General features: G+C 42.1%; 2 protein-coding genes and 1 long non-coding RNA gene across 12 annotated transcripts; 1 reads left to right on the top strand and 2 right to left on the bottom strand.

Annotated features, from left to right (window-relative positions):
- Positions 1-4,932: 4,932 nt before the first annotated feature.
- Positions 4,933-7,553, bottom strand: NKX3-2 (NK3 homeobox 2). The gene is made up of 2 exons (XM_056346351.1): positions 6,918-7,553; positions 4,933-6,507 (listed from the first exon to the last, which is right to left on the bottom strand). Exons 1-2 carry the CDS (start codon positions 7,315-7,317, stop codon positions 6,032-6,034), a joined length of 876 nt encoding a protein of 291 aa, XP_056202326.1. The 5' UTR covers positions 7,318-7,553; the 3' UTR covers positions 4,933-6,031.
- An 18,064-nt stretch (positions 7,554-25,617) lies between these two features.
- Positions 25,618-65,249, bottom strand: BOD1L1 (biorientation of chromosomes in cell division 1 like 1). Of its 9 annotated transcripts, none has more exons than XM_056336225.1 (25): positions 64,080-65,249; positions 62,373-62,497; positions 60,877-61,067; positions 59,067-59,678; positions 58,451-58,597; positions 57,063-57,232; positions 56,100-56,223; positions 55,594-55,738; positions 54,840-54,915; positions 47,801-53,951; positions 45,643-45,710; positions 44,025-44,094; positions 41,386-41,429; positions 40,388-40,475; positions 39,195-39,274; positions 38,435-38,519; positions 37,384-37,457; positions 35,958-36,033; positions 35,843-35,877; positions 33,837-33,882; positions 30,859-30,893; positions 30,661-30,745; positions 30,069-30,222; positions 28,180-28,323; positions 25,618-27,005 (listed from the first exon to the last, which is right to left on the bottom strand). In XM_056336225.1, the coding sequence occupies exons 3-25, from the start codon at positions 61,058-61,060 to the stop codon at positions 26,897-26,899; spliced, it is 8,802 nt and encodes a 2,933-aa protein (XP_056192200.1). In that variant the 5' UTR covers positions 61,061-61,067; positions 62,373-62,497; positions 64,080-65,249; the 3' UTR covers positions 25,618-26,896. The 9 variants fall into 9 exon arrangements, 5 of the variants coding, with proteins under 5 accessions (XP_056192200.1, XP_056192190.1, XP_056192172.1 ...); XM_056336215.1 differs by lacking the exon at positions 64,080-65,249 and adding an exon at positions 63,234-63,357; XM_056336197.1 differs by lacking the exon at positions 64,080-65,249 and adding an exon at positions 62,949-63,141.
- Positions 65,250-86,760: 21,511 nt separating this feature from the next.
- LOC130143955 (uncharacterized) lies at positions 86,761-133,744 on the top strand. Of its 2 annotated transcripts, XR_008819943.1 has the most exons (5): positions 86,775-86,809; positions 98,033-98,126; positions 107,744-107,857; positions 127,413-127,465; positions 132,831-133,744. It is a non-coding gene; the product is annotated as an uncharacterized LOC130143955 (long non-coding RNA). The 2 variants fall into 2 exon arrangements; XR_008819944.1 differs by lacking the exon at positions 98,033-98,126 and having other exon boundaries at positions 86,761-86,809.
- Positions 133,745-144,179: the final 10,435 nt, after the last annotated feature.

Below are 144,179 nucleotides of genomic sequence, written 5' to 3'. Positions count from 1 at the left end.
CCGTGCATGAAAAGGCTGCGTGTGGCCTTTTTAGCTCCCGTGCCTTTTGGGGTTTTTTTTTCCCCCTCCTTTTTTTTAAGAAAGAAAACAAAAAGTTTGAAATACCTACGAGCACTATTGCCAAATGTATATTTTTATTAATAGCTGTGTCCCTACTCTGGTGTGAAGGACATCAGTCTCCAGTCCTGGTGGCAACCCGCGCCCCTTTGGAGGCAGCAGGCAGCCCCCGCAGGTCGTCTTCGGCCCGTGGCCAGCAGCGGGACAGCCCACCCGCCGCCCCTTGCCTGCTGCGCCCGGAGCCGAGCCGCTGCCGCGGGAGAGGAGAGGCTTCCCTGGCTCGGGTGCATTCCTGTTCCCGCGGAGGATCCGCTGCTGGCTGCCAGCAGTGTCTTTCGGGGCCCCAAGCGCCGACCTCTTTGCTACTGAGTCAGATTTTAGGCAAAAAGCCACGGGCGCACCTGAGAGCCCACAAACGGCACAACCTGCGGCTCTGCAGCCACCACTCCCCGCTACCGTTTTTTTCAAGGAGCGCCCCGACAATTGCACTCATAGCTAGTAGCATCTCCTGGGACAAGCCTTGCGGCTAACACCTCTCCCGGCGTCGGTACAGAGCTGGGGAAAGAGCCTGGGAAGAGGCGGGAATGGTTCTTCAGCTGCCCCACGGGCTCCGGGCGGCCGAGTCAAAACCCTCACCCTCTGGCCAGCGCTTTCCTGTGGGGCCCGTGGGACCCGGCGCGGTGCCTGCGGTAGCGGAGGGGAGGGCAGCCCTCGCCCCTGGCCTGTCCCGGGCTGGTGCCGGCCTTCGCCGGGCACCGCGACAACGCCACCCCCCTCCGCCCCCGGGCGGGCCCGGGCGTGAACGCGCCCTCTCGCTCCGCTCCATCCCTCTGGAGAGAGCGAGGGTTTGCGTGCAGATTGCCGAAATTCTCTCCCTCTCTCAAAACAACAACAAAAAAAAAACCCACACCAAAAACCAAAACCAAAACGAACACACACAAAAAAAAAAAAAAAAGAGAAAAAGGAAAAGAAGATAAAAGAAAAAAAATAATACAAGTATGAACCATGTTTTTAAAAAAGCACAAGTCCCACCTGCGGGGGAGGGCCCGCCCGCTCCCGCGGTCCCTCGGCAAGGCACCGGCCAGCCGCCGTGCGGAGCTGTCTCGGTGCGGGGGGAAACGCAGCTCCCCGGGGGCAGAGCGGTGCGCGGGGCCGGGGTCTCCGGGCAGAGCATCCTCGCGCACCCGCGCCTCTGGGCGTCCCCGGAGGAGGGAGCGCTATCGTGGCCCGGAGTGGTGCGTGGTCCCAGCGCTGGCCGCCGGTGCGACTTGTCTGGGAAAGGTTCCATTTGCCCCCCGGTTCACCTTGCTCCCCCGTTAATCACGTTGCTCCCCGCAACAGCGAGCAAGGAAGGACGCGAAAGAAACGTCCGCTTTCGGGAGGCTTTCGGACAGGCTGGGAGGGGTCGCATCCCTGGTGAGGCGGCCGGGGCAAAAAGATCCACCCTTTATTTTTCCCATCGTCTCAGGTAAAACCAGGCTGCTGTCTGGAGCCGCCACTGCCGTCGCCGTAGGGCTACCCTGGCCACCGGGGTCAGCCCCGCTCCGGCTGGGCTCTCGGCGCTGCCCACCGCCTAACGCCCGGAGCATCCCTGCCTCGGGCCCCGGCGCCTCCAGCCGCAGCCGCCTGCGCCGGGGCTTCGGTGCTGCAGACCCGGGGCGGGGGAGCCGCCGGGAGGGAAACCGGGCTTCCCCGTGCCACCGGCCCGGGGCTGCCCTCGGGGCGCGTCGCCTTCCCACTGACAGGAGAAGCGGAGCGGAAAAGTGCCTGCCAAAGCCCCAGGCCTGCCGCGGAGAGGCCCTTAACCCCCGGGCCACCTTTGCCCCCTGCTCCCGGGAGCCCCTGGGAGGCCGGGCAGGTGCTGCACTGCCGGGGGGGCTCCCTCTGCCACGGCATCTTCTGCTGCTTCTCCTCCCCCGAGAAGCATCGCTGATTTATACCTGACAAGTTGGGGGGGGGGGGGGGGGGGGAGATTCTACGTGGTTTCCTGTTTTATTACCCTGCGAAGGAGCGGGAGGTATCTAAATATAGGCAGCCTCCCGGCTGCAGTGAATCTCCGCGCCTGTGCAAGTGTTTAATACACAAACACAAACGCCTATGGAGACATATGCGAAGTTATACACAAGTTACATTACATTTCAACAATCGAATTTTTGTAGCTTCGGTAGTTTCTCTCTCCTTCTTTCTATCGCGACTTTCTTCTCTTCTTTAAGACCGGATCTTGTCCCTGTCCAGACGGAAAACGATTCCCACCGGCTCCTGTACGGAGCCGGGGTTTGGGAGAGAGGCCGAAGCTGGGACATACAGTTAGGGAGATTATTTTCGTGTTCAAGCCGTAAAAGTGCCGATGAGCTGAATGTGTTTTCGGGTGGGGGTGGAGAATGCGTGGTAGAGCCCTGATTTTGCTGATAACTGAAACGCTGAAAATCCAGACTCATTTCATTGGCCTTGGTACAGTTACGCGCGGGTTACTAGGGTTTTTGTCATTGAGAAAAAAACAAAGACTCAGAGCGTTTGCTTTATCTTTCAAATCGTAAAACTATCAATAAAAGCAGGAGTAGAAACGCCTCCTAATTCCGGGAAAAATCCATTAAATTATCGAATACATTTTCCCGATGTAAAACAGTCACGTTTCTCAAATACCAGATTTTGTTAAGGTCAAACGAAGACGCTATCCATGCGTAAATATTCGATATTAAACACAATCCTGAAATTCCAAGTAACTTCACTCGGATCATCTTTTTCAGCAATTTCTGTCTCGAGTAAAACGCATCTTAGTTTTACCGGATGCAAAGAAAAATAGTTTGACGCTTTATGCTGCGTGTGTTATCCAGTGCGTTCCCCCGGGGAGCGCCGGGGAAGCTCTAATGACCGACGCTTTCTTTTCATATCAGGCGGTTCCCTACAGCGCTACGTCCGTCAGCAAGCACGAAGCGAAATAATAACACACGGTGACCCACGGGAAAAAGGCGGCTTCGGAATAGTCCTGTGTCGAACAGGGGTCCTGATAGGAACAACAACCAGCCTCGCCGAAAGCCACCCCCACCGATTTGCCTCCCCATCCCCTCCCCGCTGGGGCAAACCCTCCGCTGGTGGGAATCGTCCCATTGAAGCTGGGATGGGGGTCAGCAGCTCCGTGTCTTGTATGGAGCTGCAAGCCTCACACGGGGACACGGGGCTGCAGGCAGAGAAACAGCCCCAGGGACAAGAAAAGGAACAAACCGAGCTGTCTGCAGGGCAGCAGGGGCTTCACCTTCCCAAGTGCACAGAGGCCCTGCTCCTGCCATCCCAAACTTTCATTTTCCCAGGAGGGAAAGCGGTAGGAAAGGCGGAAGGAAATAGTAAAAAAAAAAAAAAAAAAAAGCATTTCAGGATCGGGCCTAACAAATGTCAGTCCTACCGCATCCGCCAAGGTCTTCACTACAGAGCACAGGACCGCTGCGGCTGGAGCTCTCCGCTGGCCGGCAGGATTGCTGTCCCGTCCGGCGGAACAAGACCAGACCCAGAGCGTTCCCTCCGATGTCGCGGGACCGGCGGCTTCGGGAGCAGGGGGCTCGCTCCGAGCCCGCGGTGGGGCCGGGCAGCCCCCGGGGAGCCGCCCCCCTCCCCACCGCCGCGGGCAGCCGGGCGTGCCAGCCTGGGGCACCCCACCTGCAGGGCGAGGGCAGCCCGAGCAGAACGCCGCTTGCCCGAGCCGCAGAGAGAGACGTAACAGCTGAGGGGCGGGGGGGCTGCCGGGGAAACAGCCCGGCTGCCTCTCGGGGCGGCTTGCAAGGACGGCGGCCGGGAGGGCGGTGGGGCAGCAGGGGCGCTCGGGAGCCGGAGGGAAGCCCGTGCGACTCAGCGGGGAAGGAAAGAAGCCGGCGGCGCGGGAGAACCGGCAGCGCCCAGGCAACGCGGCCGCCTGTGAGAGAGGCCCGGGCAGGTCTCTGCCAGCGTGGAGAAACCACCGCAGCCGCCCCCCGGGTCTGGTCCCTCGGAGCGCCACTGCCCGGCCGCGGCGCCCCGACCGGAGCTGCTCGCCCCAGCGCAGGGCGCCCGCCCCGTCTGGCAGCGGCCGGAGGACGGCAGCCGGCGGCGGGGATGCGCTGCCAGCACCGTGCCGAGCGACTGGGCTCGCCGCGGAGGCTTGGAGCGGATTCAGTCCAAGGCGGGAGGCTGCCCCAAGCGGCTGTCGCGGTCGTGTCGGGATACAAACGGCCTCGGCCGTTTCGCCGAGGACTGAGAAGCCCCGTCCTGCAGCCCTAGCCGGAGCCTCCGCCCGCCCGCGGGCCCCGGCCTCCTCGCCAGGTTCCGGCAGAGGGAAAACAACTCGCCGTCCCACGCGCTTTCCCCGGGAGCTGCCAAGGTTGTAAACCGCCGGGGCCGGTGGAAGCGGGCAGCTGCGGGGCCGCACAGCCAGGCCGCCCTCGCCCGGGAAAACCGGCTTGCGGCTCCACCGAACGCACTGCATCCTCACCGTAACGCGGGCGGCCGTAAATTAATCCGGCGCTCCCGGCGCTCCGGCAGAAGGCAGGGAACGCTCCAGCCTGGACACAGAAGTGCTTCAGGCGCCCGGCCCGTGCACCTCCTGTTCCCACGAAGGGACCGGGCACTGGCGCTGAGCAGTGCGCACGGGCAGGGCAGCCATGGGGACCGCAGGGTGAGATCTTCGCCAGGCACCACGGTCCCCACCACCGAGGCTGCCAGCTGCCACTAGAGCCACTGCCAGCCCCTGTGCGAGCGCAAAAAAGGAGGGATGTGGTCTGAACTGCAGCCTGAAGTCTGCTGCGGGGAAAAAAGCCGCTGGGGAAATCCGTGTCCACCCTCAGAAACGACACAGGCAGCAGAGCCAAGTGTTAAACTAAAGTTTATAAATTAAAAAAAAAAAAAAAGTACAGCGGGTAGCTTACAAACATTCACAATTCATTTGAAGTAAATAATCTAGTTGAGTGCACAGTGCCATCAGAAGAGAAAAGGAGGGGGGAAAAAAAATAGCAATTAGTTACCTAGAAAGAAAGAGGCTGTAATTACATTGCTGAGCAGATCAGAAATCCCCGCCCTTGAAGGAGAGATCTGCAGAAGAACTGTAAAAGGCACTGATGGTATTAAAATTTCCCGTTACATCGATTTCTTAAAAAGCCCGACCAGAAATATTCACATTGAATATAAAAATAACAACAACTTTAATACAACTGGAAAGTGCGAAAAATCTGTAACTCCTCCCTCCCCGAACACGGAAAGATCTCAGGAAGAAAGGAAAAGAAGAAGTCTGGAGTTCTGATATAAGTCTCACCCTTTTGTGAAATATTTATCCTTTGCCAGGGATCATGGAGTACAGGAATAACATGGGCAACAAGAGCAGAGGGGATCTGAAAGAGGCTTCCTTACATTCAGCACCATACAAGGCACACTCAGTTTGCAGCGAGTTGAAAGACCAAGGACTCAACCAGACGTCAAAAATAATCTTCCTTACAATCCACCGAAGGAGTCCTTGATCTCTGCTTCTGAGCTGCATTTGGTTTTGCGGGTTGCTTTTTTTTCCCCTCCTTTCCTTTTTTTCTCTTTCTCTCTCCCACACAAGATCGAGTCTCTACCAATCCGAAGCGAAAAAAACCAACCAAACAAAAAGTCTACACCAGATACACTGACAACATGGATACCATGAACTAGTCATGTCGAATCATGAGAGTCCTCGGCTGGCAGGGTGGGGATGGGTGAGGGCCGGGGCAGGGATAGCCGAGAAGTCCTACGTTGGAACAGGAGAGGGTGAGGAACCATCCAAATAATATTAATAATAAAAATAACAATAAAATAATAATAAATACTGTCCAAGGCACTGAGAGCTGCAGCTAGGGCTCTGGATTTGAGAAGCTGGCTGGCTGGCGGGCTGGCTGGGGGAGGGGGGTGGCAGAGGGAAGATGGGTTTCCTGGCTGCCAGTGTCTGGGGGGGGGGGGGGGGGGGAGCTCAGGGAGGGGTATGTACGTGTGCCCCTCACTGGGTGCCGGCGGCTGCGGCGCAGGTGGACAAAGCCCACCCAGGCAGGCAGTAGTAAGGGTAGTAGTAGGAGGGCTGGAGGGAGAGCAGCGAGGGCGGCCGCAGCACCTCACCGGGGTGGTACTGTCTCTGGTCATCCCGCACCAGCACCTTGACGGCCACCTTCTTGGCGGCGGGGGCGGCAGCCAGGAGGTCAGCAGCCATCTGACGCCGCTTGGTCTTGTAGCGCCGGTTCTGGAACCAGATCTTCACCTGCGTCTCGGTGAGCTTCAGCGAGGCGGCCAGGTCGGCCCGCTCGGGCCCAGACAGGTACCGCTGGTGGTTGAAGCGCCGCTCCAGCTCGAAGACCTGCGCGTGGGAGAAGGCTGCGCGGGAGCGCTTCTTCCGCGGCTTCGGCGCCGCCGCCTCCTCCTCCCCCGGCAGCAGATTCCCGCACTTGCCCGCTCCGTCCTCCTCCTCCGGGGGGCTGCGATCTGCGGGCAGGGCGAGAGCAGGGCGGTCAGGGCAGGCAGGCACCGGCACACCCGCATCCCCGCAGGGCCCGCGCAGCCGGCCAGGCGCGCTCCTTGCGGCTGGCTTGCAGCGACGGAGCGGGCGGAGACCCGGCCGCGCCGCCGCCCTCCCCACCGCCCGGTCGGCCGACGCCCGCCGCCGGGGTTTCTCGCCCTCCCCCGAACACCGGGCGGCCTGCCGGGCTGCGGGCTCAGCCTGGCCAAGGGCGCCCCCGCCCCGGGGGCTTATTCTCCCGGCGCGGCCTGGGGGCTCGCTGCGCAGCTCCCCGGGCCGGCGGAAAGCCCCGACCGCCTCCCGTTCGCAGCCCCCCCGGGACCCGGTCGCCCGCCCCGCGCGGGTACGGAGGGGCCGTCGCCGGGGCCGCCCCTACCTGAGACGGCGGCCGACATCTCGCTGTCACTGAGGCCGGCGGCGTCCCGCTCCGCCGCCTCCGGGGGCTGCGCCTCCTCCGCCGCCGGCCGCCCCCCGCCCGTGGCCTCGGCGGGGCGGGCGCTGCCACCGGCGCCGTTCTCCTCGGCGCGCCGCTCGCCCTCGGGGTCCTCGCTGAGCGCCGAGTCCGAGTCCCAGCCCGCCGGCGTCCGTGGGGCGGGGGCGCGGGCGGCGGCGGGCGCGAGGAGCGGCGGGCCCTCGGCGGCGCTGCACAGCCGCCAGCCGCCGGCCGGCCCCGGGGGCGGCGGCCGCCCCGCCGCGTGGCGGGCGCGCTCCTCCTTCTTGTTGAGGATGGCCTGGATGGAGAAAGGCGTCAGGGCGTTGCCGCCGCGGACGGCCATGGCCCGGCGGCGGGCGGCCCCACGGGCGAGCTGCGGACCGCGCCGCGCCTTCAGCTGGGCGACCGCATCGCCGGCCGCGGCCGCGCCGGCGCCGGTGCCGGTGCCGGGCCCTTCTCTGCCGCCGGGAGGGCGGGCGCCAGCGGGGGCAGCCTCTCTGCGCCGCTGCCGGCCCACCCGCCCATAGGGCCGGGGCCGCCGGGGCCGCCGCGCCGCGCTCCGCCGGGCGCCGCCGCCGGTCCCTGGCGGCGCGGGCGCTGCCTCCGCCCCGCTCTGTCCCGCCCCGCGCCCGCCCTCTCCTTTTTCTCCCGGCGGCGCTGTCATCCCTCACCGCCGCCTGACAGCGCCGGCCCCGCGCCTTCCCATTGGACAGCGCCCGCGCGGCCTGCCTGGCGATTGGCTCCCCGCCGCGGGGCGATGCGGCTCCGCGGGGCGCGCGGCGGGGCGCGCGGCGCCTTAACCCCTTGCGGCCCGCGGGGCTGCCCGCCGTCCCCCCGGGCGCCGAGCTCCGGCCGCTGCCGCCCGCGGCGGAGCCGACCCGCGGAAGGAAGGTCCCGCTCCTCGGCGGGGAGCGGCGGCTGCCACCCGCGGAGGGCGAGGTAGCGTTTTCAGGGTGTCTCCCCCTCTCGCCGTGCCTCGGCCGAGTCGGGCAACGGGAGCTGCAGCCGCCGGCGGCGGGGAAGGGTCCGGTCGCGGCGGGAAAAGCCGCGGGGGAGCGGGAGTGGCACCGCGGGCTGGCAAGCGGCCGTTGCGCGCTGCTGGGGGAGAGCCGGGGCGAGCTGCCTCCCCCGGGGTCCCTGCGGGGACAGAGCCGGGCGCCGGCCGCTCGGCGTGAGGGCGCAAACGCCAAACCCGACGGGCTGTCGAAAACGGGCGTTTCGCCGTTCCGTTTGTTTAAAGACGTGGTCGGTTTTATATTGGGGATGGTCTTCGGTCCGCGGGGCTTCTGAAGACCGTTTTAGGAGGGCGATTTCTCCCGGATTAAGGACAGCTTTCCTCGAAACGATGCTTTTCCTGAAGGAAAATGGCCCTAAACCAGAAACGTTTGGAAACTTACACGCACGTGAACTGTATAGGTGCGACTCGTTGCCGGAACAACAACGTGCCTCCAAGCATCGTGCTTTTCTTTATTTCAGACATTATTGGCATTCTCAGACACGACAGAAAAATCCCGGCGACGGTACCAAGCAGGTTGTCACAGGAGGAACGAAATGCCAGCGCCTCACGACCGTGGTGTTTTTGGCGCTGGGGAGACGCGGCAACGTAACGAGCGAGGGCACATCGAAATGATGCCCTCGGACCCGGCTTCGCCTCCCGAGCCGCATTCCCAGAGCGTTATCCTGCTGCTTCACAGGCGTGCGTCCACCTCCAGCATTTCCCTACCTGATCCCGCAGAGATGAGCGCCCGTTGGCAGTAGACCACGAAGCCACGATAATTGATTATCAACGACTCTGGCAGGGAATAAACGTTTTCAATCATCGTTCTTACCCCGAAAATAGAGTAATAAAATAAATAAACCCGCTTTCATACGCAGCACGAACCCGGAGAGCACTGCCTGAGCGAGAACAGACTTTATCCTTCTGAATAAATTCAGTCCGTTTTAATATCCTTGCTTAGACTCACTTATCCCTTCTTCCCACCCAGGTCTTTTCCCGGGAAAGCCATCACTTCTGCCACCCAAGGCTTCGGTGCCACGGTACACTCTGAAAATATCCAAAGGGGATTTATTTTATTTTATTTTATTTTATTTTATTTTATTTTATTTTATTTTATTTTATTTTATTTTATTTTATTTTATTTTATTTTATGTTTTTTTTAAGAGCTGGAGGGAAATAAGAGGCATCTGGGGAAGCTGCGAGAAATCCACTTACAAGGGGATGTGTAGGAGATGTAGGAAGGGTGTTCTCTGCGGGGTTGTAAGGGGTGCTAACAGGCGAGAGGTGAAGTGTGGGGTGTCAGTGGGGGGAGAGGAAGGGCTGGGCGCTCCTCAGGAGAAAGGCTGGAGATGCGGGTCGCAGGAGCGCGGTTTGGGCTGACGGCCGGAGAGGGACTCTGGGCAGGGGGGACCGGGAGTCCCGGGCAGGGCGGCCTGGCGCAGCTTTCCGCCCTGCGCTTCTTTGGCATCTGCGCTCAGGTGCGGCCGAGCGGGGGGCAGCGCAGGCGGCCCTGCGGGGCTGGGGACGCGGCGAGGAGGAGGAGGCGCCCCCACCCCCCCCGGCGGCAGCCTCCCGGCAGGCTCTGGCACAGGCACTTTCCAGCCCGCGAAGTCCCTGATTTACAAGGTTTCTCGTCCAAGCTCTTGGAAATACCTGCGGTTAGTTTACAATGGCTGTAATTCTTCGCTAATTTACCCAGCTCCCTCCCTGCCACCTCCTTTTCTTTTTTTCTTTCTTCTCTCTCATGCCCCCCGCCCCCCCGGGCGATCTTTGCGCCCTCTCCCCGACCAGAAAACTATTGTTTGGGAGAGGAAATGCCCTGGGGAGGAGGCCGGGAGGAGAGCGAGCAGCAGCGGGGGTGAGGCGCAGGGGAGCGGCGGAGGGAGGCCGGGCAGGGCCGGCGGTCCCGGGGCTGCGGCGGCGGGGGCCTGCTGGGTGGTCCCGCCGGGGGAGACGGACCGCGGGAGGGAGGGAAGGAGGGAGGGATGGGGGAGAGCGGCGGCCCGGCATAGCTCCGCACCGACCGCCCGGCTGGAGGGCTCGCAGCCGGCTCCCGGCCGCCTTCAGCCGGGGCAGCACCACGGGGCAAGGGCTCCCCGGCGGCGGCGTGCGGCGGGCGCGGGGCCCCCCTCCGAGCCTGTGGGGGGAAACGGGACGCAAGCCCTCCTCGCACGAACAGGCTCGGGGGGGACACACGGGTGGAGGGAGCGGGGGTGGGGGTGTGTGCGGAGGGGCGCAGCCTAGCAGGCAGGGCAGTGCCTGAAACAGGGATGCCGGCGGGGGCACGATTTCCACCTTGCCCCCCACCCCTGATAACGGCCCCGCAACACCCCCCACCCCCCCGCCCCCATTCCCCGCGGTCTGGAAGCAGCCAACCCCTCCGCACTGTCTCGGATCCGCCGTTTTACAGACGTGCATTGCCGTGCAGCGGGGCAAACCCAGACCCCGCCGTGCCCCGCCGCTGCCTCCCCCTGCGCCCACCGCAGACCCCCCGCTCTTTACCCAGCAGCCCGCGGAGCCGCCCGGCCCGCCGCCCCTCGCCCTCCCGTCCCCGAGCGGCGGCGGCGGGACGCCCGCGGCGCAGCCGGCCCGGCGCTACCGGCAGGGGGGCTGCCCCACCTAGAGGCGTCCCCGCCGCACTGCCCGGCAACGCTGCCCAGCCCTGGGCGCCCGGCGGGGCCGTGGTGGCACGGGGGAGCCGGGGTGGGTCGGGGCAGGGCCAGCCCGTGCGGGGACACCGGTGCAAAGGCACAGCGCCAGCGCCCTGTCCCGGCGTCGCGTCGCAAACCGTGGTATGGGCTGGGAAAGAGGGAGCGGAGCTGCCTGGCTGCAGCCTGAGGTGGCTTCTTGCGGTCACCTCGGACGCTTTTCTTTCCAGGTGCGAGGAAATCCGCTCGCAGCTGCACTGCGGAGCGTGCATGGGGCGATGAAGCAGGAAAGGATGTGTCCCGCTCATGGGCGTCTTACGAAAGCTCTTTCCTTATTTTTATGCAAAGTTTCCTACTACCCCAGTAAATGGCTCTATATTCCTCATCTTCTAACGTATTTATCTGTAGGATGGAAATAGAACCTGGACAAGATTAACTTGATTTACTATAAAAAAAAACCCCAGCATATCCAAATGGCCAGACACATCTCATAGTCACTAATTAAAGCTTTTGAATTTTTCTGTGAAACAAATATTGTGATATTTACTCCCTGTATTTAGCTTTTTATTTGTTTCAAGCAGCTTTAGAAGGAGGGGGTAGTCTATTTATTTGCACTCTCTGACAGAAAAATTGAAGTAGAAACAGATAGAATCACTTACGCCAAAGTCATATATGTGTGAGTCATCCATGCGGTATCTGGTCTATCTAGTTGTTCTGAACTTTTCCTTATTATTTATTAGAACATTTTAATTAATATTCCCCATATTACAGTAGATGCATTTGCTGTGTGCAAGTCTCTAGGCTTTTCAGAACACTCATAGCACAGATTAATCATTTGATGTTTATTTGGTACAACATCATACAAAGTCCAGGCTTCCTTTACCATTGCTCCTCCATCTATTTTGAAATAGTTGAGTTTATCATGTATGATGGTAATTAATAACCTGATAATTAAATCAATGGCTACATTGCAGTAACATTTAAATATTTTTGTTGCTTCTCATGCTTAGGTAAATCAAGTCAGCCTGCCAGCCTCTCATGACACTGGAACTGTTTAGATTTATAAAGTGATTTCACATCTTTGTCCAAGAGTCATATCTTTATTGATAACAATTCAGCATTCATTTATATTGATTTTTCTGTCTCCTTATTATTCACGTCAGGAGTAGACACCCATCAAAGGTAATATCTGGGAGTGTTTGGGACTTTTCCATTATAAATTTACATGGTTCACCAATTACTCAAAAATTTCAGGATTTGAGATGAAAGACTCACTTGTTTCACATCCTCCTCATGCTGAATAGGAAGCCTAAACTGTGGAGATAGGATGTGGCATTTCTGTGCATGTCTAGGGTAGTCTCACATGTGCACTGTTGGCTGTTGGGGTGCCTGCTTGGAAAAGCTGAGCTGGCTCAGGAGCTCCAGTACTGGACTTAAGTGCCTCAAAACCAATGTGTTGCAGGAATGAGAATCATGGTACATCTGCCCTGTTTTGGATCCAGGCCTATGGGACTGACTTCATATGTCTGAAAAGAAATCAGAGGTGTGAGTTCACCAGGTAATTGCACAGGGTGGTTGGTCTGGTCCCAGGAAGCGACCATCCCTCTGCTGAGCACAGACAGGACCCAGGCAGTTTAGACCGAGCATCTCACTCCATGGTAGCTCCCTCATCTGACAGGACCCCAGCTTCCCTGAGAGCTTTATGACACCTCTCGTGGAAGACAAGGCCCCCAGCTCTACATGTTGTGTGACAGGGGAGTCCATGCCTGCAGCAGCCTCACACGGCCATGGTGTTGGCCTTGCTGTGATCCATGCCCAGTAACACGTGGTGGAGCAGCCAAGCCAAGATGTTTGAGCACAGAGATTGGATTCAGCATTGGGTTTATGAAGTTCGGGCAATTAGCGTGTTCACTGTGTGAGTTGTTTCCACTGGCAATGATTTTGTATGTACAGTGACTGTACATTTCATCTGAACACAGCTTTTACATTAAGTCACTAATTCTTTTGGCTCGCTTAGTGAGAATACAAATACTTACATAAACTTCACAAATAAATTAGTGACTGTTTTGTTCAGCTCACTTGCAAAGTTCATTGGCTGCCTGAAAATTAGTGAATGTGACACAAGTTGTCTGCAGGCAATACAGATATTGTCCATATTTTCTGTATGTATCTTAGAGAATAGGGACTTTGAGCATGTCAGTTATGGATGACTGCAAATACGCACCCTGTCTTGTCCTTGTGACACTCAGTTCTTTCCTCTCAGAATTCTTGTCTTCACTAGTGTTGTCTTTGCTTAAATTTAGAGATTCTGAGTTATGGGTTGTCTCCTTCAGACCATTTTTATGCTGTTGAAGGGAGCACAGCCTGTGTGGGTTTTCAGGATATTCCTGTCATAGAAGTAGCTATTTCTATAATTTATTAGCCAGACACATGTTGGGATTTACCTAATAGAAGAAAAAAAATGTTAAGACAGGTGACAGATGAGAAAGAATAAAAATGTGTAAAATGACAGAAGTGGTTTGCACCTTACATGTTACATGAATGAGAGTAAATGAGATAGTTGGAGAAGGAGAGTAAATGAGATAGTTGGAGAAGCCTCCAGTGCTAAAGGACTCCCATGACTTAGTGGAAAACTCTTGCGATGTAAGAGGGACCAGACATGCAGGTAGACAAAATGTCAGTTATGAATCCCTTGGAAAACCAAGAAGGTCCTTTTATTCCTCCAGGAGGTTTTTCACAACAGAAGGATGCAGAAATCTGCCTGCAAATGAAAAAGGGAAGGCAGAGGAGTGCTGGCTGGAAGGACATTTTAGTAATAATTTCAAGATGGCAAGTTGTGATTTCCTGCACTATGGATGAGGTTATTTTTGGCAGGAGGAATGCAAGCTTTCTGCAATCCCTTCTTTGGAAAGAGGGTAGTGAGTGGTGTGGCCTTCTGGTGCTTTATAGTATTGTCTGTATTTTATGAGAGCCAGTTAAAACCCCCACGCTTTTCTCTATGTACTCTCAGCATTTCAACCCCACATAGGACCATGGCAGACTGCTGCCTGTAGGAAGTATTAAAACCCGGTCTTCAGCCAAATAGTTGCTATCAACCATTCTTCCATATGTCTGGAGGACTTTTGATGTGGCTGTATTTCTTCCACCCAGTGTACACTTTGTGCAGCACTTCTGTGTCCCAGGAACTCCTTTTGAGAAGGGTTGTGCACGGCAATGCGCTATTTTGCATGAGATATGGTCCCTCATCAGGACATACAACTCTTAAGAAAAGAAAGTGTTATCCTTCATAGCTCCAAAAAGATGTCTGCAGTATAGTCTTCTGCAAAAGATGCAACAAAGCCCTTGTAGTCCAACCTCCTTGTACTGTTGTAGTGATTGTGTGGTTGACTGAACAACCCCAGCATGAATGGTACACACGCACATCGATGGTTGTGCCTGTTATTCATATCTCTGACTTTACCCATAGTTATCATGGAGGGGAAAAACATCATCCAAGGGCAAAAGACCTTCACATACAATAATATTTCATTCACAGGGTTTAATTTAGCTATTTTAGTGGCTCCTCGAGAACTAACTGTAAGAAACCTCTGCAGCCATAAGGTGTGTTGGCTGTGAAGCCCTGAGAACTGCTGGCGGGCTCTGGAGGAGCAGCAGTGTGCTGGAGAAGAGTTAACATCCCTGTGGTCTACGGGGGCTGTGGAAGAGCTTCTGCTACCTCAGATGCCTTGCTTCTTGATCTGCATGTGTCCAGGTGCACTACTACAGCTCCTAGAGCTGCTTTCTAATACATGGCGACTTCAGAAGCAGGCCTGGGCAGCTCCTGCAGCTGCTCTGGTATAAGGTAACAGCTGCTTTTATGGAGAGCATATTAAATGTCAGAACACCTGGATAATGAGACAGTGAGATCCTTTCACTGAGGAGGAGACAAGAATACTGGCTGTGGAGCTGAAAAGTAGCCTGTCATCTACAAATCAATGTCACGACAGGAATCTGTGCACTGCGTCATTTCAATAGCCCTGGCTTCTTGGATGTGGTATGCGGTAGTGGTATTTCTCATGAACACCACAGTGCCGGACTCTTGCATGTAATAATCTCCTTTTCAAAAAGTGTTGATTCTAAGCCTCATGGTAAAACCAGCTTATGAAAATACTGGGATGTTACTGGCTGTAGGTAGCTTTGATACACACCCCTTATCACATGCCCTAGCATCTGGGCCCCAGCTGACATAGAGAAATCCCCTGTGCCTTTTCTCCAAGATGCAGAGTGTTTGATGATTTCTTTCAAGAACAGGCTTTATTTTCCCACCTGCTGGCTCAGCTGGTGTTGGATGTTGACTCTGTCCCAGTTCTTGTTTGCTGGGTTCTGGGAGCCTGGAAGTTGATTCCAGTCACATCACAGTTAACTGAAAAAAATGAGGACTAAGGACGGTGAATGAAAAGGGGATTATAATTGCGCTACTCAATATTTTCACAACTTGTCTTGTCAACTTCAACTTTCAGTGGCTAGTAAGACTAAATGTAAAGGCCCCTTAGCCTGTGTCTAACCTGTTTGGATGTCAGCACGTCCATGTACTTCTGCCATCCACAACAGTTCTTGGTCATGGCAAGAAGATTGAAAGGAGGCGAAAATGAAGCTGAAGGAAGGACTTCTGGAGAAATCAAAGGAGGGCAAGGGCAGAGAGAGAGGTCAGGTCTGATCCAGGAGTATGCAACGAGCTGATGAGGGAAAGGAAGGAAAGGAAAAGGAAGAGGGAAGAGGGAGAGCAGATGAAGGGAGAACCAGGAGCTGAGGAGGGACCCTGTGAGGGAACTGGAGCACACGGGATGGGAACAAACAGACATTGAGCAACAACAGATGGGTCAGATAAGAGGTGAGGACGGAGGGAATTAGACTGGAAAAGTGCTAGGAACAAGGAGCTGGAAAATGAGAGAAATGGGAAGGTCAGGGCAAGGAAAATGACTGGAACAGATAGCTTCTATTAAACCTCCGTACCTAACTTGTTACACTTGAGAAAAACATGTTACCTGCATTGCTCCTCAAGAAGTTCGGTGTGCCTATAAACATAGACCCAGGTTATATGGAATTTAATATACATATACTGTACCTGCACCCGTAACACCAGATGGGTTTAGACCTCTACATGGTATATTCATGGATGTAAAGCTGAAAAAAAAGGTATTCCTGCTGAAACGAGTGGCACCCTGCCTGCGCGGATCGGCGCGGCGCAGCAGCTCAGGAGGAGCTGGTGGACGGCCAGGTCCAGGCAGCGGTGGTCCCGCAACCACCACATGCCAGCCCCTCCCCAGTCCCCCGCCGAGCCCCCCCCTCCCCGCCGCCGAGCCCTTGCGGGTCTGGCCCGAGCTCCCCCGGCTCCGGCAGGGGTGGCCGTGCGGGTCCCCCTGCGCCCTCCCCGCCGCGCTCCCGGCAGGCGCCCGTTGCCATCTAGTGGCTATTTCAGGACTCTCCGTCAGCGGAAAACAATTGTTTTTCAAACCAAACTGCAACCCGACAATTGCTTTTCTAGAGGAGTTTTGCACGATTTGCCCCCAAAAGCTTCCTGAGGGCCTTGCACAGAACCAAAGGGTCTGGTGCACGTCACGGAGAATGGGCTTCCTTTTCTGCAGCATGCACAGTTTGGCCTTGCATTGCAATCAGGTGAATTACCTGCCTTCTAGGTGCAGATTTTGCGGGAGGAGAAGGCTAGGAAAGCCTCAAAACCAGCCAAGTGAGAGCCCAGCCCTGCTGGGAGAAGGCTGGCTCTCTTACTGGCAAAACGGCAACGCTTCCAAGGTGTTCAGCAGCACCACGATCTTCACCCCTTGCTTGTAAGGATTCTGGCCCCTAACAGCTTCGTGGAATATGCCGAAAGTTTTTCTTATTATATTTTAGTATATTCACCCTTGCCAGATCCCAACCAGACCAAGACACAATATTCTAAGTGTTGGGCAAGCACAGAGCAAGTATCAGTCCAATGGACATGTTGCACTTTGGCTCCACACCCTCTCTCTTGCCTGGTCAATGAAAATTGAAGAGCTGGTGCAGATGGACTGTTGCAAGTCTGATGCCCTTGAGCAAAAACAAAAGTAATTGGACTTCTTTCCCCTTTTTAAAAGCTGCCAGTCACTTTCCCATTCTTTCTTTTTTTTACAGAAGAAAAGAGGTGATAAAAGCTGAGAAAATTTGAGAAAGGTGTGAAAAGAGGGAAAAGGAGCGAAGGAATGAGATCTGGGAAGGATGCCCTGTGTACAGTGGTGTCTTTGAACAGTCCCATTATCTCAAGAAATCAAATGGACAAATCCCAAGAGAAGAATTAGGTGAACTTAGGAAATAAATAAATACAAAAATTTTAAACAGAGACCACTATGAAGGAATGGAAGACCTTTATTTCTCCATCTCATAGCATGCCTCAGTACAACGCATCCCCACATCCAGTAACGTGATAGTGTTTCCTTGTCTTTGTGTTCACTTGTGATGGATTATTCCATTTTGGATTAATGCCATTGTGGTATATAATTATAGTAGCAAATATTATCCAATAGTACTTTAAGGGCTTAGCACTTACACCCTGAGCCTATTGCTGTTTTCATGAAGTAAAACTTACCCAATTCTGAAAATACAATAAAATTGTATGAACATCTATTACAAAATTATAATGGTAATTGGACAGTGTTTTGTTCATGCAAGAAAAATGAAGCTAGTTAGCTATATGTCTCTAACAGTGAAGCTTTGTGAATGCGTTATATGGCACAGCTGCCTTTCTCCTTTCTTGGCTGTACTTGAGGAGGCTCCTTGGTCTGTTAGCTCCAGGCTAAGGCAAACTAATGTATACCTGCAAAACTTGACTTCAGGGCAAAAATCTGAAGCCTTTGTATGAAAAAAAATCATAGATGTCTTAACATTGGACACCCCTCCCCCCTATTTTTTTAATGCAGAACACTTTCCTTGTTGTATATGTTGATTTCAAAACAGAAAAACCCCTTTGCCTTTTACTTCTTTCTAAACTGAGGCTTTCAGGCTGTTCAGTCTTTTTTTTCTTCAGTGGGGAAAGAAAGTATATGAGACACTGAAAGCTGAGATCAAAAACGGTTTTGATTTTTGAAAACAGAAAAGCAAAAAAACTAGATTAAGCAAAATGCGAGTCTGCAAGGGGCTAGCACCTTGCTGGGAAGAGATACAGTCATACAGGAAATAAAAGGCATAAATTGCAATAGAGAATTTCAGGTTAGCAAATTGTTTTAAATCTAGTCAGCAACAAGAGTTAGGTGACACGGGGATTGCCAGCACTGGAGGTCTATAGGATCTGGTTAGAAATCACGTATTTGGAATAACCTGGAGCAACCTGCCCACCAGCTCGGCCAGTCTTTACCTCCTCCCATGAGAGCACCTCCCTGCAGCTGGCTTCCAGGGCTGCTGGTGCTGGAGTTGCACAAAGAAACGAACCAACTAATTACAGCCTCCAGCTGCCTCTGTGGCAGTCCCATCACACCTACTGCTGCAGGGAGCAGGGAAGGGTACAACCTCCCAGCACCTCCCCTGGGCTCAGCAGCCCTTCCATGCATACGTATCCCTGGTGGCTTCTCTCTTCCACTGTCACGTCTGGTCTCTTGTCACTCAGCCCTCTGCTCAGCCAGAAAAGGAGGTGGCATCTCACCGGGAGCACACCCAGGAGTGCGAGAGTCCCGTTTCATTAAAGCTTCCCCAAAAGGATATTTCCTGTGCTTGAAGGCCGAATGGAGTTCTAAGTTCAAGATTAGTTGAAAGAAGTTTTATCATCGGTTTAATTTCTTTTTTTTAAGTGGCCTTATATTGCCTATTTACTTAGCCTGAAAAATCCTGGCTGAATAGAGTTAAATAAGCACTATATTACTGATCAGTTCTTAACTCTTGTTTATATAAAAAGAGTAGAGTGAACTTACTGTCTGAACAAAAAGCCACATTCCAGATCTCTGCTTGCTTTGGGTACCGAAGCAGGGACAACTATTTAATATTAACATTTTTTCATTTATACACTGAAACTGGTGCTGGAGTATCATGAATGTGATCACTGAGCATTTTTCTCTCATATATTTCTCTTTATTCATTCATCTTAATATATGTTGACTTATATAAATCATTGCATTGTATGGGTGAACATGTAACAGAGGGGTAAGTTGTCCAGCTGGCAGTAAGACTGATAGCTTTGACGTTCCTCTGTTATTCTCAATTACATCCCCAGTACATGCACAGATGCCTTTGCTGTCCGCCTGTGTGATCAGCAAAGGAACCATCTTTAACAATATGGCTCAGCTTTGGTCCATTCATGTGGTTTCCTAGTGAGGGAGGGCCCAGACTATTCTGAAATACATTGTAGAGGTTTTTATACTTTAGCTCTATTCCCACTGGCTGATTAAGCCAGGTAAGAGCTGCACCTTGTGTGTGGCTTAGCTGGAGCCAGGTCTAAACATCTTTCCATGAGGAAAAGCCCAGACAGAGCTCACCATGACTGCAGAGTGTATGTAATCTCCAAACTGAACTCGTGACTGACAGAAAGGTTTATATTTCCCCAGTGGAAATCGTACTTATTTTCCATGTCTTTGGTGGCATTAGAAATCAGGGCACTCAGACAGCTTTTCCACATGACAGAGTACCTTAGCTTGCTGGTAAGGTATGCTGATGGTGAGGGCAGAGTTGCACACCCACAGGACACCTGTGTCTTAACAGTCACTGTTAACTCTCAGCAGTTATGCTAGTGCCTGTGAATACTCAATAAATAAAAACCAAGCTAAGCTAACAGCAAGCACGAGGGTGACATTACAGCCATCAGTCCCAGTAAAGTACTTTTAATAATTTTTCAGTACTAGCTTTTCACCTGTATTTTCTAGTCTGCTATACCCATCCTATCTTGCATAGTAGAAGTTTTTTACGTTGTACTAATACAGTTCTAGATCTTAGTGCTAGCAGGGATCAGTAAAGTAACCCAGTCTGTCCTGCATGGACCAGGTCATTGGTTGCCTCTTTTGTCCTTTTGACATCACACCCACAACTGAGGTTGCAAGTTTCACAAGCAGTGGTTGTGAGATGTTGAATAAAGTAGTACATCAAAAAGCCAGTGACATCTCCCCCTGCTGCTCCCACTTTGCCTTTCAAGTGCCAGTATATCTTGCTGCCAACCCCAAACAAACAGAGAAAATAAGCAATAAACGGTCATTGTTGGTGATGCTTTCTTTTTTTTTCTATGAAGTTTTTTTTTTTCCAAATAATCTTCGCATAAGCTGTTTCCAGTGTGGGAAAACATTGCCCTGACCTAGACTGTATCTCTAGAAATCAGCAAAAGAAGAATTTCCACAATGCTGAGGCCACAGAGAAACAAGAGGCCTGTGATTATAAGAGGATTTACATTAATAATAGTTAATATTGTAATATCTTCCTTGGAGGCAGATACCCATTGGGTGTCATACCACCTCAGCAGGAATCCTGCGGTGTCTGGGGAAGCAGGCAGGCAAACCAGGTGCCCCATGAGATGTCTGAGCTGGACAAACGACCCTTCAAAGTCTCTTTTAACACCTAACTTGGGGTGGAAGGAGATGCCTCGTCCTGTTCAGCAACCACAGGCATGATGCGTACCTTGGAATTAAAAACATTTCTTCTTGACAAACATTAAATGAGATGGTGGCACACGTATGCCTGTAATAACCATTTCCTCAATATGCTATGGAGTGGAACAGTCATCTGGAATGTGAACAGTGAGACTCAGTCCCCAGCTCTTTTGCTTCAGCAAGTAGGACATGTCATGGAATGTGAAATATCTCAACAGCAGAGAAAGTAGTATCCACCTTTGGATACCCTACAGCCTTGCCTTCCTGAGACATGTAGGTTCCAGTCCCACCATGCTCTAACCACAGCATAAAAAAGCGCCTTCTTTCTTTATGTCTTTGGAAGAAAGGCCAACAAAGGTCCATCCTTGGTGAAAGCTAAGCAGAGAGTAGATGTCATCTTCCAGGACTACATGCTTGTCCTTGAGGAGCTCATCCTAGATGTTTCTTACAGGCCACTGCTGTCAGCTTCCAGGACAGCTTGCTCAACTTTGTGGATTGCATCTGAAGATCTAAGTCTCCTAATACAAGGACATTTGATGCTTCATTTGGATTCCTAACTTCTTCAGTGAGCCAGCTGGCTTAAATTCAGATGTTTAAACATTAGATCCAGTTTCACGTTTGAGCACAGCCCCAATCTTTACATCAATTTTATAAATGGCACATACAGTTCCTAAGAAACCCTGAAAAATCGTGTCCTGTGTTAGAATTTAAAGCAAGCCACCAGGGGAGAACCCATCGCACCCCTGCAAGTCATTTCACTGTGAAGTGGCACGGTGCATTACAGTTAGTCTAAATTTGTCTGGTTTCAGCTTTCAAAAACCGGATGATCTCTTCCTGGTACACGGCACACAGCAAGGATCCCTGACTAGCTGGACAATCCGAGCTTCTTGCAAGCAGCCTTCTTGTTTTGTCACTAGGAAGAGAAAACCCCCACAGATTAGCTCCCTGTTGATTTATACACAAATTAGTTGGTACAGAGGTACCATACATGCATGTGAGAGCTAATGGTGCACCTGGATGACCAGCTTCAGTGTATCCAAATCCATAGTGCAATGGAAGGGTGTCCTGGTTTCCCTTGGGATAGAGTTAATTTTCTTCTTTGTAGCTGGTGCAGCGCTGTGTTTTGGATTTGGTGTGAGAACCATGCTGATGGCACACTGATGGTTTTAGCTGTTGCTGGGTGATGTTTATACCAAGTCAAGGACTTTTCAGCTTCTCAGGCCCTGCCAGCGAGAGGGGGCACGGGGAGCTGGGAGGGGACACAGCCAGGACAGGTGACCCAAACTGGCCAAAGCAATATTCCATACCATATGATGTCATGCTGTGTATATATAGGCTGGGAAAAGGAGGAGGAATGGGGGGACGCTTGGCATGATGGTGTTTGTCTTCCCAAGTCACGGTTACCCGTGCTGGAGCCCTGCTCTCCTGGGGGTGACTGAACCTGCCTGCCGGTGGGAAGGGGGGAATGAATCCCTTGCTTTGCTTTGCTCGTGTGCGTGGCTTTTGCTTTACCTGTTAAACTGTTTGTATCTCAGCCTACAAGTTTTCTCACTTTTACCCTTCCAATCCTCTCCCCATCCCACTGTGGGGGCAGCGAGTGAGCGGCTCCGTGGGGCTCGGTTGCCAGGTGGGGCTACACCACAACAAAGGGTGGTTCCACATCCCCTCTCTGCCACATGGCCGTCTTCTTTGTGTGGGCAGCAGTATTTGCACAGCCCCATCAACAGCTTGTTTAGTGACCAGACTACTTTGAACACTAATCTGCAGTTTTGTTTTGCAGAGGAATTTCCAAGCTTCCTGGTCCGGCAGTCCGTGGCTGTACAACTTGGCACCGGCATGGAGGAAGGCACCGGCCAAGGGGCAGGAGAGGGAAGGTGAAAGGTGCCTTGCAGTTGCAGCCTGGCCACGAACCCCCACCCGAGGCTAATTAATTGCATAGTCAGTGCCAAAAATCTATTCCTGCCCTACTAAGTTACGGCCATTTCAAACCATATTTTTCTTCCCCAGTTGTTTGGCAAGAGTGTTATGTTCCTAGCTTTAAATACGGCTATCTAGGGACTCTCGGAGAGACATTTATTTTTATCGTGTTTTTCTTTTGGACTTTATTCACAAAGCCAGCAAGGATAACAGCTAAAAAGCTGAGATTTGAAAGAAGAAGGGAGTTTAAATCAGAAATAGCCTTTCAAGGAATTTTGGTGAAACATCAGAATCTGGAAACAAAGACTAGAATGTAGATAGAATTTCCTTGGTGTTTAAACTTTCATGTTTTAGTAGAAAAAAACCACCCTGCTTGAAACAGGCCCAGGATTTTTGAGAAGCTGATGGAAGTAATGGAGTGTGACGTACATAGCTGGGACAAGGAATCTACTGGAAGAAGCAAGCACGGTATCTTTAAGAAGTTGCCAAAACCTGCAGAAGGCTGACATGGGCAATTTCCTCTGGACTGAAGCTATAAGCAAATGATATAGATGTAAGGCTGTTGAAGTCGTGAAGGTAAGAGTCGTCTGAGCTGGTATATGCAATCACTGAGCAGGCAATGTTGAGAATGCCTAAGTTATCTAGAGCTTGGAGTAAGCGTTTGCTACACAAATGCATAGTTACCTTTGTTATGATGTTCACATTAAATCTGAAAACCAAAAACATTTCACATGGAATGGCTTCAATGGGAAGAGAACAAAAATCTGCCAGTGAAATTCACTCTTTACAGTACAAACAGGTACAGCTTCAAGGAAATAAAACCGCTCTGGAAGGACATGTAGGAGTCACTCAGCACATCCCAGCTTCAGAGCAGCAATTATCTTCAGACCACTGACTGTCAGCACCAGAAAGATCCCACTACCTCTCCCAAAAGCAAGGAGCGACAAAAGTCTGTGGTGGCAAATTATCTTTTCCCACTGCAGAGCTTGATACAGGTGTCAGACTGACCACTTTAACTGTTGACACCTCAGCCTGTATGGGAGCTGCATCACAGTGGGTGTCTGTTGATAGTCACTATGACCAGGAGCACTTGCTGCTCTTGGTTCCCAAGTTTTATGGGACAATTTTTTACTGAGTTTCTGGACAGATGAAGGGAGCTCAGGACAGTACGCAGCCTCTGAAGGATCAGAGCCAGAGGTTGTTCTGTACGTGATGCTCTCACAACACAGGCTGAGAGACAAGAAACAGTGGATGTGTGTATTTGGGATGGATGTCACAGACTGACAAAAAAAACCCCAAAACCCAACTGAGAAGTGGATGTGTTACTAGAGAAGCTGTTGGAATAGGAAATTGAGGCAGAGATCTGCCAGCATCAGCAAAAACTTTGCCCCAGTTGCTGACTGCACCTACTGACTTTGGACCAGGTTCTAGAGGGATGTTTCACCAGTTTACAAGCTTTCCAGAACCCATAAAAAATGAAAACTGCAAATGAACTTTTACTGATGACCCTTTAGGTGGTTTAAAAAAGCACTGCTACAACCCTCCCCCCCCCCCCCCCCCCAATTAAAATTAATTTGTGATTTAAAAGATAACCCCACAGTACTTTAGGTTGAAGACAGGAAACAAGTGTAAATAACCTTTAAGTAGAATGCACTAGAAAATAGGAAAAGATACTGACAGCTAGCCCCCAGTCAGCTGGTAACACTGGTAGCCAAGGTACAGCAAGCAGGACACAGGTTCTTGTTCTGTAACACTCAGCAGGGGGGACCTGAACTCCATCCTCCACCACAGCATCTCTGGTTCACTCAGTATTTTAATATTCAGAAAAATGAAGCAGTTCCAATAGAAGGAACTGAAATAAAACCAGCCAAGTGGTTTAGAAAGTTATTTGGGTAGCAGGGTAGCCATGTTCTTGCACTAAAGGTGGCAACAAACTGCTTTGAACAAATCTCTCCATGTAACACTTCCAAGACATTGTTTCATCACATTGCAGAAGTTTTTTTTTTTTTTTTTTTTCCCTCTGAACTCTCTAAGCTCACACAGGGTAGGAAAGTGCAGTTGCTTTATATGGATGTCAAGGTTCAAGTTGAACTACAAACCTGATTTCTGAACAAGATGGATGGGGCCCTTGCTGCACCCAAGGGAACAATGGGATTCCTCTGCACTCCCTCTTCCCCCAGGAAGGGCTCTGGGAGACAGAGCACACAAAACACGTGGAAGCTGTGAATATTCAATGCCCAAGTCATGCCCAAATACAGCAGACCACTACTGTACCTGTAAAATACAATAGTAATTTTGGTGACAGGCACTTGAAACTACTAAGCAAAGAAAAAACCCCACCATTCCAAACATGCATCGACGGTGATGTGGCCTGGCAGGATTGAAGGAACAAGGAGCTGGTGTCCTCATACATCATGCAGCAAGTGAAGCATGCTTAAGTTAAAGGTTTGTGGAATTATCACTTTTTCCCCCCACTACTTGTAAGTAAAAGTGTCTCTTGGTGAAGGATAAAGCCTTTAATGCCTTCATATTATGGAATAATTTAATGAATGATCAAAGATACAGTCTACAGATAAGACGATTTTCCTAAATGCTATTCCTAAATGTTATCCGTCACACTAAGGGGAAGGACAGATGGCGGCCTTCCAGGAGGTTAGCTCTGCAAGACTGTCATTGATCTTCAGGGCTGTATTTCTGTACTGGTCACAAGACCACAGTCAAGAGGATCTGACAAGCAGGAGCTTTGGCAATCACTGTAATCCATCAGGATGTGTCTGTGAAACTGGCAAAGATAAACTGCACTGCAGCAGGAGAGGCACGGCCAGCGGCGGGAAGATGAAATGGTAATACCATACAGTGCGCTGGGGGGCTTCCTTAGCACCTCCTGAACAATCTCACAACTGCATTCAGGTGCACGGAAATGACACTGGAGACAGGGAAGGATTCCAAATATGATCAAGTCTAGAAAGCACCAACTGAAAAACAAACAGTTCAGCTTGTTTACCTTTACAGAACAAAGGCTGAGAAGAAATCTATGATTTTGGTCTATGCATACTGCAGGGGGCAAAGGGGGAAAAAAGGTAAAAAAACCCCAAAACAACTCAACTTATCCTGCACCTGTGTATGAAGCAGTGCATAAACATCAGAGTTAGTAATATACAGGTAAATATCAGCAGCATGTTAGCAAGGTACATATTAGTATGGCAGCAGAGTTAAGGTAGAGATCAAAAGGAGATAATTTTCAGAGCAAAGAGGTTTTCTTTTTTTAGACTCAAGTTTAGTTAGGAAACTAATCATGTGTGCACCTGCTTTTACCCAGCTGTACTAAGCCAGGTAAGTAAATATTTAGGTCCTTTCCCTGCTGTTTGTATCACTAAAATATAAGCACCTGTAAACATTTAAAGACACTGATCAGGTAAAGCTTATAGATATGGCTCCAGCCCAATACATTTGTAACAAGCTCCACAGCAATACAATGAAAGGATAATAAAATATGGCAACTCAGATTTTTGGCAAACATTTTATAATTTTTATATAAAAATCTCAGTAAGAAACCAAGCAGAATATCTGACGGAAACATCTGCCTTACAACAAGTTGAAAAAACCTCACAAAAGAAAAAGAGAGAAAAAAAAAAAAGAAAGTAAAATTCCACCCCCCCAGAATGCTTTATAATTATAAACCAGAATATCAACAAAACACTTAAAATAATCTCAGATTGTTTGGCAACTCATCACACCATAACAAGAGACACATTTGATCATAAGAAAAGTTTAACTTTATATACAACGTCACTTGAACATTTGCTCTTACCAGAGTTAATATACATTAAAAAAAAGATTCTGGCAATAATACCAGGTTCTATTTTTAATACCTGTGTATAAAATGTAACATAAAATGCTGAAGCTCTATAGTTAGGAGTAGTGAAATTTGATTTCAATGGGTCCCTCTGTTGAAAAAGACAAATACTGAAAGAACAGATGTTTAGTTGCAAAATAAAACTGTTTCATTTCAGGGTGGTGTTGGCTGACTGTGAATAAATCTAACCTAATACTATTTGTTTCTTGAGATTGGTAGTAAACTCACAAGTGAAAATATAATCTAGTAAGATTACATTTTAAATGTTATACTTTGTCACAAATGTGGACAGAAAGGAGCCAAGTCCCTTTCACTATGCTAAACTACTTTAATGCATGCGAGAAAAATACTTTACTGACTGTCTGAGCATATTTTAGAGAACTTCAGGTTTTAGACAGCCCTGGGGGAGTGGAGGGGAAGTTTCCTACGGACATCTGCATAGAATGTAAAATATATAATTAAAAAAACCTAAGGTATATACTAAAGTTTACAGACCAATGCTTTCCATATAATAAATAAAATGTCCATCATCGATTAGATTCATACACAGAGTAAAATACAACCTATTTTTACAAGTTTATATACAAAGTGTCTTAGTAGGCCCAGGGGTGCCTCATGGGTTGGAAGCATCTGCATTAGCATGTCACATTGGGAAACTCCAACTTTCCAAGTCAGTGATAAAATATATAACTACTTTGTTTTTCATTCAGATACAAAGTAAACTTATTTTTCATCTGAAATAAATGTACATAATATTCTGTATAAACAATAGTTTATAAAGCTGTTTAAAATGTAACTTAAAAGTACTGCATTGATTAACTTAGAGCTCTGAAACAAGCACGTGCAAATCCCTTTGCTTTAAAAAAAAATAGAAGCACAAATGTTTTTATTCTTTTGACTCTTCCATGAACAGTACTAGCTGGTAAAGATTATCGTTTTGCTTTCTTTAGTGGCGTTTCCTCTGTTTTCTGCTGGCCTTTTCTCCGTACTACTGTTGGGCTGTCTTCCCTCTTACGCTTGGTAGACTGCACCTTTAACCTGAAAAGCAGGATTAATAATTATTTTAACAGAAAGGGTCATCAGGCACAATCCTGTTTAGAAGATGGAACTTAGCTGTCTATCTCTGATGAATTATAAGGATATATTTTTTAAAAGCTTACTACTAAAACATTTCACACAAGCACAGACCATAGGGAACCCTTGCACGCTGCCATCACATCTTAGCAGGATACTGCATACTCATTCTGTATGTTGGAGAGTGCTTCTGATGTAGAATATGGGGCTAGACCTCTCCTCCTCCCTCCTCTTTCTTTTGGAAAGACTTGTGGATTATAACAGAATATAAGGAACTACATTATCTCATACCCTCTCTCACGGGAGAATAGCAATGGTGACTTCAGTCCTGCATACACAAGGGGGAGTAAAGGGCAGACATCATGTACCTTTACCTCTAGTTAAGCATCCATATATAAGCCTGCCACAGTTCTGCTGCAACTAATTATAAGTGTGGCTTAAACTCTTGGCTATTCATTACCATGCAGTAATTAACATGAGGCGAACTGTGACAGCCGATCAGTGCATGATACACATGTTCTTGAGGTTCAGTTGGAAGATATTGCAACATTTCAGAGTGGATGAAAACTAAATTTGGCATATAACTAATTTTACGGGTAAACTAGCAACTGTGCATCCCATTTATTACTCCCTTGGGATTCTACACTGTGACCTCAAATTTAAAAATTAGAAAGTGTACCAGGGAAGGAGGGAAAAGGAAATATTTTCAAAACTTGACATAAGGACTCTCAGTTTCTTCTCTTTTATCAGCTGATCTTAGCAAGACCTTCGAAGCATCAGAATCATGTCATTGTATGTTGCTTTAACCTGAACTACAGCTGCTCTTCCCACAGTATTCAGGAAACAATCACAGCTCAAGTTAAAATACTGCATAACAGCCTTTTCAGATTCTCCTAAGAGGTTTCTGAGGACAAAGAAAAAAATTCTAGCCTTCCAAATATTAAAGAAATGAAGAAAAATAAAAAACATAAACCAGAAGAAAATCCTTCAAAAGCTTTTGTATATTACAATGGAGCAGAATGCAAGAACAGCTAGACCGCTGTTCAGATTTTGAAGCAGTACTATTACATATAAGGAAACTACCAGTGCAGCAGCTTCCAAAACAAATAACAGAAGTGGATTCAACTTAAATACTTACTGTGTCAATGGAGGAGATTTATTAATTTTTATATCACTTGGAGATCTTTTTTTTGCTGCTAGGTTTTGTCGTTTTCTAGGAGAAACTGAACTTGGACTGCTGCCTTTAGAAGTTGCACGTGTGGTTGGCTTGCTGGGCTGCTTTCTGTAATACAAAAGAATGATGAATGTATGTATAACAAAATACTTCTACCAAGTCACTTTCTTCTTGTATTGCAAGCCCAGAAAATTAAGACTGCATAGTATTTGCAACAAGTAAATCAGAGTTACCAAAAGAAACTGAAAAATACATTTGCATGCTTTGAGACACAAACTGCAATGCTGAGCTGTGTATTGTCATATCAAACGCAGAATCAAAAGGCTACTTTACTGACAATATTTATTATTTAACTAAATAAAAATCTTCGTTCCAAGTCTGCAATAATTCTGGTACATAACTGACCATGTTTAAATAAAATAGCTTGTAGTACTAGCAGAAAAACAAAAGCAAAGGCAAACAGGCTGCAGAAGAAGAGAATTTGTTTATTCAGTGTAAAGAAAGAGCTCTTATCAGCTTCAGTATCCACCCGTTCAGAAACATGAAAAACTGGTCACTAGCAACCTAATTCATAGTTTGGAAAACAGGTTACTTAAGTCAGAGAAAACTATAATCTAGCAATGCTGAAGATGAAGCAGCCTCCCCTTCCACAGAATTATTCCCAAACACTACTTACAAAATGCAGACTGTTTGCAGCACCTTAGGATAGAGGTGCTTTGTTACAGTCAGAGCTACAAAGATAGCATTGGAAATCTGAGACACCAACCAAACAAATCATAAATAAAAGAGCAGATGTTTCCACAAGCTATCAGAAAACTAGTAATATCTATAAACTTTTATTACAATTTTAAAGTTAAAAATTAAGTGGGACTAAAGGAAGTCCCTTTGCCTTTACCAAAACCAAACCGTTGTTTACTAAGTGGTAAAGTTAATCCTTCACAGTTTTTATTTAAATGAAGACTACGTAACTGCTTTCTGATTCAGCTCTGAAATTCTGAACTCAAGAGCATACTGTGAACAGTGCTTCAAATAAGCTCCAAAGGCTAACATACAATACAATATCCTTAAAAATGAAGCAAATCCATTGAATTTACAGAAATTGCACGACAAACAAGAAGAACACAGCCTGGACTCCAATTTTGTTCAGGAAAGCAGCAACAGGAAATCGAAACTTCCCAAAGCTGATATCTATCTTTGTTTCCACAACCAAGTCAAGAGGATGAGCTCTGCTATAATACAGTTTGCCTGCAAAAAGGCAGGCCTGTGCTAAGGGAGATGAAGAACAGCTTCTTGAAAACAGAAATCTTGCTACCACACGAGTCTTGCAGTAAGTAAGGTTGCCCTCTGAGCCTGCAGACCACCATACTAGGAATCAAATCCTCCACTACTGCAGATTCACCGATTTAACTTGGATAATGTTTGGAAAAAGAGAAAGACAAGGGTAATTATATTTTCACCTTGTTCCAACTCCAAATATCAGATAGTGAATTGCACAGTCAAGTCAGAAGTCCCTTTTTACCTATCAATAAATAATGCGCTTAGTTTCAACTTTTGAGACATCACTAGGATAGACTGCCAACAGCATCAATTCTTCCTTTCTGACATGTTCAAGTATGTTTTTTGAGACCCTAACAGTTTCCCCACCTCCCCTTTGTATCTTCATCCCTAGAAGAGTGGTACTAGAATTAGAATCAAAATTATTTGAGAAGCTGTCATCAGTTTAAAAAAAGTGGGGGGGGGGGGGGGGGGGCAAAAAAGCAAGCAACAAAAAAACTTCACCCCCAAACAAACCCCATGACAACTGAGAACAATGTAGAAAAAAACGTGCTATCAGTGTGTCTACACACAGTTACCTTTGAGCCTCTAATCTTGTGGCTGATCTAGTTGTGGCCCCAGAATGTGCTTCATCATCTTCCTCACCATCTTCTTCCTCACCTTCTTCCAGCTCTTTTAGTTCGTCCTCAGAAGATGTTAATTTCTGACGTTTTCTTTCTGGCTCCAGTGTTTCTGTCCATGTAAAATGTTACACATGTGCTATAATTTTCCAAAAGCCCTCCAAAAGGATATGGACACTTAGTTTAGAAAAGGTATCCTATTCATAAATCCCATTTTAAGTAAGTGATTTTCCATTTCCTTTATGCTTCAACATTTTTAATTCACACTTGTTTGACTTAATCTTGGTAACACATTCACCATAGTTTACTTATGCAGCTCATAGCCAGAATTCATAGAAAATTCATGAGGCTTTATAGAAGCATCTGGGATGTAGCAATTCTGACATGAGATTACAGCAATTTACACATATTTACATAATATTTACACTAGCTGTAAGTCAATGATTTTTCCTCAAGAAAGGAAAATTGCATAAAGCTTATCTTGTTGCTATTAGTAAACAAAAAGGCACAGTACTATCGTCTATTAGGAACAGCAGTTTTATGTTTTTACCAGTTTCCTCTGATTGAGCCAGAGAACGCCTAGGCTTTCTTCCTCTTTTACGCACAGTCATTTCTGCTTTCTCAGCTTCATCTTCCTGAAAAATAAAATGGAAGCGAGTAAAGCAAGACCAATTTAATTTAAATAGAAGACAGACATTTTTCATTACATACTGCTTATAAACTTACAAATTAAAATGGTTGCACTTACATTTGTTGTTTCTTTCTTATTAGATAAGTCTGTACCTAAAAAGAAAGAACAAAACGTAATCCTGAACTTCAAATCTTTCGCCAATCAGTTTAAAAAGGAGTTCTTTCAAACTCTGTCAACTTTGCATAAACATCATGGAAGCTCAGAAAACATTTAAAGTCTCTATGTAATTTAGAATATGGCTTTGTTGTATTTTGTTGTTATATACAGAGACTTGGACAATGATCAGGGTTTTTTTTCAAGCAGTAAGGCTTTATATGACTGACATTATTTACCGCTTTGTTGTATATGCTGTTTTGTTTTAATGGAAAAGCAAAAGTTACTTACCCCTTTTAACTACTGTCAACCAATTACAGAATCACAGAAAAATTTAGCTTGGAAGGGGCCTCTGGAGGTCATCTAGTCCAACCTCCTGTTCAAAGCATGGCTAAATTAATTGATCTGCTCATACTACTGAGGATCCTGTCCAATCCAATTTTGAAAGTCTCTGAGAACATGGTCTTCCAGGCAATCTGTTCTAGTGCTTAACTATGTCCACGGTGAAGCACCAAGATGGCTGTAGCTCAAAAAGACAATACTTAAACCCCATCTAAAACCTGGTATGCAAATTACACTACTTCCTCTGCTGAAGTACTTCTTACTTCCAATTCAGTACTTCTCAGAGTGGCCTACGGATATTAAAACACATTTATAACTCTACAACCTATGCGTCAACCCGGCCTCTCTTCTGTGGTAGATGCTTACCACTTCTACCCTGACTAACTCTACAATAAGATTATTTTACAAAGCTTTTGAGCTTTGTCAAATGGAATTATCTGCAACACTGCAAGAATGAAAATCTTTAGCAATAAAAGGAGAGAAGCAACCTACAGAAAACCAAATTTTTATACCTTTTTTCCCCGGCCATAAAATTACTGCCTATTTTTGATTTCTGAAAGCTACACAAGAGATGACACGAACTGTAAACCCATTACCAATTAGACTGATAGAACAAACAGAAGAATGTCAATGCAATGGATCAAAAATAGATCTCAGAGCAGAAATATTCTAAAATCCACATGCAAGTTTCCTGGACCTCCTTTGTTAAGGTTATGGGGAAAAACCCCTACACAAAAGCAAATTAAATAAAACACAAAGATGTTTAACTAATCAACAAAGAAATGCAATAAAGCATAGGACTGTCCACTGTATTAAGTCCTTAACAAAAAATAAGTCTAACAACACAAACAATATTTATTAGCACTGTTGTGTTCAAAAGACAGATACTTCACGATTCTGGCATGTTTTGGCAAATCTGCAGCAAAATGATTTTTGATTGAAGAATACTCCATGTAACTACAAGATATGCCTTTTAACAGACATTTAACTCTCTCTTTAAAATATACGAGTGTAGTACTTTTGCCTCAATATAAGTATAAATACAGTAAGCTATAGTATTTAAAATTCTCACTAAATTTTCAAGAACAACTACTGATTAGCACAAAATAGTTTCAGTTTCAAGTTCAGTGTCAGTGTTATGGGAGGCTGCTGCCTTCAGAAACCAGATGTCTCGTAACTGCATGAGTTGTACTCACTGAAAAGAAACTCTGCTTCCCGCTCTACATGGAGTCTCTCCCTATTGCAAATGCTTGTGTGGAACACCCAGAAATTACCAGAATAAGTGAACTGCACAGGGGGATTCCACTTTGTTTTCTTTTCACTGCCACGGGTTTTCGACCCCTTTCCTCACATGAATGTTAACATATGATGAAAAGTTTAACAGGATATTTCATCCACTTTACACACTCTTCTTATTGTTGCTTTGATATCAACAGTCTTTTCCCTGGAAAACGAAATGCTACTTAACACACTAAATTTAAGCTTTAGGTACAAAATCAGGTGTCTGTCCTTTTCAATAAAAAGCAAACCAGAGTGCACTTTTACACCTTTTTCGCATTCTTGTCTGTTCTCTTTGCAGTTGGAAGAAACCAAGTACAACACAACCACCTAATCCTCCAGAGACAATTCTGAAGCATGCGGATTAAAGCTGACATTTTAAAAAATGCAGAGAAAATAGGGAATAGTCCATATGTGCAATGCAGCCAGATTAATACCTCTGTAGAAACCTAAATTTTTGGAAGCTCCAGAAGATTTGTTTTGAAGACTTGTTTTCTCAGATTTGTTGCATGAATGTTTGCATTTGTTTACAAACTGTTTTTTAACCTGCCTTTCAGGTTCATCTGCTTTCTGAATGTATTTTGAAGTCTATTTTATGAACGGCCATAATTAAAAAAACACATTTAAACCAGTACAGTTCAGACTCCATACACATGAAAAATTAACTATGCCATTTAAAATTCAAAGTCTGACCTCTTGCAAATCGCGTTTGAATATGAGAGAGAAATAGAAGCCTCTCACTTTGACTTGTTTGAAGAGCTAAAAGTACATTTCTGAGTAAAGCTAAGCAGCCATCTTCTAAAGATCTTACAGCAGTTGTGAAAAAGGAAAGAAATGTCCCAAGCTACCACTAAGCTCTTTATACACATATCCACAGATAATCCAATTTACTGAACAAAATTTGAAATTTTTAAAGCATTTAATGTAGTAAGTATGACTGATAGTTGTTGCACGCAAGAAAATAAGCAGAAATGGAAAGCAGTCACTAAGAACCAGTTTGATGTGGTACCTACCTTCCTCTGAAGCTCTACCATGGGCCTATCCACACAAACTATTTGGTATGTTCTGCAGTGTATTATTCAGCACTTAACAGTGCTGCTGTGTCTTTGAAACAAGTTCTTATCAAGCTGCTCTTTTTTAAAATTAAAAACTCAGTAGGAAATAGGGACAAGTCTTCACTGTTCTGTTTACTCAGATGTTTTCATATGTCGATAATACGGACTGCCAGAAATGATGTTTTGGACGGACCCATGTGATTTTCTGGAAAACTCTCTTCTATTTCTTCTGTCTTTTATTTGTTAAAGCAGATACCATTTGCTTACCCGTTTGAGGTGTTTTCCCTCTACTTGCAAAGATAGGAAACTGCAGCTGAAATGAACAAAAAACCCAAAAACGGTGGGGTTTTTAATTCAAAGAAAATCAGAAAACTCCAGAATTATATTACAAAAACACAGAAACTTGCTTCCATTCATAGTAGAACATACCTGCAAATCTAGAAAACATGAACATTCTAATGAGCATACAGAAAGTTTTTACTGAGTTTAACAGTAGCATGCAGTTTTCCATTCATGATGAAAATTTGAAATGAGTCAAATCAGCCCATAAACAAATCATAGCAGTTTCTGCAACCTGACGCTAAAGTCACTGCAATAAAAGACACAATGTTAAAAGCAGTTTCAAACATATTTCTAAAAACTTAATTATCAACAGTACAAAAAAAGTGCAGTCCCTTTATATAATCACCAACAGGCTTGCAGAATTACAAGATCACCAGAATTCTTTATTTACTCAGAATGCAGAAAGAGCTATGTGTAATTACATAATCTCCTATGTTGACTGTCAAAAAAATCCAGCTGCTTTCATCACTGAACTACACTAGGACGTCTATGCTTCCTTTGAAATAGCAACATGTTCTCAAAGCAGCCTAGGGGAAACTGTCATGCAAAGATAGTATCTCACCTTACAGAACCATTTTCTCAGATGAAGGGCAGATAGCGCTCCTCCTGGAGCCAGCCCATAGCTGACTAACACAGCAATCAGTCATCACTAAGAGGTACAAGGCCTTTAAATAAGCAGCTGAACTAGAACAAGATAATTTTGTTCCAGTACTGAGGGTGCCAACATGTATCTATTTCTGAGGGGTAATTTAAAATCAGTTTTAAATTTATTTGAAAAACAGAACAAACCACAAACAATGCCTCCCTGCCAAAATACCAAACTCAAAATAAAAAATCCCACCCACCCAAACACCAAAAACCACACCAGTTCAAACTGCATTTCAAACTGCAATCTGAACTTGAGGGGGGCGGGCGGGAATCAATTAGGAAAAATTAGGAATTCTGAAACAAAACTCCACCAGACGTAGAAAGGACAGGACTCAAAGGGCCACCTAAATGCTGTGGGGACAGAACAAGCAGGGATAAGAACTCCTGCTACCTATAACCTAGGTGAATTACCAAGACTTCTGACACCCACGCCAGCTGGTGCTCACCAGGCAAGCAGGAAGAAAACATGAGTTTCAATACAACTTTGATTTTAAAATCACCTCCTTTCTATGCAATAACATTGATTCTGACATAAGGGAATTCACAAGAGTGGAACCTTTCACCAGAATAAATCCAACTAGTCATACTCCACAAATATGCCTGATCTATTACTACCCTGTGCTGCAATCTAACTGGCTTGCAGAAACACTCCCAACCAGAATACTTTCTTAGCAGTGAATGTACTTCACAGGGTTTAAGAAATCAAGATATTGCTGAGCTTTAAAAGGCAGTGGTATGTTCCATGAGTTTTTAAGTTACTAACCAGCATGTTTCTATCTTTTGAATGAACTGTACATACTGTAAAATACAGATAATACAACTGATTTACACAATACTTTATTTTACAGATATTAAGAGTTACTATGACCTATTATTATGATAGGTTCAGTCAAGGGGAAAAAAATTTCAAGTTTTCGAAACAAAGTCACCCTTGCTCTTCAGGCCAAAATTATTCTCAGCAAAAATTAAAAGACATGTGCGCACGCAATCAGAGTTTCACCCTGCGTACAAGTGTATTACAAATCTAAGTGTTTCACTGGCTATTATTATGTATGTTGTACTAAGTCTGATCCTGCTAGGTTATTTGCCATATTCTGACTTAATAGTTTATTTTGCTTACAAATTCTGCTGTATTAGGAGATACTATTATTAGTTTTTGTTTGCTTAGACTGAACTCCATTACCAAGTTTTCCATGTGTCTGAAATACTGTTAACTGTTAAACAGATAAATGGCTCTTGAATTACTGTGTTTAAATACACTCAAACAAAATAAAGGCACTTACATTCCCAGTGCTCATATCAGCTTTTGACTCCCCACCTAAGGGAAGAAATATGAATTCAGAACTTGAATGTCACTACTTGTGTTGTTTTTCTGCACAGGTATTATGAACTACTTACCACCAGGCTGTACAGCTTCAAGAGGGTGTTTACGAGGCCTTCCCCTCTTCCGTTTCAGTATTACAGGCTGGTTTTCCTATTAAAGGACAAAAATAGCTCAGTTGCTGTAATTGACACATAGCATTTGAGCAATACAATACAAAAGATTGCTGCTAACTTCATGATGCGATAGTGGCAGTACTGCTTGTCAGTTTGAAAATATAGAGGCAGGTTTCATAGGAAGAGACACTGCCTGTTACAAAATCCATTGATGTAGCTGAAAAGAAACCAGAGAACTCCCAATTATACAGAATTCTCTGTGGCTGGCCTTGGGCACAAAGCATGCCTGAGAACACAGTGCCTCTTCTGCCCCCTTCCCCGCAACAACTCTATCACTTGGTCTTAACAAATGCCGCTGCCTTACGCTATATATCCCACCACATCTTTTCAGTCCTAAAAGAACTCCAAACTTTGCATCTCGTGAGCCCCTTTCCCCAATGCCATACAGCACAGGCTACATTTTATAGCAGTTGAGCAAGTGCTATTAAAAAAGTCAATATACTAGTTATCCCAATGTACAGATTAGTGATGTTCTCTATATAAACATGGCCTTTAGTAGAAAAGGCCCCTTACTTTGAAGTTTAAGCTTTGAAAGACAACTCTAAGTAATGAATGTGGTCAGATGTTCAGATCACAAAGATCCCCAATCTCAGATCACAAAATCCCCAGTAACAGATTTTCTCCTATTTACAAGGAAAGAAGGTTAAAGTGCCTCATTCAGCATTACTGAAGTGATGCCTCCCCCTGCAAGGCATCTAACTCAAACTCTAAGTGAACAAATGTAACCATTTATTCCTTAAGTTTTCTTCTGCTTCCAGATTAGAAGCAAAACCCACAAATGACAAAAACTCAACGTCTTTATGAGACCTATGTCATTTCTAGGGGCCAACAGTTTTAATCTCTAGGGTTCAGGCATTTGTTTACAACCACCACCATAGAATATCACAAGTATATGTGCCTATGAGATAACAAAAGGTTTTAAAATTGTTGAGTGATAGTATTTTTGTAAAACCAAGTCGTATTTACTAATGACTAAATGTTCCACATCTCAGTTACAAGGTTTTCAGAAAACATGATTTTTAAACAGTACAACCCTACAGAATTGCTTTCTACACGATTTATAAGTACTATTAAATGTAGGAAGGGAGTTACTTCTACTTCAATAATCAGCCACTGGTGCTTTATGGTCTGTGAGTTTATACCTTGTGACACAGAATTACGTAAGTCTTTGGTACTGTAAAGTACCAAACATAAATTTCCACAGTTATTTCTGTGTTGGTGAAGTCAAAGTTTTAGTATTCCTATAAATAATATACAAAGACAAAGCACTTATTTTCAGTGTGAACCTGCATTATCTCAGCTAGTTAATATGAATAATACCACTCACCTCTGGAGAATTTGCATTTGATTCTAGACCATGCTTTTCCTTTTCAGACATTTCTTGTTCAATGGTAAATTCATCTTCACACATACAAAAAAACCCAAGAAGAGAAACTGTACACCTTTGTTTTATTAGACAAAGAAAAAGGTAAAAGGCACAACCTCTGCACTAAAAGCATTATTTCAGTTTGCAGCCCCAAATTCCCTAAAAACATCCATCAGAAATTAACAGTTTGCCTTGCAGCAACAAACTGGTCTACCAAAATGCTTCTCTAACATTAGATGAATCAGACAGGTCTACTAATTTAAGGTAAAACCAAAAGCTCAGGAGTGTGACTTGCTGTAAAATGGTAAGATAAATACAAGCTACTTAATTTTCTCCCACATGTCATGAAACAGGGAGCTGAGGAGACAAACTCATTGCAGAACAGTTTCAGACTTGTCAACATGCTCACTGGAGAGACAAAACTATTAATAGGTCAAACTAACATTAGAGGAGATACTCATGCTGTTCACACAAAGACAGAGTGAAGTTACATCAAAGCCAAAATTAACACTATGGACATATAATCTTTTATTATTTATTTTAGCGCAATTAAGTCAATTACGACAGTGGAACCTGCATGCTCTTTCCTGGTTGGAAACAAACAGGACTGATTTTGATGGTGAACATGTTTGGGTGTTTGTTTTTTTTTTTCCATTGAAGGACACTTCTTATCTGTGGTTAGAGGTAGGAGAAGTTTTTCTTGTCACCTACCCTGATCATGCTATTTCCCTATCCACCTGTTTATTTGCTATTAGCTTTCCTACTCAAGGTACATACTGAAGCAGTAATGGAACGGATGGGTGATGGCACAGCAGAAACACCAAACCTGCTCTCACTGTTGAAGGAACTGGGATTAATCCATTACTTGACAGCAACTAGAGAATATACACAAACATTTGCTGGGATCAAACTGTGATCAAGTCCCCAGTTTCTCTCAGAATCATTCAAAATGAGAAAAAATTATCATTCAGTATGGGTTCAGAAAATTGCCCAGAATGGGCAGTTTCATTACCTTTTTCTTCCATAGTACTTTTAGGAGGTGTATACATTACATCAATTTCTTCGGACACTTCTGTTGTATCACCTGAAATAACCTCCTATGTTATTTTGAAACAACAAAGAAAAGAGTGTCTTACTACAAAATTAAAGATCATTGTCAGTTACTTATGCTAAAAAACCCCAACCAACGTCCCAATACATAAGTAGTTATTTTATTCACGAAGATTTTGTTAATGTCTCTTAAAAACTTTGATGCTGAGAAGCTTCATCAAAATCAATGGGTGAGGTAGTCCCAAATATTCTGGATGTACTCTTAAAAGGAACATCTATTTTGACTTGAATTCCCACTTTGACTTGAGAAGGAATCAGTGCAAACCCAGAACTCAGGTAAAGTCTGATACCTTCTTGCAGATCTCAGATCAGTATGACCATGAAGATGCTGAACTGTTTGGAGAGCTGGGATCCAGCAATACTCCATGTGATCTCAAGCTCCCAACTATTGTGCAAATCCGTCTACTGCATCTTGAAGGAGGTGCTGTGCATAACGCCACAGACCTCTGCCCTATTTATTTTTTTTTAATTGTCTCCCTCTTGAAAAGTGAGTGTCATTCTATAGTCAGTTATTTTGTATTCAAGACAATGCAAAAGTAGTTTACAGCTAATAATGACAATACCTCCCGAAATAAATTGCTATAGAAATAAAAACTTAAAAGACTTCCATTGTATTTACATTACAATTGCAGAACATTAAATAAAAATGTTCTTGAAAATACCTCGATGTTACCAGGTTTTGCTTTGGAACACTGACTTTGTTCATCATCTTTTCTCAGATCCTGACTAATCAGCTGGTTGCCTGCAAAGACAAACAATAGCTCAAATGTATAAATAAGTGCTTTCTGCATTTGTCAGATTTTGATGCCACTTTTACATCAGCTCATCATTACTGCTATTTAAAAGATTCCGAATACACAGCACCTTATTTACAAAAATATGAACAGAAAGTTATACTAAACCCTCTTCGAAAGGGAAAGACTTAACAACTGTAAAAATAATTCCATGTTTCTTGTATCTTAGAGGTGGGGTTTGTTTTTAAAAATAAGCTCAAAATAGAAATTTGACAGGTACCAGATAAAAAAAGAAAACATCAACCTTAACTTCAACTCACCCAGAGACAGAGAAAACAGTTAATGCTATATAGGACTCTATAACAAATATGGCATGGCTTCTAATTACTCATTTAATTAAATCAAAATTCTTAGAAGCAGAACAAAACCTGTTATAAAAACATGACATTACTAATTATTCTACTGTTTTTTTGTTTGCTTTATTTATTTTATTTTAATAGTCCTGACATTGAAAAAAAGACAAAAGCAGCTGAGGGCAGAGTTTGAACAGATACTACATAGTCAGTCTCAGAATTGCATCAACAAGATGTTTAATTTACTTCTATGTTAACTTTATCTAACTTTAACTTAGAAATGTTTATGCCATTCAGTGGATTGACTTCCTTCTCACTTTTTGCTTCTACACAGCTGTTACACTAAAACTTAACTCTTCTTTCCAATCTAACAGAAGGAAGCATCCAGCTTCACACAGTCTACTGAATGGCTAGATTTTGCTCTGATGGTCATCTTTCCTCAGCTTCATATTCCTTCCCTGTGTTTTATTTAAAAAGGATAAAATTAGGAATTATTTTAAAGACTAAATGAAAAAGTTTGTTCACCTATAATTGAAAAAGTTATTATAATACTCTTCTGTGCAGTACTAAATTGTTACCATATTTTTTACCAAATATATTAAGAGTAATATTAAAAGATGTTTTAGGAAGAAAAATTTCTTTGGAGCTTGGAATTCCCGGTATTTGATTCTTTCCACCAAAATACCATTTTATAGCCTAATCGCAGTAGAACATTTTTTTTGCTGCAGAAAAGCTTTACACAAATTCATATAGTTCTGTATCACTTACATTTTCCTTTATCCATTGTTCCTGAAGATTTACATTGTACTCCCCTAGATCTATGTTCTTCAGTTATCTGGGTATCCAAGTTTTCCACCTAAACATAAAACGCAACGAAAGATAACTCTTTATCTTCTTTTCTCTATAAAGTCTATAAACACAGAAGGGAGAAAGCTTTTCCTACTTGCTACTTTCAAGTACAACGTGCATTAAAATGCAAAGTAGCAGTTTTACAAAAGCAGTTTATTCCTAGAGTTCAAGTTATGTTACTGCTATAGGACAGCACCATGAGAGAACTTCTGACTCATAGTATTTTCACAATTTCCAATTGGCATTTTTAACAAAAAAAAAGTCTCAGTTTTAATTAAGCACCCTACTATGTGCTTTAAAAGCAATTTATCATGGCAATTCACACCCCCCTTTTTTTTGATTTAAAAAGTTACTCTCCTACATGCAGAAACAGAAAAAGTATCTCACTGGCACCAGAAATGTGGCCAACCAACATTACATTATAGTAATAAATAAATTTACTGCTGAAGTTTAAGAAACCACAAACATGTTTTTCAGCTTGTTATCAGCGTTAAATGTCTTGTTTCTGCTCTGTAAGAAACACTTCACCCCCTTTATATTTTAAAAGCTCTAGATTCTTGTGAAATCACAGTAGACTGCATTAAAATAATAGGTTTCTAGTTTCTTGATCAAAAGCCCCAAGAAGAATCCCTATTTTGTCCTCTGTTGTCAAGGAGAACAATCAAGTTTCTCTTTTCTGCCAGTTCACAACAGTACTGAAATAATTGTGAAAGAATAAGAACATTTATTTACTGACAAATCTGAAAGAATAATTGAGACATCAATTTGTGCAGCTGCACAGTCTCAATATACATATGCTCTGAATACACAAAAATAGTATTTTCCTTTAGAGAATATTTAATGTAAATAGAAGTAAATGCAAGTAAAAAAAAAAAGCAGCACAGACTTAGAGAGTGAATTTAAAACCATGAACTTACATGAAAAGTTTCTCTTTCTGAAGCAATATTCCTCTGCAGCAAATCTGTTAAAAAAAGTAATTACAAGAGTGATCACAAAAGCTAAGCAAGAGTACAGTATCATAGTAACCTCTGCTACACCTCTCTGAAAGGATTCCAGAGTACCTGAAACTACGTAACACTTTCAATATTAGAAAGAGGCATCCAGTCTTCTTTAACAATATTTGAACAAAGAAACAAAACTAAACACTATGGATTTGTAGGATAGGATAACTGAGAATAATTTTATAGCTAAAATATAGGCAATCAGGGGGGTGTCGTCTTTGACATATATGTTAACTTCTGACATGTTGAATATAGTTCTAGCATTTGAATGAATCAGAACTTTATCAGACACAACCCTAGTTGCTGAATCATGGGATGAAGTAAAACACAATGAAAACTATGCTGTAGTATTATGTTTCCAGAAAAGTTTGCATAATTTTACTAGTGAGACCTGTAGCTGATACTGTACACACAAGGAAACTGTCCAATTGCTAGACTCTGCTGTACTCTAACCCTGAAAAAGCACAGCCTTAGCCTTCCATATCACAAAAACGTGGAAAATAATTACGCATTATGGGAGCAGATTAGTGCTCTGAACTTCTGAAAAAAATTCCGTAACTTTCAAAGCTATTTCATATAGATGCATAAAGAGAATCATAAAGAAGCTGCCTCATTGAGCATTCTACAAAACACTTAAAAGTCTGATTCATAAAAGCACTGAATTCATATTTTAGCAACTTCTTCTTTAATTAAAACATTACAAGCTAAAAGGAATTTCAGATACAGTAAGAACATAAACATATGATGCAATCAAACCAATCATTCTACACACAATTTTATGGAACTTGCAGGTAATTTCTTAAATCTACATGTTTTAGCAACAATTCTTCCACAGCTATACTGTTTAGTTGCACAACATCTTTCAATTTTTAAAGCAATGTCAAATGAAGAGCTAGACTCTGCCCACTCAAACAGCAATGACTTGTTTACATTCCAGGGAATCTTGGACTACTAAACTACTGTGTCTGCTGTTCATACTCATGACAGGACACACATTTGTCTTCTAAACAACTTCCTTTTACGTACGTTGAGCTATATGTATACATGTATGTATATATATATATGAAGAGAGATTACTGTGTGGTGGAGGAGAAAAAGAAAAACCTCTCTACCAAGAGCTACAAAGCATTATTCTTTAGTGCATGTCATATCCAACATGATTTATACAACAAATGGATTTTTGTTAAACATTTTACATGGAACAAGACTATCACAACTAGTTCAATCTGCACATTTTACATACTGTCTGGGTGACTGAGTGATGTGAAGTGGCACAGTTTTTCAGGGACTTCAAAGAAACCTCACAGTACAGAAAAACTGGTTCAAGTTTTGGATCTGCTGTCCTGAAGACCACATTCTTCTAACCCATTCTCAGGGTTTACATTTTCTTTCTTGTGAGCAGAGCATGTCTCTTATCACTTAGATAAATATACACCACGATTAAACCAGGTATGTGAGTTTGACCTAACCCAAGAATGAAGAGGAATCCATGTAATATGAATCTAAATAATAAATAAATAGGAAACTCCTATTTCTATTTGGTAGATGGTTATTTTGGTACGCATGTCTAAAAATTTACACATAAGCTTAAAAGTGTGTCTTTTTATAGCATTTAGGTTTTCAGCTGCAACTTTCCATAAGAGAGGAGACACCTTTAACCTTTTTGGACTCTATATGCAGCAGTATCACTGGTACCTCTTGGAATTCCCTTTAGTTTTGCTTGTTACTTCATTAACCGAGGATTAACTCTCATCTGGTAGTGTTGTAAGTATCTCTGTAATGCATCTGGAGCACAAAATCCATCAAGATGGGAATAAAGTAGGGTTTGTTTCTGCTTTAACAGGAAAGCCAGACAATTGCAACACATTTTACAATCATGTGATTTTAGGAAACTGGTTTGGGTTTTTTGGTTTTTTGTTTTTTTTTTTTTTTGGTCCTGTTGAAGATTAAATTTAATTACATGGAAAAGGAATTACTGAGCACAGATCCAAGTTGGCTGATTGAGATTTCTTGCTAGGTGGTTATCTACTTATATGCAAGTGCTCTTCAAATTTCAGTGGATGACCAGAAAGATTTTAACCTTCTGGAGAGCAAAAAAGAAAGAAAAAAAAAAAATCTCTCCGTAAGGTCTCTGTGACTGAAATCACACAGTACTTACTTTTCTCATATCCTCACAGGGCCTGTCACAACACCCGAAACAAGGATGTTCTAAGTTTGTAAGAATAAAAGCCACTCTTTGGAGAAGTTTCTGTATCTTTCTTAGGCAAATGTTTTTCTGTATTTATTGATTTTTAAATAGAATGCTAGCAGTCTACTTTTTCAAAATCCTAAATGCTTTCCACCTTTTGACATACACTGGAAGAAAAGGTTGACCCTCCCCCTTTCCCACAAACCAAATGCAAAGCCACATGAGCTCCTAGAAATGTTTCAGTAAGATTTCTGCAGGCTTTGTTTCAATCCCTCTACACATAGCATGTATCACATCTACAATCCTCCCATCACAAGTAACAGTCAAATCAATATGAAAAGTAAGTTTCTATCAGTATAAAAATCACCTTTTTGAAACTCTTTAGTATGAAGATCCACATAACCTTCTTCACTTCTTGGACTTTCAGGCTGTTGTGGCTGAACACAAAAATCAAAACAAACAAAAATATTGCAGACATCCAGAACAAGTATGCCTCGTTCCCCTCCCTCCTGTCATGATGAACATTGTCTCATCATGATATATAAAAGTCTTATTCTAAAGCTTTCTTATTAAGACAGCAGTGCAAATATTAAGGAACATCAGCAGCGCTAAGTCAAATTACTGGTGAAGTGCCTAACCTTGACCTTAGAGTTAATGCTGGTATCAGGGATTAGTTTAAAAAAGGAGATCTCAAGAGAACTCTCGACATCAAGGTGCAACACCTACTTAACATGTGTTCCAAATACCAGCAATATTTTAGAACATTCATGTATACAGAAAAATGTGTCTGCAATTTATAACAAGGTACAGCGAAGTCTTTTCAACTCATGTGTTTTGTGGGATTTTTTGTTTGTTTAGGTGTTTGTGTTTTGTTTTTTTGTGGTTTTTTTTTTTTTTTTTTTTTACATTCAAGTTGCAGATCAGCTATATGTTACTGACATATAGACAGTACTATATGGAGCCAAGTGTATTGAAGTGAGATCTGGACATTGTAAACTCAGACAGTGCCACGTGAACACGGCTATACTGACTCTAGGACCATCTAATGCTGGCAAACAGTACAGCTGTTTAAAGGCTGAACTCCATTCAAATCAAGAAATCGCACCAGAGTGATGTTGGCTTAGATTTTCCTGAAGTGCACACCAGGCGTGAAAACCATGGTTCAGCAATACTCAGCCGATCTGCCCTTGAGCTGCATCCAGTATCCCTGTGCAGATCCACCCTTTCAGAGATGCTTGAGAATCTCTGAACCATCTTCTCCTTTAGAACGCTTATTATCAGATTTTGGCAAAATATGAACACACTGATCATTCCTGTATCTGAATGAAGAACTAACCCAGCTGGATTCCATCTGGAATCCTGGCTAGTATGGACCACAGCACAGACACACAAACAGACAGGCTCAGCTTTGGTTTTACACAAGCTATGGGTGACCACGAGTCCCAAAACCCTGGGTTATCCAGGATGCCCTACTCTCCTGTTAGAGCAGATAACAGTCTGTAGTTACTACAGTACAGAACAGCAGCAAGTGCTCCTCAAACACAGACAATGGGCCAGTCTGGAGACTGGCAAGGAAGTGATACAACAAAATGCACGGCAGTGTAAATTTACTGTTTTAAAGCACTAAACTAACAATTGCCAACTCTAACAGCTAAGGTGTGTATGACTATTTTACAAGTACTATCACAAGCAACATGCATACAGCATGACCAGTTCTAAAAAAAGCAAACTTGGATGTCATGGTCATAGAAGGCACATGACTAAGGAAGGGAGTTGGTTCTACACAGAATAACATGGACAGCCCACAATTAAAATGCCAGCTGCTTAGAAAAGTACAGCTGAATAATCTGAAAAATGACCCTTCAAAAGTTTTGAAGTTCAAATGCCATTTTTGCTGCACAAAAATGAAATAGTAAGAAACCCTGGCAAGACAGGTAATTATACAAGAAACAGTACAGTCAAAATTTTCAAAATAACGTAAATACCTCATCAGTTCTCAAGTTACTTTCAAATTCTAGTTCTTCTGCCAACTTTGGTAAAGCTGCGTTATTGCCTAATGAAATACAAATATGTTAAAATTATTAGATTACATTATGCTGTATTTATCTCATGCTACAGTAGGATGCTATTTCTCAGTATCACTTCATGAACACAATACATAGAATTTAATCCCTTCCTGTAGGCAACGGAAACAATAGCAAGTCTGTCTGCAGCAAACCAGCTCAGAAAACCCAATTTAGCATCTGTAAGAACACAAGTATTTGTGTTTTGCTTAAATACAAAAGGATTGGAAAATATGGGCTATCGGGATTTACCACAGCCTATTTATGAATTGACTTTGGCTTTTTTTTTTTCCTTGCTTTTCCTTTAAAAAACCCCACCAACAGATCTTCAGACCAAATTTCAAACAGCAAATTACCTCTGTATTAATAAATGCAGAGCTAAGAGTTAATACAAAGGATAATATTTTTCTTTAAGTGACAATTAGATCTGAATCCATAAGCTCTAGAACCATATCCACTGAAATTATCCAGTTTCCATAGAGTCTGAAAGCTCAGTGGCTCCAGTTAATGTCAATGTAATTTCAGAAAACCTTAAGAAACACCACCCATTTAATTCCCCACGGGAACAGCTGTATGCTTATAACCTCTGAAAAACAGGCCACGCAGACTGCGTCTTCATATGACTTCTACAGCCTTTGTGGCCGCCTATCTCAGACGCCCGTTCATACAACTTTTCCTAATCAAAAAGAAATGGTTATAACATGATAATTCATCAATGATGCATGTAAAGTGATTAAATTGTGATTGCAGTCCACAGAATAACACTACCATTACCTTACGGAAGCTACATCAATGGACAACAAAGACCAAGCAAAGCACCAAGACAGAAATACCTTAGTATAGCAGTTTACATTTTCATGGCTCATGTTTGTCTCTTGTATAAATACTGAATAACATTTTTCAAGTTAACTAGATTGACATCTTTCCTTGAAAAATTCCTAAGATCCCAAAATCTGCAGAGTGAGTTTTCTCATACCAAATATCAATAAAACCAGAGAATAAAGCCAACCTTTGAGAAACTAGATCTAAATTCACACTATAAAATGATTATTGAAATAACAGCAAAGAGAAACATGAGAATGTAAATGTTTTAGAAGTAGTACTTGATTGGCACCATTATACTTTTTGGTATAAAGAAAGCTAAGCAGATTTCTCTACAGTTTAATTCCTCCAAAATTTATAATGAAGTCCTAATCTTGACTTCATTATGGCATCTACAGAATTTGTTAATTTTCATTAACTTGGTGCTTCAGCTGCTCTGGAGGGTCAGAGAGGAGAAAGTCTGAAAATAGCAGGACATTCATTACATGGTATTTTAGGAACCAGCAACCATGCAAGTTCATTTCAAATGTTAGCTTCAAGAAAAATGGATACGGAAGTAAAATATGGTATTCCTCAATGCCATACAATCATAACTTTTCTATTTAAAATAGACACCTATCATGATTGCTCACTTAAAATACTCATTTATTCAGGATGACTGTTTGATTCCTTTGTAACACAAAGGAGGACCATTTAAAATGTATTAACAACGCAAAATTCAGCATAAAAGAGTGAATCTAAATATGACCATTAAATAACCATCCAGAGAAAATCTGTTATGATTAAGGATGGCCACTCTTAACTGTCAAAATTAGTAAGTTACCTTTTTAAAAGGTTGAACCTATGTCTAAATGAAGTGTCTGCTTTTTCCTATAAAAGCATTTTTTAATTTCAAAACATGTTAATAACAAAACTCATCAACCGCTTCACAATTACCCCTTGCAAACCACTTTATATTAGCTCACAATTTTAAGTCAACATTTTAGAATTTCTGTACTCTAGTAGCATTTAATTCTTTTCCAACATACCTCAGATAATTGTGTTCAGTCACTCCTACAATCCCAGAATCACATGCTTATTTAAATACTTGTCACCAATTCTTAAATACATTAATAGCTATTTTGCAACCAACAAAGAAATCAGGTATATTTGAACAGTGCAAGTTATTTCTAACTATAATAATGGTAAAATGCATTGATTTATGACAGCTTATAAACTGGAGTAAAAAAAAAAAAAAGAAAAAAAAAGAAATCCTCACCTGAATTCAAGGTTGCATTACTGCTTTGAAAAGTAACTTCAATTCCAATATCATTTATTTTGACCAAGTTTGTTTTATCATCGCTGCCATATAGTTCTTCTACATGCAACAAAGGAAAGTCACTTTTTTCCCCTAATTCTGCTTCTATTGTCACTTCACCATGGTTGGTATTTACAGTCACTTCATTTGCAGAAACCAAGGAAAGAGCCTGTGCCCTAGGCAGGGGAGTCCTTATTTCAGAAAAATCACTTTCTAAAAGCAAGTTTGAATTAAATTTATAGTTTACATTCCTTAGAGTTTCACTCTCTACTGCTGCTTCTGAAATCATACAGGAGAGTTCTGAAGCAACATCCTCATGCAAAACTTCTTCATTTTGCTCATCATCCTCACTTGCCTCCGAGGAAGGACTTGGACTCACAGTAGTCTCTGTACTAATCTCCAGACAAAGGGCTTCATCTACACTCATGAGGTTCACAGAATTTTCATCTGTTTCTGTGATTTCACTCCCTACTGTCTGAGATGCTGCCGATTCTCCCCTCACACCACTCTCCTGGGTTTCGTTCTCTCTACCAATGACAAGCAAAGCATTACTGCTTTTATCTGGACCTGTAGTTGACAGGATGCATTCAATCTGGTTAGCAGTATTAAAAATTTCCTCACTCTTGTCTTTTACTTCTGGACTCTCAGCAGCAAGTTGACTTTCTTCTATGACTGTAAAAGTGAAGAGACTATCACATTCTTCCATTGTGCTCAGAGTGATCACTGCCCCTTCCTCTTTATCTCCTATACTTGAAGCAGTGTGTTGATCTTCACTGTTGGTGGCAACCCTCAGCACAGGAGCTCCACATTCTCCCACAATAATCACAGAACCTTTGCTTTTTGCATCTGCATTGAAAGCAGATAGTCCAAACTGTTCATCTACAGTTGCAGTGGTCTCCACAATCTTACATTCCTCTGATGCATTTGGAGAGATAATGGCATCTTCATCTCCTTCTGCAACGATGAGCTGACTTTCAGCTTGTGGTGCTGCACTGATCAGGACTATCTCACATTCTTCCGTCATGCTTGTAGTGATCATAGCAGCTTCGTATCTTCCTTCTGTTTCTGAAGCAGTGAGTTTGTTTTCATCTTGCATAGCTACACTAGACATAGGAGCTTCAAAACATTCTGCTGTACTTGTAGATATCATTACTGTTTCATTTTTTGACTCTGCGTCTGACATATGTTGAATTGCCTCTTCTGTGACTTCACCTGACATTAGGATTACTTGTTCCTCCACAACACTTGTGGAAATCATAGCACACTCATCTTTTTCTTCCTTACCACTAGCAGTTGGGTGACTTTCATCATCATTATCTCCTCCTGCACTGGATTCACTTGGCATGGGAACCTCATATACTTCCATATCTATAGAAACCATAGCATTCTCATTTATTTCTTCTGTTTTCACAGCAGGGAGCTGACCATCATATTCAATAGCAGCACTTGACATAGGAGCCTCAAACTCTTCCACAATACTGGTGGAAATCATAGTGCACTCATCTTTCTCCTGCTTATTGCCAAAAGTATGTACACACTCCTTAAACTCTGCAGCTGTACTGGGCATAGGCACCTCTGTGTCTTCAGTATCTATTAAGATCATGGAGCTTTCCCCACTTTCATTTGCTCTTGCAACAGCAAGTGGACCTTCCTCAGCATCCATGGCTGAATGTAAGGGAGCATCACTTTCTTCCACTGTACTGGTAGATATGATATCACCTTTTACTTTTTCTTCTCTGTCACCAGGAATACGAGAATTCTCATCTTCCTTTGGAACTGCGCTACTTATAGAGGCATCAAGTTCTCTGCTGTCAAAGGAAGTCATGACATTCTCATGTTTGTTTTCAGCACCAGACTGACTCTTATCTTGCACTGCCATAGCACTAGTCATGGGAGCCTCACATTCCTCAGCATCTAAGGGAATCAAGGTACCTCCCTGTTTTCCTATATGCACAGCCAAGGCACCCTCATCTGCAGCACTTGCACTGGTTACACTGCTTTCAACAATCCCTTTATCATTTTTGCAGTTTGTACCACAATTAGCTTCTTTTTCTGCACTTGTCATGCTGTCAACAGTAAGCTTATTTGTATTTGTGCCAGCCATTCCTGACTCTGCTTCCATTTGTTCAGCAACTATGCAGATAATTGAACTTTCACCTTCTTCTGCACCTATACAAAGCAGTGCATTTTCACTTTCCATTCCTGTACAAGTAGAAGCATGCTCATTTTCTTCATTTCCTCTTCCTGTACTGGTCACAATGCCCTCACCTTCTTCATCCTCTTCTTTTGAGCCTGTGCTAGTCACAAAACCTTCATCATCACATGGCCCTACACTGACTGTGGTGATACCGGCTTCTTCCTTTGCCCTTGTACTGTCCATTAGACTTTCACATTTTTCAGCTTCTAAACAAACTGCAAACCCCTCATTACTGTCTTCCAGCCCTGTGCAGACTACTGAAATTTCAGCATCATCTTCTGGAGTTATGCCTGTGCTGGTCACGGCACTTTCACCATTCACAGTATCCTCAGATTTGTCACCACTAGTTCCAGTTGTGGCACTGTTGTTTGTGACCATCGCAACACATGCACCAGTTACAGTGCTTTCTCCCTGGGCATCTGTACCAGTCACTGAGCAGATGATGAAGTTATGACTTCTTTCTTCTGTACCTGTGCAAGTCACAGTACCTTCGTGTTCTTTTACTTGGCCAGATCTCACACTGCCCCTAAATTGACCTGAACTGTCTCCACTTGTTGATCCTTCACCTGTTTCCGTCCCTGCACTAGTTACAGCTCCATCACTCTCAACTTCACCTAAGCAGGATACAGAACTTTCAAGTTTGCCTGTATCTACACAAATTGAGGCCTTTCGCTTTTCTTCAGAGCCTGCGCTAGTCACAGCATCATCTTTTTCTTCCGCCCCAGCACTATTCACACTGTCTTCAATTTCAACTCCGCTTGCATTGACTAAATTCTTACTACTTTCTTCTGCATCAACCATGGTACAGTCACCAATTTCTTCTCCTTCTGTACTTGTTAGGAAACTTTCACTTTCTGCCAATCCTTCAGTGACAACACTGCCACCACCTTCTTCAGCTGCTGCAACAGTACACTCACCAATATCTGCTCCTGTGATGAAACTGCTGCCCTCACTACTTTTTACCCATATGCCTGTTGTGAAACCTTCATCAGCTTCTATGCTTGTACAGATTACTGTCACTTCACTCTCTTCTGAGCAAGTTGTTGTAGCATCACTGTCCTTTTCAGAACGTGACGCACCTTCAGCTCTTTCTTCTCCTGTACTAGTGGCCATTACAGTGCTCTCAATGATCTTTTCTGTGCTAGTTCCTATCACAGTGGCTGGAGTTGTTTGTAGGCTGCTGTACAACAAACAAAGTTCACTACTTCCTGCACTGGTACCTACTGCATTGCTTTCATTTTTATCTTCCATACCAATCACACTATTCCCTTCTTGCCCACTGGCTACAACTGAGCCTTTGACTGTTTCCTCAGGAACTCTGTCAGGCACCAACACAGAGGAAGACTGTATCATATCATCAGTATCATGCACCTCACTCTTTTCCACATTATCCATCATTGTGCTTCTTTCTCCCTTTGTGGAAGGATATGTATCCAAGCACTCTCCCTCTTTTCTTTTTTGGAGTTGTTCTTTTGTTGTTACATCTCTACAATCTTCAGTTATGTCAGTCACCAAGTTTTCCTCTTTTATTTTCAACTCACTTCCCCGAGTGCTTTCTAACTTTGCTGCTTCATCATAATCTTCCTGACTAGGTAACCTAGCTGTACTGTCTTCCATTACCTGTTCATCAGGCCGGAGCATGTTGTTACCTTTTCCTATACTGTTTGTCACAGTGGTGTTGTCACTATCATCTTTCATGACAGAACTCAGCACTGCACTACCCTGTTGCTCCATGTATACAATCTGTGCTGCATCATTCTTCAAAATGAAAGTACCTTCAAATAAAGAAGTCCCATCTGAATTATGGCATTCTCTAGACATACCACCCAATGAATCCGTAAAATCAGAGATGTCCATATCCATGGACTTTGCATCAGCAGCATCTTCTCTGGAAGAATTAATTGCTACAGGAACATCATCTGAATTAGAATTTATCACAGTTTTAAAATTCTTTGGTTTTCTGCTGTCTTCTGAAGCTTGATCCTCACTGGGAACATTTAGTAAGATTCTACCACGTGTTTCATATAAAACACTCATTTTATAAGTCCCTGGTTTATTGGGTCCTTGATCCATGGAAGCTTGTCTGGACAAAGTGTCTAAGGCACCAACTTGTTTATTACTGATATCTTCTTGTTTAACAGTTTTTTCAGCTGCAGGCAGAAACTGCGATTCACAATCTTTAGGATCTGCCAAGCTGTGCTTTAATTCAATATCTGAAATAGAGAGAGACACTTTGTCTTTTGCTGCATACTCAGCACCTGTGGTTTGGAGTGAGTTTTGAATGTTTTTTCCTTCAGTGTTAGATGATTCCTGTGCTTTTGGTTGTTTCAAGTCAAGTTCCATCAGCTCTTCCTCATGACCAGAATGCGAGTTGTCATTATGCATACCTGACTTCTGAGGGGTTGGAGCATGACTGCTTTCAGTTGTACTAGCTGATTGCTTTTCTTCTCCAAGTAAATCTTGGTTCAGTATACTGCCTTTTCTGTTTTCATAGGGTATCTTCTTACTTTGTTTTTTATCCATTGCTACTGTGACACTCAATACTTTCTCATGCCCACTATCCATTTCTTTAATATCTTTATCTTCCAATTTGATACTCTCTTCCTTCTTCTTTATTTCCTTGTTGCTATGCTTTAGGTTTCTGCTTTTGTGACCTTCAGCAGAGAGCCTTCTTTCTAGTTTGGAATTGCTTAAGTCTTTATCACCTCTGTATTTCTCTTTTATAGAACCTCTTTCTCCAGAATGCAACTTAACTTTGTGACTAAAGTCTTTTTGTGATCCTTGAGTTGATTGTGTGCCACTTACAAGTTCAAACTCAGCACCACCCTCCTCAAAAACTTTGTCTTCATTCTTAGATTTGTGTTGCTTATCTGAATCATTCTCTTCCATGCTCTTATCTTTGTCTAGTTTCTGACCAGTCTCTTGTTTTGTTAAATTTTCCTGTAATTCTGTTTCAGATGCTTTGAATTGCTTACTATTAGTATGACTCTTTGACTTAGACTTTAACAAAATCTTGTCTTCTACAAGGCTCTTAGATCTTCGTCTATCTTTATGAATGCCATCTTCTTGTTTCAAATTACAATCAGAGTTAGCTGATTCTATTTCATGTTTATCTTCTGAGTAGCTTTCGCTCCTTCTGTGTGATGCAGAAGCAAGCTGCTTTGAGGCACTTAGGGAATCCTTTTGTGGCCTAGAATCACTCAGGGACCTTTTGGACTTGTATTCTGCTTTTGATTTTTCTGTTGAGAGATGTCTGTCTTTTTTATTTTCCTTACGCAGTGATTCTTCAGCTCTTAAGGTTGATTCAGAAACAGTTTTTCCATCTTTTCCTGTTACTGATATTTTCCGTTCACTTCTGTGTTTACTTTTTCTTTCAGATTTGTCATCTGAGGAAACCTTTATTTGTTGATTATGTTTCTGACCACTATCCTCTCCTTTCAAACTTCTCTCAAATGAATGGAGTTCAACATCTTCACTTGATTTGTGAATACTGTCTCCTTTATATTTGTGCCTTAAAGGAAGTTTATCTTCCAAAGCAGTTCTTTCCTTTTCATTTTTATCTCTGTAAGATTTGGCTTCTTTTTTGGCAGCATTTCTCATATGTTGAACTTCTGTGTCACTATCTTTTCTAGGGTGTTTTTCATTTTTACATATGGATTTCTGCTTCTGTAGTTCTTCAGTATTGACTTCTGCTCTATCCAGTTGCTTTTTTGGATCCCTTGTTTCACTGTCCTGCTGGACTCCTTCAGCCTGAAGAGAGGTGGAGGTTTTTCTTTTATGTTCTTTTTCTGCTTTAGAATCACTTTTGCTTTCCTCAGTTGAATGCACCAATTCTGAAAGTCTTCGAAGCTGTTTAGAGATATCACTTTTCCCATGATTATGCTTCAAATCTTTGGAGGAATTTTTTTCACAAGTCTACAAAAGAAAATTTTTATATATATTTAAGCAAATGTTACATAGTTCCTTCACTACATCACCAAACAAAGGGCAAACTCTCCATAAAAACAATACATCAGAGAATACACTTTACACTGCAATGAAAATGCACCTGAAATATAGTAAGAAAATGAAACTTGCTATTTTCATTTCAACTATCTGCCACTGTGGGAAAACCCAAAGAAACAGATGTTAACCTTAAGCTGTTTGTTTAAACTTGCATATCTTTTCTTTATAAAGTGATTTTTCTTTCTAAAATTATTTAAATGGATTTCAAAAATGGACAATCACAACTTCAAGTACTCCATAAGTTAAACAGCCATTATGCTGTTTAGAAAAATAACCAAAAGAATACAAAAGCAAACACCACCCAAAAACTCACAAAAGATAAGTCGAGACTTCCATTTGAACTTCCAACTACCACTTTTTATTTGTTAATAATGTTGCTAGCAATAAGAACTTCCAACATAAAAATTCTCTTTCCTTTAGTGTTTGGACTACATTCGTTTTCTTTTAACTTCCCAGTGAGAAGTTTAAATAGCTCAAGCTCCTCAAGCCTTTGCATGCAAGACACACTTTGCTCTTTTTACAAACACAACAAGCTTCACAGAATAGAGCTTAAACTGTATCTTGCGTTCCGCTATAACAGACATCACCACCAAAACCAGACTGTATATTCTAGCAGCTACTGGAACTCAGAAAACATTACTACAGCAATACCAGATCACTAATGCAACGGAAAGTACTCACAGGAAAAAAGTAATTCATGAGAACGAATGCAATACTATGCAGTTTGGTATGGATATATCAACAAGTACTATTACAATTAAAAAGGAAGATCAAAAGGTTTGTATTTGAGACACATACCTCGTTTGTCTTTTGCACCTCTTTAGAGTCTTCTTCAGATGGATCACATTTCTTTCTGCAGCCATCTTCAGCATGCCTGAAACAGGTATTTGGACAATTAAAAAAAAAAGAAAAATTGATATCAGCCCAACATTAGTTTATAAACCTTCTGCTTTTAAAGCTGAAGGGCAGACAGAAATGCCCACTAAGAATACTGAAATGGAACATGATCACTCAGCTTTTGACCAGCTAATATGTCCAAGCTTTTTTCTCTTGGAAAATTACATGTACCAACTTCAAAGCTATCCTCTGGACATCAGCGTCTTAAAGCTGAGAATATTAGTATGCCAATGTTAGTACTACAATTGTCCCCGTAAAATGGATAAGAGCTCTCCTTGCCCCATATATACCTGTACGTAGACAGACACATACACATGCATGCATCTGTGCAAAACAACAATTTAAAGACCAAGCCAAGTTGACTTACATATTAGATGCACAACATCTAATGCTCTCCATGCTCATGCCTTTATTACCATTCTGTGTGTGAAAATCCACAAAGGCTGCTACTGCAGTCTGAGCTGTAACTTATTTAAGTGGCTATAATTTGATTTTCTGCCTGAACTTCATGCTTACTAGTAACAAAATGATGTGAATATTTCATAAGGAAATTGTTAAAATGGGTAAGGCTAACTGCAAAGTTGAGGAGAACCATTTCAATCTGCAAAAATGAATATTCAAAGGTTTAATTCCTTTTGAGCAAATAGATGAATACCTTGAATCTCTCTTTCTTTTTCTGCTCAAGGCTACTTTTTTTTCTAAAAATTTCTGTTCTTTAAGCACTTCCTTAATGCTGGTACCAGTAGCTTTTGACTCAAGACCTCTTGATGAAGATTCTTCTAAGTTCAAGCCACTTTTTCCTAAAATAATACACAAACGGTGAAATACATAAGCGTGTCATTGTATTATTCTTTCAGCTATAAACGTGACTGAAAGCAGTACAGAGAACACTAACGTGTAGCAGAGAAAACTAATGTATACAGGTATTCATTGTGTTTAGGCAATGCAATGATATATAAAAAGATACACGCAAAAGTGAAGCTATGGAACTCTGTATGAGTAATTTGCATTATACATTTTTCTGTTACATCACTGTTGAAATGTTGGGTTTTTAAGGGAAATGAGTAGAAACATATTACCAATATTTTAAGCTGAATGTTTTTCCCCCAGAGATAGTGAGTGAGAGCAGGGTGGCAGGGGCTAATGTTGTATTTCTCATACCTTTAGCATTTTGATTTCCAGTTTTTAGAGATTTTGTTTTTTCTGCAGCCTTCTGTTTCCGTTTTTCTTCAAGTCTCTCTCTGTTAATTTGTCTTCTTAGAAGTCTCTCTTCTTTTTCTTTGGCCTCAAGATACAAAACCAAGGAAAACAATTAATTTATCATTGGGTCAAAGAGAATTCTTTGACTACATGTGTATGTCTAAAAGCCAAAGAAAACAGAACAGTGTAGCTTGAGGCAAACTAAAAAATAAATAGCCCTCAAAAATCATTATATAAAAGTTAATGGAATCCTCTAATACTTCTGTGAATTGGAATTAGCTGAGTTCCAGAGTTTCATTGCTGCTTAACACCAGACTCAGGCTATGATACCTACTCAAAGAATGTATCTTGGGTTTTATTTTACTTAGATATAATATATATAATTTAATACATACATACTGTGTATATAACTATAAAAGAATACAGACTTAGCCAAAGGAAAAACACCTAAAAGAACTGCTGCTCCCTATTCTGTGTGCTGGTCCTTCTTCCACAGAACATATTGAACATGCTTAATCCTCTCTTTTCATTCTTGACGACTGCAGACATGCTAGAAACTACTGATTTCATAGACAGCAAGAACTACATTTGTAAAGAGATGATGTGATGAAGTAGCCTGCAGCAGTCAACACAAGCCTGAACTATACAAAACCCTGCTGAAGACAAGCTGCAGGTAGATAATAGGCTACTTTTTCCACCCAAATTGTGGAGTGCCTTCACTGGAGAGCAGATCATGCAACATTCGGCGGAAGTCTGAAGGAGGGGCAGCTGTAACACAAGGTTTAAAACAAAACAAAAACCCAAAAAGCAGTGAGAAGACACAGAAGACTCCCACTCACAAAACACCAACAAATGAGAAATAGGATTTCTGTGCTAAAATGTTTAAGGAGCCAGAATGCAAGCAGTAACACAGTCTACACTTACAATGGACTGACGGCGTTGCTCTACAGTTCGTTCATCATCAGAATCACTGAAGTATTTGGAGTACAAGAAAGGCTTGCGAACATAAGCATGACGAACAGGCTTGGCTTTCCCATCTCTCAGCTCATTAGCATGAGGCTTTGTCTTACTTTGACTGTTTTTCTCTTCTTCATCTGAAGAAAGGTTAGCAAAGTATAGAGATATTGATAAATTGGGACAGTGCTTTCAACATAACTTTTTAGAAAACAAAGCTACTCAAAGCACATTAACAATTATATATTCTAAAAACATAAACAGTTAAAAAATTAAACCATTTAACATCAAAATATCACTAGATTATGAAAAGCTGAAAGGTATATTAATGTGTTCATGCACACCATTCAGCCAAAAAATAACAAAATACAAACCCCGCAATAAACTGGGATACAACAATTAGGCTTACCCTCTTGCTCGTAATCATGTTGCCTTTGTACATATAGTATTTAGTAGTTAACACCACATAAGAAGTTAGAACATAGTTTCTACTATGTATTAAATTAAGCTTCTTCCCTACACCACAAAACCCCTGTACAATATTTGAGTACATAAAAACTAGGTAGGTTTACTGAAATATATACATAAAACACATTATTGTTTATATTCATTTAAGTATTATTCAAGGAAAACCAAATACATCTATTTTGGTTTTATCAGGATTATTAGAAATAAAGTGAAAACACTTGTGCTCCACACTGTACTATTTATTTATAACCCTGAAATATACTTAAAGTACGTTTTAATTTCACAAATCTTTTAGTCATAGCTGAATGCAACATATCGTGTTTCAAGGTAACACCAAAGCCAGAGAATGTGCAAGTAATACAATGCTTCTAAATAATATTTTTAAAGCAGAAAAGATAAGCTCACAGCATATTAGAGACAACTCATTCAGGTACGAAGGCACTCTGTATTATGAAGTGGAAAGTCTTATAACAGCAAAAGCCACATATCCACAGAATTTGGAGTCTAAGCTCTGCTCTAGACAAGAGCACAAGAACGGTAACCCAGCATTCCAATGTTATACTAAATTCATAGCAGAAGGGAGGGGAAAAAAATCCATAGGGAAGTGACACATCTGTCACTTAAGTGGTTTTTCTTGCCTAAGAAACACTGTAGTACAAATAGGAGTTACAATGCTTAGAATATATCAAGCTATTGAAAAAATATTCAAAAAGTATGTCCACTACTTGTCTTTCGTAATTGCACGAATACTGTCCATTCCACATTCAAATTCCTTCTTATTTATAAGTACAATAAAACATACTGCAAAGTATCCAATTTATTATATGATGCACTTAACAAAAGCATTGCATTTTCTTTCTTGCTACTTAACAATCTAATTATTTTACCACCTGATGTGATCTCCCCCTCCTCAGTGCTGTCAGACACGACAGTCTCCTCTTCACTCTCCTCTTCAAAGGAAGAAAGGTCACTGGTATGGACAGAGCTGACAGTGATGTCACTGAGTACATCCATATCTGAATCTACTGATGTATTTTCTTGTAAAGGAAAAAATAGAAACAAAGGGCTGTAATGCAGCACTCTGTATTTCAGAAACTTTTCTTACCAAAACAGTGATTTTGCCAATGAAAACAAAATTACCTTAAGAACAAGAAATAAGAAAGGAAAAAAAAAAGTGTAACACCTTAATAAAATGTTATTAGGCTAACTCTGGTTTACTCAAACCACCACCACCAACAATCACCCAGAGGTACAACTAAAGACTTTAAATGCAGGCTGGAATTGTTAAAGAGAACTTGCAGATGACCAATCACACATCTGAGGAATCAAAGCTCGTCTGATTCCTAGTGTGGGTACCTGAGCTAAGGGAGATTATCCAAGACCTAGCTGGGGCCAGAACTAGTGGAGAACCTACATTCCAAATTTACTTCCAATTCAACTCCTGAATACACTTAATGCCCCCTCCCCATATCCGTATTTCAAGGAAGAGGATTGCCCACACCATACCTTCTTTAGTGCTTTCAGCTGTTTTATGTTTATTGCTATTTTTTTCTGGAACTAACACTTTCACTGGTTCAGACTCTCTTGCTTGCTTTTCTTCTTTAGACTTCGTAGTATCATCACTTTTCTTTGAATGGTCAGACTTCTTATCGAGTTTTTCCTTCTTTTCTTTTCTTCTCTCACCTTTTTCACTGCTGTCTGGTTTCTTGTCACATTTATCTAGTAATTTACTCTTTTGATCTTCACTTTCCTGTTGAATTTCTTTACTTGTAGAAGTCAAACTATTAGTATCCTTTGCTGAATTTTTTATTTCTTCAGTTTGGCAGGGAAGCTCATTTAAATCTTCACACTTTGCAAATGTTTCAGTCCCTTCTCCAGAAGGGTCACAAATTGCTTTCTCTCTGTCTGGCAAGTCCTCCCCATTTCTCTCTCTATCAGTGCTACCATCCACACTCTGCTGAGATGAGAGCCTTTTTACAACTTTGTCATTGTTCTTGGGATTTGAGTTCTCTGTTGAAGCCCTGGCAGCACTTGCTTCTTGGTTAAGAGAAGTTATTGTTTCCAAAATGGACATTGCATCACTAGCTACATTTCCACTAGGAGCTGTAGCAGACACACCTTGAATAGTAAGAAAAAAAAATTATTTTAGCTCATTTAAGTTTCTGTAATTCTGTTCATACAGAATTTTAAGCAAGTGAAAGAAAAAAAAGAGTAATTACTCTATTTAAAATAATCTGAAAGGCTTTACTAATTTTGCATTTAGAGATTTGGTTTAAAAAAATATTTTAAACCCCCCCCAAGAAGTTACATTTCTGCAGCAATTATGATCTGACTACTGGAGACTCATTTTGCTCCGTGACACAGTCAGCTAAAGCATGCAGGGGCTGTCAATGGGAAGGATGTTCTGAACGCAATCCTTGTTCAAGTTTACCATCACCCTAAATGCAATGACGACTCTGGAGAATCACAGTATAGAACGCTACAGCAGAAAGTCTGTATTTCATGCCTCTGGTATCTCCATAAATGACAGGGAAAATGGACTCAGCGTAGTGCCTGTATAACAACAGGACTATCAGAAATACCTTACCACTTTCCCATCCTCTTAGAAGTAACTATGAAGATGGATGGGAAAGAGTTAACTGGACTAGCACTAAGAGCTGCAGCTGGCTTGTTAACCCACTTACTTTAAAGGAAGTGGGCCTCACAGGAAAAGGGTTAGGATTTAAATAAAGGGTCTGGTTACAAATAGATGAACTGCTTGGGAGTCTCTTAGGAAGGGAAAGAATGGACAATTACCTGCAGGAGCCTTTAGAAGTCAATACCAGGCAACAAACAAACAGGTAAAGTGCTGTGTTTATAAACAAACTAAAGATTGGCTGATTTACAGCAGAATTTAAGCTCCTGAAAGGACCTTAGCCATTCAGGTTTTACTGCACACACCAATTGCATTGACAGGTCACTGTTTAATAGGTATTTTTTTTTCCAATCTACCAATGCATAAAAAATTCAATCATCCTTCTCTTACAGCTATGTCTTATCCGATCCTGTACCAGTCAGAGGGCCAAACCCTGAGACCAACTTTTTTCCCTACAGTAAACTGATCCTTTATAATCTCAAGCAGAAGTGACAGAATAACATGGTGACATCTCTCTTTCCTTCTACCTTTATACAGAGGCAAGTAGTATGGTACACTGCCTAGAGCTCAACTGGCTAACACTGATGGCTAACAATTCTGTGCTAGCAGCAAACCTAGTCAACCTTTCTGCTCTCTCAACAAATATTTGTTAACAGACTGCTCAGAGAAATGGTAGAATACCTTGTACTGTAACAGAAGTATCTGTTTTCTCTTCACTTGGAGCTGTACTGGGGCCTGCCTCCTCTTTGTGATTCAATGTAGCTAAAAATTCATGGACAGCTTTTTCCACCTGAGGTCTGAATGTGTGGTTGATCTTTGGGTCCACAACCTGAGAAATAATTCTGTCAATTCCAGATTCCAACATTCCAGACCTGGAACAAAGTTACATGAATACTTAAATAAGGAAAATGACTTTTCAAGAACATCTTAATGAAACAGGCTTATCTAGATCTGATGTAAACACTCTTAGGGCCTCCAACGAAGGATTAACGTTTCCTGAGCACCACTACAGCCATGTATTTAGCCAGCTGCCTGTATTTCAACAGCGCTTTCTATGCCTTATGAACTAAGAAAAAAACCTAAATGCCAGAGAAACACAGCAATCCAAACGCACGGAATTAACACAACAGCCTGTGGTTATGTCATTACTGGTTATGCCTACAAACCTTACTTACCTGTAAAAGCGACATTTGTGGGAAAAATTAAGAAGAAACTTGGTGTTATCAACTCCCATGGCATACAGATGATTTATGGAAGGCATGAGGAACAAACAACTACTAGACCAGTCATCACCACCCTAAGTTACTTTCTGCCCAATACAGTGTGACATCTCAGAGTGCTGTGGCTTTATAGAACACCCTTAATCTTCAGTAAAATTGAATAAATAGAGAGCTTTATATGTATGGGTTCGCTCTAGAGCTGTGTAACCTTTTGTGGGACATATATTGCCTCTTGTCCTCATTGCTTCTTTAAAAAGAACTAAAAAAAAGCCCCCAACAACCAATGCTCCCTTCCTCCCAAACAAGACAGTTCTTCAGTACAATGATCAACAGCACCACTACAGCATAACTGAGTTCATTCCCAAATTCCTTGTCTGACTGAATTTAGCGACCAAACTCATGCTACTTTAACAAAGTTTCCTTATATTTATGACTCAAAGTTTTGAGAAGAAGAACTAGAGAAACCCTAATGAAAAAACATAACGTCTGATTAAGTGTTGGACATCAATTTGACATAACAGCAGTTCTGAAAAACCTCTGTCTAGACAAATTTACGTCCAGTGTCTTGTTTGGTGACCTCAGCTTTGTACTCCGCAGAGCTGTGTTTGTTAAATCCTGTCGATTTTCCTTAGCTCAAAACTTGATACAGGCAATTTTATTAATAGCTCCTTTAAAAGAAATAGTAAAGATAGATTTTAGCTAGGGTGTTACATTCCTAGTTAGAAGCAAGCTTTCCACCACTGCATCAACTTGGATCACACAAAATAATACTTGTAGCCTAATTCTGACTCATGCTGATGGCAAGTTGCTATCTGATACAATACCACAATTTAAATGCTGAAAAAAAGCTCCTTCAGAAGTTTCTGAGAAGAAAGTAGACACTTTACCTTGAGCCTCTGTCGCCTACCGGGGTACACAAGCACGTTCACACAGAGAAACCCCAAAGCTGCCACTTACTTGAGAACCTGCTGCCTAATGTTATTTCTCAGCTGGTTCTTGTTGAGATGAGGACTCCAAGTATGAGTTGCCAAATGATTGGAAACAAAGTTGTCAACACGCTGTCTCAAATTCTGGTAGGCAGGCTAAAAAGCAACAACAGAGAGGTTGGACAGGAGGGTTTTGATACTCAGTTAGCCTCCCGATGGCCGGGGTGGAGGAGCTGGGAGCCCCATCGGACCTCCCCAACGCACTGAAGGCGCCGCCGCTCCCGCTCCTTCCCGGCGACCTCGGCCTGTTACAGGCGCCCGTACGGCTAAACCGCTCCGCAAAGCCCGGCGCGCCCGCGCCGCCGGCCGGCCCACGCTCCCCGCCGAACCCTGAGGCTCCAGCCCTGCCCCGGGGTCGCTGCAAAGAGCCCCGGTGCCGCGGGCCGAGCCGCAGCCCCGCGCGGGCCCAGGCGGCTGCTCGCCACCCCCGAGAGCGGGGCGCAGCGCCCCGCAACCCGCCGCCACCCCCGGGCCCGGCCCCGCCGCTCCCGGCCTGCCACTGACGTGCCGGGACTGGGGAGAGCCACCGGCGCCCGCCCGCCCCCACCTTGGTGTCCACGTCGGCCAGGCAGTCGCGGCGGAACTGGTCGAAGAGCCCCTGGCTCTTGAGGTGGTTGACGATCATGGAGACCAGCTCGGGCTCGGCCGCGCCGCCCCCCGGCAGCGGCGGCGGCTGCTGAGGGGGCGGCGGCGGGGGCGGCGGCGGCGGCTGGGGGTTGCTGGCCATGGGGGCGGCGGGACGGCGCGGCCTGCGCAGGGCACGGCTACCGGCTCTCCCGGCCGAACCCCAGGACGGGGCTTGTTACCGAGCAGCGGCCGCGGCAGCACTGACCCCGGAAGCGAAAGGGAACGGAGGGAGGAAGCGCCGGGAGACGAGAAGGGAAGCAGGGACGCCGCCGCCGAGAGCGGCGCCATCGGCGCGGGGCGAGCACTGGCGGAGCCGCGCGCAGCAGCCGCGGGCCCTTTAAGGGGACGAAGGGGGGCGGAGCCGCTCGCGGCCCGCTCCAGTGGGGCCCCGATCCCGCGGCGGCGGCGGCGACGGCGGCGGGCGGGGGGCAGGGGGGCGGCCGCGGTGGGCCCTCGGCCCCCACCCGCCTCGCCGGTAGCCCCCCGCGCGGCGCGGGCGCGGCTGGGCGCTGCGGGCAGCGCGGGGTCGCCCGCCACCCCCGCCGCCCGCCGCCCGGCGCCGCGCCGCTGCCGCGCTCCCCGGCCGTGCCCCCACAGCCCCGCCCCGCGGCCCGCCCCTTCCTGCGCTGGCCGCCATCATGGTGGGGGCAGCACCGCGCGCTTCCTCCCTGAGGCGCGGGGCGGGGCCGGGGCCTGCGGCCGTCCGTGGCGGCGGGCGGGATGTCGGGCCGGGGCTGCGGGCTGCTAGTCGCCGGGGCGGCCGGCCGGGCGGCTCCCGGGGCGGTGATGCCGGCGGGCTGTACGGGAGCCGGACGGCGAGGGACGGGCGGCCTCCCCTCAGGGCGCCCGGGAGTTGTGAGTGGCGGCTCACGGACGCTTCCTCTTCGCCCGCCCCGGGCCCTCCCTCCTCTGCGTCAGGGGGCGCCGCTGCCGCCCCCCCGAGGACCGCGGGCGGCTCGGGCCTGTGTGTGGGGACCCGGGCCTTGCCTCAGCCTGCCCGGGGCCGCGAGTGGCCTGGGTGAGGCACCTGGGGAGGTGACATTTAACATACTTGGGTTGAAGCATGTTTCCTTTGGCTTTCAGCGCGTTCCTACGTCCTTTTCTAATGCAAATGTTTTCAGGCTGACTCGTTTGCCACTTGCTTTGTCATGCCTTCTTTAGTTTTCCTCAGTCACAACCGTTTAATGTGCCGTCCTGAAGTCTTGTCAGTGGCACTAACCACTCCTCGCTCCTTGAGTGTCTTCTGTTTCCACAGTCTGAAGCCGAATTCAGTGCAGGCTGTGGGCTGGCAATTTGCAGGCTGACCTGTTACGACTAAAACAGGAACCCGGAAGCAGTAAAAAACTGGAAATAGGGAAGTTAATTTCATTATACTTGGGACAGTGACTGAGGGATAGTACTGTCTTATTGGGTGTGGTTTGGCTTTCCAGTGTCTTGCATAGGTGGCTGAGCTCTTGTCCTACCCAGCATGGGTAAGGATGAAAGGACGTGTAAAAATACACTCAAGAGAAAGAATGACTGGCTTACAGAAAAGAAAAGGGACTTGGGAGTAACAGTGTTTTGGTTACACACATGTTGTGGCATGATGAGTGGAGATCTTGTCCAACTACAAATATTAGGAATTTCCCTCTGCAAAAAGTGTTAAAAATCAGTTTGACTGTAACGGCAAGAGTGTCAGGATTGTTATTGCAGACTTAGAAGCAGGTTAGAAGTGTAAAGCCTGACTGTAGTTTTCCTATTGTAAACTAAGTACTCCTAGACTATTTAAAATTCTACAGAAGGAAACAAATCTGACAAGTATTTAAAAGTATTGTGAGATTTTTATCTCTGGATACTGGAGTAATTAAAAAAACCTAGCTTCTCTGTAGTTTCATATTTTCTACACAGATGCCTGGAAGGATTAAAGCACGAAATTCAAGAGGGATGGGGAGTCTGCAGCTTGGAGCTTGGTACAGCCCCTACTGGTATATCCAAACGTGTGATATACTGACTTTTACATCTCTTCTCATTGAAGAAAAGTTCCTTTGCTGCTGACTAAAGATCATGTAGCAGTAAGCAAGAAAGGGCAGAAGCGAAGGGTATCATTTGCACCTGCTAATTTTAGAAATAGTGTGTGACTTACTGTGACAGTGAACAAAAATTGCAGACTTTACTGGGAAATTACCATTTTCAAAATTTTTTGTTAGGAAAAGGCACTGCAACTTCCTTTTTTTTTTTGGGGGGGGGGGAGGGCAGGAAGTGGCGGGGGGTGGATAGATGTCCATTTTGGTTCCTCCTCCCTCCTCCCAATCAGGGGTGGTACAGAAAAATGAGAAAAAAAATTACTCTATTTTAACAGTGCGAGCAAGATACCTGCCTCACAGGACAGTATACCATTAAACATACAAGATGTCATGGACAACCTGGAATATCTTTGGCCTTTGTCTCAGACTATGTTAATGAATGGACTGTGAAAGATGCATACTAGGGGGCAGGAATCCGTTAATGGGATTTGGGAATTTAAGGGCTATCGGGGATCAGTTATGCCCAGGGGTCTGAAACTATTGCAACAAGCAGTCTGTACCCCAATTGATTTAGCAGCTGAATGTACAAGGTTGTTCTGTGCTCTGAATTGCATACTATCCCATGTTTCATCCAATTTACTGAGTGTTGCATGCTTGTTGGATATCTTATTTATCAAATAAAATATATTTATCCTAAGTGCTGGCTGAAAATGGCTTTTTTGTTGTCTGGGGCCAACTGTACATTTTCCTATGGGAAGATGCTGTAAAGGAAACTGGAAGCATCCTGAAAATAAAACAATGAATTTAATTAAACCAAAACCAGCCCTTTGTGTTCTCAGTTTGTTTTAAGGATGCTTTGCAGTCTTATACGAGCTGAGATATGGTTACATGAAGCCTTGTGTGCTAGTAAAGTTACATTATTTATTGGTTGTTCTATAGTATAACTATACAAAGAATTATGAATGTGCTACTAAATGTTAAGCCATCTTGCTGTTTTCAGTGAGCTCACAGATGAACTTACATTTTCAAGTGTAATTGTTTCAGTTGTTCCAGAGCTATTCAGTACTTACCGTTGTTTATTTTGTACTCAGTATTTATCTTTGCAGTTTACTGTAGTTGTTACAGTCATTTGATGTACTCACTTAGTGATGCCTGATACCCAATGCTAGTAAAATGTTATTTGTGAGATAACAGCTTGAAAAAGGCTTGTCAGATAATTAACAGAAACAGTTTGGAGTGAATACAAAGGATTTCTTTTTTTTAGTATTTTGTCGTGCTGAGTCGAGGACTCCTCTCCTTGTTTGCTGTCATAGTCCCAGTTAAATGTCCTAACCTGTATTGCTGTTATCACTTGAATTTACACATACTTCATAGCTTCCCTTATGCTTGGAACAATTATTTTTCCGGACAGTCCTGAGTACCTCTGCTAAACTTTCTGCTTTTTCCATATTCACCTCATTCCTCAATTTTCACTTATGTAAACAGTTGAATTACATAGAGTGTCTTGCATTGCAGATTTTCTGTACACTGAATTATACTTTTTCTAACATAATCTGGAATATTTCTAGTGTTAACATCTGTGATCCCTAATCACAGTATGAGAATCTTCATTTCATACTCTGGGTTCTGACTGTAGTGCGTTTTACTTTACGTGGAATTTTCAGCAAAATGTTTCTGTTTAAAAAAAATAAATCATGTTGCTGTTGTTTATTCATTTTTTTATATCCTGAAACCTACAGCCCCTGCTGTGGGTATTTACACACTGGTAATGACTACACTTATGTTTACATTCTTTTTCAGGGAAACAGTCTCATTTTAAAATATTTTTGACATCTATTTAATGTGAAAAGTCTCAGCAAAGTTTGTAATATCTTCTTACTTAATAAAGTAGATAACAGATATTTCTTAATTCCAGCTACAGTTCTTGAAGTGCAGGCAACATTTAAAGTGCTGGAGAAATACTAAGATATGAGACAAAGAAAAAGGAGGTGCATATGATATTGTGGGAACAAGAAGTTTATATGGCTGCAAGAGGAGACTGGACAAGTACATGAAAGTAGGACAAGTCACGAAATTCAGGGAAAGTGCTTCTGGCTCAGAGTGTACCTGCACTGTGTGCTGCTGTGGGCTGGGAGAATATATCGTTCTCTTTCTCGCTCTAGGCTTGCTTTTGGTCTCCTGAATCAGATGCAGGACTGTGAGGCTGGACAGAGCAGTTTCAGCCGTTGATGTCATGGCAGCAAGCCACGCAGCTTGTGATTTCAGATTAATGTCTTTTTGTCTCAGGTTATGGTTGAGTAATTGGGGACATAAATAGAATAATTATGCCACCTCTAAAGCAGGAAATCTACCTCTAAATAGCAATAAAATAATATATTGAATTTGGGAATAGTTATAGGTAGTAGTCTAAGTCAGAATAAAGCACCTGCAATAGCTCATTTTTAGACAGTGTCGCAGCAATTTTATTCTGTGAATGCCTGCCACAAGCATCAAATTCAGACTGGCCAACATCACCAACTGATTTAATGAGTGTTAATAAAATTAAATTTTCTTCAAGTCAGTTTATACCGTAGCTGGTAAAAGTGGTAACAGAACTTGGCAGGTTAGCTGATGTTTTCCGGGTTTGGTGGGGGTTTTTTTGGGTGTTTTTTTGTTTCCCCCCAGTGAAATGCTTTATTTGTGCAATTTTTTCCTCCATCTCAAAAAATTTGTTTATGCAGTATATGCTGGTGATGAATCTAAATTTATGAAGTATCTGAAATCCAGGTGACAACTGGATTAAGGAGGTAAAAAGAAGGAAAAAATCCTTCACTTTGTGCAGGAGTGAAGTTCCGATCTGAACAAGTTTGATTTGGATAAGAGATGCCCTTCCTCTATGATGAACTCTATTGCAAGGTTCTGCAGCCTCTAAAGATGAAGTGCTGCTGGCAGTGTTGAGCTTACAAGGGTGATGTTCCTCTTAAATCTGTAGTCTTTTACAAATGAGGGTACACAGAAAGGGGAGCTGTTTAGAAGCAATTCAAGTTTTCTAGGAAAAATGAAGACACTTCACCGGGAATGACTGAAATGCCCAAGCAGATTCTTGGATAATTAAAAGCTCTAACACTGCCCAGCACCTAGCTGGAGATCTGCCCCAGATGAATTGCTCACTTCTTCCTCCACATATGTGGTGGTACCACGTCTGTGCGTTGCACCATCTGTGTTAACCACTGTTCCATTCTCTGAGGCTTGTTTTCTTCTGGTGTGTAGCTTATGTGTTGTTTATTGTGGCACGATAAAATCCAGAATAATCGGTGATGAATTGGTTTGTTGTATAAATGTACATCTCCTGATGCATAGTTCACATTTGCTTCTCTCTGTACATAAAGGGTATATTTAATGATTATTTCTAAAGAAAGTCTCAGATTTTCTGATGCTTGCTGATACTGGATTTTTTCAAAAAAAGCCAAAATTACTATGCCTAGGAGCAGCACCAGTAATGACAATCTAGTCCCCCCTGGTTTGAAACAGCCGAAAAATGTTGCCAGCATCGCTGAGATTTTATGCTTTGTCAATAACAGCAAATGTGGCTTCAGCTAGGCTGCAGCATGAAATGCTCTAGTTGCAAGATTAAAATGTAGCCTAGACATGGACTATACCTTCAGCTGTGATGTGATCTGAGTGATGTCCGTATCCTTACATGGCAATAGTTGCAACGGGTGAAATGCTCTTGGACTTCCAAGACTGGAGAATATGATTTTGTCATCTTTGTTTTGGTAAATAAAGAACATTTGGATAAAAATAAAGCATGCTTGAAGAGCTCTTCCTGGCTTTGCAACCATGTTTCTTTTCAGGTGTTAGTAGTGGTTTTGTTTGTTCAAGGAGGTATATACATATGTATCTTTTTCCTATTTGCACTGGCAAGTAGGCCCTATATAAAAGGTGAAATTTGGTGGTTTATGTGTATTATCCATGGAACCGCAAATGTGTTTTTCATTCAGTGGCAGGCAGCCTGCCCTGTGTTTTCCACAGGCAGGCCTTTGACAAGCAAAAGACTTGGCAGAAGTGAAACCAGTGACTAGATAACACGTTTTAAAGTGATAAAAGGAGAGCTTTTATTTAAACTAGCCTGTCATGACTTTGTGTGACACCTCTAGAACTTTTCAGTCACTTCTAAAGGGATGCTTTGAGCAAAACTAAAACTGCTGAGGGGTCCTGGTTCTCCCACTGGAGCTGAGCAGGGTGATTGTTGTTAGTGACAATTTAGTTTGATGGAGAAAGCACATGGTGGCTCCTTAAAGTGGCTAGTCAAATAGATGGACTGACGTGCTCTTTAAAATGCTAAGGTTTTTGTGTTCAGTGGGAAATACTACTGGTTGTATTTGCTGGGAGGATTGGTTAAAGTTTGAAAAAAATTTGTAAAGTCTTCTAAGTCACATTTTGACAAACCACATCTTCTAATACTTTTTCATTAATGTGCAGGTAAATGAACTTATCTTTATTTATCTAGCTTTCCCGTGTAAAAGCCATTTAAATTTAAACTTCTGAGTGTAACTTTATCTGAAAGGTTAGGATTATTTTTTCCAGTTTCAGAACTTCAGTGTGACACCTGGTTTGCAGATGATGCTTTTAAAGTATGTTATTTTGAAGGTACAGCTACACCTCTTCTCCCTTTTTTCTCATTTTATGTCTCTGCCAAGGCCAAGGAACGACTTCCTGGTTCCCTGAGTTTTGTGAGAAGATGAGTAGAGCATGCTTAGTGAATGGCAATTGAGGGCAAAAAAAGATTGCTGTCAGAAATAGCTTTAATACACAGGCTTACTTGATTTTTTTTTTCTTTCTGTAACCAGAAAGAAATTTTTAAGGGCAGACAGAGCCTTGACCTGCTGGTGGAAAGAAGGCTCATCTGTGTGGCCATGGGTGTGACTGGTGGTACAGCTCTTTGTGCTGCACTCTTCCGTGGCAATGAGAGAAGGGAGAGAAAGACTAAAGCTTTTTTACCTCTTTGCAAGCAATCAATGGCTAATTGATGCAACATGGTTGGGATTGTTATTGGCATCTAAGGGATTGGACATCTAATTCCCGTTAATGTGCTTGATCATTTCGGCATATCTTTTTTTAAATTTTATTTTTTTTATTTTTTGAAATGTGCATTCCTGTCTGCTGGAGAAATACCACTTTATTTCTCCATTCAGATGAAAATTGTTAGAATGAGTGACTGTATTCTCTTTAATAGAGTTTTTACTTTGCTGTTTGTTTTTGACTGGAAAATACATGGTTTTGCTATTTGTGTAAAGGGAGACAGAAAAACTTAATGGAGGCTTGTTCTCCAGAGAGAGCACAAGAGATTATACACTCTTTCTACACTCTTCCACTTTTTTCCTAAGTGTAATTTTAATGGTAAGGTAAAATGGTACAGCTTAAACGTGAAAGAGTGAGTGGATACCCGAAAGCACGACACCTTTTATATCAGCATTCTTTGCTGACTACAGCAAGGTGAAATCAAGGTGGAGGCATTGCTTAAATAGGATGCATGAAGCCTAAAGTAGAGCTGATGGACTGAGTTTTGCTTTAATTTATACCTAGTGTAGTTCCATTGAAGTCAGCAGGGAGATGGATCAAAGCAGGGCTTTGCCGCTAAATAATAGGGTGCTCAAAATTGCTCATGCCATCATTTTTGTAGCTTTGGTTGTAAACCTCAAGTAAAAAGGTTATTGTATCTAATACAAAAATAGTAATTTCCATGGAAAATTTTGAAAATGTTGTTTAGGAAGATAAAAATTAAAAAAGAAAAAAAATAATTTGGACTTTTGACTTGTTCTTTTGTGTTGGGGGTGCCACATGTTCAGAGGAAAAGGAATGATGAGTCACCTTCAACAGCATTCCTTTAGGAGAGGTGGGGTGGAGGGAGTGAACGAGGTGGGTCATGTTGTTGCTGTTGACCTACTTTCAGTGCCTGTTTCCCTGTACAGCTGGGCAATTAAGAGGACTATTGGAAGTCATCGGTAAGGTGGGAATGTGCAGAGAAAGGGCTGTTGTGAGGGGAGGGCAGGTAAAACACCACCCTGCTGGGTCTGGCTGCAAATCAAAGCTGTGGGTCAAGTGCAGTCAAGGTTGTTGCCCCATTCCTAGTCTGCTGCAGATCCCATGGGATACCCCAGCAGCATGGCTGGCATCCTTGCCTGGCTGGCCATTGAGCAGGGAGAGAGGAGGAGAGTGTTGCCCACCTGAGTCTGGTTCCACTGTGAGTTCATGTGGTATGGCTGAACAGGAGCCTGGAGATTTTCTGCCTATCCAGAGGAGTACCCCAAACTATTGCACTTCAAGGCCAAGGGCAGCCCTCGGGACTCATTCTGAAGAAGGTGAAACATGGCAGAAAAAAAATGTTCCGTGAAACAGCAGAAATAATAATGCTTGCTCAAAATCTTTCCTCCCCACCTATTGATTTGCACAGAGATGATAGGAATGTAATGCCTTCAAGATTTGTGCTTTCCTGCCAGATTTCAATAAAATTGGCCAACTGTTTCAAAAGTTATGGGGCAGGGGTTGGAGAAAGACTGATAAATAGCGAAATAATTGTTTCCTGGGGAAAAAAAAGAACAGAACTCTGGATCCGCTAGGATATATTGTATATGGAGATAACCAGCTCTGAATATATTCAGAGACTAGCTGCTCTCTGAATAGGAACTGATGTGGGAGTCAGACAAGGGGAAACAATCCTGGGCTAGTACGCCTGCTCACTCACACTGGAGAGAGTGAGAACGCAAGGTTTTCTTTTTCAATTTTTTAACCAGGGGGGAAATAGGAAGTCAGGGAAAAGTATCAGTATTATCCATGCTAACCCCAAACGTTCAAGCATTCCAAGCTCCATTCTGCATTAGGAAGAGAGCATTTTAAAAAATTTATTCTTATGAATCTGTGGAAGAGTAAGACATCTGAATGTATTGGTGTTTTTTAGCTTTTATATTTGCTCCAGCAAGGTTTGAAATCTTCCTGAAAAGGAGAAGTATCATGTTTTCTCCAGCAGTAGGATTAGTCAAAAAAAAAATGAACATTTTCTGTGTTCAGTAAAAAGGAGCCATTGAGGCTGTAAAGGAGGGAAACAACTTTGCAAGAGCCTTTTTCTCCTGTTTTAAGAATATGCTGGCTGGAAGGAGGATGGGTGGCTGAAGCACAGTTCTGCTGTAAGAGCTGCTGGATCCAGCTGGCTGGTCTGCAGCCCCTTCTGAGCACAGAGGGCAAGACTGCTTTGCCTGCAGCCTCTTCTGCAGACATAGTCTCAGGTATCATGAACGTGTTCTTTTTTATTTTACCCTGTGGTCTTTATTGCTGTGTGTTAATGATCATCACCTGACTGGCTTTGTTAATGTCACACAGTTTGTTTTATAAAATTAATTCTTAAGAGAGTGGTGTTGCACTTCGGCAGATTTATTTTGTAGTTAGAAATGTCTTAAAGTTATCTCCATTTGCCGCAGGCTCTTTTAACCAGCTGTATGGTATGCTTTACATAAAGGCAGTTCTAATTCTTTTTCACTGTACACTGACTGAAAAAGCATATTTTTCTCTTTTATCAGTAAGGTGCTGGAAAATTTTGGGCAATGCCTCTCTCCTGTATGTTGTTATGTGACAGTGGATCACTGAAAGGAAACCTGATCATCTGAAGTACCTGCTTGCTCAAAGGTTCTCCAAAATGTCTTAGCACTTCAAACTTCAAGAAAGGCAGGTTTAAAAAAACAATGAAAGACTTAGACAATGAATTGAAATACAAACTGTATGCTAGTAATCCTCTGCTTTCTCCTCTGCAGCCTGAACTCTACTTGCTCCTCTGTCCTAAGGACTCTTTGGTAAGAACCCACTCTCCATCTCTTTGTCTTTTGCCACCAGTGTTTCCAGCTAGTGCCAGTAGATGGTTTTGTAGAGAGAAGGAAATCCTTCTGTATGCTGCAGAGGGACAAGGTGTCTTTCGGCCTGCTGAAGACATGTGTCAGGTTCAGAGGCTGGTAGCTGGGGCACTGCACCTCAGAAACGAGGACAACTCTCCTTGGACCTCAGGCTGCTCTGCTGCCCTCAAGTGACACATGCAGTGGGATGTTTTACAGTGTTTATCACTGATAACAAAATATTCCAGTCCTGCCAAGGCTGCTGGCATCAAAGGAAATGCTCTAAAGTGGTTAAGGTTTTCTCAGTCTGAACGTTGAGTATAGATGGAAATTTGTTTCTTTGACTCTCCAGTCTGAAGTTCTTTCCCAGGACTATTTGATTCCGCTTGTGAGAAAAGAGAGTCTGAACTTTTTCAGAGTTTTGATTGTATCTACTTCTGTCCATTAATGAAAAAAGCACCAGCTTCCCACTCTCCCTCCACTGAGACAGAATGAATAATTGCCCACATTGGACAAGGATACTTTAGCATCCTTTTTCTTGCTTTCTAAAGTAAAAAGGAGGGAGGCCATGAAGCTGTTTAGCTGTTGAGAGTGCTAAAGGGAAAAGGAGTTTCTCTGGACTGGTGCTACAAAGTCCTGCCTCCAAGCTGGTCTGTTAGATTGTGCCACCCTCTGTCTATTTGTACAAGCAGAACAATTCTTAGTATCCTGCCTGGTCTGTGTGTCTTTCCTGGCATGAGCTTGGGAGGTATTTTTTTCAGCTTTGATTACTGGGTGATTGTTAAAATCAGCTTGATTTAAAAAATAAGACAAAGATCTCCACGGCAAGATTTGGAAAATTTTTGTTCATTTAAAGTATCCTTCTGTACTTACTTGTTTCAGCCGAATTTGTGATTTACTGTGTGTTGAAAAGAGTCTGAAGAGACAAGCTTATAAAAAATATGATGTACACACATTCCCCACAAACTAAAATTCTATACAGCATAACAGAACTTTCTTTACAAGCCTGTAATAAAATATCTCAAGAAAGGAAGGGAGTCAGGAGAAAAATACATGAACTTTCACAACTCAATAAAGGCTGGTAATAGTGAAAGTCTGTGAAATCTACCATTCCCAAAAAACATCTAAAGCACTACATTATGCCTTGACTTTTCCTGCCAGTTCCATTAATTGTAGTGGTAGAGTACTGCACGTAAATCAGTGGGATTTTACCTTATGTATAGCAGAGGAGGGAAGGACAGAGTTGCCATATACCAAATTTGTCACTTTGCCTGAAGGACGGATTAAAATAATTTATTAGACAAGTACTCCAAATCTCTGGGGCAGGTGAAAGTATTTCTAGATTCTCCTAGGATGTTTATTATAGATTACTTTTCTGATACTAAACCACTCAGAGTAAATGGTGTATGTCTATGTCCATGTCTGATTCCTCTATAGAACTATTCTCAAATTCTCTCCCTGTCACTAAATGGCAGAGAGAGAGCTTTCTGACTGAGAATTTTGAAGACCCCTCCCTCCCTCCCCCTTTCTCTCTCTTTTCTCTTTCTCTCCCCTCTGTATCTTTTAAAACTCCAATTTAATTGCAGTTAGAATTTGCTTCTCACAATTACATTTTATTGAAATACTGCTCTGTGTAATTGCAACACTATTTGGGATGGCTATTTGCACTAGCATATGAGCAAGCTAGGAAAATGTAAATAGTGCATTAAATGAACAGGGAATTTGGATAATTTTAAAATATTAATTTAATACTTTTTTTTTGATCCTTTTGCTCATGGGCAGACAAAGGAAACTTAAGTTATGGATACTAAAATTACTCCATATACTCATCCAGGCTTATTCTTCCGTTCTTCAAACCAGCTCCCCGCAGACACATTTGTATAAACAGAAGCATGCTAATTAAAATTGCCAGGGAGACATGATCTATTTAAAGTCTCAAAGCACAATTTTACTTTTAGGCTTCATATTGTGATAGTCTAAAAGAGCCTAGTTTCTCTTCAAGGTTTCAATATAATGAAGTGAAAATTTTCGTTAAGTATGTGCTATTTGACTGCATGCTGCTCTTATCTCCACTAACATGCACCTGATTTCCTTTTCTATCTTGCCTTTGTTTGTTGTTAAATCTCCAGTGATCTTTCATGTTTTTTAAAGGACTGCAAAACTCATTAAAAATTTGCAATTGTTTATTTCCTTGTGTTTTCTCATTTAACCCTCCTTTCAGAGTTCCCTGAGTTTGACATAAAGTTACAATCTCTAAACAGTTCAGATATACTGCTGTCTGTACTGCAGTATTTACATGTCTATTTATTATAAGTCTATTTATTTCTTCTGCCAACATATAGACTTATATCTGATGTATTTTTTTTTAAACTAATATTTTAATTTTCCAAACAACAACCATATAGTTCCATTTCTTCTGGTCTGGAACAATGGTCATCACTTTATTTCCCAGGATGACAGTTCCCTTTTGGTTTTCTCCTTATGTCTTCTCCAAGATGCTGTGTCAAGTTTTCCCTTGGGGACACTTGTGTAACTCAACAGCTAAGTATATTTAAACCTAATTCCTTAGGTCTTCAGAGGAAGAAGCTCTCTAGAATTTGTATAAAGGGGCACAATCCCTCCTGAAGCCAGAAAGCTTAAATTGGTTGTTGAAGAAAGCGTTCCCACATTCCCTGTAACAAGAGGCAGGCAGTAATCCACAGAGCTCATCCAGCCTTCCTCAGCCCCACATTCACCTCTGCAGCAAAGTGCTCTGTTTGTGCAGTGGTGTGTGACTTACGCATTTTGGCTGGACACTCTCTGAAGTGGGCAGAATTTTTGGGCCCTCGTCAAACCTACACATAATAGCTAGTTTGGGATTTGTATGCCACTTGCCACAAAATGACAATTCTGAGACAAGCATCAATAGCTTGTTTAGTGGGTGATAGTCTGTTGGGGTTGGGGGTAGGAGAAAGCAAAAGAGTAGATGAAGAAAGACTAATATAGACCTATACAAAAAGAATTACTTGCTTAAAAGTCAGGAACAGGAGGAGTTGGTGGTGGGAGACCTGCAGGTTCAGTATATATGCTTGTGCCTGCAGCACAGAAAAGTTCTTTTCACTTGGAGCATTACTGCAGCAATGTTTGTTCCACGAGGATAAATTGTTTACTAACAATTTGGGAACTCCTGCTTTTCCTTAACATACAGTTTTTAATAGAACAGAAGTATTTCAGGTGGAAGGGACCTACAATGATCATCTGCCTGACAAATCCAGGGCTGACCAAAAGCTAAAGCACGTTAAGGGCATTGTCCAAATGTCTCTTAAACACTGACAGGCTTGGGGCATCAGCCACCTCTCTGGGGAGCCTGTTCCAGTATTTGACCACCCTCTCGGCAAACAAACGCTTCCTAATGTCCAGTCTAAACCTACTGTGGCCCAGCTCTGAACCATTCCCATGTGCTACCACTGGATACCAGGGAGAAGAGCTCAGCACCTGCCCCTCCACCTCCCCTCCTCAGGAAGCTGCAGAGAGCAATGAGGTCGCCCCTCAGCCTCCTTTTCTCCAAACCAGACAAAGCCAGCTGCTCCTCACGGGACACTCCTTCCAGCCCTGTCACCAGCTTTGTTGCCCTCCTCTGGACACACTCGAGCACCTGAACATCCTTCTTAAGCTGGGGGGCCCAGCACTGCACACAGTACTGGAGGGGAGGCCGCCCCAGCGCTGAATACAGCAGGACATCACATCCGTGACCGGCTGGTTACACCGTGTTTGCTGCACGCTGGGACGCGGGTTGCCCCCTTGGCTGCCCGGGCACACCGCTGACTCGTACCGAGCCTGCTGCCCACCGGCCCCCCAGACCCCTTTCTGTGGGGCTGCTCCCCAGCCACTCCTCTCCACGTTCATACTTGAGCCCAGCATTGCTCCAGCCCAGGTGCAGAATCTGGCATGTGGACTTGTTCCATTTCATCCCATTATTAGTTGCCCAATGCTCCAATCTGCCTAGATCCCTCTGCAAGGCCTCCTGTCCCTCAAGAGAGTCAACAGCATGTTGCAGTTTGGTATCACCAGCAAACTTGCTAAGGGTGCATTCAATTCCTGCACCCAGACCACTGATAGATGTACGGAACAGGACCGGCCCTCAATTCAAACCCTGAGGAACACCGCTGGTGACCAATCACCAGCCAGATGTACCCCCATTCACTACAACCCTTTGAGCTCTGCCCTTCAACTGGTTCCTCACCCAGCACATTGTAAACCTGCTCATCCCACAGCTGGACAACCTGTCCAGAAGGATGCTGTGAGGGACAGTATCTAAAGCCTTACTGGAATCCAGAAAAACAACAACAGAAAAAACCAAAAAAAACAACAGACTTCCCTTCACCCACGAGTCGGGTGACCTTATCCTACAGAATACCAAATGAGTTAAACAGGACTTTTCCCCTTGTGAAACCCGTGTTGACCGGGCCTGAAAATTGTGTTGTTCTTTACATGCCTTTCAACAGGACCCAGCACCATCTTCTCCATCATTTTCCCAGGAGCTGAGGTTAGACTAACAGGTGCGTAGCTCCCTGGGTCTTCCCTCACACCCTGCTTGTAAACTGGAGTAACACTGGCTAGCTTCCAGCCAGCAGGGACCTCCCAGACTCCCAGGGCCTTTGGCAGGGGATCAAGAGGGGTCCTGCCATGTGTGTGAAGCTCACAACATTGCAATGCCCGGTTTGCTTCCCTTTAGATTTGAGATTTGTATTTTAATTTAACTGATATGAACTCGATCCAATTGACTTTTTATGCAGTCAAAAAGCATTTTGCTGAAAGAATTTGTTAGTAGTCTCTACATCGGTGGATTCCTAATTGAAGTGTAGGTCAAATCTGATGCTGTTGCTCCAGATTATTGGATACCAGCCACAACTTTTTGATTCTGTAGTTCCATGGTGTTCTGACTTTGGCACTGAAGCTGACTTGAGGAATTCAGAGTTCCTGCCAACTGAGATTGCTTGTTCGTACATTTGCATCACTGTTGCACCTGCCACCACAGAACTGCTAGTGGGTCTTCGGTGTAGGCCAAAGCACTGAACTTAGCCACTGTCCTGGTTTGGGCTGGGACAGAGTTATTTTTATTTCTCAGTGGCTGGTGCAGTGCTGTGTTTTGGACTTAGTATGAGGATAATTTATACTAAGTCAAGGACTTTTCAGTTCCTCAGGCCCTGCCAGTGAGAGGCCTGGATGGGCACAAGAAATTGGGAGGGGACACAGCTGGGACAGCTGTCCCAAACTAGCCAAAAGGTCTGCCAATTGCTGCTTGGGGACTGGCTAGGCATTGCTCAGCGGGTGATGAGCAACTGGATTGTGCATCAGATGCTTTTTTTCCCTTCCCTTTGGATTTTATTCCTCTCCCCTTCTCTCGCCTTGTCATTATCGTTATCATAATCATTATTATTACTATTATTATTATTTTAAACTTTATTTTATTTCAATTGTTAAATTGGTCTTATCTCAACCCTCAAGTTCTACCTTTTTTCCTGATTCTCCTCCCCATCCCATTGGGAGTGAGTTGGGGAAGTAAGCAAGCAAGCAGCTGGGTGGTACTTAGTTGCCAGCTGCGGTTAAATCATGACAGCCAGGTTAAAAAAGTCTTACCCCTCTGCAGAAAAGAAGTTTGGATCTGTTCATTGAATCAGTTTGCAGTATGGATCTGCACCAGGAAAAACTGCGTTGTGCTGCAGGCACAGAGGTAGGAACATATGGCTGAGATATGGGAGAAAGGGAGGGACTCCTTAGGACAGTTAGGAGTTTGGCATAATTCCTGCAGCATGTTTTAATACAGAGGTTAGGTGCTAATGACATTGTACAAGTCCACACAAGGTCTTTTGGGACCATACAAAAGCAATCTCTCTCCAGATGTGCTCTAACTTTCTTTGTGTGGCTTTGGCTGTGTGCTAAGAGCCAGGCAAACTCACATGGCCCTGGTCCTGTGTCCAAGTGGCCTCCTGCAATTACCTCTGAGCACATCAGGCTGGATTTTCTGTTTTGTGGAAGATTGTGATGTTTTGCCTTCAGTTTAACCCTGAATAAATAATAAATCTCCACAATCTGAAAGAAAAAAAAAAAAAGAGCATGCTGAAATTTATATTTTAGGGTTTATATTTTTACATGTCTCTAGTAGTGCATGCAATGCATCTCTTGTTGAAGTAGACTTGTGTTTCAGAATGAAAACACAGCAGATATTTCCTTGATTATTTATTCTCTCTTGTCAGTATGAAAAGGAATTATCAGCATAACACAATGATGCCTGGTCTCCCTGGTAAAGAGGCACTGCTCAGATATAGTCTGATTTCCAGAAGTGATTAGCTTTGGTGTTTAATAAGGTGTGAGCACTGATTTGAAGGTTCTTCTGTGGCTGAGGCATTTACAAGGTCCCTATTCTATGTGCATTCATTCTCTCGTAGCTCGTGAGGGGTGACAAGCTGCAGCCCCTCTTAGAGCACAAAGCGGGTTCCCCTCTCTTCCCTCTTTCCCTCTATTCACTGGGAAATGCAGTGCAGTCCAGGCCTTGCATTTCCTGGTAGCTACAGCCATGCCAAGTGTGTGGGCAGCCCTCTTTCTGGTGTGGTGAGGAGCCTCCACACTTGTCCAAGACAGAGCAGCAACGTGTCCCTGACTGCGGTCCAGTGCTGCCTCTTGCCTCCAGCAGCCATCTCATGTGGGGCCCTCACACTGCTGCAGAATCCCACTGATCAGACATCCTCCTTCACCTGATCAACTGGTAGATGAAAAATGGGACACATGCCAGAAATGTGTGCTTGCAGCCCAGAAAGTCAACTGTATCCTGGGCTGCATGAAAAGAAGCGTGGCCAGCTGGTCAAGAGAGTTGGTTCTCCCCCTCTACTTCACTTTCAAGAGACCCCACCTGGTCTCTTGACAGCATCCAGCTCTGGGGTCCCCAGTACAAGAGAGGTCCAGAGAAGTGCAATGGAAATGGTCAGAGGGCTGGAGCACCTCTGCTATGAAGACAGGCTTAGAGAGCTGGGGTTCAGCCTGGAGAAGAGAGGCTCTGGAGAGACCTTATTGCAGCATTTCAATATATAAAGGGGGCTTATAAGAAAGAGAGAGAAAGACTTTTTGCCAAAGTTTGTAGTGACAGGACAAGGGGTGATGGTTTTAAACTGAAAGAGGGTAGGTTTACATTGGACATAAAGAAGAAATTCTTTACTGTGAGGGTGGTGAGACACTGGAGCAGGTTGGCCAGAGAAGCTGTGGATGCCCCATCCCTAGCAGTGTTCAAGGCCAGGTTGGATGGGGCTTTGAGCAACCTGGTCTAGTGGAAGGTGTCTCTGCCCATGGCAGGGGTGGTGGAACTAGGTGATCTTTAAGGTCTCTTCCAACCCAAACCATTCTATGGTTTTATGACACCATAATGCTATGACTCTTTGACAACATGAGCTCACCAGCTGAAGCTGACAGAACCAGAGACCTGCAGGCTGAATATGCTTCTTGTCCCGTCAGCTGTTTTCCTGTCAGATAAAGTGGACAGTTTTGGGGGTTTATGAGTACACGTTTTGGTTTGGCTGGTGGGGCAGATTAAGAGCAAGGGTGGAATGCGGGCTGTGCTGAAATCAGCGGCAAAATTCCCTTAATTTCGGCAGGACCTGGATGTCGCTGCAAGCGCTGGTTCCCCGTCCCCGTTGCTACCCTCCGCGTGGTCAGCAGGTGGCAATCTCTACTTTTGTCTGAACTTCGGAAAAGTTCTGCCTGCACAACGAAAACTATTCAATTAGCTGTTTCTACTTTGCACCGGGTATTCTGACTGGGAGCTAGGCGAGATCTCATTCCAAATCTCTCTTAACATTTAAACGCTTACTTAGTCATCATCAGAGTATTTTTAAAAGCAGAACTTAGAAAGGCTATTGCTTTACGAGTCATAGTTGTTCCTTTCCCATCCGCAGCTCTCAATTACAGACAGAATCTCCACAACTCAAAACTGAGGCATATAAATTGAGTTGTGTGTATCATATCTTTTACTGTGAACCATAGACATTAACTAATGTGCCAGTACTCAGACCTTATATACTTGTATGTTCTAGCATTTGGACTTCATGTCACAATAATATTTCAAATTAATCTTGTAAACAGACGATGGAATGAGAAAAAAATACAGGTATTTCCATGCCTGTTGTTAAGTGCTTGCATTGTTTCTTAGGTCCAAGCAATTTAATGTCCTTTCCTTGTGGAACAATTGGCCAATAACATACCCAAGGTCAGCAAGTCCTTGAGCTCTCTGCTGTGTAAGTGCCAGGGTTGCAAAGTAGCTCTGTCTAAGGCTATTGCAGTATTGACATCCCCTCTCCCTGCCCCATTCTGAGACCTCTTTTGCATACCAAAATGTACAGCAGTGCATGGTTTCATATGAAAATGAATGAATACTGGTTTTTTTGCCCAAGCTTTGTGGGAGATTTGAATTTCTCTTTGAAATCGGGAGAGACATATGTAAGTCTTTTCAGAACAGGTTTAGCCTTGCTGTCCAAGGCACACAAGCAAGCTAAAATACCTTATTGATTACTTATCTATTGGCACTGGCAAGAAAAAAGTAAGTTTTTCATTGTTTAACTGCCATTTGTTCTGGACTATTAATACTTAGAATCTGTCATTTAAATATGGTTTGTATTCTGACATCTTGAGAAATTTGATGAAGGTTGTTAGGAAATTAAGTTAAGTTACAGCTAAGTTGAACAGTTATACTAAGGGCATGCAGTCCACCAGAACAAATGAACCTGCACAAATTCATTATGTCTGTTGGTGGAAAGCAGGGTATGAAACACGTGTTTAGTTAAAGAAGCTCAGTGATGGTTTTGTGGAGTTTGTGTAGTTACAGTAACAGATTTTAAAAAAAAAAAGTTCAGGTCATTACATTTTCGAGTCTAACTTCTCAAAGAGAGTTGCTATTTTTAACATATACTTTGTTTATTACCTGCCTCATTGTTCCACCTACAGCCGGGTGTAATTCTGTGCTGCTTGTGATGATACCCGAGCATCCACTGACAGCTTGGGAAGTGCTGCCTGCTTTCACCGCAGGCGGGCAGCTGGAGGTTTCATGCTGGAGTGGAGTCGCCCAGGTTTAGGGTGAAATAAGAGCATGGCGTTAGCTGCTGCCAGCTTGCAGACGCACTGGGCATTGTGTTGTCCCTGACTCCTCATAGCTGTGCTGGGAATTGCCTTTCCATTTTGATATTGTCCCTTACGTAACGGTTCCAGGTGCTTGGATGACTTCAGTCAAGACAGATAAGTAGGAATGATTGCTGACTTAAAACCAGGGGGGGTATTTAGGACTGGAAAAACTGCTGTTCTGAGGCAGCACTTGAACAACAGATGTTTTACTATGCACAGTTTGGCTGGAGAGGTTCTGCAGTCTCCATCCTCATAGGTTTCCAAGACCTAACTAGATAAATGCCTGAGTGACCTGGTCTGATCTCACAGCCGACCCAGCTTTGATAAGGAGGTTGGACTGGAGCCCTCTGGAGGTCCCTTCCAGCCGGAGTGGTTATGGTAGTGCACATGGACTGCTGCAGTGTCTCAAGGCTTGAACATAGTCAAGCCTTGTTGTGCCTCTACAAGTCCTGGCCCTAAGAGTTACACCTCTGCAAGTACTCTTCATTTCCAAGGCATGCTTCAGTTAACCTTCAGTAGTTGTATGAGCAGTTATCTCATGTTACTGTTGGGGAAACCATGGAAAAGCTGACCCTGGCTGAAGCCCCAGGGAGGCCTCCATGAGGGCTGAGATCAGGATTTGGTAATGCAGCTGGAGAAGGAACTGTTTTCTGACCCCAAATTCCTTTCTTGTTTTGTACTAGGGTGAAAGCAGGGCATATAAAAAGAAAAATAAGAAGATAGATCTTTTTCTCAGGGCTAAGAATCACCAATAGCTACCTGGGAAGGGCACTTATGGGACATAAAAGAGACAAGGTTAACATCTCTGGACCAAGGAGGCACACCACAGATCTTTTGACCCTTAGGTATTTTGAGGTTGCCTACTCTTTTTCTAGTGGTTATCAGATGTTTCTACAGCTTCTACAAACCTCTTGGGTTCCCCCCCCCCCCAAAAAAAAAAAAATAAAATAGTTCTATTAAGATTTTCCCTTATAGTTAATCTGGCTTTTTATCAGAACATGCATTTTATTAAATTCCATAACCTCATCTAGTTGGGAAACACCAGCTCCTAATCATGAACTGAAAGCATTAAAAAACATAGTATCTTTCTTTTGGGAATGGCATTGTTTGAACTGAGCAGTTGATGTAAGTGGAAATCACAGTTCACTTGAGCTAGCAGCTCTGGTTATCAGTGAATGAAATCCAGACACCACAGTGTCTAGCAGAGTTTGCATTCAGTTGAATTAACATCCCTTAAACTGAAGTCTTGCTCTATTTCTAGTTCGCCTACAGATATTAATGCTGTAATCATTTCCTCTAAAAGTAGAAAGACAAAACATCCCATTTGCGATTTGCCTGTAATGCAAAGCAGAACAACTCCAGAACAACTGCCCTTGTCTTTTACAGCATTTTTAAAATTGTTTTTAGATTTTTAAAAATATATTTTCCTTTTGAATGCACTCTGTGGTGCAAGAACATTCCCTCAAAAAATTCAATAAAGTGACAATAATCATCCAGTCATCTTTTTCCAGCAATTTCTTCATGCAGTTACTCTGTCAAAGTAGTAGATGAGATTCAAAATCCAACAGCAATGTTTCACTTTTGAGACAGTGTCAGCTTCCACAAAGGTGTTTCAGGATGTTGTGAGCTCCAATTAAATGTGCAATAAATGGCCACAGATTTGTCTCTGATATTCAGACCTAAGAAAGGCAAAATGGGGTATAATAAAACAGGCTCATGAAGAATAGATTCTACTGGAGTTCTCTGATGTCACTTAAAATAAAAGCTTCTGGAGCAGAGGCTGCCTAAGGGAACTGGAAGGCAGAGAACATGGCAATGTTTGTCAGTGCTGGGAAAGGAAGTATCAGAGAGAGAATCAGATATTGTTCATGGTGCTTTTCCTATTTCATACCTTCACCAATACTTTCTTTGAAGCATAGGGGGAGCGTGCTGGCTGGCTGGAGTTGGGAGGCATTGCTCATAGAAAAAGGCTGGGCTATAATATGGAAATGAGGACTGGAATAAGAGGAGTGGGATGAAATTCAGTAGTTCAAAATGCAATATTACGTAATTCTTCTGCAAGGTAGTTACCATGAGGAAAAGAAAGATCTAGGCACAGTAGCTGAATGGATCATGAATCCAGTCTTCTAATACGATGAATCTGTGAAAAATATGTATGTGATACATCCAAAGAGGTGCTTCCAGTGGAGACAGGGAATCCTTTAGAAGAATTAAAGCCCGGAAAAGAATATGATTGTTCTGTGTAGCTACATGGTTGTAATACTTCTGTGACTGGTTCAAAACACTGCTGTAGTTTTTCTTTAGAAACAATGCCATTGAGAACTCAAGCCCCATGTTTTTGCAGAAAGCTTAACAGAGCCAGTTGCCTGTGAGAAGGGGACAGATTTGCTCCACGACTGACTAACTATTCTTTTTTTGGTGCATGTTCAGGAAACTCCGCAAGATGAGCCTTGCAGAGTTTCATGAAAATGTCTGTCCCACAGGAGAAGAGCAGTTTGGCTAAGCATGAGGTTCATTAACTTTTGGGTGACCTTTTCACAGTTGATACATGGCTGTTGCAGAAGCAGGTAATGAAATGCTGATAATTTTGGAAAACCCAGAAAACATTCCATAAATGTGGCTAGAGGCAACAATGCAAAATCTGAAGAAATAGGTTTCCTGCTTCTAACTTATAGTTAAAAAATAAAGCTGAATTCAAAGACAAATCAAATTGTTCAAGATTATGAATATGATTTAAAGAGAACCAGTGTTGTTGAAGGTTTTGTTTTGTTCTTAGCATGGAGACACAGTATTTTCATTAAATGGATGAATAATAAACGGATTAACCTGTCAGGGAGGAAAATGGCATACTATGCTCAGATTCTGCAGCTATTTTGGGGAAGGTGACAATGTGTGAGCAGAGATTAGGCTGGTTTTCTTTTAACCCTTTCTTCTGCATCCAGAAAATGCCCTGTAACTGCAAGCAGAAAAGGCAAGGCCGGTGCCTGCAGAAGGCTGGGAGTAACTGCAGATGTATATATTTTCTTTTAGTGGGAACACTTGGTTATAAATAGGAGGTGACATATTGAGTAACCTGGGATTCCAGGAGTGCAGGAACAGAGCATGCAGTGCCATGGCACATCTGATTATGTCCTCCTTGGGAAAAGCCTCACAGATCTCATCTTTTGGTAGGGCTTAACAATGATTTGTGTCTAGCAATGCACCCCAATTGTTAGTTTTGTCCAAAACTTACAAATCTGAATGAATATCTGTTAGTTAGTGTGATCAGCTATATGCAACAGTACCATTAGCAACGTTGCATTTTCCATCTGAGTCCAAATGAAATAATTAAAATACACCAAATCCAATACAAAGTGTATTTTTTTAGTGCCACTGTTTTTAAGTAGAATGGTTATTACAAGTAGAAGAAGTGAGACCTCCAGCCTATTTTTTTGTTTGCAATGGGGCTGGGAAAGGGCTGAGAAATTCTGGTCTGACTCATGAATGTTTTTGTATACAGCTTCTTGGGGATTAAGGCAAAGGAATACATTTGTCATCCTCTAGTCCTACAGCAGGAAGTTTTGAAGAGCTATTTTCCATCAAATTAATTGTAAGTACATGTGGAAGCTTTGTGGGGTTTTGGGTTGTCCTGTAGAGTTCAGAGGTCTGCTCTAACATTCAGTGGAGAGAAACACAAGTCCTTGGGGGATGGATCTTTGTGAATTCCACAAAATTATCATAACAGAAGCTTACTGTTTCCACTACCATAAAATGAAACTCTGACAGACTGATTATAACCGATCAAATGACTGTCATCAAAATACTGATTTTTCTACTGGTAAAAGTTAGTCTAAAATACATAGCCAACATCTAAATTCTAATATATAGAGCCAATAATCAGAGATGGGTCTGGGCCATTGTCCCTGACCTCTGGAAAGAACTGGGCTGAAGCTCTGTGGATCAGCCTCCTCAACAGATGATTTCAAGCATGAAAACAATGCATTTAAGATGGGAGAGGGAGGAACAGAGATTATGAAAATCCCAGTGAGCTATCCTAGCTTTCACATTAGTTTACTTGATTAACTTTTCCTGAGTGTTTCTGTGTGGAAAATGGCTAAGAAGCATTGCAGGTGGCATCTTTGGTGACCAGAGCATTTCTGGGTTTTATCTGTTACTTGAATTAATTTTAGAATGGATTATATAGCGATAATTGGCCCTTTATAACATTTTCCCTGACTTGCTACTCTCCTAGGAACATTTTGGGTTGAATTTGTTACAAAGTGTTAGCAGCCTTACAGAGAGGAGCTTGCAGCTTCCACTATCTCTTTCACAAGTGCTTTTCTTGTTATATTGAAGACTCGTAAATTTTATAACCTCCTAATCCAGAGTTCTGAATTGCCATCTGAGAATATTGAAAACAAACTGAACCACATCCAGTCCCTGTGTAAATGCTCTCAGCCACAATTTAAGTGACTTGAATTTTCTTTGTTAAGGTGCAGCAAGGGCAAGCCTATATAGATAAATTCAATAAACCTGAACCTCACTGCCCTTGCAAGTGGGCTACATGGCAATGTTAGTAGCCCGGACGTTGATTGCAGTGCTTTAAGCTTTTTTGAGTTACTCTGTAGATCAGAGTTAGTTCATGTTCACACAGATCAAAACTTTACCAGAGAATTTCAGGGACTGTAAGGTAAACATGGGCCAGGCATTTACTTTGGACTATGTTTGTACCATGTGTTAAGCCTCATTTTGGGCTGTGGACTTTGGTTCAGCAACAGCGAACAGCAAGAAAATAGGTACCTAACATATATGATGCAGATGTAGCTTTTAATATGCTAGAAAACTATCTCTATACTGATTATTAATGCATGTTTATAGATCTGAAAATTGTTGTTTGTATTTGTTTCTTTTTCCTTTACACCAAAAAAACCAATCCTGCATTGCAATCAAGGAGAGTATTTAATGAAACTGAACTGACTGTATTGGGTCACTTCCCAGATTAGACACCAGGGCAAGGGCATTGTCTCTAGTACAATGATAGGTAAGTGTTCAACTTTTTTTAAAATGCTTCAATTGTTTTAGAAAAGTAATGCCCAGTTACTACCAGAATGAAATCCTTTAGGAATACACATTGTTAAGCACCTTCCTTAAAAATTAAGAAAAAGATGTACAGGAGATGTTAATATGACGAGTGCTATAAGTATATTATATAAATGCTCTGTGATGACATATCAAATGCCATTTGTGCCTGGTGGCAGATGCTTCTCATTCATTTTTAGGATACACCTGGAGATGATCACAACCCTCTTAATGTGCCAGAGCAGGGAGGTAGAATTGAACTAGGAGTAGATGAACCAACGGAGAATAGGAACTTATCAAATGCTGTGATGTCCTAATGGGCAGGAGTTGAAGACAGAAGAAAGCAGTGGGTGACTGTAAAAAAAAAAAAATCCTAGTTGGAAAAGGATTGTGGAACTCTGCCATGTGTAAAGAGTGGGGGGAGGCTTTTACAGGTCTTGATTTATCATCAAAGGATGAGGGGAATTTTGTTTTCACCATCCCTTTACTCATGGTAATAACAGAAAGTGAAGTTCATTTTCCTCTTGGAAGTTGTCTCTTCACAGCTGAGAATCCACCCTATGGCTCCCTGCTTTGTTTCCATGCCCTCTGATTCTCGTGCTCCAGATTGCAGCCTAGTCGCCTGGCTGAAACTGGAATTAGTCCTCTAACCACAAATAATGTCAGAGAGAATGAGGTTTCGCAGTGTAGTAAACTTACACAGGCAGTGCCAGATGGCTTTTACAGTCCAGTTTGGCCCATGAGCGTTTGCTCGTGTGAGTGCATGTGTGTATTTAAAAAAACAAAACCAAAATCTAGTAGCTGCTGGTAAATGGACCATCTGGTAGCTGTTCCATCCAGTATAATGTCATTTACTTTTTTGCTTTTCAAGCAGGTCTGTTTTTAAATGGCTTATTTTAATCACCAGAAACCACATATGTGCCAGTCAGTCGTCTAGTAGTTCCCAGCACTCTTCCCTCTATGCAGCCTCCTTCTGTCAGCTGGGGTTTTCCCCAAGATGCCACTCACACTGATATCAACTTTGTCTTTTCCCCTAGGCATCTTCCAGTTTTGCATATGTGGTGCGTTTTTGCCAGCAGAAAACGTTTCTGACTCTATCGTTTCCTCTTTGTAAGGAAGAAGTCTATTCTTCCTGAATACTCATATTTTTTAGCAACCATTGTCTGGTCTTGTTCTCTCTTAGGATGAGATCTGATCTCACCGAACCCCAATGAATGCTTTAAAACTTTAAACAATGCAACTGAAGTTTCTTATAGCCTTCCCCTGTGTAGCTGAACTGGTTACAGAGCTGTGCAAGTCCCCAAAGCAGGTGCATGGAAAATCATGCCTAACTGTCTTTATTAGTGGGGAAAAACATTTCAGTAAGTAGATCAGGAGGAAGGCATAAATGGCTGTTAGCTAGTTAGTTTCCCCTGTATCACCCTTGAGCAAGCTGAGCACCTGAGGCTTCAGTAAGTGCTATTATTTAACTATTTGTGCCCTTATCTAATGGTTTGAACGGGATTTGCGGTCATGAAGGGGATGGCTAAACTCAGTATGCTTCTTTATTAATCAAACTATTTTCTTTAGCCTCTTCACATCTTCTGTGTGTGTTCAGCATCCATAAGACAGTGTTGTGACATACTTCCTTCTGGTGGAAAAAGCTTCCAAAATGGGGCTTCTACTGTGAGCACTTATATTTGTCTTTCCCAGATACAGGTAGGGAAAAGGACTCCCAAATTAGCTACTTACTGTATGTGTGCAGATGCCTTAGCCCTTTCTCCTTGTCTTTAAAAAGCACAGCAGATTTCAGATTCTGCTTATCCTTGAAAAAACACACTGCTGTAGGAAATTTCGTTACTATGGCACGGGGTGATCTATATTTTCTTCTTCCTTTCTATCTAACTGTAATTTTTATTAGCAAAGTAGTGTGAAGGGCTTGTAAACAGGGCTGTACCTTTGGTGTGCTTTCACCCTGCAGTATGCCTGCAGTCACGGCACTGGGCTGTGTGATGCAGAGGTTGTAATGCGCAGTGTTGCTCCTAAGATCTGCCCTCTTGATTTAACAGCTCTGCATTACTAGGTCACCCATAGGCATGTGAGGGCTCTATCTGCCACCCCCGTATAGCTTTCTCAAACTGTATGATTTCTAAAAGTGAGCAGGATGGATGGTGGGTTGAAGTAGAAAAAAAAGAAAATGGAAACCTTCATTTTTAGACAGCCTCTGTAGGATAGCAGGTAATAATAATCTGAATTTGATACTCTACTAATATTTTCTCTAAGGTAATCTGTATAGTTTCATTTTAATACATTAAATGAATTCTTTAGCATAATCAAGAGGTGAAACTGCCATTTTGACATTTATTCACATGAAATACATTTAATAACACACATTTTTAATTTGTGCTTCCTCTCAAAAGCTAGGATGACTGTGTGTATTCTAGCATTGCAAGCAAAACTAAAATACATGGTTGCAGTTCCATGTTTTATTTTAGACCATATAGTATTGTATCTTTTCATGTGAAGACAAAGCTCATGTTGAATGAATGCATGATTAGATAATTGTAACTTGAAAAATGTATCCTAGGATGGAATTATATGAAGTCATGTCTTTAAGCAGGATTCTCAGCAACAATATTCACTGTCATTAAAGTACCATGGCATTACTATGAAATAGAAATGCTTTGTTTTCTTACTACTCACAGCATTGTTCAAGACAGTCAACTGTGATCAAGAAATTGGATTTGCAACATATTGTATCTATCACACTGTACCACTGTTGATGTTGAAGATTATAGCTGATTGATTTACATACAGGATTCATAGGTATTTTTGTTTATGAAAAATAGTATAGTAGTAACTAAGAAAAATACACAGACTGGTGCATTTACTGGCACCTGGACAATAACTATGGGCACAGGTCCATTGCTTTGTACAGGTGTGAGCTCTTGCCTAGCAACTGTATATATACATCCCTTTCATCAGAAATTATCCTGTTTTAGAAAAGAAACCCAGTGGTGTGAGAAGCCACTAGTTTAAAAATGTGCTTCTACTGGTTTTGTGATATTCATGAGCAAACTACCAGTGTTGTGTGGCCTTAATGTATTGTCAATAACAGTTTCAACAGATGAAGCCAAATCTTCAACATCTACTTTAACAGGGAGAACTTGAAAGGAAAAGATGAGGCTTTCACCACCTCTTTTTGCAAAACATGATTGCATGCAGAAAATAAGCAGTCTCAACTATGGATCTTAAAGACATTCTAACATAAGCTTTATGCTCTCAAGTCAAATGGAAGATCTTCAAGTAATGATCATATCAATATTTTTTCACCAAATACAACTTTTTCCAGAACCTGGAGAAAAAAACCCTGTTTGGCTGATGCATCTTCCTTGGTGCTGATGGTTTCTTTTACATACAGGCACTCCACAATAAATGCAGCACTGCATAGCAGGAAGCATTATAGTGATACCATTTGACAAAAAGGGATAAAAACCTGTGTATGTTTTAGTCCTCTTTGAAAAACAGCAGTTTGAGCATGTATTGTGTACAGAATTTAACAGCATAAGCCCTGAGAACTGTATCTAGGACCTGTCAGTGTTCCCCATGACACTCTTCTAACTTGCAGAGTCCCTGATACATTAATTCTTTTTTTCTGCCTTATTTAACTTAGGTTTGCAACCACTAGACAAGAGGTTAGACAAAAGCCACCCGAATGCCAGCCAAATACATAGATTTCAAACAAGCTCTTGAATAGCAGTGTAGTGATACAGAATGATTTCTACCACCTCTAACTATCCTGAGGACCCTAGCTCCATCTCAGAAACATCAGCCCATTCCCTATGACTCCCTTTTCCTGCAGGCAGTGGCAGTTCCCTAAACCTGCATGGAAAGGCTTGGCACCCTGACCATCCCAGCAAGTTGCAGAAACCAATATGAGCATGCACAAGCGATATCTCTTCTCTTCCCCAAACCAGCCTGCAGGGCCCCAAAGAAAATTCAAGGCTTTGGACCTCATGCTACAGACCTTCTGTAGCTGCAGTTCAGTTTACATATCGTGTTAGCTAAAGCTTTGTCATAAAGACCGTGATCAAGTTTTCTATGTCTGACATAACAGGACTTCCTACAGGTAAAGGTTACATTTGACTCTGTTGAGAACAGAGATTTCTTCAGAGCTTCTCTAAGATCAGACTGAACACCCACACAAAGCCAGGGTAATCTCAAACGTACTATATTCCTCCTCAAGTGCCAGTCTTTGTGCTTGTCTAAGTGGCATAATAACATTTAGAGATGACATGTAAAATCCTACCAAAACTGAACACTGAACACATATACTTGTATGTGTATACATATTTCAGGGGATGTGTGTTGACTGTCTGTCATGTCACACAGGATGCTTCTGGCTGGACCTCATCTAGAACAACTGGAGCAATACTGGTCCAGCCCAGGTAGAAGCAAGACTCGAGGGGGTTAGCAAAGAACACTGTCAGTAATAAACAACATAAGAAAAATCTTTAAAGAAGAGAGACTGTTAGAAATTGATTGTACTTACCTTAAAAAAAAAAAAAAAAACAAACAAGAAAAGACATTAAGAGAATAATGCATGGTCTAAAAAGAATACAGAGCAAGTGAGGTGGAAAACTCACCTGCATTCCCTGGTGGGTTCTTGTTCCTTTCTTTTAACAAATCAGACACCCACCATTTTGAAAAATACTTGTGGAATGTAATAAGAACAGGGCCAGCAGAATACTCAGAAATAACAGTATGAGTGGGGTACAAGGCAGATGTGTGGGCAGGTTAATAAAGACTTAGCAGTGTGAAACAGCAGTGGATGTGACACCTGAAACTGCCTCTTTCAGTAATACAACTCAGTAGCTAAATTTTGTTTTACTTTGCAGGCAGCTCATGCCCACACTGCTGGTGTCCGTTAGCATTGCAGTGTGTTGCTGGTGGCTGTATCCCTGCTTTCTCCTGTACCCATGGCAGATTCCTTCTCTTCCATCTCATACCTCCTATCCCTTAGACTGTTCATACACAATCCCATTTTCCCACTGAACTTCCATGTTGGTATCATGTTTCCAGACTCGGCTTTCCTCTCCCAGGACCCCATGCTTATGCCTCTCTGCTGTCACGTTCCTCCTAGTCCGGCTCCCGCTCTGCAGGCCCAGTGTTTCTGTTTTCCTCTACCCAAGCTCTACAATACCCCCTTGGCCCTTGTTTCCTCTATGTCCCCAAACTGGAACATCTCAATGCCCTCTCTTCGGGGCGTCTGTCCCTGCAGAGCATGCAGAAACCCAGGGCATTGCTTCTGTCAGCAAATACATGTGAAGAACAATCAACTGCTGAAGGAAGAGGCAGAAAGTAGCACGCATTACCTGCTCCCCAGAGCTGCCCTGATGGAGGCTCTTGGCACACACCCAGGATAGTGGTGATTTTAAATTATTTTGTATTTACAGTGGGGTTTCTATCATAACATGGATTACTAACCTGTTGTTAGCCTTCTCATAGAGGAGGTTTCATTTTCAGATGACAAAAAATGCTGGAACAATTTATGATATTCCGTAATGAGATATGATTCTGTTCCACATCCTGAGGCAGTTTGAAAGAGGCAGACTATCAATTATCTTCTGGGAAAATCCTACAGATATTGGTTCAGAGGTTTGTGTGACCATTTTACATAGTTTTCTGAGATTTTTTCCATGGCTGAATCCCTCCTTGCAGTTTTGTGAGGACCATGCTTTCCCCACTTTGTGTCTTTCTGTAGGTTTTTCATCAGCAGAAAGAAATGAAAAAAAAAATAAATCTAGCCTCAAAGAGATGTAAAATGAAGCTTCCTTTATCCCTTTGTGTATAAGAAACACCATGCTTTGGAAATGTCTTAGTTTGAATCATGCAAGAAAGGGTTGTTCTACCCCAGCAGTCACATCCCTATTTCATCCATTCTGTGGATGGTTAGAACAAGGGGAGCTGAAATCAAGCATTTCTTCCAGTGAATTATGAAGAATGTCGGTTCTGAGCCAGCAAGCTATAAAAATGAGCAAAATGATATAAAAACCTATTAGAGGTAGCAAGAGATAATGACGATAATATCCATAATGTACTGTTCCTGCCACTTCATTCTGCATTACAGACTATTGTTGAGAATGATCTGCCTCACCAGGTTCCTGTCTGTCCTGCTTCTTGCCTGGCTGCAAAGACTTGCCCGGCTCAGTGTACCATTCACTGACCAGACACAGTAAATCAGAACCGCTCTAGTGAACCCACAACGGCACATGCTGTAGGTAGGTGGTAAAACCTATTTTTTTTCATACAGCATCTACCAGACAAAGTTTCAAAGAGATGAACCGATAGTGGAGCCGGTCCAGGTGCAGGCCTGTAGGGCTCTGTCCTGTTTGCATCTCCAGAGGAGAAAATGTTCTCTTAAAGCTGTAATGGCAGCATATGCACCAACTTTTCTTCTTTCCTCAGCCCTATAGAAGCTGGGCTTCTATTTTTCTCCTGGGAAAGGCTATGTGTGTCTGTGCCATGTAGCATGCACACAATGATTATTGCAAATAAGAGAGGTTTTGTATCTGTTGATATGTTGAGGACAGTAACTCTGTAATCCTGGTTTGTGTGCAGAATGTCCAGTGCAGCAAAGACAGTGGATATAAGCACCAAAGCCAAAAAGTATTGAGTCACTACACTGTTGACACTGTAGTGTCAACACAGGTAGCAGAAAATTGCATTTATCCAGGATATCCAGATGGCTACAACTGCCACTACTGACCAGGCACTTTGTCAAACTATTCTTTTTTTTTGTTTGTTTGTTTTGTTTTGCCAAGGCTAGTGGCAGTTCTATTTATTAGTGGCCAGGCCTCTTTGGAAAGGTGGAGACTGTACAGTCCAAAGGTGTCACTAGCCCCCAAATAATCCAGAAAAGGGCAGAAATAAGTGAGAGATTCCCACTGCTGCCCAATTTTCCTCAAAAGGCAAACTTTGGTAGTAACTTGCTTTCTCATTCTCTTGGCTAACCTGGTATGAAACTCCTATAGCTGTTAGGCAAAGAGCTGCTAGGACTGTTTTGATGGTGCAGACATGGAGGTTATCCAAGATTAAGACAATGTTGATAGATATAATAATGAAAGATAGATATAATAATGAAAAATAAAAAATGATAGATAAAATAATGAAAGATAAAGATTCAGTGACAGCACTCTGCCTGTGAAATGGGATGTTTCAGGGAGCTGCACAAGTACCTCAGTTCTCTGAGAGGGCCCAAAGGTCCTACTTGCCTTACTAAGATAAACTGGGATTACAGAAGACAGTTCCAGGAGAATGTTTTTTTATTTGATCAGAATAATTGGTTTTCAGCCCATATTTCATTGTTTTTTGTATGTCAGACATCCATTAGTTTTATCTTACATGCTTACAAAACAAAGCACATTAGTTAAATTCCTGTTTTGCAAGAGTAACTATTCTAGTACCTTTTGAAGCATTTTCTTTAGCAAGCATTTGGAAGTGAAAATAATGCTTTTTGATGGTGCATGTATCCTCTCTCATGTACCCTATGTCATGCAGATAGCTCCATGCCTGAGCTTGTAAATCCTGCAGGAACTTGAGACAATTCAAAAGAAACATGTAACAACCTGAGAATAAGTGTACATGGTTAATAGACCAGTCTTCATCCAGTCCACCTCTTTGTGATGCTCAGTAAAGAACATAATATGCAAAATACCACCCATTTTGTGTAGGTACCCAAAAACGTTAGGGTAGCATGGTGTTAAAGACTTAATCATGGCAAACAAAGCACTGCTAAAGGTATCTCAACACTGTAATATTAAATGCTGCTATTTTAATGGAATGTAGCTAAAGGCAGCATGCGCTTACTTCTGACATAATTTCATATAATAGTTCTGAAAAGTAACATCAGTTAAGACATTATTTTTAGAAGAGAGTAAAACAGAACGGGAAAGGAGCTTCTTTTCATCTCCGATTTGGCCAATTCTAGTTGAAGAAAAAGCACAGTTAGACCAAATATGACCAGCTTTCTTCTCATTTATGTAAAGTTCCCTTTAAGTGAAATTTCAATGAATATTTCTTTGCAATGTGGTTATTTCAAATCCAGCACTACATTTGTATAGAATCTACTGTAATATAGTAAATCTTAAAAAATGTAATCAGCATTGAAATATATTTTACAATAGCATGAGTTTAGTCTGAAAGACAGTGAGAGAGAATGTGTGTTCAAAGTTTATTCTGGTGTTACTTGTTTCATAAGTGATGTTAAAAGTATAATTAAGGTAGGTATCATTAATTTCTGGATTCATCTCCCCTAATTATCTGGCTAAAAGGGTCCTTGCCTGAGCTATGAATTGAGGCTCTGTTTATATTCCAATATGTAGTGCTGCAATACCATCCATGGTCCTCATCCTCAGATGTCTACTCCAGCTGCAACCCAGCTGCGTCTTAGGGTAAAACCAGAGTTTTTGCTGCCCATCTGTGTGCCCTGGCTGTTTCTGCAGGGAAACCTGAACCCATGGGCTGGAGGGGGGGAGCCCCAGCATTTCTCCAGGTTGATGACAGAGTGACCTGGACCACGGGACACACCATGGATCGACCCGTCCTGCAGTATAGACATACCTTAAATAGCTAAGAGAAAGAGACCTCTCCAGACAGTGAGCTGTCTGATCATAAGGTCGATGTGTGAGATGCATGGCATAAATCGCTCCCTGCAAGTGTCTCTCTCCTTGTGCTGGCAATATCCCCTTGAACAGGCACTTAACTTTCAGGCAACTGAAATCAGACAATGTGAAACCCACCCTAACTAACTGTGCTTTTTCAGTGGCCCACTGAAAGCATAAAAGAGACAAGGGTGAAATATGTGACTACTGAGATTTTGCCATTGATTTTTATTGCTAGTGGCTCGCCTCTGAGTATCCTGGAGCTGGATGCTGGCATCCTGCTCTGAGAAACGGGTTGTGTAAGCATCAGGGATTTGAGCACGTTTCCCTTGACAGCCCCTGTGAATGAACCAAAGGGTACTCTGTCTGCTCTGCTTGGGGTACATATTGCCAGGATGTGTGACCTTGTAGGGCTAAACCATGGAGAGAGAGAAGGGACCTTACTGTGCCAGTCCTGCTGGGAATTGGGCACAAACTCAGTGCTGAGCTCTTAGTCTCTGAGCATAGTTTTTTGCCTCAAAACAAAATATTACATGCCTTGAGGACTTTACTATTTGTTAGCAGCTGAAAAGCCTCAGGACTAGATAAAAGCTTTGAAAATCTGCGTTTTGGGTGTATACAGCTCTCAAGGGTTGAAACTCTCAGCTGCTTTCTGGGAAGCTCCTCCATGGACAGTTATTCTCAGTCTCTTGGGTTTCTGCTCTGTCCCTATGTAACACCTAACATTACTATCTTTTCCCAGACCAGGCCTGTAGCAACTTGTTGGAGTCCTTATAATAACCTCTTTATATCTTTTGTCACCTGAAAATGAGTACTGACACTGCCTTTTACTGCTTGCAATCTGAAGCAATAAATCAAGTGCACTGTTACACACACAAATCCTCATGGTTTTGTCACTGTCTGGCTTTTAATTCAGCTCACACTGGATTTTATTTCTGGTTTTAGACCAAGTATAGCAATTAGATGCTTGCCACATTGCTAATATTTTAAGACTTAAAAATATCAATCACTGTTACTCTGGATAAATGTTATCCAGTATGGCCAACGTACAGGTGACAACCTTTTAGGGTGGAGAGTAGCTATAAGATAGCAAATATCATGTTTTATCACAGCAGAGGCCAGCTACTAAAGGATGTGCAGACACACACCAGCATCTCAAACTACTGTTGGTTAAAGAGGATGATCTGATAAAACATGAATATTAGAAATGCCCTCAGTTGCTGTCCTGCTGGAGAAAGGCAATTAAAAAATCAAATCACTGTATGTGTGATGTGTCAGGACTTTTGGTATTCTGTTTTACTGTACTATTCTGCTAATGCCTGGAAAAAGTGGCAAGATAATGCCATAGTGTCTTCAGCTATTCTGGACAAGATCCTGCAGCAGTGGGAGCCCAAAGCTGTATCCTTCAGTGTAGCACTGAGCAGCTGCAGCATTTCTAACAGGTAATAACCTATGGAAAGGTGGCAACAACTGAAGAAAAATGCAGCCTACATACATGTGTTTTCTTTGTCTAATTGAATCATAGACTGGATATGTCAGTGTATCTGTTACAGGCTGGGGGCTTCTTTCATGTATTCTTTTCTATTAAGCATTTGTGGAACAAATTTAATTTTTTAACTGCTCTTTTGTTTTTGAAGAAATGAATCCTTTCAACACGATTTCTGATAGAATCACATTGTCTAATTTCTCATGTTTGAAGTGACCTTTTTCTCTGCTTCTCTCAAAATGATATTACTGCAGATTCATAATTCATAGCATCAAGACGGAGACCCAGTTGTAGAAAGTCATGAGGTTTCTTTCTTTGAAAGTTTTCTGAAATCCTCAGACTTAGCTTAAATATACCAATATCTCATGACAGCGTCAGCAACATCATTCTAGAAAACCACAGTGTAGGCTAACTTGGGAAAATTGGGGAAGCTATCCATTACAGAAATATATTTGTGGCTAAGGTGAAAATTTTTCCTCTGCCACGGTCAGTTCTTGATTAATTTTTCTGGAAGCTGCACACATTAGATAATCAACAAACATGCAAATCCTCGGCCATAAGGAAAGCTAGCTTGCTGGTATGTATGTAGTTTTTGCAATGATCTCCTTTTTCTGCTGAAAATAATTCTAGAAGGCAATGCTTGCTTGCTCTGTGTCTGCAAAGAAAATCCAAATAGTGATTTCAGATGATGAATTATCATACCTTTCACCTAGATATAGAGGTATTAATATTCTTTAGGTTTATTAATATTCTCAGGGAGTAATATTCTTCAGTTTCAAACAAATATATTCAAAGCTGTTTGTTTCATGCAGTACACTGATGAAGAAAAGGAAATCTCACAAGTTTCAGGATTTAGCTCATGAGTTTGGTTCAGTTGAACAGCCACACTCTTTGGATGAGGATTAGGTAAGCTTGTCTTCTTTTAATTTGTTTTCATCTCTTAGGAAATATTGGGCATGTGAGGTTTTGACTCAAACTAGTGTGCTGTTTCCAGTCTTCTGATAAGATGTGATAAATGGAGGGAAACCGAGTCCCCTGACTTCTTAGAAGTTAAAGCTGTATTCTCATGTCACATCTACAGCTTTCTAACACATATATGTCCATACATATATATATGAAGCTTGTGTGAAGCTTTTCTTGGAGAGTTTTGATGAAAAGCAAAAGAAAGTCCTCCAGATTTTTGTCCAGTGCTGCAAGAAAATGTGTGTTTATTCATTTTTGCAATTATGAAGTTAAGACTGTCTCATATGTGATTGTTTGTTTGGGTTGTCTGAATTATTGAGGGTTTTGTTCACATGCTAAGAGGCTTTTGTTTGCTTTCTAAGAGGAAATGAAGTCTCTATGTCTCAGGGTAACTTAGATTACCCACGTCCTGGGTGAGCAATCTAACACTGAGTTAGTTGAAGAATGGGCACCGTGGCATCAGCAGTCACTTCAGTTTTTCTGTCTAGCAGGTCTGGATCAATTTTGCAAATGTTTGGCAATAAATGAAACCAGTCGTTTGTGAATTCAGTACTGGTCTTATTTTTTACTTAGTTCTGTTACACACATATAAGTGAAGGTAATAGGACGTTTGCAATTTGTAACAAAACCACACAACTGATTTTTTTTTTTATTTGTTGCTTTACGTGGTGGGTCTAGGATAACTGTCACTCTTTTTACTTGTAACATACACAAACCCAGTAATATTATAATACAAAAACAGATTAAACTGTTTTTGTGTGCCAAAGAAGGGACTGCTCATTTTTAATAAGCCATCTGTTCCATTTAGAAATTGGCTGTTTATAAATTTCCTTTAGTCGGTAAAATATTGGCTTCTTCTAGTAATACTGAGAAAACCCCACAGGATCCAACTAATAAACTGTATTCTCTTTCCACTGTGAAAAAAAATCACAGACCAAGAAAAATTACAGTGTGAGGGATGGCATTAAATAGTTGTGTCCAGATGAGGCCATGGGGCGGGAGGAGGTGGGTGAGGAGAGGGCAGTGCTTGTCCGGCCCCATGGACAAACCTCCCCTTGCACCATGCTGGTGGGAAGCTGCCATGGTTGGGAAAAGTAATGGGAAAGAAAGGGAATCTAAGTAACAATGGTGGTGGTCGGTCTGTATTTCCCGTGATACTCTGAGGGAAGATCCAGGGCACAGTGTGTTTGTAGGATGCGGTTTAAAACAAGTTGACGCTGTTTAAAATAGGCCTTGGTACTGCAATCACTGTGAAAGTCTCATGTTATTTGTGCCATTTCGGAGGGCAGGGGAGATGCAGGAGAAGATCCTATTTCAGTGGTTAACAGCTGAGTTTCCGGGAGAGTTTTGCTGGATAAAGTATACCGATGGTGTGTTTGGGAAGCCCTGCTCTGTGAGGATTGCAGCATGTACAAGAGAGCGTATGCAAGACAAGACAGGAATACTGTGTAAAGGGCAGGACTGCAAGGGCTGTGAAGCAAAGAGGGCTGCAAACAAGATCCAGCGGCTGAACGTGGAGTGTCATGATGTAAGAAGCCGCTAACAGATTGAACTCCTTATCAAAGGCAAAGTTGAGAGATGGCTTGAAGGAAGGGTGCTTAACACATAACAAAAATGCAGCACAGTTCTTCAGCAAGGCTCTTGCTGCGGATTTTTCAATCTCGCCGAGAAAGGCATAACAAGATGGCTGCAAATTGAAGTTAGATAAAATGAATCCTGAAAGAAGATGCAGTTTCTTAGCAGGGAGAAAAGGAATAATTTATCAAGGAATGTGGTAAATTCAGCATCTCTTGATGTGTTTATGGCAAAAGTAAGGCACCTCTTTGAGAAGAATATTTAATCAAGCACTCAGGAGAAGTTATACAACTTGCTTGTGCAATGGGTTATGCTGGTGGTTGCGATTATTTTTTCTTGGCTTTGGAGCCAGTGAATATATGAAGTCCCCCATTTATTTTCTTCCACAGAAAAAGAATAAAAACCCCTGCATTGTCCCAGCATATTCATTGCTACTGCTGTTCTGCATTAAGAAATGCCTATAATCAAATCTCATTATTTAGAATTTCTGACAGTTGCCTGCAGTGGTCAGACTTTTTTCCTTTTTGGTACAGATTTGCCTGGAAATATTTCATTTGGGGCTGGGTGGAGGTGGCAATTATTTGCTCTTGCAAGTTAAAATAATACTCAGCGGTAGTTTTGTGTATTTTCCACATGGTCAGGGTCTGCCTGATGGCTGTTTTCAGGGCCAGAGAGGAGTTCCTGCCCCACCTGGGTGCCGTGGTGCCCCATGTCCCATGCCGTGCATTGGCGCTGGGGGCTGATCCTCTCCTGTGCGAGCCCCTGCCTGCACCCAGAAGCATCACCCCTGGCCCTACCTGCCCACATTGGGAACCCGAGGGTTTGTGCTGTGGTTCGGCTCTTTTCTCCCACAGCTTGCAGCACAAAGGGCTCTAGTGCCACCTGCCCATCCTTTGGCAGTCAGTGGAGTACTCATGCAGGGTCGCAGGGGAATGCGACTCGCTTACTGAGGTGCTTGAGGCCAAATGAAGGTACTGGACAAAGCAAAATGAGTAAGATATTCCAGCACTGCAATACATGAAAGCCAATGAAACGATCTGTTTGTCTGTTCTGGCCACAATGAAGTGACAAGAAATTCATAACCTTTTAAGGTTATGATTATGTATTTTATAGAATATATTAAATCCACTCCTCCTATAAAACTACCTAAGATGCGGCAAAACTTACAGAAAGTAGATTAATCTGTTAACTGATGTAGGCTTTTGAAATTATTTCAACAAAATCCTATTGGTTTCATTCTTATACTAAACTTTTCCCTAAAGAAATGGATATTTTCTTATTATGTTTGTTTTGGACTTTGAAGAATCACAGTTCTAATGTATCCAATTACTTTTTTTTATTAAGAAAGTCAGAAAGCAACATGATTAAGATGTTAGAAATTCTGACTTTACTATCCAAACAATTTCACTTGTTAGCAGAAAAACTTGGATCCAAATTTTACTGGCATCCAATAGACTTGTAATTGGGTTAAAAATGAGCAGGGAATTTGTTTGAGAAAAGTAACAAAATAATTTACTTGTCTCTGTACATGTTGTGCCTTAATATGTTCTGATTTAAAGTCTTTTTCATTTGTTTTTTAAAGAACCTTTTGATAGGACTCCTATGTTAGGTGATACCTTTGCTGTTCTATTGTGGGGAAAAGTGGGAAATCAAGTTCAAAATTCCCTTACTGCAGTACTTCCTTGGTGAGCAACAATTCAGGCAGGACCAAAACCAAGATTTTGAATGCTACCTTTTTAGAGGTCCTATTGTTACAGATACAATAATTTAAATACTTTCCACAATTCAATCGATTTCTTTGTTGAATGTAAATCTTAATAAATCATGCCTGTTAGCGTAGTCCATTAAATGAGATACATAATGTGGCCAGTTTCGTGTTTTCCTAGGAACACTGGATGGAATCTTGGCCCCATGGAAGTCAAAGGGAGTTGTGCCACTGGCTTCAGCAGGTCCAGGTTTTTTACATCAGTTTTGAATGTGCGTGACTAGTGTGCTTGATTCTCAACCTTAATGTTTGGTTTTGCACTTACATTGGAAAAGAACATTTTAAATCCTATCAGGAAGGAAGCCAATGCATGTTCTTAAACCTTTGGTATTATTTCCTTTGGAAGAGCTAGACAGAGAATAATATATATTCTTTCTTTGTCTGATGGCAATACACGGTACTGAAATGAAAATAATTTCAACCTGAATTCAGTTTTATGTTTTCATATGTGTGTGTTTGTGAGTGTGTGCATACTACTGACTTTATTTCCTATTGACTTAAAGTACAGTTAAATATGGGTGACAGGCACGATAGGACTTTTCTTTGTAAAACTTTGCCCATTAGGAGTTGAAGGCTGGTAAGAAAATCACTTCTTCAGTTCCCTTTTCGTGTCTGGAAATTCACAGCAGATGGCCTCAGTTCTCCTCTCATTTACACCATTCTGACTTTACTAGTTTAGGTCATAGTAAATTCTGATTATCCAGCTATGAAAGTGGTATCAGGACCAGCATTTTGGTAACTGGCTCTGACTATGAAAACAAGTACTCGGTAAAACGGAGCAGTTTGTAGCTCTAACAAAACCTGTGGGATTTTTGCTGTGTACTTCACTGGGATCAGGATGTCACCAAAATGTACTGGGGTTCTTGCATAGTAGCCCCTGTTCACTTTCTGGTAATGAGTGACGCATGGAATACCCTAGATAAACAAAAAATGAAAAAGGACATCGCTTGCCAGTTACAAAGTAATCTGATGTACTTAGTGTTTGCAACCTTTGCAAAAGTGGGTTTTGTTTGTGTGATTTTTCATTGCTACTGCAACTTCTGTGAGGGAAGAACAGCGAAATCTATGCCCAGCATACCATAGGCAAAGACCTGATCTGACAAAATAGAACAGCAGATTTCATTTCCATTTTGTGTGAGAGATATTTAGCATCTCTGCTAAACTGTAATATGGCATTTGCTGAAATCCATAAATGCATAACTTTCCTAAACTGCAAATTTATTTATACTGAATTTGCTAGGTTTCAACAAAATTGCTGTAGAAGCTTTGTGGCACCAGAACCCTACACAAATGCAATTTGCAGGTTTGTCACTTTTTCAGCTATATTTTCCGTCCTTCTCATCTTTGTGTTATGGAGAGATACTGACTTTGTGGAATCACTGCAGAAAGTTATAAATGATGTATGAAATGAGAAATCCCTGCTCAGAGCACAGAACTTAATCTATGCTGTTTGCTGTGAAAGTCAGCTCAACTGCAAGCAGAAAAGCCCACCAAATCCAGAAGATACAGACTAAGGAAACTAAAGCCTACTCTAAGATTTTTTTTTTTCTTTCGCTCTGTACCTGGGATAAGCCAGGACATGGTACTGTGGGCTGCAGAAGGTCACGGGGAGGGCAGGCACTCACAGCTCAGATGTGCTTGAGAGTTCTGCACAGGCTGTGGGTTGAGGGGACCATCCTTAGCTGGGTGAGAAGTTTCTGTGCCTGAGCTTAAATGGGAAGGGGGGATACAAGGGAAGTGACTGTGCTGCAGAAGAGGGAGTGGGCTTAATTCAGTCCCTTACATGCCTGTTCTGCTCAAGTCAGGTAGTTTTGCAGTCAGCCACAGTGGGAGCAGGACTGCACTTTGACTGTGGTAGCTATTTCCATGTTATAAGCCCATTCCTGCAGCTTGTTGTGGCATAGCAACTTGCGTGTCCCCTTGGGGAACAACCTGATCTTGGAAGAATGTCACTGGGTGGCCACTACTGAAACAATATTGTAAAATCCCGCAGGATTTTGGAAGTCGAATGCTCAGCGTCTGTGCATGTAATGGTCACAGCACTTGGCTGGGACTGCTAGTCAGCACAACGTAGTTTATCTCACCTTGTCAGGCCAGCAGTGACCCAGCAGTGTGCACAGAAACCACAGCAATCGGTGTCATCCTGCAGGATCCAGCCTCTTGGACAAGTAGGTGCTGGGAGAGAAAAAAGTAATCCTGAAAGGATGTAGTGGTTTCCTTCTCCTCACCATTACAGATTTTTTCAAACTCCTGCACAAAGCTACATTTTTGGACTGGGGTCAGAGACGTTTCTGCTTATCGGTTGTGTCTTTCTATAAAGTAGGTATTTTTTTGAAGTTGTTGTCTAAAACTCTGTTTTCTATGAAAATTGCTTTGGCAGAAAGGTAAATTAGCCCTGCCTGTGAATAGAACAATCAGTTGTTTTGCGGTACAAGCAGCGTGCAAATAGCTTCAGTGGTTCCTAAGAAACAAACATCTCTGCCAAATATTTGTAGTGGAGAATACGATATACAAGTAACAGCAAGCCTTGGTTTATCCTGCTATTTATTTCCCTTGTCCTCTATACCCCACTGTGGACTCACCGTCCATTGCAGCTAGCTGCCAAGAAGGACAGCGAGGGAAACGTCAGCTCCTGTAATCCCAGAGTCAAACCTGGGCAAGAGGAGAGAGCAGTGACCTCCTGGTCAGAGGCAGAAGTGGTCAAATTCTAATCCTGACTTTGGAAATTAACTTTTCCAGGAAGTCATGCCTGCTGATGTCTGCAGCAGTTCACTGCGGGGCTGTCTGTGGCTGCAGACACCTTCTCATAGCTTCTCATAGCCCCGAGTCCTGCAGGATGAAGTGTTTAAATGTGCACAGAGGGTCAACTTGGAAAGACCAGGATTTATTTACGGGACAGTTGGCCTGCAGTCTAGCACACAGAGCTACTGCTTACGTCCTACATAAAATAGATGACTTGGCACTTGGCAAGTGCTACAGGTATTGCTGAAGAGGTGTTTTTTGGCTCATCCATCTCTTGAAAGTTGCAGAGAAACTGTGGTGGCTATATAAAGGGTTTGAGGAAAAATAGAGACACATGAGTAATGGAATAGTAAAACTCAGTTAGGCTGCTTGGCACTTGCAAACTCACAGCCAAGTCCTGCAGCCTTAACTTGGGAAAAAAAAAAATCTACAAAAATCAAAGGGAGTTTTAACAGAGAGCTTCTTGACTGCCTGCTTGTACTAGCAGTAGGTGTTTGGCAGTGAAGTTCCCTTTCCTTGGCAGTACGGGCTGTGACTAGGGGCAAGTATCTCCTCTTAGTATCACAACTGGTACAAAATTATTCAGAAACTTAACCAATGCTAACAGCTAGAAAAGTCTGCCATATTATTAGGAACAGCTTCTAAAATGCTGAAAAAAACTAGAATCAACTGCTAAAGCACATCTTGGGGAACTGAAGGGCTTTATAAATAATCATTAGAATAAACTACTCCCTGCCGTGAGGCGCATCTCTTATTATGCCTGTTATGTCCCTTTTTGGCTTTCTCAGTGCATCATCAAGCATGGATTAAGGTCAAATAAATTTAGGATGAGTGAACACGACAATCTTGACTAAGTTTCCAAAAATGTGAAGGACATGAACTTGTGAGTGAACAAGTGCAACATATTTAACTCCACTAAAATACTCAGATTTCAGCACCAGTTCAGTAAACACTTTCTCAGGAAAAATATGTTGACAATGTCACTGTGTCAATAAATATACATATATTATGTTTAGAATAATATGTATAATTATGTAAAAATAATGAGGAATAATTACTGTAGAAGTGAATATGCTTTCCTCTTGTTTATAAGTATTTTACTCTTCATATGATGTTCATGCTTGAAATTGTATCATTTGTATCAGGTCTGGGGACACTCCAGATTTGAGCAAGGAAGAATATTACATAATCTTATTCTTATGTTTGTTGACTTCTCTCCTAAAAAAAAGTTAGACTTTTAGACCAACCTTTTTTTGGTGTGTGCTCATTTCCAGTATGATGGGGGTCATGCCTCTTTTACGGCCTTGGTTAGTGCTAGTTCTAACTTTTAGCTTAAATAGATCTTCCTGATGCTTGTCCTTAGACATAGTTCCACAAAACAGCTAGCTTTCAGTCACTGGGTTGCTAAGGCCAGGCTTTTTCACCTCCTATTCTAAAAGAGACTCTCTTCTCCCCAGATGGGATGATGTGGAGGTGGAGGAGTACACCTGTGGGAAATGCCTTCAGCAGCATCAGAGCTGAAGGAGGGAGGGCTATCGGCCCACCTTAGTCCCATCTCTCTGCACTGAAATAGGATTACAGACCTGACAGCCATGTGGAGAGGAGAATGCTGACCAAGTCTGAAAAATGAAATTTGATCAGAAGACATAAATAAACTGGGTGCAAGGAGTGCTGGTGGGAGCTTCTGCAAACCTGGGCAGGGAGGAATAAAGCTTTAGAGAGGGAAAGAGAAATGAATGTGAGCAGGGCAAGGTGTCTGCTGCAAGCAGGACCCCCCCCCCGCCCCCATTGCAGTATCTGCAATAAAGAAGAATGCAGCCTCCCCAAAGAGCAAGCCTTCAAATGGCTCCCTGGGCTTCCTTAGCATGGGCAGAGGGACACTTCCCTACGGCGGCAAGCTCTCCATGCTAAGATGAAATCGCAGGTTCCCCCAAGGAAGCCTGTTATTAGTTGCAGCCTGTCTCTATATTCTTTGTCAGAGTGCTGAATGCATTCTCCATCCTGTGCTGTTTTTCAGCCTCTCTTCTGAGCTTTATCTACCAGATTTTTGTTGACCTCCTATGTATTTTGCCTTATCCTGTGGTTTCTCAACTTATTGATGTACCATTTTTATTTTGAGAATAGCGTCTGTATGTTTTTTATAGCTCTGCACACCAATCTTACATTTTATAATGGGTACCGCATTGAACAGTTGTTAACTGTAGATGCTGTTGTCTGTTTGGCAAGTTACAATGATTTTTTCTTCAATTTCTAGTAGCCAGTGATTAAGGTGTGTACCTAAAATCTGTCCCATGCTATGGATAAAGACAATAACATTTCCAGTGTTTGTTTGGACCTTTTTTTTACATTAGCAAAATCTGCTTTATCATTTTGAGTGCAGGAAGGGAACTGATTACAACGAAGGCAGAATAGGATTTATAGTATGTTCTTCTTATAAATAAAGCCAAGCTGCTTTGCCAAATAATGTAAGACATGGCACGTTGCATCATTCTGTTCCTTTCACAATCTATGGTGCCATACAGACTTTAAAAACCTAGAACTATTATATGGATTTCTGCAGGGTAATTGGCATTGACATGTATATTGATTGAATAAATGGACTAACATGCATGGTTCTGACACTCTTTGCAGATTTGTAAGATTACAGCGGTGATGATTCTGTGTCAGCAAAAAAGTCTATAGGAATTTAAAATGAAGCCACGGCCAGTTCATTAATATACATATGTTTGAAATTGCAGCCCTAACAATTGAGTTCTCTGCACTGAACACTATAATATATATTGTCGTGAGCTATATGCCCTCAGATCATTTCTGTGAATTACAAGAAAATTATGGAGTGGAGAATGTTTTATTATTGTGCTTTTCATCCAGAGATACAGGCTTTCACTGAAGAAAATTGAAAACACTGAAAATTAATATGTAAATGCATTTATCAAAAGAAGAGGAAAAAAAATGGAATCCTGAACTTTAACTGCTTTTACATTTTACTTCTTCAAAAAGCAATTTTGATATTTACATCTCAAAAGCACAAGTAGTCCAGCTCTGTAATATCCATTTGGATTCTTACTGAGAAGTGACTGTCTCTTTGCTGCTGGGGGTCTGAAGGTTTGTTTTAGTTAAGCAGCATTGAAAACTCCGTGTGTGTGTGTGTGTGTGTGTTTGTGTGTGTGCATATTCTGAGACAAAACCAAATATACATTCATTTGGTGTTTCTCTTCTTTCTGTTAAAGACGTTCATTGTGGTTTTTACAGGTCAGTGCCACATCAGATAGAATGTGAATTACTCATGTCTTTGTAGGGAAGAAGGAAAAAAGAAACAGTGATACAGACTAGAAACTTCTTTACAATGAAATTTAGCAGTTAATAAATGGGATAAACCACATAATTTAAGTTTCATTGCTGATTCCCACCCCCCCCCACCCCCCCCACCCCCCGCCTTTAGCTTCAGGAAAGAAATGTACTGTTTTTTGGTTGGCAGCCTGACTTAACTGATGAGATGTTGGCAGCCTCTGAGAGGAAGATCCGTAGGCTGAAGAAGACTGTGGGCTCAATTTCCTACAGAGGAAGAATGTTGGATGAAGCATGGAAGCAGGTAAGCTATGCAGCAAACTGGGTCATGTACCTGTGGTACTGCTGTGTAATGTAAGGAAATGAGAGGTTGTTTATATTATTTGAATGGAGACTCTGCCTGTTTGTGCAGTCCTTACTGTACACACAGTCAAAATAGTTGACTCCCTGTAGCCAAAATCCATCCGAATAATCTACAGGTGACACAGGTAGAGAATGGGTAAATCCTTTGATTACATTTTCACTGCTTTTGTAATCCTTTTCTCTTTCTTTTTCTTAACATCGGAAGCAAATTTTTCTGGTGTGCATTTTCTGAACTCCTCTGTGCTGGGTAAAAGTGCTAGACCCCCTAGATTTAAATGATAAACCTGATGGACTTAAGGACCTGGTGCTGAAACATACAGGCAGGAGTGTGTGAATACAGAAGAGACACCAGAAGAGAAAACGGGCACCACTCTTCCTTTGCTGCCTTACATGCATCCTTCATGACTCTGGCCACATAACAGGATGCTGGTGGTGTCAGCCACCACAGCTCTGCAAGCAATTCTGTCCTGCTTCTCCCAACCCGATGCCCAGGACCTCCTGCCCCAGTAGGAAAGGGGACCTTCACCAGAAGGACCATGTCCCTTACAACCTCTAAGTAGATTCTGGGACTGGACAGTTTTTACAAGGTCGGAGACATTTTGACCAGTCCCTTATAACAGCTGTTGGTTCCTTCTGCCACTGGTGTGGATAAATTACCCTCTGTCAGGGTGGTGAGGAAGGACGAGTGACAGTTTTGACTGACCCTCCCACCACACTGTCGCGGGAAGGGGAAGGCAGACTTCATGTGTGCTTCTGCAGTAAATTCTTGTATGCTTCTGCAGTTTTCTCCATGTCCTTGATAAAGTCATTAACACAGACCCATTAATTTCAGATCCTCTGTCTTTCCTGTGCTTAGCTTGGATGAATTAAAACTAAGCATCCAAAATAGAGTAGATGTTTTTGAAGCTTTGGCTTGACCACGTCTGTGTGTTTTAGTGTCCTCTATTGTATTTGGAAGACAATTTTTGTCCTTCCTTAACATTGTTAAATAAGTTGCAAATTCTAAGGTGATAAGCAAGCGTAAGAAACTCACACAGTATTAAACATAGCAAAATGGCTATCACAGAGAAACTGCCGCCAAGCAAAAGTTATTACCTTTTAGGATCTTAGATACTGAAATGGTTGAGAATTTTCTGGGTTCATATTTCAAAGAAAATAGCTTGTCAAGTAAAGAGATTTTAAAATGAATATCTATTTATGCTAAAAATGTTCATAGCATTTTTTTTTCAGAATAAAAGAAAATCTGGTTTCATTGTCTTTCTTTAAAATAAGTTACTCAAGATTTTTCTAACAGTTTTCTTTTTTTTTTTTGTAGAAAAAGCCTTTATTGTTAGTTCTATTTATGTATCTGATATTACTTTTTACCTTGAAAGGAAAATTACTTCAATGCTTCAGATGCTTCAGACAGTAGAATATCTTGGGCTATCAAAACAGAATACAACAGTCATGATCAGAAACATTTTGCTTTAGCATGTAAGCAATTATTTCTATAAAATCATTGATATTCTTAGGATTTAACAGGCATGTTTTGTGAATGTGTTTACATCTTTCCAATGTTTTATGCATTTCTTGTACTGGTTTCATCTTTGTTATTTCTGTTCCCCTGTCTTTCTTGAATTTATGATTAATGTTTCTTTAGGCAACAAAACAATACATTCCAGATCAAGAGTTATGCAAAGTCATAGCGTTTTTTGAGAAATAAAATGAGTCAATAAAATATCAGTATGCGTAGCAAGTTTCCTCTCCATGCCTACAAGGTTTTGTAGGCAAAAGTTATGCTTAGACTAAAATAACAATTGCCTGAAGAGGAAAGAAAAATGGAACAAGCAGTAGGTGTTTATGGAAAATTCTAGTCACTACCTGGATTGGGGTACGATTGATAAAGAGGACAAAAGAACTGATGGCATGGATTTAATGGATCAAGTTTCTCTTCTGCAGTTCATCTCTTCATTAATGACCCATGAAAAGTGAAGACCAAGAGATTTGGACCAAAGAGCTGCCAGAGACTAAACCAAGCATTACCTCTTGAAAGATTGCATCATTGATGCTTTAAATTAAAACTTTATTGCCATTGTAAAATGTCTGTCAGTTACCCTGGGAAAACAAAATATATGGTTTTGAGAGAGCAGTCATTTTTTTTCAGCTAAAGAAGTGTCCTTTTCCCTTAGGAGTGGTGTGAAATGGAGCCATCCACAGGCCTTCCTCAGCTGAGGTTCCTGGCCAAAGACTGTTCTACCTTTTCCATCCATATCTGGTTCTTTGATCCTTTTGTAAAAGATGAATCAAGCTTTGGGTCACATCCACAGGCTACTCTAACAGTAAAGTAAAAAAGAATCACATTTTTTTAGAGAAGCAAGGTAGTAGTTTTCCAACTGATCTGCGACAAAGATGGTACATCCTTCTCCTCCATATAGCACAGGGATCCTGTGGGAGAAACCCCCTCTGCCTCAGGCTGCTTTGCATCTGCCTGCTGTACACCTGAAAGGCAAATACTTTGAGACCCATGTCTCATGACCCGCAGAAGTTTTGATCGGAGGTTTTTGAGCCGTGGCTTACTAACGAGACTGTTAGTGCCTCAGTGACCACAGGCGGGAGGACCCAGGCAGGTATCTGTGGAGGGCATCGACTACCTGTTCATCAGCCAAATATGTTTCAGTGAAACAGAAGGTAACAAGAGTCAGAGGTTTGGATCTCCAGGCTGCCACTCAGGAGCATTCAGGGCCAGCTTCAAAGTGTCAGTGTGCCAGGGAAATATAACAACTGCTGGGCACAGTGGCACAGCTTAGCTCTAAAGAACTACTTTATGCTGGACAGAATTGCTGTCACAGGCACTCAGACACAAGACCTCCTGTTTCTGAATAACAGAAATACTCTTAGCTGAAAGATTTGGTCACTGGTAATATCGAGGAACCTTGAGAGACAGCCACTTCTCTCTTGAAAGCAAGGAATGTAGCATTTGTAGCAGTTCAGGAATTACTGGGATGGCTTTCCAGGACACAATGAAAGGATCTCCTGCAAAAATTATATAGGCAAAGCTAAAGTGCATATACTGAAACTGTAATTTCAAAGTTGTTTCCTCAGTTCTCAGTTACATATGGGGAAACCTAAACTCCACAGCTGCCTGATATATATTTATATATTTAATTATACAGTGAAATTTGTATTTCTGTCCTGCCCTGCTGGAGAAAGTTCAAATCCAAACCTCTCACCTCTCCCCCATACGAGAGGCCCAACTGCTGCGATGCTGGTACAGGAGCTGGAGTGGGGTGTGAGGGGACAGAGAGCATCTATCATCTCTCTCACTGAAGCTGTTCCACTGTGCAGAAAAACCTTCAAAATTCAACAGATCAAAGAGGGACCAAGAGGAAATATGACTGTATCATCTAGTAGTTTGTATAGTCACCTGGCAGAAGGAAATCTGCCTGCCATACCTGCTCTTACACATCTGCACACTTTCATGCGGGAAAATCATTGGATAACATAAAAAAATATCTGACCCTATGTTCTTTGTTTCCACTTTTTGTTTAATTGGATTGTGCATAAATGCTCTGTGTAGGAGGAACCCTTATTAGAAGTATGAAGCTTTTCATGCTGAATGGAAAGATGAAAACATGCTCAGTAAGGTGCTGTATCTGTCTCATGAGCTAAGCTCCAAGCTGACCTGATGATCCCACAAAACAAAGAGCTGCTTATAAAATATGTCTTAATTGCAGAGAAAGTATGAAATTCAAACCAGTTGTTGTCGGTGATGATAGCTTCCATGGATCCTTGCTACTATCTGCAGGCAGCCTGAGACACTACCTGGTAGTCTATGCGCAGCACTGACCTGTCAGAAAACACTTGGAAGGATAGATATTCATAATGTCCCTTCTCCACATCTTCGTCTTGTTCTGTGTTTGGCTGAGGCCTGACTGCACAGACATCTGGCTTATACAACTGAGAAATTCGGGTCCCAGTGCCTTGCTGGTTTTGTGCAAAGATTTTATTCAGGCTCTGCTCTGTTGCCTAAATTCGAGCCTTCTGTGCTTTACTGATGTGCATTTATGGCTGGACAATTCCCAGTATTGAGAAGCAGTATATGGAGCTTTTCATGAGGTTGGGAAATTAATCCAAAACTTAACAAACCATTGTTTATCTCATTATATGCATCTTCAGAGAGCCAAGAGCAACCTACGCAGTGCCACTGTTCTGTGGATTAATTCACAGCTGAAGAAAACAGATTGTTCTTAGAAGCAAAAGCGCTATTGTTCAAATGTCCTGTCATGAGTCCTGCTGCCCTGTGTTACCCGTTGCCTGTAGGAGTCACAAGACCTTCAAGGATGTGGCTGCCAATGCAGTCTCAGTGAGCACAGTACCCTTTATGCCTGTCTAACGAATTTACTTAAAGTAGCATTCACTCGGCTGGTGCTTTTTTTTCCTGTTTTGTCAGATGGATGAATGTCATGGCAGCCAAGGACAGATGAAGGTTTGAAATATTACAAGCAGAAGCCTTTTGCTAAGATAATATAAAACCAATTTTTGCAAACATATCTCTGAGGAGGAAATAGGCTAGAGATTATCATGAGAATTTTTTCTAGCTGTAAAATTTTGTTAAAATGCAAGCAAAAAACCCGCACCCAGTAAACCTATCAAACTTAGTACTAAAACTTCAGTCTTTCTTAGGACAATACTGTTTGAAATTGCCACATCATTCAGTTTTAAGTGATTTGCATACCAAATGCAAAAAAATGATTAACTGGAAACTTCCCCTCTCCACCCCCTCTGAGACATATGGTGAGACAGAAACAGAAATGATGGATGTAGTGGATGATTGCTTGCTGAACCAGTGTGTGAGAAGCTATGCTAGGAATAATTCATGTCAAGATATGGTCTTAACTAAAAGACATATTAAAAACAACACCTTGACAGGTTTAATATCTTACATGATACACATAATCCATGACTTCTAAGGCACGTCATTATCTCAAAACATGGTATTTCAGTAGAACTTCAATTTTATGAAAAGATCTTAAGAGATGATCTAACGTTAAATCAACCTTTCACAAAATCGAGGAAACCTGAAGTTATTCTGAGGTATGGTATGTCCTCGTCTTTATCTAATACTGCTTCAAATCAGCAGTGATTCCCTGGGGAAAGTGGGATAACAATGGTATAAAAGAGGTGAAAGTGACCCAATAAACAGGATAATAAGGCATTTTGGTTGAAAATGCATTTCATATAAACAAAGGATTTACTGCTTTGCCATGCTGAGAACTCACTGAAGCCAAAAAATATGCTGTGTCTGCTAATACAGCAGACATATTTCACATGTATTTCTGTCACCCATATTTTATCAAAGGGGAAACTTTACGATACTTGAAGTGACAAAAAGTTAGGCTTGAAGTTTGAAAATCAGATGATGCTAATGGGTAAAACAGGAACTGTTCACTGCTGTGATTAGCTTTCATGTGAAGATAATCAAGTAAATTACAAAAAGGCCTCATGGTTTTGAGAGATGTAAGATCAGTAACTGTGGCTTGTAAGCTTGCCACTTACTTGTACCTCAGCAGAGATGTTAGGCAAGGAGATGGAGGACTGAGCTGGGACATAGGGACAGGCTGAGGTAGTGCTGCTCCTGACCTAGCATGGGATCCTGGGCATGCCAGTTTTCCCATATTATCTCGTTTGTCTCACAAGTTTAGCAAGCTGTCCTTGACCAAAGAAATTCTTAGGTATTTTGCACAGTCACTGGCCAATGAAATCAGCTAATAATAAGTAAAGGGTATAAAATATCTTCTATTCCAAAGTGGTTTTCATTAAAGGACAGTGCCCCTGCAAACTGAAATAAAGAAAGTTGGGATCCGCATGTAGAAGGGGCCAAGTTATTCAGCTGTATTGAATACAAGAGACGATCAGTACAGGTTTCTCTGACAGCATGTATAAAGAAGATTCTCTCATCTAAGATGTGCATCTGCTTGATTTTTGAAATGAAATTGGGTCAGATTTAGCAAATGCTAGAGGAAAAAATCTTACATGTTCTGTAGTGACATGGAGCATAACAGATGCTGACCATATGGAAACAGCCATTTTTTTTCAAATGATCTAGTACTGTCAATTGAGAAATATGGAGTTTTGTGGATTTATTGTGTTCTTCTCTGAAAAAGCTTGCTGGTTCTAACCAGTGATGGTTTTATCTTTCCATAAATTAGGCAAAGGCTGAGATTTACCTTGTGATGAAAGCAGAACATACATTCCTGCAAACTAAGAAAGCGTAACATAAGCACTGCAGTATTACTCAGAATGCCTAGACCTCTCTTATTGCTATTGTTTATCAGTTTACAAGTCTTGAAATAATAGAATCCAGATCATAAAATGGCAAATAAAAATTATTTCCTATCTATAATATGCCTTTCTATCCAGCAAGTAAAATCCCAGTCTCCTATGTCTTATATGAGAGGGTGATTTTTTTTTTTTTCTGCCAATGACCATCTTGTCAGCAGCTTCTTATTAATACCTATAATCCTTTTCTTTGATGACTTCTGACATCTCATAACTTAAGGAGCATATATTTCAGTGCACAAGCAGTTAGACATAGCAACAGAATGGAACACAATTTTAGTGGCTCTGAGAAAGACAGCTTGATGGCCAACAGCCACAGCTTTTAAAGAGTCTGACTTATCTGTAAATCAGCCCTTAGACTTAACTGTTTGGTGGAAAAAATATACAAGACTCCCAAAAAGCAATAGGCAAAGAATAGTCGAAAGACAACAGGCAACTCAGAAAAAGAAACAAATCAATACTTGAAGTGAAATAATAGCAGACTGACTATAGATTGTTAAAGAAATCCAGTTTTATCAAGAAGTCTTCAGCTTGCTTACTGTCATATGAAGGAAAAGTTAAATATTTGGTGACTAAAATCACCTCTCTGCACTCATACAAGAGATAAAACTTATTTCCATCCAATTCTCAGAAGGAACTTAGTCATTCAGAAATTAAATTTTGGAAATCTGCCATTGTAAGGAAATACCAATATATTGTAACATTTGAGAAGCTAATACAGTCAAACTGAATTTGACATTTCCCTTGGAACTTACTACCCAAGAATCTTGGTAGCTACAGGAGCCCAGTGCTTGAGAAAAATAGATGTACAGGGTGCCCAGGTTCTCAGCTGGTGGGTGTGTGGCATTGTCTTGGCTTCTTCCAAGTCTGCAGAATAAATCATTTTACATTACCTAAGTGGCTGACCCTAATTAGCCACAGAGCAACCTGGGGAGATGATTAGGCTGTGGGCAGAGGCCAGCACAGAAAAAGGCAAAAGAACCATGGAGAGTAATGAAGAAAATGTTTGTTAGTTGAAACTCTGCCATTGGGAGGGGGAACCTGAATGTCAAACACACTTTGATTCATGGTTTGGGGCAATACGTAAAGCTATGATTAGTCAAAAGTTTACTTCATCTTTGAATTTCACCTTTAAAATTATTCAGGTCATTGCTGCTTCTATGTGAAATGAATTGAGGGGTGTCTGGATCAGTAACTTTTCTATTCCAATGTGCAAATTTTTATAACCTTTATTTATTTTATTTTTTGCTCCTCCTGAACTGTGCAAAATGACATGCAGAATGAGATAATTAGATCCCAGTGATGAATTTTAATTCTTTTCAGGTTACCTGGCTGAGCACATGAGCAAACTGCAGCACTTCTTATAAACCAAGGGCTAATAACCCCAAACAAAAAATGGAGACTCAATCCTTCCAGCTGGAACAGGGAAGTCGATACTTTTTTGTTCAGGACGTCAGTAACCTGAGATGGGCCATTCTTTCACAGACACTTCTCTGTGTTTCAGGCAGATTCAACATATCAATGAATTTATAGGTGAGCGGAATCCAAGCTCAATCAAATTTGGAAACAGAAGCTCAGGCAGCAACATCTAAGCGATGAGAAAGTACCTTCCCATTTTGTCTCTATTTCGTGTGAGCTTAGAAGACATAACAAACAGAAAGAGGTGAAGAAGTAAAAAATGGTCCAAGAGTAATTGCTTCCCTCTTTAATGCACTCAGCCATAGCTTGTAGCCAGAAGATTTCTATGAGTGCAGTGGATGTATTTCTCTGAAATTAGACAGGTATAAAAACAACCATTTGGTTTTCTAGTGGCCCTGCAAGATGGGATATAAAGCTGAGGTACATCAATAAAAATTGAATTAGATTTACAGCTCTGCCCTATTACCTAATTATAGCATGCTTGGAGATATATGATAATTTATCAATAAAGAGAGATCTATTGAAAATGTTAGTCATAGGCTTCACACTGAAGACTATTTTCATTAATCAAGCAGCTAGATAGTTACCATCACCACTTTACTTTTAAGGGAAGGTAAGGTAAGTTGATTCCATAGAGCTGGTCTGTCTCCGTGCTTTATGGAATATACATGAGTTGCAAAAAAACCATTCTTTTTTTATATGCAGACCGCGTTTGCAACTTGTGTTAGTCTAGTGACTCCAGTGAGTTTACAGCAGACTGGAAGTTAGCTCTGCATGTTATATTGTTTCACCTATTTGTAATGTGAGCCACACCAATCTACATATAAAAAGCATTCTATAGGTTGCAAATAAACCCACCAGATGCTTAGGGAAGGAGGAGTAAAGATTGCCTGGACATACTTTTGGGTGTGCTTTATGATACAGTCTGTAATTATGTGACCATATGTAAAAAAAGTGCTGGGTGGAGAAGAGCATGCGACCACATATTTTTATGCATCTGACGTGCGGAATTAGACTCTGTAACTCGAAAGTTATAAAGTAGGTATGTTTATTGCGCGCAGATGCACGGTGGATTGCTCCTCCACAAGCGTGCATGCCCGAAGTGAGGAACCATCTCACATTTATACAATAAAACAAATGAATATTCAATTAACGCCTATACATATTCGTTACCTAAACCCCGCTTCGTATGTTAATTAGCTTATCAGTCCTTTGCCTGGAATGTGGTGGTCTTGCAGGTTTGTAGGTGATTCATGTTCTTGTGGCCATCCCATCTTCTCCAGCAAGGAGACTTAGCACTCCCTCCCTCTAGATAGCATTGGAATATCTCTCATCCTTTTCTCTTTCTTTTTTAAATAGCCCCTTTGTTAGAGGAAGAAGGGCAGGCGTCTCCTCAAAGCTGTGTGCCCGTGTGACCAGACACCGCACCCATGACTAGTCACCGTACCCACATTCCTGGGCAGACATATACAATCACAGTCGGTGTACATTGTCCCCATTTCACACTATTTCTCCATATCACATCAACAGGCAAGAGGATATTTTTTTTGGTCAAACTTAATTGTGTTTTTTTCTGAGTGCCTGATTTTTCCATCAGTTTTCTGCTCAAATGCTACTGTATTCTTTTGAAGACTTCTTTTTCCTGTGAACCAAGGATACAAGAGTACAGTCCAGCCACACTGTGGCTGTGCATCCTCTCTCCACCATGCAATGTGGACTGTACGCTGTATCTGCTCATGGGCAGGTGCTCTCTTCTGCTGTTTATTTTCCCCAGAAAAATCCCCCACTAGGCAGCCTTTCTTGTCAGCTGTAGGCTGGCCAGTGCACACCTGGACATTACTTCTGGTCCCTCTGCCACGATGTTCCTCCAGAACCATCATTTTACTTTGACAGTGGCAATCTTGGAGCTTATGGTCTATGCCAGCGATACAGGATAAGCAAACTGTGCCAGCGCTGAAAGGTGGTAGTGCAGCTGCTGCAAAAAGTGAGTGTAGGGATGATAGTGAAGAGAGTAAATTGTCTGGGACACAAAATTTACAATTGTAATGAGGATTTGTCTGTTGGCTGTTGTGGTATCATCCATCAGCTATTTCTGTCCTTAGGCAATGGCCATGCTGTTAGTCCCTTAACAACTTCAGTCTGCTTCCTTCTACTTTAGTTCATTGCTGTATTTTTGCTTCAGTAAGTTTCAGCACCTAAAAAAGTGAAGTTTAAAATGGATGTGAAGCTTTTATTTGTGGGTGCTTCATACATGGGGGATTCACCCACAAGAGTGTAAAATGTCCATTGCTAATTTATTTTCTTCCTGATGTGTAAGGCTTGGCTGCAAAAATAAACCATTTTTTTTCCTTCTTTAGAGTATAACATTTTTTTTAAGCCTGAAAAAGCATTTCCAACTACCTACTCTATGAGGCATTACACCGTGTTCTTCAGACTTGTCAATTGCCTCCAGAGCCCAAAAACCTGAGATCATCCTGGTTTCTGAATTTTCTTGTGAGTGCAAACTGACATATCACTGCATTCACCCAGTGCCCAGGGTGTTCCTGATGAGGAGGCCCAGCACCCTGTCTCCTGTGCCAGGGCAGAGATACCAAACCCCCAGGGTTCTTTTGGATTTGGAGGGGAGTGGGGAGAGGGGATAAGTTCTCCATCTCAGTGTTGGAGATAACCTTTCTTCACCCTCATCTTTGAAGCTATGTACATTAATTAAATATTAATCAAGTCAGAAGTAGAAGAGCTGCACCAGCATGGTCAGATGGTGCTCACATAAAGGAAAGGAATCCTGTATGCCTGTTCCTCTCTTACAGGCTTTTAAAACCACATTTTATCTGAAACAGCCTGTAGAACAAGCCCATGGTCAGTTTGGCAGCTAGGGCTGAAATGGAAATCCACTTTATTTTGTTTTGTTCTTTCATTTTCCAGTAGGAACTCTTTAAGGTGGACATTTGAGCAACATTTTGATTGCAACTTGATTAATTTTTATTCTTTCATCATCATCTGCTGGGGGAAAATATTTGGGCAACTGAGTGTAAATTTTTCTCTTGAAGATCGCATTTGCTGGGGCCAGCCCAATAGCACAACTCTATAGCTGCACAGACAGTTTTACATTCATTAGTTCCTGTTCTTTTCCTTCAACATTTATAGCTGAAATAATTTTCCCAATTGCTCTAACAAATCATTCTGTTTCTCCATTAGCTGTAATGGCATTATTCTTCAATGAAAAAATCCTGCATATTTTGCAAGTTCTTAAATTCCTGCCTGTGGAAAGTTGGGCTGTTACCCATTTGCAGTGCTTTTGAATTCTGGAGATGGAAAATATCTTATCCCATGATGTGACAATGGTGCTGGCTATTTAACATTTTATTTCCACCTGGAGGACTGTAAACACTCACCAATAATGACTAAAGCATAATGCTAGAGACCCCAAAACACTGACATCTTCCACAGAGCACACATGACTAAAAGTATTAAGAATGAAATGAAAACTCTTCAAATTGTTTCTCCATTTAGGGTGCTTACAGCATCCTAGCTTTAATACTCTAAGACCTTTCAGATAAATCTTATTTCCATTGTTTCCTTTTTTTTTTTTTTAATGTATTATTTTTTTTTCCTAATAGAGAGTAGTATTTTTTCCTAATAGTAACTGTAATCATCTACTGAAAAATCTGCACATACTTTTATCCATGGCCTCTATTTTCATCTTTCAGAATGGATGTGCAGATGAACGGCAGCTACAGCACCTTAGCAAAACTAGACCACATCATTGAGAGACTAACAATGAAAGTAGAGTCTTAATTTGGGCATTTTTTTCTGGAAAGACCTATGACTAGTTTTAAGTTTGGCCCTAGCATGTAAGATTTATTTGTGAAGTTTTGCAATTTGCTCTCTTTCTATGTCATTTCTGGTCATTTACAAACATTGGTCAAAGGAAATCCAGTCCAGTACGAACAAAATTGTTAATTTTTGTCTTGCTCCAAGAGTTTCTGTATTGCTACTTGCTAGGTTTAGGCATCAAACTGATTGATGGAGACCATTGGGTGTAAGGTGTTTTCTGGTGTAACCCTTTTACTTTGGAAAGTGCTTGGTTGTTCTGCTCTGGAAAGCTAAATGAGAAGGGAGTGTTCTGTTCTTTTCGGGACAGAACACCTCACTTCTATGTTTTGATTGATTTTTCCCCCTAATTATTTTAATTTAATGAACAGAAAGATAGGGTAGACCAGCATTACTGGTTCCAAGGAAATGCCCCCACCTAGGAATGCTGGATCATTGTGTCTTGTCTCTGACAGTAGTGATATCAGATATCTAGGGAAAAATTTAACCGTTCCACTTCCAGGAAACACTTTCACAGAACATTTTAGTAGCATTCAAGATTTTTCTGCTCAGAAACCTTGTGAGGCAGGGCAGGGATCTCTGTGTTGAATGGATCTTAAGAGATTCTTCCTGTGTGAATGTCTTGAAATGCATTTTGCACTCATATGGATTTCTAGCAACTGCAACATCCTGCAGCAAGTCAAACTCCAGATAAAAGAGTTTCATTTTAATGCTAAAAGGCCCATGCCATTTGATTTTCTTTCAGAATTTAATTTCTCTTATCTTTTTGGTTTCCATTCCATCTTGGATTAGGATTTTTTTAATTAAAGAGTTTTCTGTACAAGAGAAATCCAGTGCATGTAGTGCATGCCCAGCTGTATTTATGGGATTATAATATTTTATTTGAGGGAAAAAATAGGTAGTCTTATGATTACAGATAATTTGCTGTAATGCTCTTATTTTATAAAAATCAATGGGAATAAAGATGGAATAAAATAACAGGCAGAGAAATCCTGTGTTATAATCCATATAACTGAGCAAATGGAAGAGAATTAATGGATGATGTTTTACCATAAATTTGCTATTTCTTGGTTTTTAAGCATTTTTTTTTTTGTAATCTGAATGTTACATTCAAGCAAGATTTTCTCTGTTAGTAGTTTATATTACTCAAAATTTTATATGGCAGATTTTGCAGCTTCTTAATACCTCAGTCAGCACTAATACAGAAGCATCTCAAAATGGGATGAAGTTTATACTAAGTTTTAATGAGCAGCACTCAGAAGCGTAGAGAAGTCCCACGCTGTTTCAGACTTCTTCATCTGAAATGAAGCTGAATATGTCACCCAGCAAAGCTCTTTCTTTAAGCTGCTGAGATTTCACGGTTTCCGAAGCAGCAGCCTTCTGTGATTTCCTCATTTTCTCTCCAAAGTTAGAAGAGAAATGGAAAAGCATATGTTAAAATGTTAAACGTTAGAATAAAACCTCTTGTAAATTTAGTAGAAAGTTTATGTTTTTATGGCAAATCTTTGGGGAAATGGTATTTTTTTCAGAACAGTTTTGTCTCCACTGCAGAGCTGACGTGAGTGCATTGGTTATACACCGTACAATGAAAATTCTTAACATGCCTCAAATGTCAGCTGATAATAGCAAAGAAACAGCTCCAGTTCATAATCTAGATAATTTTTTTGGCACAGGGCAGGGACAAATTGGAATTTCAACATATGCCGGGGAGAAAATGCCCATCAGGATGCTAGAACAACACAGTGCCTGCTGAGATTAAATGATTCAGTGAGGACCTCTAAACTGTGATTCAAAGAGGCACAAGATTATCTGTGTAATCACTCACATGTAAAGAAATAGCAGGACCATTTTTTTGGCACTGATAGCTTCTCCCACAGAATATATGTATTGTCCTGTCAGTGCGACCTGTCTGCTTCTGTAACTCTTATGGCAGAAACGTGTATCTGTCACTGCAACAATACAGCAGCCAGCAGATACTGACGTTTTTACACTAATGTCATATTTGTCCGCCTGCTTTGTCCTGAAAATCTGTAATCTTGAAATGACTGACAGCATCAGAAACCTTGGGGAATTGTATCATTACTGAGGCAAGAATCTGATTTTTGTCCATTTCATTTGTTCCATTTATTTGTCGAGCAGCGGACAGGTCTGGACTGCACACATTCACCCAAAATGTGGGAGGGTGCACTTGGGTGCAGATACTCCATTGCCTCACCTGGAGCCCATCCCCAGTCACGCAGGCCTGGAGCTGTCTTCTCAGAATAGCCAGTCCCACACACTTTTTAACAATGTGACCCAAGTCATTAGGGATGAAAAGTTCACCTGTAACCTACGGGTTACAGTCCTTGGTGCCCAAAATGACATAGTGCTTTGTGGGAAAGGGGAAATCCTGACTTGAATTTCTATTTTCAAAGCAGGCTTTGTTGTCTCTGTGCCAGATAAATGACTATCAGCTGTTCTCCATGGGTATTCCTCCTGTTGGAGTGGTTCGGCTAGCTTCAATTCAGGTCAATTCTAAGTTAAATACTAATTGGTCTGACTTAGTCTATACCCCTCTGGTAAGTGCACTCAGCTGAGATCTAGGAAGCTGAGGTCTCAGTCCCTGCTAAATGTTTAATGCTGTGTGCACAATGAATAGCTCCCCCAGGAGGGATCCCCTGCATAGAAGAGGCAAAAATCAAATCATCCAGAAGAGTGGTTTGAACCTGGCTCTTTGACATTGCAGGGATGCTCTAATTGGATTATCAGATCCTGTGAGATGGAACCTCCCTTGCTTTTCTTTTTGCAAATGGGGTAGAAACATTTAGCTCCAGGCTTATGGATTGTTATCCCAGGCAATAGAAGAAGCCTCCATAGCTCTCACTAACTGGGTGAGCTGATGGTCGGCATTGTGCTGTTTTCCTCTGTATTTTACTTCTGACACTCTGTTTGGTAGGTTGCTCTGAAAATGTCCGTATCTCCACACAGCAGTGCCCATAGCTCGGAGCTGGAGGCCTCTGGGCAGCAGCATGGATCAACAAGATGAAATTAAAACCAGCTTTCTTATTGTGCCGGGGAGAATATATGGGAGGTATCTCCTACTGAGCATTGCACTAAGTAACTCATGAACATTTATTTGGCCATTTGGGTTAATTAATACTTAAAAAAAAAAAAAAAAAAGATGCTTATCCTGGAACCTATGCATCTTTTCACCTTGCTTTTCCCAGTTGTTCCTACTTCATACATTTTAATTAGTATCACAGAGCAGCCTTGAGGCAGCAAAATGGGTTCCTTTGAAACGAGACTGACCGGGGAGGTGCTCTCCTGAAGCATGCCCTGCCCATTCTCATCCTAGAGCCCAAGCTACAGGGTTAGCCTAAGAGCTCATTGAAGTCAAACACCGAGATGTGCATTGTGCAGCACTGAGCGATCTGTTCCACAGATCCATTTCTGTTGTGCTCATAAAGCCATTTCAGACTTCATTCTTCCTACAGGAAGCCCACCAATAAGCTCCTTGTGCTGCTCTGAGCACCAGTAATTAGCACAGCTTTGCTGGGGAAGCTGGGGACACTGTCCCCTTTATACGGCCATTGCCTGGAAGAGTGACAATAATTCTGCCAGTCATCTATGGATATTAAGGCTATACATTTCCCTCCCTTGTTCCCTCTCCCTACACACAACACATGGTAACAACCATTTTTTGAAAAGGATCTGCTGTGGTAGAAAGTTGGTTTGCGCTTGGAATAGCGTCACCTCTTCCAAACTGAGCTCCGCCAGCTGCCTTGCTGCCTGGCTGCCTGGCTGCCTGTGGTAGCTAACTGCAGGCTGCCTGTCTCCTGCGTGAACTTGCTTGTCTTCCTCTTTGTGTTAAGTTTAGATGCTATTCAGTCAGACTTTTATTTCTTAACTGCTCTTTTATTTTTCATGAAGAAAGGGACAAGATAAGAAGGAGGAACTGATCAGCTTCCTTGATACCCTTCTTAATTGTATGAACCCAAATCAAATCTCTTTCCATTTTTTTGCTTTTATCTAGTGCAGGTATTGAATGCATAAAATTTAATCTTGAAGCGCTGAAACAAATGATTAGAGTGTTATTTAGCTATCAGGCACTCTTAAGGGTCATGGGATAATTAACACCTAATCTGACTGCAAGTAGCATTTTGAAGTATTCTATTGATATCTTTTATTCTTTTCACATTGCAAACTAAAAAGAACCTCCCCCCCTTCTTTTTTGTTGTAGAGTACCTACATGCAGAGTGCCTTTGTGAAACCAGGGAATTTTATGATCAATCCTAACATGATACGGCATTGACGTAACTAAAGACTGTGAATGCAAGATGACATCTGGGTGGTATTAGCAGAATTTCTATTAAATTAGAAGAGTGTGAATATTTAGAATAATGTAATGCACAATACTTAGCCAGACTTTTGTGCAATAGATGCGTGATTCTGCAATTCAACCATTTGAATAAGCAATGAAAAGTGAGCTAAAAAATAAATAAGAATGAAGCTTTTCTTCACTTGCTACTGACATACAAAATTGCAAAATAGAAAATATTGTATTATTATAGATCTTTCAGGAGACTACATCAGTTTTGGAGTGACTGCTGACTGTTACATTTGGGCTGGATTCAAGAGGGCACAGTATTTTAGAACCTGATTATCTCTCCTAACTTGCTTTTTATCTCAGTGGGTAGAATAGAGGTAATAATTAGAGAATTAAGCTTTGCTCACTCAGTCATGAAGTGCACAAATTCACTTGCTGTTTCATATTTATTTTCCAGCTGGAGGAGTTTAATTTATTTTGCTTTCTGCGGTGCCCACACCTGACCGACCAAAGCATCTTCACTAGGGTCCCACTGATCTCTGCTATTTAACCCCTGTATCTCTTCCTACTGCTCTGCAAAGCAAACAGCTTTCCTCTGAGGCTTACGCCAGAGCTCCTTAGCTATAGCTGCCAGTGACTGCCATCCCTGTTGACCCCTGAATCTGATAGCACATCCGTAGAGTACATTCACATTCCCTCCAAAGGGACAAGAAACATGAAGAGTAACCTAATAGCGATGGCAAGAGGTTGTCTGCATTCAGCAACATGTAAATCTTATTCATATGCTTCTACCAGCACAGTTTCTCATTGTCAGATTCATAGGTCACACTCATTTTGCTTTGAAAACACAACAGCATTGTTTCCAATAGGCAGGAATAATAATATATCACTGAGTGATACTGAAGAATAACAATAATGTGTTCCTTTTTATTATTATTTTCTGTCTGAATCCAGATGTTTTCTGTGGTCCCTGTAGGCAAAATGCTGTCTGTGAGAAAGTCCCTGCTGGCTGTCACAATGCAGTGTTATCTTGTGAATGGTTCCTTAAATATCTGCAAGGGCAGAGAGATTAAATGTTCTGCTGGGAAACTCTGGAAAAGTAGAATGTCAGCATCACCTTTTGTCCAAGTGAAAAGTTAAATGACATTTCCAGTGATATTGATTAGAGCATCTTTGACTGTCAAAACAGAATGGTGATTTCAATATCTGCAATGAAATGCAAAGGCTGAAGCAGAAGACTGCGAGAGTAGACAGCATTTCACTTCAGAAGATATTCACAACTGAGAATGAGGAAATCTCTTTGCTCAGAGTGCTTGGATCTCGTCACTGGGGAGGATCTCATCATTGGGGAGGTGGATTTTCCCCTCTTTATTTGTGTAGGTGGAATTGTGGACTGAGGGGACCATGGGCAATGCTACCACCCTTTCGTTATCTGAGGTACCTTCTTCCCTTACTTGTCTCCCAGGCTGTTGTGCTGGGGCAGAGCACTTAATCTAGGATGCTTCTGTGCTGCATTGTCAAAAAAGACACTCCAAGCTGTCCGTGAAAGTCCCTACTTGTAAGAGACCTTCATCTCATTACAATTCATAATGTAAGACAAGTCACTCCCAGCCCCAGAACGCTGGATCTCTGTCTGTCAACACAAGTGAACTGCTATTGCATTAGAGAGCTGACTTCTGAATGTTCTGTATGATAGCCACTTTCACTGACTCAGGAGTATGTATGGAAGGAAGGGCATTGTCACTCTCTTGACTGTTTAGTATATAATTTGTTTTACATCATTTATTTCATACAGTGTCCCCACAACACTTCTTGCATGAAATAGAGCAGCAAAGTGAAAAATTACCAAAGAAGGTAGGAATGAGGAGGGAAAGAGAATGGCAATTATGATCTAGGGTAAACTTGACAGTCAGCTGCACTGAAGCCCATGGAGGTATCCCGAGTTCTGTTTCAGATTCTCCAGCCAAGAATCCATCTGACTAAATTTTTTTCTGAGGAGATCAGAAAAGTGCTGAAATAGGGAGTTGCAGACAGACTGTTTTAACTTGCAGAGCTGCAGTGGAGGTTTTGGCACTGTAAATGGTGGGGATTTTGCCGACTCACAGTGAAAGTAGGAAAGCTAGGAAAGGAGAACTAGACAAAAATAAGCAGAGAGGAGAGATGCTGAAACAAATCTGAGGAGTGCATTATGTAAAAAAGTGCTTTGAGTGTGCCCTATCCTATAATTAATACAAATGTATCTCTTCTTTTTGAAATACATTTTATACTGCAACTCTGAAGCAATAAAATTGAAACAAGTACGTTTAACAATACAAGGAAATCATCTTCACATTCTAACTTGTTATAACTCAATTCTACTTCGTTATTAATGAAGTAATAAAATAATCTTAATTAATGTTCTGATTTTCTGTATCTTTGCGTAATTGGTAGCTGATCTTCTGTGAATGGAGCATTTTTCAGTTTCAAGATTATCTCCAGGTTCAGCTCCCATGCTCTCGCTTGATCTTTTTTTGTCCTTCTTGACCTTAGTCTTCACACTCAAATGGCCATTTAGATTCTTCTGATTGCAGCCTGAGAAGAGAGCGGAGGTTTATATTTAGCCTGGCCCTTCTGTAAACCCGTATTGTTCCTTTGCTATTACAGAAAGAAATTGGGGTTGTAAAAGTCTGCATTACATTGATCGTCTACTGGGGTTCAGGGACGTAATGGGTTTTATTTGATTTCACTTACACCAATGTAAATTAGAAGGAGCTGCATTAAAGCTAGCAGAGAAGGCAGCTGCATTATACTGGTGTAAGCAAAATTAATGAGACCCCTTGCCTCTCCCACAACAGTGAGTTTTCCCCCATTGCTCTACCCTCCTCTCTGTTGTTGAGTTAGAACGGAACAAGATTTGTTGCACAAAAATAGTTTTTCACGTTCTTGTATGCATATCCAGCAAAATTTAGTCTAGCAAACTATCAGGGTGATTACTTAAATTTTCTGCAGGGATCACTGCAGCAGAGGGTTGTGTTCTTGCCAAAAGAAAAAAGCTTGGGAACAAACTGAGAAGGGAACTGACAGCTTGGCAAGATGCCATTTTTTGTCTTCCTTGATTTTCTATGACTTCAGTAGTGAAGCAAGTTGATTTGTTTTTGGTTTTTTTTTTTTTTTTTTTTTTTTTAGAAACCCAGATATTCTGTTTATGACATGTGAGACGCTGCCCTGAGAAATGTTGATTTAATGGGCTGTGATCTCTCAGGGTGGGTACTGGCAGGTAGCAGGGTGGGGAGGTTGTAGAGCTGCACAGGGTTGCTGCCTGGTCTTGCTGAGGGGCAATGGGAGGCAGTGTCTTTCAGCTCTAGTTTACTGATGACATGACAAACAGAAATGGGTCTCACCTAAGTCTGCAGACGTGTGCTCTCAGCTCTGAGGGGTTTTGAAATCTGAATGTGGTTCTAATGGCTGAACTAAGCTTTCTGAGCCTACAGGCAGGGCACATTCTCTGGGGTTATGGTCACAGACAGCAGATGCTGAAGGGGCTGGCAGAAGGTCAGTTCCAGAGGGTTTGCTCAGACACTTGGGGTACGTGTCTCCAATTAATCCTGAAAAATAAATAATGATATTGTATCTTTTCCTTTAGAAATTCTGCATGGAGCCTGTATTGATTTCAGTACTGCAGAATCAGGAGCTAAGGTAATATGGGAACGCGGGCCCATGCCAATGTTTTACATAATTTTCTAACACTTGTAACAGTGTGCAAATTCAAGGTAGGGTTTGGTTGGGGTTGTTTGTTTTTTTGTTTTGGTTGACTTTTGGAAGGCACCCAGCATGGGAGTCCTCTCTCCTAAGTTTAGCTATCAGAAACCTGTGTATCTAAGCCAGTCACCTCATCAACGAAGAGGGAAAGGCATTCATGGGCAGCAATTAATCTAATTCTAAAACAGAGGCCTGAGATAAGTGACCTGAATACCCCTCTAGAGGGATCTATCTGACAAAGGACAGAGCACAGACAGGGAGTGTAGACAAAAGGCTTAATTTCAGACCTCTGAAGTTAGGGGAGACAAATCCATTCAGGGTCATTGAGGATCAAAGGTATTTAACAGGCATGGAAAATACAGATGGACCTGAATGTCAGCCTGTGTAAGAACAATTGCAGATTACAGTGGAAGCTGGTGAGCACTGAAGAAGCAACGTGCTGTGGGCACATTGTGAAAAGCTTCCTGCCTGCTTTGGCATGTTGGAATAGATGATCGTCCTTGACTGACCTGGATACCATAGTGGTGATTAGAGAAAAGATACCTGGACACCTTTTTGATGCAAAAGAAAGTGGAAAGAACACCAAAACAGAGGTGGAAGGAGAGACATATTCATAGAGCCTAAACCACAGATGCTGAGGAACTCCTTGCTAGCCGTGTTGCAAGGGCCAAAAGTGTCTCACAAACTGTTTAGACCAATTCCTGGAGATTCAGACAACTCTTGCACGGAAGACAACTCTTGCACAGAACTAATTGTACTGGAAGTCCAGTGCCAACGTCCAGCTCATGCAGGTCCTGAAACCTGTAAGAAATAACTTCAAGCATTTTTCTTTCCTAACTGACTCTACCCTGACCACAGACTGTGGTTGCAAACAGGGTATTGAAGCAGCTGGGCTTTCACTCTTCAGCTTTAAGACTCTTCTCATGTCCTTAGTGTAGCTTCTTAGACCCTAGTGGACCATATATATCAGCAAAGCCTTTGGTTTCAGAGTGTCACTCTCCAAGGAGATTGTAAGTGAAATTGGACAGTAATGGGTCATGATGTTGTCATACAACAGTAGCAGCTCACAGAAACATGATACAAAGAAAAGGATTTTGATGGTTTAGAAAAATATCTCCTTTGGACAACTTTTTGCAGGGAATCACAGAATATGTTTCAGATGTCTTCTTTTGTGGGCAAATTATTGCTGTTTGTTGCAAAGCACCTGTACAACCAAGAAAAGGTAACTGTTACCATAGACTGTTCTGATTATGGGATATCTTGGATTCGTAATGTTGGGTGATGGCAAGAAATGAAATCAATCTAATCTCAAAAGTTTTATATTACACAGCATGCTCTGTGAATTTCTTGATATCCATTTGTAGTCATTAGGGTTTCCTAACGTTGCTTTTGTTTGTTGCTTTGTTTATACAGCACAGTAGAGGTTCCTTTATCAATATGCATTGTTGTTTGTGTTGAAAGGTGGATTTTCTTTATTGTTAGATACAGAATTCCCCTTTTGCTAAATATCAATGTTAGAGATAAAATACTTTTGTCAGATCCTCATAAACAATGAAACCAATGAAACTTTAATTGGATTATTCCTCAATTTGTCACTACCTGGTGTTTCTTTTTTCCCTAAAAGATTCTTAATTTGTGCTTGGAGGAAACCAACCTATTTTAAAATCCAATCTTCCTCCTCACATAATATCAATTTTCTATGAATAGCAGTATTTGTTATTGATTCTTCTTCTTTAACTGAAGCTTATTAATTAGAGTGGTGTTTCTGAAATAGTGTGGTGAATATGCTGCCCTTAAGCAAGATTTGTGTGATCTACAAGTTATTTTTCCTACTAAGTTTAATCACAATTAATTTTATGTAACCATTTCTTACAATTCTCCACATACTCCAATATTGAGCATGTGGTTTTATCCAACACTTCTTATTTTTCTCAGGAAAGATTAAAAGCAATTAGTGAATGCCTTTTTTTTTTGGAGTTACTTTTCAACTAGATTTTGTTCACTGACCAGCTGCACGTGGAGCCCCCTCACGGGGGTCAGCAAGTGACCACCAGCAAGCTGCCAGAAAGGCGGCTGATGAAAACAGCTGGAGCAGCTAGAAGAGTAACTGTATAACCTTGCAGCTTACATACCGCATCTATTTTCTACCTTTTCTAGAACATAATACTGTGGTTTGAAAAATGTCTGTAAAGATGTAGACCTTTGAAGCACAAATGCTTAAAACTGTAAAGTATTTAGATGCCTAAGACTGGACCACAATGGACATTTAACTCTTACTGAGATCAATTATTGTCTAATAGGAATCTGGAGCAAAAAAATATTTAGCCATCTAACCCTTACTACCTTTCAGATGTTGAGGCTTATCTGCATTTAAAATCATTGAAGTAGTTTTAAAAGTACAGCTCCTGTGTGGTGCTAAACCACTGAATCATGGGAGATGAGACATCAGACAAGGAGTGCAGGGCAGTGCTCTGAAGGGAAGAGCCTGCACCCTGCCTTGCAGCAACACTGGTGCTACTCTGGCTGGTGCCCACTCTGTGGGGGAAAACATCTCTTGTTGCACATGTGTGTATGCATGGGCAGGGGCTGGGTTAGCCTTACGCTGGCTGAGCACGCTGAGCTGGCTCCCGGGGAGGTCAAATCAGGGACACAGAGAAGCACTAGAGGAGGTAAAAAGCAGAACTTAGGAGTGTTCTGGGGACAGCAGCAATTTAAATTACTGTGAATTTTAGCCTTAAAAGTGAGGCAAGGATTGGATCTCAGGCTTGGCTTTAGAGAATTCGTATCATATTCTTTTTCATGCAGCTTTGCATCTTTAGGGCTGGGCTGTTGCCCAGGAACACATGTGGCCATCTGCTCTGTGATCTGTTGAGACTGGGTGTCTTCACTGCCTGCCTGGAGAGCCCTGCGTGACTAGCTCAGGTGCAGGCATCTGCAGAGCAGATGCCTGCATTTTGTCAAACAAAGCCTGAGGTCTGGCTCTGTGTTAGGTGGCTAAAGTCATCACTTGCATCGTCTTCACAAACACCAGTTATGTACTGTAGTGAGTATAATGCAGATTTCAGGATGAAAGAACCTGACAAGGAGAATAATATGTGCAGGACTTGGCTTTTATTGCGCTAAGCCTGACTTACATTACACAGATGTTAATAAAGGTGCCTTACAAATCTATTAAATGCAAATTAATCACAATTTAAAACAGTCTGACATAACCTGAGAGATGTATGGTGGCTTTAATGTAAAGGAGTAAGGAAGGTGCCACTCTGGCATGCTCACCTTTTAAGAGCAACAACCTGTTTCACATGGCAGCCTGCCTTTTTGAACCTGATTATAGCATGTCTCTGCACCTTCTGCTTAAGCCATAGCATGGCTCAGAGTACTAGAAAACTGCACGTTTGCTCCCTGTCTTGGATGAGTAAGTCAAAGAATGACCATTGTCTGCGAATGTGGGATAAGTGGAAGGAAATGGTGTGAGGCTGAGCAGCACTCAGACACTTATCTTCCACCTGTAGCTGTGGTGAGAAGCAAAACCAGGTAATGACAAGAAATGGTTCCTGGAAACTTTGTACTGTACCATGTTAAGAGTCGGCTCAAAGACATGTCTGGTGAACAAAAGCTAGAATATGTATACAGTGCTGAAAGGCAAAAGATGTCTTTTCCACTCTCTTTCCCAAATTTGGATAGGCTTTCTGGTTACTGAAAATTAGAAAACCAGGAAAAACTGGGGAAGCCTGTAAGTGGAAAATGACTAGCATTAAATTGTAGTTCTACAGACAAAGGCTTATTTATTGCCACTGACTACATTAAAAATCTGCAGTGCACACAGAAGCCAAACTTCAAATCTTGTCATGCTTAATAAAATATTGAATTAAGCAGAAGTGAAGCTACCTGCCATATCTAAAAGATAGTCTCAATGCCCTTTCAATGCTTTATTTTAAGACCAAGTACAAAAGGTTTTCACCTTACGTAATTAACTTTTTATCATTAAGATTTAGAAAAATTGAATTGTGTTGGACACAGGTCATCATAATGAGAATTTAATGGATCTGTATTACTATGCAAGTTAAGCTTTGAATATGTGCTAAATGCATTACATTACCATTGACCTATGCAAATTTCCATCTCTGTGACTCTTTTTCTTCATTGCTGCAGCATTAAGACCCCCTCTCTCTCCTCATCTCCTTAAACAATGATTTCCTCATTTTCATATTAATTGCATCAGTTAACTGAGATAATGCTCCCACTGAAATGAGCAATAGGATGAATCACTGAAATGGTGCAGTTATTCTTTTTGCTTAACCAATTTCACAGGACCTTCACAAAGAACTGCCTTAATTTGACTTTATATAATTGCTTATCATTAGACACAGCAGCCCCATGAAGTACCTTTATTTATTTAAGTCTCATCTCTGATTGATGGAAAATTAGTCACTTGCATATCTGAGGAACACAGATTGTTCTGCTACCAGGCAACTTCGTTGTAGAATACCCTGGAGAACTTCAAAACAAGCAACCGCTAATGCATGCTGAATATAAAATACAGGGAAACAAAGTGCAACAGCTAATGACATCCAGGAGTTCCTGTAGAACGACCATGATGTCACAGAACTGCTTTACCTGCTCCTCACTAAATTTCCTCCATGAAAGGGGACAGACAAATGTTGTTCCAGAAGAGATTATACACCTGGCTGTAGCCACAGTTATACTCTGCCTGTTTTTAACACTAATGATGCCTGTCTGTCACACAGTGAGAGCACTGAAGGTTATAACATCCCTCCTTTTAAAATTAACAAAGAGCCCTACATGGTTTGGAATTCACTCAGAAAGCTTTAATCTACTTCTCATTTTTAATATTCTTAAAGTATTTATTCAGGACAGCTCAAAGGAAATGTTCACGCTTTTCTTCTTTGTAAGGAAAAGGGTGTGTGGGGGGAATTAAAATTTCTAAGGCAAATTATGTTGTTATCATCAACTGACATACTCAGAAGGGATCTAGAAAGGATTCCACCTCCAGCATAAAAGGAACCATAGCATATTATCCTATCATGGGATTTGAGTTGAAGGATTGCCTCCAGGTCTCCTCGAAGCACACTGTGTACCTTTGTCCCTGTGGATGAGACTACCTGTCACTGCACTAGATATCAGCAGTCATTAAATCCATATAGTCATAATATTGTTCTTTCCAGACATCAATACTGTGATTCATTTTCCCCCTTATATTTGTTCCTACTCTAATTCTACACGCAAGTCTGCTGCCTCCCTCCCCAGCAGAAGCCTCAGTTAACCTTTCTCATCTTGCCAGGCTGTCATGGCTTCCGAACAGCACAGCAACCCAACGGCCCCTCCAACTGATGCCTCGGATCATCTTCAGCCACTGGTGCCCAAGTCAGAAAAAAACTAATGAGCTGAAAGAAGCAGCAAAGAATTATACTGATTATTTCTTCATTGTGCTGCTCTTGGAGCCGTATTAAATACAAACAGAAGACAATATTGCCTCGGGAGCTTGCAGTCGGAAGTATTAACCTTGGAGTAAAGGCTGTTTTCAATTGTTTGGGAAGGTTAAATTTTGGTTTAATTCTGTCCCTGTTGAAATCCCAGGTAAATGAAGAGCATTTTGGTTTTGCTGTTTCCTCTACTTTATCTCTGCCTAGGATACATGCAGGCAAGAAAGTGGTTCTTGCCCTGGCCTGGCATTATACACACGGTCAATAAAATTAGATTGCCTTTTGTGGAAAGACTGAGACCTCAGAAAGTATTTTTCATATTAGCAGTGAAAAATAAGTACAACTTTCTAAATGTTACATGATGTTTAGGTTGAATTACATGTTTGCAGGATTTCATGCTTCAATACGAAATGGGACATGCACTGAGAAACCTAGCTATCTGTGTTTTATTGAGTTAATTTCAAAGATTGGAAGAACCCCTGTTCTCAAAGTTGGCAAACTCTTAGTTCTGGCCACCTAGAGGTAAATTTGAGAACTAATGCCAAAGAAAAAGCCTCATGTGTTTCCTTCCCAAATGCTCTCTTACTCAAAGTTTCTTTGAACTGAATGAACTTTTTCTTTATTCTTTGGCACACTGTTCTGCCTCATACCGCCAATGGCATTGTATGTCAGGGGTATAAACTCCAGTCCACTGTCAGTGTACCCACAACACGGGGGCCAGCTGAAGGCCAATGATGGATCTGAGCACGCTTTGTGCAAAGATGTCCCTACCAAGACTTCCAAGGAGTCTTTGTGCTGGTTAAGCTGTCCGCATGCCAGCTGCCAGGGAATGCTATGCAAGTCTTTGCCTTCCTCATGGGTTTTCATAGCTGTTCCTTGCTTGTAAAACAATTTGCTGTAAGGAATCAGGAGAATGTTTCCCTAACTGAGTGCAAAACATGGAGCTATTCCAAGAGGCAAGTATTTGCAATTAGGAGGCATTGTAGGCTTAGGTATGCTTAACCACCCCACTGTATACTGTCATTTATCTGTAGCTGCTTATTTTAGTCTAAAATGGCTAAAATTAATATAGTTGCAGGAATCTTTCCCCCACAAACCCTTAACAGCAGCAATAATGACTGTGTTAAATCAGACCTCATTGCAATGTAATGAAGCCTGACTGACATATTGCAGGTATGATACTAAGTAAATTTCATAAATTATTAAACTGTAATTGAAAGTAATAGTGCAGATTACTTTTGGACATGCTTAAAAAAAGACCTTGGCATGAAAATAAGGACTGTAGCATGACTGATTGGAAATAATGATCAATACCTTAATTTTAAGAATGGCCACAAGTTCCAAGTTTAAAATTAGAACAGAAAAAAATTTGAGTTTCCTACCACTCAAGCTACTCTTGACACTTTGACTTCTGTTTAACTTTTAAGTAAAGAGGAAAAATAGAAATATACTTTACCTCACAGAATGGGAATCTAAGAAATTGGAATCAGAAATGCTGAAACACTTATAGAAAACTGAAAATTTAGAGAAAAACAACTTTTTTCCTAAATTTTTAATTTTTAGTAACTGCATTTTCTCTCTGCAAGTAACCTCAAAGGAACCGGTTGCACTTAAAATCTTGGTATTATATAAACTGTATCATTTCACGCCTCCAGATATTTTGTGCTTCCTGTTTCACCCTGATAAGAGGTTATTTACGATTATACGCGTTTATTTGTGCACATGCCTTATGAAACCAGCCATACCCTTGCACCTCTGCTCACTTAATTATATTTACTCCAAATCTAGTGGCTTTATACATTTAGGCAGGGATTTGAAAACAAGGTCAACAAACCTTTGCGTGTATTTTTGGATTGTTTAGCTTGGGATGTTATGGACATGAACTGCATGGGAATAAAGGTATTTATTAGATTAACCTGATTGTTAGTACTTTGCATGCAGTGCTCTCAAAGATTTTTCTGACAAAGTAATTGTTGGTTAAAAATCTAAAGGAAAAAGATTCGGCAACACTTTTATTGACATGCTGAAATGTCAGGGAGCGCACGCATGAGGACAAAAGGAGAGAGGGGCACTGCAGCCCAACGGTGGGGATACCTGGGCAAGCACAGAAAGCTACAGGTTAAGCCTCTGCTCCCACTGAAATGAGTGTTTGCCATTAGAAGATGGAGTTCTACCTTTCAGTAGTACACAGTGAGCTGAAACCAATGTCTTCATACTTGCATGGAGACCTATGGTATAAAATGCCCAAATCATTGGTATTTGAAGACACAAAAAATATCGCCTATTTTAATGCAATCATGCTTCACAGTTTCTTGCTCACTTTATTGGGTTTCCTAAAGTGAAGCACTTTCAGTTCAAGGACATCTTCATCTTTAGCTCTTGTTTATTTTTCTTGTCACCGGTCTATTGCTCTCCAGAGAAACATTAAACATCTCAATGGCATGGCTTACACATGAAATATACAGTTGGTTCAGCACAGAGGGCTTCATTTTAGGGCTCATATTAGTGGGTCCCTTGTGAGCTGATATTATGCCGTTTTTGTCCTTAGATCTTCTGGGGAAAGCTATCATCCAGTAAATTGCCTTAGTCAGATAAACATTACCAGATAGATCTCTTCCTGCCTCTCTCAGCAATGGGCTCTGCAGAAGGAAAGGTCATTGTTCATTCCCTTTCACTTTATCCTGCTCAATTGTTTCTCATTGTATCCAGACAGAGTTGGTTAGTTTTTACCAAGGTGAACTTAGGAAATAATAGTAACATAAACACACAGCTTAAGTGAACCAAAATATCCAGGGGTTCAGGGAGAGTGCATTGACTCTTCCAGGAATTTCCTTCATTCACTTTAATTCTGCCGTGTTCACCAGTGTGTGAACCTTTTCCAGCCCTCTGGTTTTCTACCTTTGCTCTTCAAAGCCCATATAAAAAATCTGCAGCCTTCCTGTGACTGGGAAGCGGCTTTGTTCCACGTCTGCCAAGGGGCAAATCCTATTTAATTGTCTTCAAGAGTAAGAAAAAGGATAAAGGGTTTCACAAAGACAAAGGAAAAAGACATAGAGTTATCATCAATTTTTAAGTGGGGCTGGTTTGCCTGTTTGTAGGCAGAGTAAAAACCATTAGTATGGGAAATATCATGACTTGGTCTCTAGTAGCCAGAAACAGTTGTGAAGGAATAGGGGCATCCTTTTTCCTCTCTGCTCTAGCACTGCTGTCACCTCCTTATGCTGCTTCTCCAGTTTACTGCTGTCCCTGACACACAGGCTTGGGCACTGTCCCTCTCTGTGGCATTTCTAACTGGCTAGTCCAAAATGTTCCCTGTTCGTCTTGCTGGCTTAACCAAGATTGCAAATTCTTTGAGATGGTGCAGTGCTTAGAAAGTTCATTGCTGGTTCCTGGGCTCTGGTGGTGTTAAGTCTCCTGTACTTCAATCCATTCAAAACTCAGAGCATTTTTTTCATTAAATACTTCATAGATGCATCTTGGTATGATATTTGAGGTGAAATCAGCATCAGCCAGGGCCTTGTTAAAGAAGGGGGCAAGAGCTGTTGCCTTTATGGTAAGCATTATTTCAATTTTATTCATTTGTTCTAGAGCCAAAAGCTGTACCAAGGGGTATTACTAACCCACATGAGACAGATCATACCTTGGTAGAGTTTGTGAGTGTTAATGGGAAGGAATTACAGGGACAGCCTCAGACCAGGATTTGAACATTTGCTGAAGTCTATCTGATTGTTCTCCAGGATCTTGCAGGAATTAGGTTGATGAAGAGAGTGTGAGTTTCTAAGTTGCAGGTTTTCTGGTAACCTCTCTTTTTGCTCAAACCCTTCCTTTTGCTTTGGATGTGGCGATGCAGAAGGGAGTACCCTAGTCACAAAGTTCAGGCTTAGCCCCTGGGCATCCCTCTCACCCTGGGAAGCTCTCTAGAGTCCCCTCCACAGACCAAGTTTGATTTTCTGATCCTAAAATGGATACAACAAAATAAGACCATTTGGCATTTCTGTTTTTGAGTTTAGCTGGGCATGACTTATACAACTAATCTAGAAAATTTAATTGCGAAAGCCTTCTTCATTTTTCTTTTTCATTCCAATAACAGAAACAGCTCAGACTTTCAGGTCGATAGTTTGTTGGACTTGTGTTTTCCTTGGACTTGCTACTTCCAGGTTTAGAAATCCAAGCCCTGCAAAAAATGCTTGTTGCACATTTTCAGATCTTCTGCACACATGCAAGAGCTCTAATTGATCTAGGCTGCTGCAAAGGTCATTCCCACCAGCAAATTGATCTCTCTGTGCTGAAAATCCTGTGTTCAACCATTTAAAAAATACAACATATTCAACTGTTTCACTGGCAAGTGTGAAATATTCACTAGTAAGCAAGACAAACTCTGAGAACTGACCTTGAGCAAACCTGGTTTACTCTGTGCTCTAATTACTAAAGCAATCTACCTTTTCAGAAGAGATTTTTCTTGCTTCTAAGAATCAGAAGGAAGCTAAATAAAAGTCCTAAGCAAACTCTCAGCTCAAACCCATACATGCTGTACTATGTGTGCCTGTGTCGTGGTTTAACTTTAGCTGGCAGCTCAGCCCCACACAGCTGCTCGCTGACTCCCTCCACATGGGAGGGGGGAGAGAATCAGAAGAGTAAAAGTTAGAAAACTCATGGGCTGAGAGAAAGACAGTTTAACAGGTAAAGCAAAAGCCACGCACACGAGCAAATAAAAACAAGGGATTCATTCCCCCCTTCCCACCAGCAGGCAGGTTCAGTCCAGGAGAGCAGGGCTCCAGCACGGGTAACCGTGACTTGGGAAGACAAACACCATCAGTCCGAACATCCCCCCCTTCCTTCTTTTTCCCCTAGCTTTATATGCTGAGCATGGTGTCGTACAGTCAGTTGCGGTCACCTGTCCTGGCGGTGTCCCCTCCCAACTCCTTGTGCCCCCTCAGCCTGCTCACTGCTGGGATGGGGTGAGGAGCAGAAAAGGCCTCGGCTCTGTGTCAGCGATGCTCAGCAATAACAAAGACATCCCTGTGCTATCGACCCTGTTTCCAGCACAAACCCGAAACAAACTCTGTACTACCTACTATGAAGAAAATTAACTCTACCCCAGCCAAAATGAGCACAGCCTGATAGCGGTGCTCTTAATCTGTATGAGAGAGTATACAGAAAAGTTGCTTGCTGAATTGCTCCCATATTGGCAAACAGTCAGTGTTCTGCTTTGTGGTTCTCTTTCAAGACCCTGTGGCAGAGTACATACAGAGCAGAATGTTGCTGACCATTACCAGCACTCATGAATCTGCCTGCCCTGAAGCCTGTCCGTAGTGCAAGAGAGATGCTACACTGAATCAAGCTGAGGATTTACTGGTCCAATATTCTGACAATGGCTAAAACCCGTTGCTCTGGAAGATGCTGGAAGATATAACTGTGCAATAACTGAGAAGTTAGACAAGTTGAGGATGGTTTCGGTATCCCCCTGTTCTGCTTTTTCTCACAAAATATCATCTTCCTTTTATAGGAAGCAAAGAGACTTTTTCTTCCCAACATCAGGTTGGAAAGCTCCCATCTATGTCTAGAGTTCAAGGTGGATATTATTAATTTCTTCCCTCTCTGGATGACTCAGAGTTTCCCTCAGACATCATTACGGGAAAAAAATAACTTATTGGAGCACTTGTCGTCTGGGTCCAGAGTTGAAATGAGATTTTCTCTCATCACAATAACACGAGGTAATTGTATTGTATGCACTTGTGTGATCTTGGTTGCAAAAGGTCAGTCAGATTCTTGTGCATCTCCTTCAGTTGTATCTTGCCAAGCCTGTGATGACGAGTTGTGGGATGTCTATCTTCTTACAGGGCTAAGCTCTTGTTTGAAAGCAGAGAAAATATACGTACTGCACTGAGCCTTGTAGCCTGCAAATTTCTATCACTCTCGTAGCTGCTTTCCTTAAATACCACTTCTGTTTGTGCTTGCCATGCTTCTTAGTTGAGAAGAATCTTAGCATTGCTCATTTAACTGCTTCAGCACCAAAATTCTCAGAGATTTTTTTTCAGATGTGATGACCATTGTCCCTGTCCTCATTTGTTATCACTGTAGCAACACAAGAAATAGGGATAGAAAGAGAAGACACAGAGTTTTGTCTTCCAAATGGACATGTTTAGGTGTCAGGTGAAAGAAGCACTGCACAGGGTGTACAGAGTTTTGTCACTGCTCTGCTGTTGGCCACAGACCCCAGAAACTGCCAAGCAGGGGTCACACTGCGTGAGTTCAGCCCAGAGCATGTCAAATGTGCTGTTTAGTATGCAGCTTTTGAGGGCACTGGGGGGAAAACCATCGCTACAAACCTCTGTGTGCCTTTTTTCTCCACGTGGATAGGCAAGCAGTGGGACAGAGGTTGCCTAGAGAGGCTGTGCAGTCTCCATCAGAGACTTTAGATGCAGATGGGTCAGGTCCTGAGCAACTTGGTCTGATCTTGCAGCTTATCCTGCTTTGAGCAGGAGACTGGGCTTTAGACCTCCTGAGGTCCCTTCCAGGCTAAGTTGTCCTGCTGATGAAGCTATACATATTGATATGAAGGTATCACAGAAATGTGTGGGAAGGACACAATTAGGGGAGCAACTATGACACAATAGGGAGCAAAGAGGATGATGAGTTCTGTGCTGAGGTCCCAGCCATGCTGTACTACAGAACTACCTGTATCAGCCAGTCCAATACTGCAGATTGCTTTTTAAATGGAAAATCATGTTCTCCAGGAGGTAAAAAGCAGGTGATGGAATGCGGTGGCATGTCCCAGATACCAACGCATCTCTGCAAAGCACAGGGAATTGCTTCTGTCCATTAATGCCATGCAGAGCCTGCAAAGACCAGACTGTGCTTGGCATGGCCAGAGCAGTCCCCAAGAAGGCTCTCAGCAAACACATTCCAGTGTGACTACAAAGCTGATAGACCTCGATGATGGCAGCAATGGTTTGTGTTACTGTGATGCCAAGGTGGGGCAGTCATGATGGCCGTCATGACTTGTTCACAGATCCAAACTTGCATATGGAACTTGTTTCGAAAAATCTATAGGCTCAGATGGAAAACTTACAACTCTTAAGAATAACCAGTCATGTAACTGTTAGATAGACATTCATGTCAATATTCTTTTTTATTTTTAATTAAATCTTTTGTGTTCATGTCCAAATGATGATAACATAGATATTAATGTCTGATGCTATGTTCAGGTGTTTCTTGGACAAAAAAAATGAGATAGTTCTGTAACATGTAGTATAGGAGTCTGAAGGCAATGTTTATCTATAGCTGATAAGGTTTCTGTTAAAATATTTTGTAGGAACCAGATGTGTATTCAACCACTTTTTAATTTTGATTAAACTATATTTCCTGGAAAAGACTGCTTTGTTTGTGCAGAGGCAAAACTTTTGTCATGAAGAGTTTTTTAACAGTAGAGATGTGTAAATTACTATTTTGTTTATTAAAAAAGTAAATATTTTTGAAAATAATTTGTCATTTAAAATGTTTATTGTAAGAAAAATTAATTGTCACAAGAATTTCCACTGAATATGTTTTAAATTTTCCCCAAAAAACTTCATTTACCAATAAGTTCCAATTGCTTCTTATAAATACTGCATATAAGGGCTGAGTGCAGAACTGCTGTACCTTGGCTGTGTACATGAAAATCTCTAAAAGTCAATGGGCAAAAGGAGCCACCATACAATTGTGATATACTAAATTCTTTTTTTGCATTTGTTGTTGCCATTTCAGTTTCTAATTTACTGTTTGCAGTCACATTTCTGAAGCTGCTTTTCAAATTTTCTTTGTCTCCCTGAAGCTCAGCATTCAGGCTTGTTTTGAAGCACGTCTGTTCATAAATTTTTTTTTTCCCCCAAGTTGTACCAGTGACTGATATTTCCTGCCAATATTTCTGACCTCTCCAGGTCATTTAGAATTGCTCCTTTGGCCTCCTCCCTTTCATCAGCAGCGTTAATCATTAATATTTAGAAACAGCAGCTCTCTGGGGGTCAGCTTACCACCCCTGCAAATCGACATGAGAGAATTCACACCACCTGTTGGGGTAGAGTCCTTCACCCGCTCAGTCTACAGCCAACACTGTAACTCTGAGTGCAGCTTTGCCTTGGACTCTCTAAGTGGAGCATCCTGGGGTGTGCAGACCCCAGCAGAGCTGGGAACAGAGCCTGGTGCTCAGTGAACACCTTTCTTCAGGAGGTGGTAAAGGATGCATCTTCCACTGAGCACATGTTCCCACGAGCCATTGTCTCTGTCATCTCTGTGCTCACAGCCCCAGGAGGAGTGTGTGGCTTCTTACCTACCGAAACACTGCTTAGTGTCTCTGTGGCCAGTGTGGGGTGTCAGCAATTTATACTGTTTTCCATCAGAAGATGCATAAGAAAGGTCATGAAAACACAATTCTATGCAATTTTATTATTTACTTTATTCTCCTTCCCATGAAACATTGATTTTGTTATCTTTTGTACGTAAATCAAAGAAGGTAAACCAAGCAAGATCCCTCAAAATTCCGTCCAGTATATTTTTTTGAGGAAATTTCAGATTTGGCATTTTTGAGAAAAGCAGGAACATTTATCAGGCATTTTTTATTCCTGACTGCTGCTGGCATGAAAAGTGGGTATGTTAGGAGATCATGTAGGCACAATTAACTGGTAGAGCTCACCTGCAGTGATAAAGGCTGTATATTAAACAGCTCTGAAACTTTGTTTATAGTCTCACCACTTTATGTGTACATAAGAGCATGTACCTAAGGATATGTGCGTCAGTCTCTATAGGCACAGACAGGCACAAGGTGGAGAAGTCTGAAAGAAAGATAAAGCATACAACCTTTTGAAACTTATCTGCTAAGAGCACAAGGTAATACATAAAAAGAAAATTCATTTTCTGTGTTTACAGGTTATGTTAAATGCCACTGTAGATAGAATCTCAGTTAGAAAGGCAGATGGTTTAGCTCAGGGTGATTCGATTACTAGCTTTTTTAATGAAAATGTCACTTTTTCAAAGCAGCAATGCTGAGTATTAACTTCAGGCATGTCATGTGGCAACAAGTTGGACTAATCTCTTCTGTCACAACTGGTTCGGTTCCTCTTTTTTCATTTTGTGTTCCAATGAGGCTAATCAAAAAAGCAGATGGGGCAGGAAGCCTGTGCTCCCGCCCCAACTCAGTGACAAAAGAATGATCACACAGGTGACAGAATCAGCATGATATGACAGATCATCGGCACTGCTCCACCAAGGGTTTTGTAAACCCCTGGTGAAGGCTTAGGGCAGGCAACTTGCGAGCACCTGAGAACTTGCTATGCTTCAGTCATTTGAAAGTTTAGAGGTAAGCATGAGAAAATAGCTCAACCAATAGAATTAGTGAATATTTGGTCTAAGAAAAATTCTTTAATATATATTTTTGTGAGGAAAATGAGCTTTTCAGCCTAAATGCTTAAATTCTGTGTTTCAGCTCTGAACATACTTTTATAGCCTAGAAAAGCAGAATTGTAAAAGAATTAAAAAGACATAGTTTATGTGAATATTTGCTCCTCTGGCAAAGCTCCTGGAAAGGAATTTTAAAATGCCCTTTTCCTTGTGTGTTATAAATAATAGAATATCTGTCATTGCTAATTGTGTAGTTTATTTTCATTACATGACTTGAGGTTTTATTGAGTTCCCTTTAAGAGCAAGTCAAGTTGACTTGTGCACAAGGCTCTCACAGGTCTATTGTGACGCTGGCTCAGTCACAAGGGGAGGAAGTAAGGAGCTCATGGGGTCAGATGCTCCATCTGACCTTTGAGATCTTACTTTGCACAGATATTACAACCCAGGAACATTCCTTTGCCCCTTGCAATGTAATCTCTGCTCAAAAATTACCATACGGGACTGGGCTGTTGTTGGTATAAACATATTTTAAAAGCACTTTTGTACAGTTATTTTGTAACTCTTATCTATAAATCCTTTCAATGAAATATCAGAGAGTTATTCAGCTGTGAAACTACGTAGAGGGGACATTTTCCTTATCCTGGGTCAGCATTTTCTGACTTTCTGTAAACACTCTTACATGATGCTTGTTAATAGGCTTCCTCATGCAGAAAATTCTTGGCAGCCACTGGAAAAGTTCTCCAGAAGACTGATTACTTTCCCTTTGCCTGAGGCCAGCTGCTGATCATGCCCCTTACGTAGCATGACAAACACAGTTAATATCAGAACATGCAGCCAAGACTGAAATGCTCAGTAATGCACCAGCTAAAGCTTGGCCTACCAACACCCCAGGAGGTATATTAATATGCTACAACCTGTTAGTACTAGTTTCCAAGGGTTTTAAAAGAGGTGGGGGGGATGGGGGATGGAGAGAACGAAGGATGAATTTAGCTGAAGTTCACCCAAGGGCACATTGCCATGACTGGAGGGAACTAATGGGATGGACTGTCCCTGCCAGCATCTCTTGAGGTGTCCCCAACCCTGCCTGTGGCCCAGGACCCCATTTCAGCCCAGCTGACCCCCACCCACAGGCTAACATCCCAGGCTGGCCTCAGCCCTGTCCCCAGGGAGATGCCTTATGCCCTCGGCCACTCTCCAGTTGCCCTGGTCTCTGTTGAGGTGATGGGATAGGATCCAGCTGGCAACAGCCTGCCCTTCCAGCCCCCTGGAGACCTGACACCATCTGTATTTAAGAAGCTCTTGGGCTGACTTCCCAGACCCCATAGCTTTTTTTTTTTTCTGACCTAAGAACACAATTGCACACTTAGACCATGATGAATTGTGCCATCTTATTTCCTGAAGATGTAGTCTAGACAAAATAAATACAAGTATTTCTGGGCAAACGCATAAGGTTGTTAACTGTTAGTGGTGACAATGATCCTACACGTATTCCGTGCTAAGCAGATGGATCCCTAAGCACTTTGCAAATGTTACTGCTGCTTATGTTAACATAAAAAGGGGTTCAGTAAAGCTGCAGAGCAAGACAAAATGCAGTAATTGTAACAGTGGGCAGTGGCACTACAGTAACTCAGGACAAATGAAATATTAAGCGACCCTCTGCAGCCTGTGGGGGGACAGGACAGAGGGAGGAAGGCATTTAGAAAAGCCCGGTGGAATTTGGCTAAGACAGCTATACTGAGTAAAAGAATTGTTTTGCAGCTGTTGTTGAAAAGTAATTCTCTTTGCATGAGCTGTCAACATTTAAACTCTGTTGCAAAGCTGTCTGTTGGAAT

Source organism: Falco biarmicus, chromosome 1, assembly GCF_023638135.1.
Source record: "Falco biarmicus isolate bFalBia1 chromosome 1, bFalBia1.pri, whole genome shotgun sequence".
Classification (NCBI taxonomy): domain Eukaryota; kingdom Metazoa; phylum Chordata; class Aves; order Falconiformes; family Falconidae; genus Falco; species Falco biarmicus.
Note: the sequence above shows the minus strand (reverse complement) of the source record. Positions and strands in the feature narration are given on the sequence as shown.

Excerpts from the sequence above, each read along its gene's own strand:
- BOD1L1 (XM_056336197.1), bottom strand. The coding sequence starts at position 63,128 with ATGGCCAGCAACCCCCAGCCGCCGCCGCCGCCCCCGCCGCCGCCCCCT. Across the intron at positions 53,952-54,839 it reads AGGTGCAAAAGACAAACGAG|ACTTGTGAAAAAAATTCCTC; the intron begins GTATGTGTCTCA and ends TTTCTTTTGTAG. Across the intron at positions 45,711-47,800 it reads TAATGCAACCTTGAATTCAG|GCAATAACGCAGCTTTACCA; the intron begins GTGAGGATTTCT and ends GTATTTCATTAG.
- NKX3-2 (XM_056346351.1), bottom strand. The coding sequence starts at position 7,317 with ATGGCCGTCCGCGGCGGCAACGCCCTGACGCCTTTCTCCATCCAGGCC. Across the intron at positions 6,508-6,917 it reads GATGTCGGCCGCCGTCTCAG|ATCGCAGCCCCCCGGAGGAG; the intron begins GTAGGGGCGGCC and ends CCCTGCCCGCAG.